This window comes from Calidris pugnax, unplaced genomic scaffold (assembly GCF_001431845.1).
Source record: "Calidris pugnax isolate Ruff unplaced genomic scaffold, ASM143184v1 scaffold111, whole genome shotgun sequence".
Taxonomy (NCBI): domain Eukaryota; kingdom Metazoa; phylum Chordata; class Aves; order Charadriiformes; family Scolopacidae; genus Calidris; species Calidris pugnax.
In genome coordinates, this window is record NW_015090872.1 from 3,951,197 (window position 1) to 4,094,780 (window position 143,584).

Below are 143,584 nucleotides of genomic sequence, written 5' to 3' on the forward strand. Positions count from 1 at the left end.
TATAGAAAAATGGTGCAAAGCAAGAAGACAGGCAGCCTCTGGCTGGTTTTGTTGTCATGCATTAGAAAGAGACATTTACAAAAGCATATGGCTTTTTTTAGCATTTAATCCACACTTTAAGGGATTTGTTTTGTTCCCTATCTCATGTGGGAGTTTGTGCCTGATCTGCTACTCTTGGAAAAATAATAGGAAAAATAATTTTAGGATTAGAAAGAAATTGTTGTATCCTCTTGATTTAATGATCTCTGGTACTATGTACAAGCAAGAAAAACAATGGAATTCCAAAGTCGTGTCTCAGAAAGTTATTTTAGTTTGCTAGCTAGCTTATTGCAAATATTAGGCCTTGATAGGACTCTTGCTCAACTGAGGACAGAATAAGAATTTCAGTAACTGACATTTTACGCTTTTTAGGAGTAACTGCTTTATTTCAGGACAAAATACTGTCTAAATTTCTGGTAAGGGAGAGTTATGTAGCTGAATTTGAATATACTCCCACAATCACGTGTGTAAATTTTAAAGTACAGCAGAGACAATAGAATCAGTAATCACAAGTGTATTTGATAAGTTTTATTAGAGAACTGTTGATACTGGAAATTATTATTGGGAAATACTAATAAAAACTGGAGACGCTAGTCCATATTCTTACTGTTACATACTTTGTAGGATGTTCTGCTTCATTAGAATTGCATACCTGTAACTCCAGTCAGAACTTGCATTTCACTCATCACAGCTTTAGAAGTTTCTTAATTTAGTACTGAATTCGGAATGCAACCATATTTCAGATACATCTCTATGAGCTTAATTTAATTACTGTACTTGCCAAATATATTAAATAATAAACACTGACAAACTATAACAGTAATTATTTCATAATAACCTGCATACAAAGTTAAAAACTTTTTTAATATCACATGAATGAAATGTTGTTTTCTGGTTGTTTTTAGGCACCTTTTTGATTTATAATAATGTTTTCTTATCAATACATTCTGCTAAATAATGAGTAAGTTCTCATGATTTATTCAGCTTGATATAAACATGTAACCTGACAGGAATGTTCAGACATAACAAACAATGAGGATCATGTGATCACTTGAAAGCCTACACTGATTTTTTTTTTTTTGTTTTGAAGATGTTTGCTAATTTTATATTTTAGATGGCTTTTTCACAGGTGCATTTAAACAGAGTACATTTCTGCCTAAGAAAATTCTGCATCATTAGCTTTTAAGTACATCAGTACCAACATGGATTTATTTATTTACTTTTATTTCTTTTGTTGTTTTGAAAGGTTTAATAGATTAACTTTCATACCCAGTGCTGCATTAGAAGTAGTGAATTGACCTAAAACCAGATCTGGAATGCTCACACAGGAAAAAAGAAAAAAGTTTGACTATAGTAATTTAATTTCTTTGTTCTTCTGTCAGTGCACAGGAGTATATGGGAGTAAAACATTGAGAAATAAAGTTAGGCTTAGAAAAAATGTATTTGTATGCTTAGTTAACTTTATGGAAATTAAAGTGTTTTTTCTCCCATTGACAATTATAAATACTTGGAATAGATTTCTTTGAAATTGGACTGATTCACTGGAGGAAATTTTGATAGACAAATGATTTCTTTTGATATAAATTAATAAAGCGTAGTTGAAAAATCAAGCTAATTTCTACATTGATGTTGGAATCCTTCTTAAAAAAACACCAAGCATTTATGAGCTACTTTTTTTTCCCCTCGGAATTTGGTAATAGGAACGACTGCAGAGTTTCCAATGAAAGCTAATCATTATTCCATTTCTGGTCCAAGATGGTGTCTTTTCATGATTAATAGACTAATGTCTCAATCTAAAATTGTGTCACCTGTGGTGCTTTATATAATCTGGTGGTTAATATGGTGCTTAAAATATGGTGCCTAATAAAATCTGAGGACAAAAGCAGATCTGGAATAAAATTGCTTTGAAGACATTTTTGATTTACAGGATGTGACCCAGTTTCCTCTCTTGTTGGGTTTTCTGAGTTAGGATACAAGCTACGTTTTTTGACATAGCTGTAAAGTGTCAGTGAAGAAAGCTTTAAGCAAAACTGCACTGACCCTAGAAGAGTTACCAAGAAAGGGTTTCCTTTGAGGAAATATTTTAAGAAACTTATTGTAAAGGGCTGACAGCCCTTAGGCACATAAGTTGCATTAAATCTAGGTGTATGCACTTCTAAATGGTTTAAGGAAATCTATGGCAACCCTGCTATACGCGCTATTGTGTTGATAGAAAATTTGATATATTGCACAGATGTACGCTTTTAAGCTAATAAATGAATAATGTGTGTGCAGAGGATTTAATTTAATCATATTTGTCTTAAATTAATCCTGTAGTCTTAGTGTTAAACCCTAAGTCCAGGAGTGTTTGGGCATTAACGGATGAGAACCATCATGCATCCTCTTCAGGATATGAGCTGAAAATGCTATTGCCTTATGCATTAAGCATTAGAAAAGAATATAACTTAGCAAATTTTTAGAAAGGTGTGTGTATAGAATAGATACAGGTGTTAATTAAGAATTCCACCATGAAAACATTTTTCTGGAACTATCTAAAAGGGTATTGGCTTTACTAATGTTTTGGGTCGTTCAAGGAGAGAAAAATGAGCAGTCAGTATAATATCATTAAGTAGGTATTTTATAATTTTTGTGAGCATTTCGTCAACGTCTAAAAGACAGTGTGCCTGGCCAGCTTTACTCCGTAGTTGGTAAATAGATGACAGTTTGCAGAGCCGGCTGCTTCCTAAGTTGATGAATGTGTCCACCTTTGAACAGGTTTGACTACATAGAATTTGTAAAGTCTGGCCTTTCCAGCGTTTTACTGTTCACTCCTTCAAATCATACTGGACGAGTCGGAGGTTAGGCTTTGACTTGTTTCCTGTTTGGATGAAGTTGAAAATTGGTTTTACCCATAATTCCGTCTCTTTGATTAATGAGGTTATTACAGGACAAGAGGTTCTTTGTAACAGCGTATTTAGTGCTCTGGGGCCTAGCGTGACTAGCAGATGCAAATTGTATGGAAGCAATTAAATCCAAAGGAAATGTCATGTGGACTGAATTTCAACATACAAACTTGTGATATTTTCCCCTTTCATTTTAGAGCGGGAGAGAGGTGGGCGTGATGTGGGGTGAAGGTGGGTTTGTTGTTTGGTTTTTTTTAGTTTGGGGATTTTTTTACATTGACTAAATCAAAGTCCAGACCTAGCGTGAATGCTAATACCTGTGACTGTTGTGTGAACCCTTCAGGAATGTAAAACTTGGGAAACATTGCACGGTACTGCAGTATTCCCTACCTATGGCTATTTTTGAGGCAGATATGACTGAAGCTAGAGTGAAGAGACAGATACGGACTTGCTTAGAGAACTGAACAGAATGTATAGTGTTAAAATTGAAATAATTGCTTAGACTGTCACCACAAATTACTACAACAGAAGGGGAGGTGTGAAAGAGGAGTTGGTTATCTCACATTTCTTCATGGCTAATAGCATGATGCGCGTAGGCAGTTACAGCGTAAGCACAGCACAAGTACAGCTGCGAGTCCAGACACAGCTTTTCCTGCAGTAGCTTGTTTGTCTGCCTATACCCTGTGCAACATCTGCTGGCCCCTCACTGTTTTCTTGGTCAGAATGCTCCTTTTTGTTCTTTGGGTGTTACCTCTCCCTAATCCTTCCTGGAGTCAATATTTCTGGCAGTCTTTCAGGTTCGCTAGTAGAAGGATGCTTCCATGGTACATTTCAATTTTTCCCTGTATTCCAAGCAATCCTTTTTTTCTACCTATGATCAATTTTCCTAGTCTCTCTACTGTTGGTGGTTTTGTTAAATGTTCTACTTTATTATTTTTCAATGACTGATTGGTGAGCAGTGGCAGAAGCATCACAAAATGAAACAACAGTCTTCCGTTAAGAATTTCTTAACGGTTGCATTAAAGTATATTGTATTCCTGAAATCAAAAACTGTCTTTGAACTGTGAGATTACTGTTTGTGACATTCTTAAAGGTCACAAGCAGACTTAAATTCTGTATGGGTTTGTGTTTTTTTTAAAGAAGTTCTCAAAACTTCTTGATTGCCGTGTTTTCTTAGGCTTCACCTTCATTGTGAAGTGCCTAAATAGCGCAGCATCAGAGAAGAAGGAAGTACAAGTCATTTGGAAGCTGACCTAGGTTGAAGGAAGCAGCAGTGCGGTTCCTGTTGTGCTGCAGAGTGTGACTCTTAGGAAATCATGTAATCTCTGTGCCTTCATTTGTGGTATGTAAAACTAGAAGAATGTTTTCCCACTCTCTAGTAGCTCATGTGAAATAGCGTGCTAAAGATTGAGGCACTAGCACAAAACCCAGGTTGATGATGCAGGCCATATGCATTTAGAACTGAGCAGTGTCTGTTTTTTTACATGAAAAATTTCTGTGTATTGAAGCAGACAATGTGCAGGAATGAACACTGAATTTTTGCTCTGTGGAAGTTGTTTCTCACAATGTAAGCTTACATCCTTTTGCAGTGTTACCGTTCTAAGTGGATCTGAAGCTTGTGTTTCAGCAGGGCAGCTCAGACTTCAACCACCAGAATATGATAGTGCAGTCACTAGTGATTCTTCACTATTCTGCCAGCAGCAGGAGTTTAAAATCCATGGAGGACTGCAGATTGCTCTTTGATATCTTTCTCCTCTGGGCTTGTTTATTAAAACTAACTCTAGTTTGTGCAAACTACAGCAACACATTTGGAGGTAGAACAGAATTTTTCATAGGTGCAGACTTCACAGACGTAAGAGCAAGGCAGCTTGCCCAGCTGGAGTTTCTAAGATTTACAGGCCATATTTTCTCTCTTTACCTGATAAATGTCTCTTTACCTGATAAATCATTTGAGGGATGTGGGTTTGGAGTCTCCTTTTTTCAAAACAAAAGAAAGAAAAAGAACAAATCCAAGCTGGTTTGTGTCATTTATTTGCGTAATAGCCTTTTGTATACATTAAGGTGCAAATGTGAATGTTGTTTTCAGAATTTTCTCAAAATGTTGTATTTTCAAAAGCTTCAGGAATAAAAGTAATTATCACTTCAGAAAGGCTTTGGATTGTCTGCTTAGTTGGACAGTTTGGACAAAAGTAGCTTTTCTCATTTTAACATTCTTTCAGTCTGATTTCTTTTAGAGCCACATGGGAAGTTACATTGTGCAGATACACTTCTCTGCAGGCTCTTGCCAGTGCCATTATTCACCTAGGTTAGATATCTGGGGGCTCAAACAAAGCAGTCCTTGCATCAGTAAATGAGTACAGCCTGCTCTGTGTGGTCATCACTATACAGCTTTGTGGGGAATGTAGTAAAAGGTCAACATTTTTGAGCTTACAAGAGCAGAATTTAGCGTGGGAGTTTTTCACAAAAGGATTTTTTATTTCACATTTGATTTTGACACTATATTTTCCTACTTGTGTTTGTCATTTTACTTGTGTATATATTTAAACAGAAATGTAACTGGTTTTGCTTTGAGAGGCTAGGAAAAAGTTTGGGGTTTTTTTTGAGAATATATATGGCTTAATTGCAGAGGCATGTGAAAAATGAGGATTTGATGTGATGTGAAGTTAATGTGAAAATTGTGGGGCAGATTTTTGTGTTGAATAAAGGTGTGTATATGCAATCAGCAACTCCTCTAATTGACGTGGCAGCTCTGCTAGCAGAAGGGATATAGTGATGCCAGTGATTCTTACCATCCCTTCATAGTGCCAAGGATATACCCAATATAATTTTTTGACAGCATTTCCTGTAATGAAGACTTTTCCATGGGTGGTCTTCTCAGAAATGCTGCCATCACTGAGTCTCAGCCCTGATATCACCCAAATGGTAAATTATAATTTTAGACAAAACCCATTTTAGACAAAACACCCTTTTTTTAGAGGTGGCAAAGGGTTGTGTTTCTTTATTTGTGTTTTATATTTGGCATTTTGGTTTTCATCTGCTTCTGAAAGACTTTATGGCAGTGGAGAATCAGGGAAATTGTGCCACTGCAAGAGAGTGGACAATGTAAAATTGAGTAACTAAAGTAAAAGAGATGACACTATCTACAACTTAGGGAAAGTGGAACATTAAATGGTTGATATTTAAGAGAAATTATGTTTTGCTAAAGATTGAGCACTGTGTGTAGTCAGTAAAGGTGTTTATGTTGTAAAAGGTATCTTGTCAAAGCTAGGAAAGATCTTGGAGATTTGTGACATTCCAAGGATTAAAAAGGCATCCTTTTTTAAATTCTGCCAAACTTAAAAGCAGAAAAATGTTGAATCAGTTGTCATATTAAAAGAAAAAAGAGGGACACAATTCCAATTGAAAAAAAGACACGTCTTTATGAAAATATCTGGAGCTACTGATTTCATATGACTTTGATTATCTTCTGTTTAGGTTTCTTGAATTTTTTAAAGTGTTTTGCTCTAAGGTCCCTCCAGAAATAGATTAAGAATATAAAAAATTCAAGTTCAACATTATTCTTACAGCCTTGTAAAGGCCTCTGTACCCAACTGCTGGTATAAAGATTGTGTAGTTAGAGACAACTCCTTCGTATAATCCACTTTACCTTTCTCTAGAAATTTTTTTTGACCCTGCTCTTCTTGTTAAGATGGTTGCAGAAGCTTCTCTGATAGGCAGAAATCTTGTTTTTATATTCTGCCTTTTTACAGTGTGTTGAGTGTTACTGTATGTAATGAGAATACTGTACACTGAATTACAGTAAACAGATATAGAAACCTACAAATTTATATTCCTACTGTAGTAATTTCACAAATATTTTTAAAATTCTAGTCCATGAATTGTAAAGAAGAGGATAGCTCTTGGCATTAACCATGCCAATAATCATCCAAATCTATGGAGAAACATTATTTTAAGCAGTCATCTGCAGTGATTGAATTATTCATTCTTATGTTTGTTTTCTTTCCATGCTCTGAGGACAGAGGGATCATCTAACTTTGATTCCTTAAGTTCTGTCTAACTATATCAACAATTAGATCTACCATATCTTGTGAATTACTTGACAGAAACAGTCTTGCCAGGATGCCGGACATCTGGATGAATTTTGATGCTGCTGTGGTGGGTCACAGTTTTCTCTCACAGCATGGAAGTGTGTGAGCAGTCTATGAGGGGGTTTCTGTGCTACACATTCCGGAAAGCAACCTCTGCATGATCTGGGGTTATGCTAGATAAAAGGAGTAATTCTATTAATGTCTGATGGTTTGCTTTTTGAAATCAGATTTAAGAGACCCATTAGATTATAATACGGAGAGTTGTGTGTTGATTTTCTTGTCAAATAATTGCCAAAACTTAGGCATTGTAATTGATTCTAGTATTTGGTGCAGTATATTTATAGTCAAATACTTCTCAAAACATCCATTAAATTTTGAGGTTTTGACATTCTGTTTTTTAGCAATTATCACAGCTCTTTCTTGTAATAGAGAATAGTACATTGAAAGGTGAAAGAGAAACATGTGTTAGCTTGCATCTAAAACAAATGTGTATGCAAGTAAGACACAGGAGCACTATTAGTTTCCATTTTGTGCCACTTTTCCTGTAGAAAAAGACATACGTTTGCATTTATTTGAATAGTTTTGGGGTACTGTCTAGTTTGCTTTACTAAAAGCATGCCTTTTGCTGAGGATGTTGTCTCATGAACATTTCCTTTTGCTGTCAGGATGGCCTGTACTAGAACAATATTTTCAGTAGCTTTTTTTATCTTGGAGAAACAAATGTCTGACGGAAGATATAAAGACAGACAAAGAAATGCATACTATTACTTACAGTTTAATTTGTAAAGGTATAAAGCAAACGGGAAGTAACTCTTTTACATACTGCGGGGATATTACAGTTTTACTGTTTTCTTCATATTATCTGAACCTCATGTGAAGAACTATGATAGGCTTGTTAAAAAACAAAACCAAAAAAACCCCAACTACCTGTATGAAAACTTCGAATTAAAGCATCTTCAGCGCAGCAGCATGTATTTTGAATAAATCCAGTCTGTGCACCTTTGGGAGCTGTGTTGGCTATCACAGTGTTCAGTACTAGTGCTGCACTATGGCTGGTACAGATGCTGACTATAACAAAGTGCTTTTCATGGCAAGAGAAAACACTAAATGGCGAAATTTGAGTTGAAAGTTCTTTCTGGCCTGTATGAATTTGAGATTTTTTTTTTGAACTGGAATTACATGATTAATGGATAAAATGTTCCTATTCATTTTAGTAGACTGAAAAAATGCTGCATATTAATAATCATCGTAATAGGCATGGCTCTTTTTCTTGTAGAAATGATTAATCCTAAAGGCAAATTCTTACCAGATCTGCATACAGATCTGTTATTCTGGCTTTCCTGTCTGCTGGAAATAACCATGGACATTTTGCACTTTTAAAAAGCAGAGTGACTGCATGCTGAAAGAGAAGTGGAGTATTAAAAATCACATCTTGTACTTACCTTGCTGTGCATAACCTGGTCTTCCACTTTGGTACCTTTGTAACTGTTCTTTTTCCCTGGGGGCAGTAGTCTTTACTGTTGCAGTGTATATTGGTGAAAAAATATTCCCTTAATGTAAGCATTGTAAAAATTTATAGATTAGGCCTTTTACTACCCATGACAGTGGAAGGAAGCTTAGAAATCTAAGGGGAATGCATCCTAAGGAAAAGTCAAGTTAAAAAAAATCTGTTATTCTCATGCTTTCACCTTCTGGTAGATATGAGATGAACTCCCTAAAAACTGTAATGAAATAGCTGTATTGGAAAATATGTGAAGTTCATTTTCCACTTCTGCAGATAAATAAAATAATCTGTGGAAAGATTATCTTGATTGTGTTTGAAGAGTGATTGCGATGTGCAGAACTATCAGAAGTTAATCTGACCATATGTATCTGAAGTCTCTGCCTTTAGGATAGTGTAGGGAGAAAACTGTAGATTTATATCCAAATGAGGAGCCGGTGCCACATGGTTCACAGCCTTTGGACATTCATTGCACAAAACCATTCAAATATATTTGATAGTTTGTAACTGCCAACAACCTGCTTGTCTGGTACCAGCTCAACTCGCTCTGGCATCTTGATCCCAAACTCCAAAATTGCTTTTAGGCTTTGGATTGCAGAACACAATTTTTCTTATAATAATTAAATTTAGCTGTTCTGAAGTGGTGTGGTGTTTTTTTTTTTCTTGATGACTGTGCTAGGAACAGCAGGGAAGAAAAAAAAGTCTTAACTAAAATTCCTCTTGGGGCCATACGGAAAGAGTGTATCACTGCAAATTTCCACCTGATACAGATATGACATTTGTCCTGACTTTGTTGTGCGTGTCAGTGTTGCAGCTTGCCTTTCTAGATAGTGCTTTAGGTCCTGGCAGAAGGGAAGTGTTTTCCAGTTGGTCAATGTCCAGCCCTTTTACAAAATGCAAAGTTGCAAAGACTGCTTTTGGTGATATACCATAGGGGATTCGAGACAAAGCTCTGCCAGTCTTTTGAATTTTAATCAGTACATGAATTTTTTACAGTTAAAGCTTTAAAAAGAAAAGAAAAATGAAAAAAAGGAAAAAGTGAAGTGGTGAGAAATTGCAGTTTACTAATGACTCATTCCTTTGAGTCATTTGAATGAGTATTCTTTTGATAGTGTAATTCCAGAGGGAATATCCAGAGTCTTGACCTGCCAGATTATCTCTGCTAGACCTGTATAAATCCTGCAAGCTCTTCCTTATACTGAATTCTCATTTTGAAAAACATTTATTTTATTTCAACTTAAAATCCTGGTAAGATCACCTCAGTGTAAAGCATTCTAATACAGGTGTTTCAAAATAAACATAAAAAGCTTACTGATTTGGTTTAATTCTAAGACAATTTGGTTTTTGCATGGCAAAGTTTTGTTTTCATGAATATTAAAGCAGTAATACACAATGCAAACTATATTGTATGGTGAGTTGCTTTGAAAGGAAGATCATACACCTGAGTTTTATTCCAGAATAGGGCTTATATGAAAAAACGTGCCTGTGTGTTTTATTGCAATCTGCATGTACAAAGTAGGCAATAGAAGTCCCTTTTTTCACTATTTGATATAAAGAGTTTTGTCTTTAACTTGTGTTTGGAATTTTTTTTTAAAAGTGAGTTGTAATGAAGATTAATAGCAAACAGTTTAAATAAGTGTAAAGTTGATGATGGGTGTCTTTTAATATATATTGTAATGAATTATTTTCCAATGTGAAACAACTTCTGAGTGGAATATTATTTATCATTATAACCGATTTACAAGATCTTTATAGAACTGTCACTGAAATTGGTGGATATGATCCATTAGTTTTACTTTTGTTTTTTTGAGTCACCTTTAACCGATCAATTTCTTTGTATCACGCTTCATCTTGGTGAGATCAAAATGGTAATTTTTTTGATATGACATTTGTAATTGGTGTAATGACTAGACTGTGTTTTAGTCCTTAATCTGTAAGCATTATGAAGCTAATTCTACTTTCACTTGATGCTTATCTGCTTAAAATAATCTAAAGCAACACGTCGATCACTTTAAACATAAGCAAGGCATACATACTTGTTCTTCAGTTCACACAGCTGGTTTGGCCTTTCCTTTCTGTATGGGGTCAAACCTCAGGCATCGGGGCTAATTATGGCATAAAAAAAGGACTAAAAATTTAAATCCAGAGCTGATAAATGACATACCTTCTGCCATGATCATACACATGTGGAGCCCAGGTTCTTTTTGCTCACTATTGCTAAAAATCCTCAGAATATTTTTCTTGAGATTAGTAAAAAATTGAATTGCTAAGATACAAATAATTTCTTTTTCTATGTGAGTGAGAGAGATTTATCTGTGAAGAATATTTTATTTTAAATGCCTTAAATGGGAGCAAGTGAAAGAAGATCCCTTTTCAAAGACATCTACCCACTTTAAACAATTGCTACTTGTGACCTCAACTCTTTACTTCCAGAGTGTTTGAATAGTTTACTCATTTGTGGCTAACATTTGTAGGAGGGCTGATTCTCAGGCCCCATTAAATGAGTCTCTACTGAAATACAATGTGGTGTTTTATAGTTCTTGCAGTGTTAGAGGCTGTGCTAGTGATGTAAATGAACACAAATATCTTTAAAGGCTTTTCTTGAGGAGGGAGAATGTGAGATTTTCTCATTTGAAGCACTTCTTTTATTTTTACAATACCTTATGTATATCTTTATAAGAAAACTCTGAAGAGTTCACTAAACTTGAAACCTAGAAGATTTTTGTTTGCAGGATGATTGCAGGATTGAATTGTCAAACTTTCTGTTTAACTTATTTGTTGATCTTATTGTTAGCAATCACATTACTATTAACTGGTAGCTTTTCTTTAGGGAAAGAACTGTTGTTGAAGACTTAGGAAAACTTTTATTGAAAGCTGATAAATAACAGCCATTTTTTAAAGGGTATATAATTCAGCAGTGCACCCTCAGTGTTCCTTTAGCTACTGAGAATTGCAGTGCATCTAAGAGCTACAGCTCTGTGCCCTATTGCTTGAGAAGGTACAAGCATTACTTGTCCAGTAAAAGAAAGTACCATCTTGGATATGCTCTGCTTTATCTTGCTTCAGGTGACTGCTCCTTACTTGCCCTGAAGTCATTGGATGTTTTGTCATTTGCTTCAGTAGAAATAAGACCAGGGACTTCAGTAGAATAGCCATGGCTAGATTGTATCTTTAATAAAACATTAAGCATTTGTTTAATGGGTTAATAAGAGTTGGTGGTTCTGACTCTCACTAGCAAAATATTGGCTGAAATCAGTTGGAGTGTTGGTACCTGAGAGAAAACAGCTGAACAGCTGAACCCTTTATAGAGGGATTTTTTGCTTTGTAGAAAGGTGGAAGAGAAGTGTAAGTATTCATCAGAAATTGTTTGTGTGGCTGCTCACATGAAGACAAAAGTAAGCCAATGTTGCATAATAATAATTGATTGCTGTCCTGATTTCAGCTGGGAAAGAGTTAATTTTCTTTCTGGTGATTGCTGTGAAAGGAATGTCAATAATACCTATTGTTTTTAGCTGTTAAGTGATGTTTACAATATTCAAGGACTTTTTCCAGCTTCTCATGGAAGCCTAGACAGAACAATGGAATGGCCAAAGGAATATTCCATACCATAGGCATCACACTCACTGTATAAGTGGGGGTTCTCCAAGGGTGGGAATCTGCAGTCTCTGCTTGGCACAGTGCAGTGAGAGTAACCAGTGTCATTATTGTTATTTTTCCCTTTCTGCTATTGTTTCTATTAAACTGTCTTTATTTCAACCTACCAGGTTTTTTTCTCTCTTTCCCCTCCTTCATTTTTTTTTTTTCCCCTCTTCCCCCCGACCCTTCTTTTTGGGGGGAAAAAAGTGGGTGGTGAGCGAGCAGCTGTGTGATTCTAGTTACTGGCTAGAGTTAAACCACAACAATTTCCATAACTGCTGGAGAATACTCTCCAGCTCTTGCTGTGGGGAAAGTGCTTTGTTGCAGGAGTTTGGCCCAGCTCCTCCCCTCTTCCCCCAGTGTCATTCTGCTGATGCCAGGTGGGATGGTGGAAGTGGGTTTAGTTTTGAAGAATTGAACAGGCGTGTTAGTGTGTATGACAGAGCTGCCATGTGGAAAAAAGCAGCAATTTTGGTTTCTTTCCTGTGCTTGTCTGTTTTTATTTATATGCTTTGTGTCAACAAATCAGTATGTAAGATTGTATTACCTGATGCAGTCTGTTTAACAGGAATTAGCATAAGTACTGACACTGACTTGAATGGAAATAACAGCACAGTAATAACCTTGGTAGTGAAAGATACTATGAAGTTGGAAAGTAAAAAATAAAGCGTGTACAGCTTGTTGAACCCACCAGATGGGTGAGACTTGAGCAGATTTCAAAAGGAAAGTGTAGAAAATAATTTTCTCCTCCTTTTTGGTGGTTCAGTTGGCAGTGACCTACAGGCTGCTCCTCTAGTTACTTATAATCTGCCTCTTGTTTGACTGTTACTCAATTCCCTCCCTGGCAGGAGCAGTGAGCAGCTCTGCTCTTAGGTGTTCATTCCTGCCACTGGTTTTACTAATGGAGATAAGGGGCTGATAAGCGGCCAGACACTGAAGTGGCTTCCCACTCCTCTTGGTCTGGTATGACCCCTCGTGCAGAGGCTGGTTGATGAGATGAGGAAATAGCTCCATTTCATTGCCTGCCCTGGATTTGTTAAATGCAAGGTCATAGATGACTACACAAAGCTATCTGTGTCAAGGACAGTAATGCCAGTGCCCTCTGACGTCATCAGTGTTGTAGTCATGGCTTTAAGGGCACGTGTCTGATGTATATCGTGGGTCACAATTCAGTTGTACCCAAAGTAAAAGACTGGGGGATTTTGTTTTGGCTGATAGAAACTGAACTGAAAACGAAAATACAGGACCTCTCAGTCAGCTAATAATCCAATCACTTTCATTACTGTAAATTATGAAAGTGCCAACATAAGCTTAAATTTTACCAGATAAATTTTTAAATAGGAATTTTTAAATCCAATTGAAATACAGGGAGAATGTTTGCCAAGCAAGAAGCTGCTCTAAAGTGCTTCATTCCTACTAGATATTAAAGATGAGGTTTTTAGATACCAGATTTTAAATGGTTTATTAGGAAACATCACAGCATTCTATGACGCTGCCTTTTTAATGTTTTTTCAATCCATGTCAGCATTTTTCGTAGCTATGGAACAGGCAGGGGTGTTGGAACTCGATGATCTTTGATCTTCCAACCCTAACCATTCTATGATTCTATGATAGTCACACCTTTTCTGAGAATAGCAAGCCTCTTTCTTTTCCCCCTGCCCTGAAGTTATATTTGTTAGCCAGGTTTAATGCATTGGCTAAACATTACCTGATCAGTCACTCTACTTTGCATTACTAAATAAATAAGCTTACGGTCTGTGTCTAAACTACTCATAATGTAGTTAATATGTGCTGTTTCAATATCACAGCATTATTCCTATTAAATCCAGCACAATATAGTCCTTTGAAATGTACACAACTTCTCATACGTGTACCAGTAATCCTCATAAAGGTGTGCAGTTGTACTTCTAATTGAACAGTGCACCCCATTGTAAATCGGTGAGATGACCCTACATTGTTAAATGTCTGGTATTTTTACAGATTATTCTCAATTTAAGGGAAGTCTTGATTGTCCACATCTCTACTGAAATTTTAAAAAGACAGATTTCCTTTCAAATAGACTGTTTGATCAGAATATTACTACAGTGTCAGAATTGACAGCAATTTCTTCTGTTCAGCTAAATCTTATTTGAAATTCTGGCCTCATTTTAAAATTCTCAAATTACGTACAGAGAGGACTAATGCAGAACTGTCACCCTTCCTCAGCTGAGGTCAACTGTCAGCTACCAGACATTGTTTCTTTATTTTGGAAAGGTTTTGTTTGGGCAAAGACTTGGTCTTTTAACCAGATCCTGCTTTTCATCTGTTTTTCATGGCAAATGATCACATTTCCCAACCATTTGCAAACAGTGACTGTCTGGCAGGATTTCCTGGATACACAGTAGCTTGAGATTGTAAAAGGCCAACTTTCTGAACTCTAGCGATTAGTATGGTTATTTGTACTGCCTTTTCTTCCATGGGAACTAAGCAGCTCATCATATGGAAGGTAGAAATAAGATTCAAGAAAAATTCATATTCTAGCTAATCACCTCCACCACAAATGGTAAAAAAAAAATTAAAAATAATTGAAATAGGGCACTTCCTGACCTTTGTGTACTAAAACTTTCTGAAGAGCTGGCACCAATATTTTGGGAGTTAAAGTTTTTTAAGAAACTCCTGACAAGGTTATTTTTAACCCGATCCCATTTATGCCTAGTAGACTACTGAGGACCTTACAGCACATCACCCATGAGTTACAGTTGTGTGAACCTGGATAACCACTGCTGACTCTGAAAAGAACCATTTATTTATAAAACTTCTTTTTATATTTTAGGCTGACCTTCAAAATTAGAAGCAAGAGGTTAATAACAGCATGTAAACTCAGAGATGCTATGAGAAATTTGACAATTTTAATTTGTTTCCTTTGAGTCAATTCACTGGAGGAAGTGATGGGATTTTTCTTGTGTGCATATGCCATATAAGAGATCGAACTCTCTGAAATTTTTCCATGTTCTGAGTGGAACCCCTCAGGGAACCCCTTACATGGATAATATAGAATAGTAAAGATGATGTTGATATTGACGAGAGGCAGGTGTTTGTCCTTATTTTCATAGAATCCATCGGATGTTTCTTCAGCTCCTGAAAGTGAGGGTGTTTTTTGAATATCAGGACTCCTAAATGGATTTCTTCTTAATCTGACAGAAGAGGAAAGAGCTATGCTCCATTTTCCTTAGCATTTGTTTGATTTTGGTTGATTGCTTTCCTTTTCCTGACCTTATGAGGGCTTACGAAGAGAGTAATATTCTGTTCTCCCTTCTGTTTGTTAAAAATTATGTTTATCCTGAATTGTCTTTTGTTCTTACTGTATTCTCAGTAGTGATAAAAATGGTCCAAAGAGAGGAAGCAAGGTCAGGATGTCCTGATCCAAGTTCATGGGCATCTCAGTATTAGTTTAAATGAAGTAGATTTTCTCCTATTGAATTTATTTTACAGAGGAAATGTCAAAGGTATCCCAGTATTCTGTATTGTCTAGAGTCTAACTTTTTTCCACTGTATGGATGAGATCTAAAAGTTTTGGCTTTGTAGGGTTGGTGTTGGGGCAGGCTGGTTAGTTGGTTGGTTTTTAAATGTCTGGCTGTGACTGTCTGCAGGAATGTCATCTCTGTGTGGTTACCACTGACTAGCAGGCTGGTTAGTACAGACCCTGGTGTGGGAGGGCAGGATTCTCAAACCTTTTGAAAATGCTTGGGCAGTACAACTCTTTGAAGTAACTACATGTCCATGTCCTTATACACATATTACACATTATGAAAGAAATTGAGAACTGTTTATTTAACTTCAGACACATAGGTTTGAAAGAATGCTTCTTGTTCTACACCAGATAACATTGAAAGGAGAGCAGGAACCGAAAAATGGAGTTTGGTGGTTAGATAAGCAGCATGAGGCACAGATTCTTTCTTACTCCTCTAAGCGATTCCATACTCTTTGTATAAGCATCTCTCCCAGAGGAATCAATAGAAGACTTGCTTCCAAATCTTGTAACGCAGCTGTGAGCTGCCCTGTCTGCTTCTTTCATTAGATAAATCTGCAAAATAAAAGTGATCCATTGCATCACTGGCAAGTTGATAAGACTTCAGCACCTACAGTTAAGTCACAAAGTTGTTCCTGACAATTTTTCAGTAACAAAAAAATTGTTTTCAAAAATACTGAGAGATCTGAAAGGCTTGAAATTTAAAATAATTCTAGCTACCTTGTAGCCACTATTATCCAAAGTAATTTTATGCACCTGAATAGTTATATCTGTGATGTAATGAATAGTTATATCTGTGATGTAATGAATAGTTATATCTGTGATGTAATGAATAGTTATATCTGTGATGTAATGAATAGTTATATCTGTGATGTAATGAATAGTTATATCTGTGATGTAATGAATAGTTATATCTGTGATGTAATGAATAGTTATATCTGTGATGTAATGAATAGTTATATCTGTGATGTAATGAATAGTTATATCTGTGATGTAATGAATAGTTATATCTGTGATGTAATGAATAGTTATATCTGTGATGTAATGAATAGTTATATCTGTGATGTAATGAATAGTTATATCTGTGATGTAATGAAAAAAGCTTGTTGCTTAAATATTATTTTCAATTTCTTATGTTGTAACTAATCATAGGAGAAAATGCTTTTGCAAAAGGAATCTTAGCAAACTAGTTCAAGTCTTACTGAAAAGATGTAAATCTTGACCTGAAGAACTGGGGATTTGGGGCTTTGACGAAAACCAAAAAAATATGTTTTGGGATCTAGTTTGCTTCTGTGTGTCTGCTGTGTTGTAGCCATTGGCATTCCTATTAAAATACAAAGATTGCTGCCTGTGAAGTTCAGAGAGCAGAAGTTATTTTGACTTTTTTTGGAGCTTAATAAATGTACTGACCTGAAAGCTGAGGTTGTGAGAATGATCTGTGAATGAGAGTTGCAGTACCAGGAACTGCTTTGCACGAATGTGTGTATTTTGAGCCAGAGTGCTCAGTTTCCAGTGAGGGAGAATCATCTGTTTGGGAAATATATTCCTCAAGCCAATTCATGTTATCGTTTGGAAACTCTGACCAAGCAGAACTGGAAAAAGAGAGCTTGTCATAGGAAAAAGTTAGAACAACTGCTGTGCATTTGTGGAAAGAAAAATCTAGAGGCTGTGGTAACACCATTTTGTTGTCTTTTGAAGAAATGCTGTTCCTTGTATGATACCAAAACCAACAGGTAGACAGCATTGCAGATGTGCTTACTTTTGGAGTAGAAAATAATTTATTTCTGCAACAAAAACCTTTTACAAAAGTGTGCTTGAATATATTGCAGTGATCTGAAGCTCTTGACAATTATTCTTCAAATTACAGAACTGATAAAACAAATATAAGAGTTTTATTGATATTGTGATGAGTTCTACCCTATTAGTTCTCTCTTCCAAAGGGCACCACTATTAGGAAAAAAAAAATCCTGTTTTTTTCCTGCACAGGCAAAAAGTACAATGCTCTGAAAACATTAATGGTACTTTTCTGACAGACTCAGAAGTCAAAATGTGAAATAAAAATCTAGACTGCAGAAAAGAATTCTGGGACCGATTTCTGCAGTGTTGTACATTTCTCTGTTTTCTTGCCAGTGCATTGGGATACAATTTTAAAAGAAATTTTCTGTACCTTCATAGGGATTTTATGTCCTGTTTTGTTCTGGGTTGTTTGTCTGTTCTACTGTCTCTTCTTGCCTGGGGAAGTTTTTGATTATTTCCCTATAAGGGGATTCTGCATAGTTGAAGGGGGCTTTCTTGCTTGTTTGTTTATTTATTTTTTACTGGAATGCAGAATATGTTAAAATAATACCAGCTTGTCTAGAAATGCCAGCTTGGTAGTAAAATAATATGTATTAGCTGGGGGGCTGCTTCTCCCTTTCTTGTTACAAACGGTACCGTTTTATATTTCATCTGTGTAAACCTGGATTTGTTCATAAATATGATTACTTTTGACATGGCTTTTATATATTGTTAAATGAAGGCTTTCACAACAAAACCTGGTTATCGCCTTCTAGTTTAAGTGGAGGACAGTTAATTATTTTTCATTCTGTAACCTGTTTAATAATTTCTGTAACTTAGTCTGAAAATGTCATGTGTCTCTCACAAAGGAATATTCTGTCTCCAGATTATTTTTTTCCCAAAAATAAAATAAACATGCTTTTAATAGTATCATTAATATGTCTCCTTAAGTATGAGTGCTACAGGCACTCATCAAGTAAACAAATGCATTAATGCTATTATATGTTGTATACATTAAAAAATCCCATAAGAATGTTCTATATAATGGTTTCATTCAGTACCTCTTCTTTTTCTCAACAATTGGGATTTCATCCAAGTTCTAAAGGTTAAGTTGTCAATAGAACTCAAAGGGTGTTTTGTTTCCATTTGTATAACTAGTTTAATGTTTTTTAAGTCCTCGCCATATACCAACAATGGAATCAGTCAGTTACAGGGAAGCTTAGCAGGACATTCTTAAAGTTCTCTTCACAGTAGCAAATAATGCTGAAACTAATTCAGGAAAAGAGCAACTCTTTCCACTGAATAAGTTATTTTAATTAGTATTTAGCATAGGATAATAAATATTCAAATACCTATGTAATGTTCCAGTTTCAAGATTAGAAATTAGGATGAACATGCAGTAGGAGAACAAAGTCCACGGTTCAATCAGTTTAATAATTACATTGTCTCCTTGTTAAAGCTTCATGAAATTTTCATGAAACTTTATTATCTGAAAAATCAAGTGCCATGTATTTTACTAGCTAAACCTGCAGGTTGAAATACTGTAGACAGACACTTGAAACTGTTATGGTAATGAATAGTTCAACTATTGAATGTTAGTTATTAATTTCTGCACTTTTAAAGGAGAAGTGATTGAGAGATACTGGGGTTTTTATGTGTTTGTGGGCTTTTTAGTGATACAATGAAAGATAAAATCTTACTCTTTCCAACTGTTGAAATGAACAGTATAAATGAAATTAATAGCTTTCAGCTTTAAGCTCCTCCACCGGATAGGTATTTTCCCTTCTTTATGTAGAAGCTGTGCACATGATTTTTGCAAAATTTTAACATTTTGACTTTGAATAAGGCAAACTTTTTTGCTTTCCTGATGAACAGTGAGTAATGTCTGCAGATAATTAAATTGCTGACGCTTGAAAATAATACTTAACAGCTGTTCTGGCTGCCCACCACCAGTTGTGTCAAGGATATCATTGGGGGCCACTGGGAGTGCTTTGTGGCAGCTGTAGCCATGGGCTAGCTGTGCTAGATTACTCCGACGTGCCAGCGAGGGCTTTGAGAGAGTGCTGTAAGGCAAATGTCTTCCATTTAAGAGAGAGTTGTTGTTACAGTCCTTCATACTAAAAATCTAGTAAAGCATGTATTCATTGATGTCTATTTTTGGTATAAAATGAAAATATCACTGTAGATTTCCATTAACCTTTCCTGCTTTCCCTCCTCTGTCAGAAACTAGTAGCCCACAACTCAATATGAAATAGATGCTGCCCCAGCCATCTCAAAGTGTCAGCTGTTCTGGCCTCAGGGTACTGCTGGAAGGAGCAGCCTGGCCCTGCCCTCCTATTTCCAAACCTTTTTCTCCATTTTGTTTTTGCCTAGCAGTCATGGGGCTGCAGGGGCAGCCAGATCAGTTAATCTAGTTGTTAATCTAGCTGAAACAATCAGCAAGGTTTGTTTCCATAGGTTCAGTGAGTTGACCAAGGCATTCATTCATTTCCCCTTGCTGCCGTGTGGCTGTTGGGAGTGATGGAAAGGCAATGGTGAGACCGTGCCGTGGGCCACCATTTTCAGCAGTGTGGTGGCCATGAAACCACAGGGAGGTTCTGTTAGCCAAGTGTGGGCTACCTGCTTGTGGATTTTTAGTGCCATCTGCCAGGGCTGAATTGTGACCTTAAACTGCCTCAAGTATTGTTTGTATTTAGAACCACAGAAGAAAACAGAACAGACTTTAAATTGGTTTTTGTTTTATTTGCAACAGGCCAAGTGTCCCACGGCCTTCCTCCGAGGCTTGGAAACATCAAGAAGCATCACTGTTAGTCAGGTCACCTGTGCTAAACTGTCTGATTTTCCTCCTTCAAAGTATTGTCCTATGAAAAGAGAATCTTAGCCATTTGTCAGGTTTACCAGTGCTCTGTACTACACGCCTGCAGCGGCCCTGGACACAGGCCAGTGCCAGACAAATAGTCTGTGTCTGTACTTAGCCAACCATACATACACCAATAATCCAATTCATCCTGTCTAGATTCTTGTGTAATACCATCACTATGGTTTTGTACAAGAACTCATTATTTATCACGTATCTTCTTAGAGGAAATGGGACCCATCTAACAATAAATGTATATTCCACTTGTGTGTATGAGAGAGAAGGTAATAGCGTTCTTCTTTGAGTACCTGGAATAGAACCAGACCTATCAATTTTTCTTTATATGGTGTTGGAAAATGTCAAGTTAATAGAGAAATACTTGTTCTTCAGGTAATATTCATTTTTAATGTGGTTGTTACAGGTGATAAAGCTACAAGAGAAGGATAATATGTTGTCTGTGGGGAATGCCATTTTAACCCATTATTTCCAAAAAATATTGTTGTGATTTACTGTGTCTTTATAAGATAGCCCAAAGCAAGGCTCTATTCCTTCATCTTCTGTTCATCTGCTTTAGTGCTTACTGTATTAAAATGACTTATTTATTTTTTTTAATTGCCATTTAACTGAAAGAGTGTATGTGTTTGGGAGAAAGAACTCCCTGACCTACACTAACCTCCCTGTGATTTCTAAATATGCCAGGCACTCAACAGTGATAGCTGAAGTCTCTGGATGCTGTGGTTTGAATACAAAAGTGATCCCTATTTTATAAGGTCAGGGCTTAGATGTCTCAAACTTCTCCCTGAAATTACTGGATACTTCTAAATACATTGTACCCTGATCTGTAAAATGAGGACAGCCTTGCAAAAAAGCATGGTAATCTCTGAAGTTGCAGTGTGGTGATGTACTCGTTATCTTTCAAAGTATCTTCTAATCTCATTACCTGTCACTAGAATGGAGTTTGAGAATTTTTCACTAAATATGGGATGAAACTACATGCTAGATAAAGGAAATACTTAATAGCATGGTGTCTGTTTATGTAATTAACAGTAGTATTGCAATGCAACCATGAGAGGACCAAAAGAAGCTGACAGCGAGTGTGTTATTTTGGTTCATTGTATTAAACTTTTCATGTTCCTTTTTGTGTGCGTAACGTAAACATAAGCTAAAAGAAAAGACTAAGACAACTGCAAACCTAATGACATTGATGCTTTGTCTGCACAGTCTGGCATGTAAACTGTCTATATCAATAAGGATTTTTCTCCAAACGTGTTCTGTGAGGGCTCATGCCAGAGTGAAGCTCATTGTCTTTAACAAGATGTGATTCAGATCATGATTTAACTCAGTCCCATTTCCACTTGTTTGCATTTAACAGAGCTATGAACAAGTGACAAGCCATAAGAACAGGCCTATCCTACTGAAATTATTGCATGATCTTCAAGCTTTATGCTTTTAAGAGAAGTGACCATCTCTTACATGTTTGGGAGGTAGTTCTCATGTTGAGGGGACTGTTGCAGTCTACTTAATGTGTTATAGTTATCAGATTTACGGGTGGGTGCATGATGTTAGGACATGGTGCTGTAGGTTTCTATAAAGTCTTTTCACGTTGTGATGAGAGGCAGAACTTGGTTCTTGAAATTTTCCACTCTGTGGTGTGAGAAGGGGAAAAGAATTGTTGCAAAGGAAAAGGAATCCGACTGCGCGCTACAGACAGAACAGTGTGTTCTCATACAATTATTGACCCACGTCTTGCCCTTCTTTTGTGCATGTAATTGCCATGGAGAAGACAGAATATCTGCAAAGAAATATAAAATATTTGCATATATACATTACAATATATCCAATACTAAAGGCTCATCTTTTGAAACTAAAACTACTTCAAGTTGAGAATGAATTAACCCATTAGTATTTTGTTAATAATTAAGAGTGCTTAATGGTGGGTTCTTACAAAGAAACATTCCGAAATTATCTTTTAATATCCACTATATTGAAGGACCTTCATGGCCCTTATCTTGATTTTCTTAGCACAATACAATAGTGTCTTGTCTGTGCACACACAAATTCCATTAATTTCTGTGGGAATTGAACACATGCACATAGGGTAATTGTTTCTAAAGCTAAAATCATTCTCATTCAATTAATATCTTAAGTTTTTCTCACCTATGACTCCTTGACATAAACATCACTTAAAAAAGAATAATAGAGCTAAGATTTTTAAGAAGTTGATGATACTAGACTTTCACAAATTAACAAGGTTCTGTGATGCTAGTGAAGCAGTTCTTGAGAAATACATTTTTCAAAATCATGACTTCACGCTCCAGTTGAGTTCTTGTGGCATTTGAAAATCTTCAAGTACTATGTAGTTTAACTGGTAGGGTGGGTAGATTGGCTTTTCAAAATATTGATTCCATCTATGATACCATGCAGTTAATATCGGTACCTTTAGGCTTGCTTTTTTAATGCTATATAACTGCACTTGGCAAGGCTTAAAATAAATTTCACTCAAACTGAACTGCAGGTGGAAAAATAGCTTTTGCAATATCTTTAATAATATCATATTTAGAAAAAGGTCTATAAAATTTATACTGCATGAAGCTGTAAAGAAGCAGTTTTTGAAATATTCAACATCTAGTAAAATCCAGGCAGTAGAAAGAAAATGTCTTGTAAACAGCTTTTATGTCTAAACTGTTTTGGCACTAGAGACATATTTATGTATCTGGTATCAGTCTCTAACAGTTAAGTGAAAACCAAACCAAACTCTTCCAAACTCATCTGTGAACAACCTGAAGCAACTGTTCCCCAATTCACTGAAACATAACAAAGACTGTGAAAGGTTAGACAGAGTTTATAGTCTAGGAAAAGGGATCTTCGGTCCTGACCACTGAAAATAAAAGATGTACCCTGCTTTCTTCTAACCTTTCTGAAGAAATTTACCAAAGAAGCTGAGATTTTTACTTGTTTATTTCTGCTTCTTAGTATGGCTGTTCCCTTTCTCTCCAATCCACAGCACAGCTGTTTGGCTGTTTCCCTTTTGGTAGATAGGATCTATAACGCAGTCTGTACTAAATGTCACTTAAAGCTGTTTTTGTGCAGTTGTGAAGTCAAACCCTGGTGAAAGGGCCTAAAGTGTGAAAGAACTCTAAAAGTAGAGCAAAGGAGAAATTTTGAGGGAGCTCGGAAGGCAAGGGCATTTAAGATGTTTCTTTTAATGGAAAGAGTTGCAAGAAAACCCCTCAGAAGGTAGTGCCTTGTCTGCTTGAGACAAATTGTTAGAGAGATCAAGCCAAAGCTAGATACACAAAGACATGGGGAAGGAAATAAATGATAAAGTGCTGTGAAATTGTTTGGGTCAAGTGCATCGACAGCTCTAAAATGAGAAGTCATTTTGCACTGGACGTGGAATAACAGAAAACTAGTGACCTGTTCGCAGATGGGACTGATGGGGTAAAAGATACTGTTGTATAACAAGTACCGGGAAGGATGAAAGGAAGCTACTCTATTTGAATACTCTCCTGTAGGAGAGGAAATGAAGACTGTCTCGGTGGTGGTTTGCTGTCTGCCCTCAGGCTATTGACAGGAATGTACCAGTACTGATGAGTACAGGAAAGCATTAGCATTTATTGTTTGGTGCAAACAAAGATAGAGCTAGTAGGTACCACCATAGTAGTGAGTATGGTAAGGCACATTATTTCTCAGTTGGTATATGCAGATTGAAAGTCTTGATTTGCTCTTGATACTCACTTTTCTTTATGAATGTACTGTATGAATCTTTCCCCAGACCAGTAGTTGTTGAATATTTGAATTAGACTGAAGTTTTAAATTAAATTTAATTTAGAAAATAATTGGGAAGAGTTCACTCTTAGAATCACAGAATAGTTTGGATTGGAAGGGACCTTTAAAGGTCATCTAGTCTGACCCCCCTGCAATGAGCAGGACCATCTTCACCTAGGTCAGGTTTCTCAAAGCCTTGTCAAGCCTGACCTTGAATGTTTCCAGGGATGGGGAACACCTGCAAGTGTACCATGTCCTCTAGCTGGAGTAAGAAGGCTTCATCAATAGGCTCCCCTTGATCAGGTGGCCTTAGGAGACATCACCCAGAAAGTTCCCTTTGTTCCCTTGGTCTCTAATTCTTCTCCCCAGGCTTTCACCCTGCTCATGGCTATTCTTCAGAGACAGCTCTTCACACTCCCTCCATTTCTTGATGCAGAGGGCAACACCTTCCCCCTCCTTCCTCGCCTGTCCCTTCTGAACAGCCTGTAGCCATTGATAGCTGCACTCCAGTCACGGGATTCATCCCACAAGATTTGAGTAATGGCAACTAGGGTGTAGCTTTCAAGCAGTGAAGTGGCTTCCAGCTCCTCCTGTTTGTTGCCCGTGCTGTGCACATCAGTGTAGAGGCACTTCAGCTGGCCTTAGTGGAACACCCTTTAATTCCTTTGGGGTGTTTCACTGGTGTTTCCCTCTTGGCTCCTGTGACCACAGGAGTCTCTGGCTCATCTCCATAAGACTTCAAGTGTGCTGCAGTGTAGCCATCACATCTCAGAGCAACAGGCTCAACAGGCTGAGGGCCCTCACTAGCACCCTGTCCCGCTAACCTTGGCATATCATCCCACAGCTTGTCATCACCTGCAAGTGTACCATGTCCTCTAGCTGGAGTAAGAAGGCTTCATCAATAGGCTCCCCTTGATCAGGTGGCCTTAGGAGACATCACCCAGAAAGTTCCCTTTGTTCCCTTGGTCTCTAATTCTTCTCCCCAGGCTTTCACCCTGCTCATGGCTATTCTTCAGAGACAGCTCTTCACACTCCCTCCATTTCTTGATGCAGAGGGCAACACCTTCCCCCTCCTTCCTCGCCTGTCCCTTCTGAACAGCCTGTAGCCATTGATAGCTGCACTCCAGTCACGGGATTCATCCCACAAGATTTGAGTAATGGCAACTAGGGTGTAGCTTTCAAGCAGTGAAGTGGCTTCCAGCTCCTCCTGTTTGTTGCCCGTGCTGTGCACATCAGTGTAGAGGCACTTCAGCTGGCCTTAGTGGAACACCCTTTAATTCCTTTGGGGTGTTTCACTGGTGTTTCCCTCTTGGCTCCTGTGACCACAGGAGTCTCTGGCTCATCTCCATAAGACTTCAAGTGTGCTGCAGTGTAGCCATCACATCTCAGAGCAACAGGCTCAACAGGCTGAGGGCCCTCACTAGCACCCTGTCCCGCTAACCTTGGCATATCATCCCACAGCTTGTCATGGGCAATCCTGATGCTGCCACTCAGCCCCTTCAAGTGTAGTTTAGGGCTGTGTCAATGAGCTCTGTCCCCTTGTGAGCAAAGGCCCACTTCCCCCTTTCAGAAAGGTGAGTCCCATCCGATGCCAGCAAGCTTGGTGCTGTGTAGGCCATCTCATTATGGAAAAACCCAAAATTGTGGTGGTGACACCAGAAATGGGTTCATGTACATTCGGGAGCACATGGAATATACTTCTATTTAGCAATTACCCATTGTGCTGTGAGGTTAATCCTCCAAGCTCCTACTGGGCAGGGAGCAAGTTTCTAAAGATTGGAGTGGTGCAATATCCTGAACCAGCCCCCGGCTTGAAAAGGAGATGACAACAGTAATAGTAATAGCACAGGTTCCTTTCATCTCTGCCGTCACCTTATTAGATGATAAAAGACAGTTGCTGGAAAATAGGTGAGAGGACTTTGCGTGCTTAAAGGTAAGCAAATGCAACTGCCTGAGCCTACAGTTACCCTCCCTATTCAGGGTTCTTTTTAACCCACTTAATTTTGCAGGGCTGCACTTTCATCCAGATTCAGAAAACTGTAGTGTCACTGAAGGAGGGAGGCAGCACGCTGCGCTGAGGATGTAGGGGTGAATGCTCAGGGACAGGGTGTGTTCTCCACAGACCAGCTCTTGGAGGGAGCTGCAGACAGGTCTCTGCTGAAGCCTCATCTCCAGAAAGTGTGACATTTTATTGAGCCCAACATAAGTCCATGAGGAGCTGTGTGAAGAGTTCCTGCCTTGACCAATCTCTCCCACTTTTGTACCAACCCTTAAGATGTGCTAAATTGATCCAATATATTAATAATTATTTTGATTAGGTCTGTTTTTAATCTGGATCACTTTGCTGGTTTGAGTTGCTGTCCATAGACTACACCAGTTGCACCAGCTGAACTGAGGAGGGTGCAGAAGGTGGGAATGAGCAAGGTGCAGAATTGACTGTGACATTGTGCTTGGCCTCCTGAAGTGTACTGCAGAACAGGTGGTAACTTTGAGCTCCACTGAATCTTTTCTATTTTGAAAGGCTGAATGCTTAGCGCCCTTGTGAGTTAGGACTCTACACAGATGAAGGCATTAACGGAAATGAATGTGAATTTTTCTTTGTTATTTCCTACAAGTTGTCTTCAGGCTGTGCTGAGCCAGTGGTGATGATGATGGTGGGCTGCTCTTGTGGGTTGTGGTGGGTCACGGTATCTCAAAAATCCTGAGCCAGCTGATTTGTGATTGCTTTCATCAGGATCAGAGAGCGTCAAAATTACTCGCCTCTGCTCAGGGGAGAAAACCTGCCCTGCCTTGTGAGACAGTGCCCTACTTCAGAGCATGGCCAAGGCTGCTGGCAGGGCAGGCAGGGAGAAGCTGCTCCTGTGGTTACTGGGAGTGTCTCTGGTTTGTGTCAATAGATTGTTTTTACCAGCATGTTTTAAAGTAAGTTTCTAAGGCACTGAAAGCTGATGGACAATTTCTCTTTTGCTGTTAGACACTTCACGATATTGGTTACTGAAATACTGTGTGGCTTGGCTCTGGCTGTAGTTTTACCAGAGATTGCACTGCAGTACCATGAGCAAACTCACACAATAGACTGGGATGTTGTGTCCCCAAGGTAATTTTCTTAAATTTAAAAAACTTTCCATCTGCATAAAAGTATACATGCCACATCATGCGGCATCAAAGTGCCGCAAGTGGACTCTTTCTTGAGACGAGCTTTCTTTTTGTCCCTTTTTTATTTACAGGGAACAGAGGGGCAGAGAGAAAAAGTTGGGCAATGATTTGGCTCGGCTTGCGGAGATGTAAACAGATTTCCCAATGTTTAGCAATGGTGGTGTAGCGGAAGCGGATGGTTGGATGTGCCGGATGGTTGGACATGCTCCAGCCCCGTGTGAGCTGTGGCCCTGTTGGAGCAGTTAATGAGTCAGAACATGAGGGCTGTTGGTGCTGATGAGTCATCAGCTTCCCACTTGCCCCGAAGCAGCTTTACTTTGATGTGGCTCAGTCACAAAATCCACTCTCTGGTCTGTATGACAAAGCCCTGACAAGGGACCCCATACAAGCACTGCAGCGTTAGTCAAACTCTAAGTTTGTGTTATTTCAGGTGAGAGCGCACTTATGGAATAAGTAAATCAGTTCTTTCTCCTCAATTCCCTTTAAACCTTTTTAGATGAGTAGATCTGAATTTCCTAGTGCTAGAAAAAAAAACATAGTCTGAAAATAGAACCCACTGAGATACACTTGTTGTTGGAGTTGGTACAAACAGAAAGAGAATTAGTATAGTTCATGCTTCTCCTTGCTAATTTAAACTAACTGAGCTGTCTTGGCAAGGCTGCAGGGGAAGTCAGGGATTAGAGCCTACCAGTTAAAAAATGCAGTACACAGCAGCATTGACGTTTCAAAGTGGGAAGCAGACACCCAAATAGGAAGAATTTAACAAAAGTCTGAGGTACAACAGGTGGAACAGAATAAAAAAGTCATAGTAAAATACTGAGTTGGTTAGAGCTGAGCTTTGCTTTTGTTTTTTTCTGATGAGAGGTCCCGTTAGGATACAATTTACCATTTCGTGAGCTTGTGCATCATAGGACTTTATGGGTGTGAATGTCGTGACTGGGGCAGCTTGGGGATGGAATTTGTAATAGCGTGTTCTGTATCATATGTGACAGATACTTGGTGTATCTCATTTGAGTTGTAAATATTTAACTTTGCCTGATTTTAGTGGGAACAGTATTGGCCCTCAGCTAAGTATTCTTGAAAATCTTATTTTCAAAATTTCTTGTTTGCCTATGAAGATACCTCATCAGTCTCATTGGTGATGCAGAAATAGTTAAAATGAATGTCTCTTCTTTCCTACCCTGCGTAATTATGAATTAAGACCTTGTTGGGAAACGGCCTGCTCTGATACTAGGATTTATAATAATAGAAAGTGCAAAGATTACTTCTAAAAAAAGCTTGAAAGTGAGAATTTGAATATGTAAAACGGGGCTACTTTGTCATATGTTCTCAAATAAGAATATTATGAAAACAAGTCTAAAAAGTTCATTACTTTTCTACATAGCAGTTCTCTCTACTTCACAATGAAGCTTCAATATTGTGGATTAGGCAAGATACCTTTAAAGTTTGGGGCTCCTCCTTTTTGGGTTCATACACATATAACGGAGACAGTTATCTTCAAGATTTATAGCAAAGAACTGTTTCACTAATGCTCTCCCAAACTTTTAGGCTGTCTCTTTGGATAATATGTGTAGATGATGAACAGAAAATGGCATGCAATGAAAGAGGTGATAATAAAAGAGCAAATAATTAGAGGATTACAGCACTCATAAAATTATTTTTCAGAATTGTTCTGACATCGAGTTTCAGCTTCATCTTTGGTGGAGCAATCAGTATAGTAATACTTGTTACAGAAAGTGTATTTAAATGTGATTAGCAGTTTTTATTCGAATGCATTTTTAAACAAAAATCGTGTTACTGCTCCATCTATTTTTCTCTCTCCCTGCCTTTTGGGGTAAAAAGGAAAGTAAAAATAACAAGGTAAATTGAAAAATATTATTTACATAAATTTGGAGCTATTTTATGAAGAATTTTTGAAAGTGAAAATGTTATTAGCATTTGCAGGAAATTATGCAAAAATTAAAAGCGTAAACTAGCAATTACAGGAAACCACTTTTTTCTAAGGGAAGAGGAAACTTCTGAGAAGTTACAGAAACAAAATATAGGTCTTAGGACTGAACAAAAGATGTTTTTATGGTATGCTTAATAAAGTATTAATTTAGACAGATTTGGTTATTTTACTGTATAGATGCTCCTACACCAGAATTAAGTGTGTAAGGTGATGTATAACAATATAATTCCATTGATAAAGTGGGTAAAACTAGCATACAGGTCAGTGCCTAAGGGGACACTTAGACTAGGGGTCCAACTCAGTGATACTTGATTGTCTTGGTGATCCTGAAGTTAAAATCTTAATCTTTGTCCAGTACCAGTGTAAAGCTCAGATGTTGGGGGAAGTAAAAATTGTACTGTCTTCCAAGTGGGTTGCCCATGTGGTACAGTTTAGCAATGAAGGCAAGATTTCTAGCCTGTGTTATTTGCCTTTTTCTGGAGCTTTGTTTTCTGTCTCATCGTTGTAGGATGTACGCTAAGAAAAGAAATCCTTCTGGGATCAGTAGTTTTGGAAATAATAAAACAAGGAACAGATGGATTGATACAATCCCAGATAAGGATATTTAGGGGTTCTCTCCATAGTGATTTTCTTTCTTGTGTACAGATACATATTTCAGAGCTGAATAAATGGTCTTCCTTACAATGACTTTTCATACATATGAGTGAAATTATTTTTTTTTTCCAGAGCTGAAACAAACAGTGGTAAAAGGGTGTGGATTCACAATTGGAAATGCTGCTCTTTTGCCACCAAGCCTCTGAAATTGCCTCTCCCTCCCCATGCAACCGTACAGCTGGTTGGACAAGAGTCCAGCAAAAACAGAATCAGCAAAACAGAAAAGGAATAAGAAATTAGTATCAGCGCACATCAGTGTAGAGGCACTTCAGCTGGCCTTAGTGGAACACCCTTTAATTCCTTTGGGGTGTTTCACTGGTGTTTCCCTCTTGGCTCCTGTGACCACAGGAGTCTCTGGCTCATCTCCATAAGACTTCAAGTGTGCTGCAGTGTAGCCATCACATCTCAGAGCAACAGGCTCAACAGGCTGAGGGCCCTCACTAGCACCCTGTCCCGCTAACCTTGGCATATCATCCCACAGCTTGTCATGGGCAATCCTGATGCTGCCACTCAGCCCCTTCAAGTGTAGTTTAGGGCTGTGTCAATGAGCTCTGTCCCCTTGTGAGCAAAGGCCCACTTCCCCCTTTCAGAAAGGTGAGTCCCATCCGATGCCAGCAAGCTTGGTGCTGTGTAGGCCATCTCATTATGGAAAAACCCAAAATTGTGGTGGTGACACCAGAAATGGGTTCATGTACATTCGGGAGCACATGGAATATACTTCTATTTAGCAATTACCCATTGTGCTGTGAGGTTAATCCTCCAAGCTCCTACTGGGCAGGGAGCAAGTTTCTAAAGATTGGAGTGGTGCAATATCCTGAACCAGCCCCCGGCTTGAAAAGGAGATGACAACAGTAATAGTAATAGCACAGGTTCCTTTCATCTCTGCCGTCACCTTATTAGATGATAAAAGACAGTTGCTGGAAAATAGGTGAGAGGACTTTGCGTGCTTAAAGGTAAGCAAATGCAACTGCCTGAGCCTACAGTTACCCTCCCTATTCAGGGTTCTTTTTAACCCACTTAATTTTGCAGGGCTGCACTTTCATCCAGATTCAGAAAACTGTAGTGTCACTGAAGGAGGGAGGCAGCACGCTGCGCTGAGGATGTAGGGGTGAATGCTCAGGGACAGGGTGTGTTCTCCACAGACCAGCTCTTGGAGGGAGCTGCAGACAGGTCTCTGCTGAAGCCTCATCTCCAGAAAGTGTGACATTTTATTGAGCCCAACATAAGTCCATGAGGAGCTGTGTGAAGAGTTCCTGCCTTGACCAATCTCTCCCACTTTTGTACCAACCCTTAAGATGTGCTAAATTGATCCAATATATTAATAATTATTTTGATTAGGTCTGTTTTTAATCTGGATCACTTTGCTGGTTTGAGTTGCTGTCCATAGACTACACCAGTTGCACCAGCTGAACTGAGGAGGGTGCAGAAGGTGGGAATGAGCAAGGTGCAGAATTGACTGTGACATTGTGCTTGGCCTCCTGAAGTGTACTGCAGAACAGGTGGTAACTTTGAGCTCCACTGAATCTTTTCTATTTTGAAAGGCTGAATGCTTAGCGCCCTTGTGAGTTAGGACTCTACACAGATGAAGGCATTAACGGAAATGAATGTGAATTTTTCTTTGTTATTTCCTACAAGTTGTCTTCAGGCTGTGCTGAGCCAGTGGTGATGATGATGGTGGGCTGCTCTTGTGGGTTGTGGTGGGTCACGGTATCTCAAAAATCCTGAGCCAGCTGATTTGTGATTGCTTTCATCAGGATCAGAGAGCGTCAAAATTACTCGCCTCTGCTCAGGGGAGAAAACCTGCCCTGCCTTGTGAGACAGTGCCCTACTTCAGAGCATGGCCAAGGCTGCTGGCAGGGCAGGCAGGGAGAAGCTGCTCCTGTGGTTACTGGGAGCGTCTCTGGTTTGTGTCAATAGATTGTTTTTACCAGCATGTTTTAAAGTAAGTTTCTAAGGCACTGAAAGCTGATGGACAATTTCTCTTTTGCTGTTAGACACTTCACGATATTGGTTACTGAAATACTGTGTGGCTTGGCTCTGGCTGTAGTTTTACCAGAGATTGCACTGCAGTACCATGAGCAAACTCACACAATAGACTGGGATGTTGTGTCCCCAAGGTAATTTTCTTAAATTTAAAAAACTTTCCATCTGCATAAAAGTATACATGCCACATCATGCGGCATCAAAGTGCCGCAAGTGGACTCTTTCTTGAGACGAGCTTTCTTTTTGTCCCTTTTTTATTTACAGGGAACAGAGGGGCAGAGAGAAAAAGTTGGGCAATGATTTGGCTCGGCTTGCGGAGATGTAAACAGATTTCCCAATGTTTAGCAATGGTGGTGTAGCGGAAGCGGATGGTTGGATGTGCCGGATGGTTGGACATGCTCCAGCCCCGTGTGAGCTGTGGCCCTGTTGGAGCAGTTAATGAGTCAGAACATGAGGGCTGTTGGTGCTGATGAGTCATCAGCTTCCCACTTGCCCCGAAGCAGCTTTACTTTGATGTGGCTCAGTCACAAAATCCACTCTCTGGTCTGTATGACAAAGCCCTGACAAGGGACCCCATACAAGCACTGCAGCGTTAGTCAAACTCTAAGTTTGTGTTATTTCAGGTGAGAGCGCACTTATGGAATAAGTAAATCAGTTCTTTCTCCTCAATTCCCTTTAAACCTTTTTAGATGAGTAGATCTGAATTTCCTAGTGCTAGAAAAAAAAACATAGTCTGAAAATAGAACCCACTGAGATACACTTGTTGTTGGAGTTGGTACAAACAGAAAGAGAATTAGTATAGTTCATGCTTCTCCTTGCTAATTTAAACTAACTGAGCTGTCTTGGCAAGGCTGCAGGGGAAGTCAGGGATTAGAGCCTACCAGTTAAAAAATGCAGTACACAGCAGCATTGACGTTTCAAAGTGGAAAGCAGACACCCAAATAGGAAGAATTTAACAAAAGTCTGAGGTACAACAGGTGGAACAGAATAAAAAAGTCGTAGTAAAATACTGAGTTGGTTAGAGCTGAGCTTTGCTTTTGTTTTTTTCTGATGAGAGGTCCCGTTAGGATACAATTTACCATTTCGTGAGCTTGTGCATCATAGGACTTTATGGGTGTGAATGTCGTGACTGGGGCAGCTTGGGGATGGAATTTGTAATAGCGTGTTCTGTATCATATGTGACAGATACTTGGTGTATCTCATTTGAGTTGTAAATATTTAACTTTGCCTGATTTTAGTGGGAACAGTATTGGCCCTCAGCTAAGTATTCTTGAAAATCTTATTTTCAAAATTTCTTGTTTGCCTATGAAGATACCTCATCAGTCTCATTGGTGATGCAGAAATAGTTAAAATGAATGTCTCTTCTTTCCTACCCTGCGTAATTATGAATTAAGACCTTGTTGGGAAACGGCCTGCTCTGATACTAGGATTTATAATAATAGAAAGTGCAAAGATTACTTCTAAAAAAAGCTTGAAAGTGAGAATTTGAATATGTAAAACGGGGCTACTTTGTCATATGTTCTCAAATAAGAATATTATGAAAACAAGTCTAAAAAGTTCATTACTTTTCTACATAGCAGTTCTCTCTACTTCACAATGAAGCTTCAATATTGTGGATTAGGCAAGATACCTTTAAAGTTTGGGGCTCCTCCTTTTTGGGTTCATACACATATAACGGAGACAGTTATCTTCAAGATTTATAGCAAAGAACTGTTTCACTAATGCTCTCCCAAACTTCTAGGCTGTCTCTTTGGATAATATGTGTAGATGATGAACAGAAAATGGCATGCAATGAAAGAGGTGATAATAAAAGAGCAAATAATTAGAGGATTACAGCACTCATAAAATTATTTTTCAGAATTGTTCTGACATCGAGTTTCAGCTTCATCTTTGGTGGAGCAATCAGTATAGTAATACTTGTTACAGAAAGTGTATTTAAATGTGATTAGCAGTTTTTATTCGAATGCATTTTTAAACAAAAATCGTGTTACTGCTCCATCTATTTTTCTCTCTCCCTGCCTTTTGGGGTAAAAAGGAAAGTAAAAATAACAAGGTAAATTGAAAAATATTATTTACATAAATTTGGAGCTATTTTATGAAGAATTTTTGAAAGTGAAAATGTTATTAGCATTTGCAGGAAATTATGCAAAAATTAAAAGCGTAAACTAGCAATTACAGGAAACCACTTTTTTCTAAGGGAAGAGGAAACTTCTGAGAAGTTACAGAAACAAAATATAGGTCTTAGGACTGAACAAAAGATGTTTTTATGGTATGCTTAATAAAGTATTAATTTAGACAGATTTGGTTATTTTACTGTATAGATGCTCCTACACCAGAATTAAGTGTGTAAGGTGATGTATAACAATATAATTCCATTGATAAAGTGGGTAAAACTAGCATACAGGTCAGTGCCTAAGGGGACACTTAGACTAGGGGTCCAACTCAGTGATACTTGATTGTCTTGGTGATCCTGAAGTTAAAATCTTAATCTTTGTCCAGTACCAGTGTAAAGCTCAGATGTTGGGGGAAGTAAAAATTGTACTGTCTTCCAAGTGGGTTGCCCATGTGGTACAGTTTAGCAATGAAGGCAAGATTTCTAGCCTGTGTTATTTGCCTTTTTCTGGAGCTTTGTTTTCTGTCTCATCGTTGTAGGATGTACGCTAAGAAAAGAAATCCTTCTGGGATCAGTAGTTTTGGAAATAAAACAAGGAACAGATGGATTGATACAATCCCAGATAAGGATATTTAGGGGTTCTCTCCATAGTGATTTTCTTTCTTGTGTACAGATACATATTTCAGAGCTGAATAAATGGTCTTCCTTACAATGACTTTTCATACATATGAGTGAAATTATTTTTTTTTTCCAGAGCTGAAACAAACAGTGGTAAAAGGGTGTGGATTCACAATTGGAAATGCTGCTCTTTTGCCACCAAGCCTCTGAAATTGCCTCTCCCTCCCCATGCAACCGTACAGCTGGTTGGACAAGAGTCCAGCAAAAACAGAATCAGCAAAACAGAAAAGGAATAAGAAATTAGTATCAGCCATAGGGTTTGCCTTGCCTGATCTGGCAGACACTGGGATCACTACTGTCAGCCCAAAAAGAGGGATGAGAACACATGGCTGGAGACTTGGGCCTTTCCCTCCTAGTTATGGAGCGTTTAGTCCAGAGCTAAAGGCTACTCTTACCTCTGCTGATGGTGACCAAATCTCATCTGGCTGCTCAACACAGGGTACATTATTGACTGTTTGTGAGAGAGTTGTGGATGGGAGCCACCTGTCATGTGGTGATTGTAGACTGGTAACTGCCTTTGAATGGATTTTGTTAGTGAAGGGTCCTGAATTTTAGGACAGCATTCTGCATTTTTGTGTTTGAAAGCCACCTGTAATCTTTAATGTTTTTCCTATTGGCCTTTGCAAAAGACTCTATTCTGAATTGAATTTTGTCAGTTCTGATACCCAGGAGGCTATAAGAATCTGAAAAAGGCTAACAGCACTACGGTTTTTTTTATTCTCCTGTGTTAATAAGAAGATACTGGGCCAAAATCTGTTATCCCAGTATAAATCCAATAGATTTCAAGTTCCCTGTTTCCGCAAAGGTTTAATATAACCTTTTCTGGTACCTATGTAGAAATACAGGGGGGGGGTATACACAGACAATGGAACTCAGGAGGAGGAGACTTCTCTGGACTGAAAGCAAACCCTTTATTTAGAATTTTAGCGCTGATTTTAGGGAACCATTGGGTTTTCAATTCTACTATGTTAAGTTGTTAAATAAGCATTGTCTACCATTTAACAGCCTTTTCTTTAATAACTGGATAAAACCAAATCGGCTTCGTGGTCATAGTAATAAATTCTAGTAACAGCCAGCCATTATTTGATCTTGAATCATAATATCAATGCCATATTTGAGGGTTCTGTTTCAGACACTCTGTCTGCATGTTTTTTAATGAAGAAGATATGTTTGTACACTGCCAGAGTGGCACCAAGAAGGGCAAGCAAGGCCACTCGTGGATCCTGGCTACGGCTGCTGAGAAGTTATCATGTTTACACAGAAAATTCCTGTGGTTTGTTTTGTTTTGTTTTAAATGCAGTTGGATTCTTGAAAGTCTATGATCCTTACATTTTTTGATCAGTGTTTTAGTTCCTCTGTAAGTTAAGAAGCTTTGCTAAATGGTTGTCATTGCCCTGCTTCTCACATGTGTAATTGAAGAACAGATTGTTTTCTCTATAAAAAGGATAAAAGAGAATTTCAACAAAAGCAGTATTAGTTTTCAGCTACAGTTTCACCACTGGTTGCTTTGCATGGCAATTTGCAGAACATTTTTATCTTTTCTCATGAGAACTTTTATGTGAGAAGAGGCTTTATGAATTTATTAAAACTTGATTGAATATTTTTAATTTGCAACTCATTTCAAATGAAAAAGGAGAAAATCTGCAAGGCAATAAAGCTACATCCCAGAAAGATGCTAACTTAGAAAATATTTCCTTGTTTACTGATTCTAGATTATGGGTTTCTTCATGTTTGGGGTTGGCTTGATTCTGCCTGCTTCACTGTGTCGATAACTAAGAAAAATACTTCAGGGAAAGCAAATGGCAGAGCTCTTCCTCATAATCCTTTCCTGCTTGTAATTCACATTATTTTTGGTAATATCAGAGACTTACTGTAAAAAGTTTGGACTTGGTAATATCGCAATATACAGAAACTTGCTTGTGAAATTGTGATCAGTGGAGTCTGAAGGTGTGGAATGGTCACTGCAGTAATGGTAACACTGGTAACATACGTGAAATGGGGAGTTTGAGTTCAGTAAAGATGATGTTAGACTGTGATTTTATGAAGGGTGTACTAGAATGATTTTCAAGACACAGAGTATTTAAATTTTTATCCTTCTTTACAAGTTCTTCTTGAAGGTTAACCTCTTTAAAGTTGTCTAGCTAAAAGCTAATAGAGGAAAACCCCTACAAGTCCAGGTGGTAATCAGTAGCTCGATTAGTCGGTTCGGCATAAAGCTTGGCGTAGAACCAGGCAGTCCCTCCACAGATACCAGACTGTTGATTGCTGTAAGACAGTTCCTTTTTCTTTTTTTGTTTCAAATAGAATTATGTGCGGATCCTTAAAATCTTCGTCCTGATAAGTTTCTTTCAAAACTGATACATTTAGTGAAGACCTTCAGTTGCAACAAAACCACAGTTCCTTCACCACTGTATTCTATGGCAAAAAATATTTTACAGAGGTCACACTTCATAGTTATCTCACTGTAAAATCTCATGCAGTTTTATGCACCACCGCATAGTTTTCAGGGTAATACAGATACATGAGGGCTCACATACTAGGGTAGTAGATATATTGACTACATAGCAATAAAAGCTGTTAGTTGCACATGAGTCATGAGAACGTAATCTACCCCTTCTGGTAATGAGAATATATTCTGATATTCTTGGAGACATGCAGACAGATTAGTTTTCATGGTGTGGTAAGGAACAAAGCAGTTGGATTTGGTGAGACAAACATTTATTTTTCAAAATTCAGCAAAATGACTGTGTACCACTGAGAAGAATGGCCATATATTTGAGTGTGTAGTAAAAGACAGATAGTACAGAAATAAACAACTTGTGGACAGTTAAATAATCTGGAAGATGAGTGTGTATCACAGGTTTTTCAATGTCATAATAGAATTCACCAATTGTTCAAGTAAAAGTAATTATTCAGCAGTAGTGCATAAAAAATTAGAAGGGCGGGGACAGAAGGTCAGAGGAAAAATAAATGACAAGATGATAGATAATTTCAGGTGGGTTAGGGTGAGATGAGAAGGGTAAAAAAAAATGGGATAAGAATAGCAAATAGGACTTTCATGACATTATGCCTAACCGTGTATATAATATGCTTAGGTATTTTATGTTAAGCTTGTGTTTTACCTTTTCTTTCTCAGTCACATAGAAAAAATTACAACATGGCAAGATCCTCGAAAAACTATGAACCAACCGCTGAACCACATGAGCCACCATCCTGCAGCTACTTCCACGCCAGTACCACAGAGGTCTATGGCAATGTCTCAGCCAAATCTCGGTGAGTATGGATGTCATCTCTATGGTGGAAACACAAGAGAGCACCACCTTTTACTAACTTGTTTGCAAAAGTAATTTTGGCTTCAAGAAGGGTTGCTCTGATTCTGCTATCGGGTCTAACAGTATGTTCTCTGCTTCCTTTTCTTATTTTTCCCTCTCTAGTTGGCAGCAAGTGAATTCGTACTGTTTCAGGTGAAGTTCTAACATCTCGTGCATTTTGTTTTAGAGCCTCTGTGACAAATTTTTGATGTAGTATTGAACACAGAAAAATAAGCTCTCCCTGTGCTTTGTCATTCAGAGGTGGTATAAAACCTCTACAAGCCCACCATGTAATTTTCAAAGCTTACTGGGTAAAGTGCTGTTAGTCTGTCTGCAGTCCTTCCTGGGTTTCTTCAGGTCAGAGATTGTAGTTAGTCTGTTTGTTTATGATGGTGGGGTTTTTTGTGTAGTTAGGTTCTGCACTGGAAGGTACCTGCAAAATCCTAGTAAGTCTATTTCGCAGTATGAATTACCCAAAGACTTATTATAAATAGAGTGGTTTCATTGCTGTTCCTGTTTAGCACTTCAAGCTTGAATTTAAGCATCAACTTATGTTCCTCTCATTTTGCCAGAAATGAGCCTTAGTGAAAATAAAGCTGTGAAAACTCTGAGAACTGCAAAGAAAAGATGTAAATGGAAGAAAAAGTTCTCATGTATAACTGAGAACTTCAAATAATCCCCTTCAAATAATTTCACTTCTGTAGCTTTAACTTTTATACTGCTCAAGAAAATGAGGAACAGATAGGTCAGCTTACAGGCTCAAGATCACAAAATTACGTGAAAACACAGTCCGAATTCTTGTTTAGGTTAATTTTGGTAAGTTGGTGTCATGATTACATGATTATTCATTCACAGTGTGGTTCATCAGGGCTGTCTCTTCACATACCAAGAAAATGGTAAACATTTGGCTCTCAATGGTTGCCAGTAGCAGTAATGCAATACACCTATTTACTTTTGTCTTAAATTTATTATAAAATCTTAGGCTGTCCCCTGAGGTAACTAACTTCAGTTCTTCTGCCTTTCTCTCAACAGCTGCTCTGTTTGAATATACTCAGTAGAAGGTGTTAGTTGTGTGGTTTAGTGGACAGTAGCAAATTGTATCATTAGAGTGGATATCGTAAGAAGAAACATGAGTAAAATCCAAAAGGTTTAGGGTATACTGCAGTGTGTTGTACTACATGGTAAAACTAACAATTGCTCTGTGCATGTCACTTCAAACCACAGCTGCGTTTAGGTCAGTCTGTTTATAGCAATTCTGAAATGGCCAAGAGGTAAGAATAGGACAGTGGGGTTTTTTGTTCATACCAACTCCTCAGATTATGTTGACATCTGTTACATTCTCTCTAATTAAAAAACAAAGGAGGTACCATAAATCATGACAGTGTACAGCAAGCTTCCTGCCCCCTCCTCCCTTTTGACAGTGGAAGTGAATCAAAGCCAAATCCTGTACTGAAATATACTATACTGAATTTTAGAGGAAGGCCTCTTTCTTGATACAAAGAATAAGAAATAAGTGCATACACCTAATTAAGAGTCTGTTCTTGAAGGGACTTAGGTGCCCAACAGGGGCATTTCCACAGACTTCAAAATCTGTCACATCAAATACAAACTATATTTCACTCAGTACCCATCTCATTTATAGATGAGATTCCAGGTTCAAGGCCAGGCTGCATGAGGCTTTGAGCAGCCTGATCTAATGGTTGGTGTCCCTGGCCATGACAGGGGCTTTGGAACAAGTTGATCTTTAAGGTCCCTTCCAACCCAAACCATTCTATGATTCCACTTTTTCATAGGTATTTATACAGTGCTTGGCATAGTGGTTCAGATCTGTGACTGAATTTCCTAAACGGCTCACTAGAAATAGTATGTAAAAATTTCCACAGTGTCCATGTTGATTTAATTGAGAAAATATTTTGTCAAAAATATTTTGGTGAACTGTTTCTTACTCTGGTGGCTTTTAAAAGGCATGCTGTGACAGTTTGAGAGCAAGCAAATCTGTTTGTACAGCTGAGTAGCGCTTTCAGCACCATACTATTAAATTCAGCATCACAGTCCACAGTTTTCCAATCCACCTGTTTGAACACACCAAATGTGATGCTATTTTATTTTAAAATATAGTAAAAATATTTAATCTAGAATCTGTATATATATATACACAAAGAAATTACAAATTTGTAATAATCTGAAAAAACCACAGTAGTGTCTGAATACTTCATGTGACAGTTTAAAATTAAAGTAGAATGTCTGTATTTTGAAATTATCTTGGTCAGAAGGAAGGGCTGTGCTGCTCTTCTGTGATGTTAACAGTGTTACTGCTAAACCTGCTTTCTCGAGTCGACTCAGACATCCAAGTGAGCAATTAGTTGGTCTGGCAGTCAGATTTCTAAGCCAGAAGTGATTGTGCCAACATCTTACAGACATCAGAGGAGAAATGGAAACTGGATACCAGGTTAAGCCACTCTTCTGGCCATAATTTTGTAACTTTTTAGCAAGTGAAGTCTATGCATCTGTCTTGCCGTAGTGTTTTTTGGTACTGTAGGGATTGAAAGAAGTTTTTCTTTTGAAGATGTGCCACTTAAAAGAAAAGGATTTAAGTATTCCAGGTCTGCATACTGGTCTGCACTTCCAATTACTAACACATGTGTTTTCCTTGCTGTGTTTCTTATGAAGAGATGGAAAATATGGTCTGTTGAGTACAGCTTGTTGCTTTGGTTTATAAACTCCTTCCAGCAATATTTGCCGGGAAGTGTACAAAGGCACTTATAAACATTCTATCAAAAGCACAGAGTGTGACTAAGTGATACCAAATCGTATTATGCCTGTGCCTGAAACACAGAGAAACATACAGTGAAAGTCGATTGAAATTAGTAGACATACCTTAAAAATCTGCTGGGTTTTTCTACCTTTTTTTTTCTTCCTGTGGTTTTATGTTGTCTGTTTATGAGCTACACATACTGATTTTCCTATAACTTCAGCAGTGTTAGTTTTCTCACATTTTGTTGTTGGAATGCAACAGGAAAACTGATCAGCCTCTGACTGAAGACAACCAGAAACACTGTATTTCTTGCATCTTCATAAGTGCTTCATTAATCCCATTTACTTTGGTGCTGAATCTGCATACGTATTAGTTTTCTGCCTGTTCAGCTGATTGATAAAGTATTAACTATCTGTTGCCAGTCAACTCCCATTATTGTGCTAGAATCAAAGACCGTATGTGGAAGGAGGGGTATTTGTACACCCTGATTTTAGGCATCTAACCTAGGTCCCTGAATTAGGTAGACCAAGCTCCATGGACTTCCTGTGAAGCAAAAGAAAGAGAGGACAGTTGCAGTGCCCCTAAGCTAACAGTCAAACTACTGCCTGACTTAAATGATGAAATTGTTCTCTGGAAGGGCCTAAGTCCAAGCTAGGGAAGCTGTTCTGCCTTAATGACAATCACTGGTGTAAGAAGATTGTGGAGGATGGTTTTTAGCTATGTGTAGCAAGATTTAGAGGGAAAATTAGATCCTTATAAAAGTCTCTTTTGCAACAATTTTTAATTAAAGGCTGCTTGTTGTGTAGTCTTTCTCTGTCCTACATTATGCAACACCCAAAACCATTGTTATTTTCATCCTCTTCCTCCAAACTGTTTTAAAGAGATTTCTTTTGTGATTGTACTGTTCATCCAGTTGGTGAGCACAATCTGGTTTTCATTTAAATGTTTTTCAATTTTACAGTTTGCAACTTATTTTGACTTAAAATAGTCAAACCCTCTGATAGTATTTATGTTTTCTATATAAATTAGCTTGAATTTATATGTGTAAGTTCCTTAAAAAGCTCATATGAAAAGAACTGACTTCACACAAAATCTGAGAGAACCTTCTGGGCAAAGTGACCTACATTATGGTACAGTTGGTTGTAGAATTTAGGCCTTACAGCAAATACCAGTTGCAGACTGCAGGGCACAGTTATTCTAGGTCCTGTGTGAATGACTAAGCTGTGTGTTAAGTAGTGCCCAGAATTTGGTGGTTTGAGAGTTTTGGGCGATCTGCCACTTTGTAAAATGCCTTTGAGTTTATTTGGGTGTGGATAGGGGTTTTCAATTTATCTAACTAGAACCTGTGGGAACCGGGGAACTATAGGCCAGTCAGTCTCACCCCGGTGCCTGGCAAGATCATGGAGCAATGCTCCTGGAAACTCTGCTAAGGCATGTGGAAAATAAGGAGGGGACTGGTGATAGTCAACATGGCTTCACTAGGCGCTAATTGTGCCTGACAGATTTTGTGGTCTTCTGCAGGGGGCACAGCGTTGGTGGATAAGGGAAGAGCAACTAACATCATCTGCCTGGACTTGTTCAAAGCATTTGACACACTTATGCATTACATCCTTGTCTCTAAATTGGAGACACATGGATTTGATGGGTGGACTTGGTGGGTAAGGAACTGGCTGGATGTTCATACTCAAAGAGTTGCAGTCAATGGCTTGATGTCCAAGTGGCAACCAGTGACAGGTGGTGTTCCTCAGGGATTGATATCGGGACCAGTGCTGTTTAACATCTTTGTCTGTGACATGGGCAGTGGAGTTGAGTGTACCTTCAAGTTTGTCAACAACACCAAGCTGTGTGGTGTGCTCGACATGCTGGAGGGAAGGGAGGCCATCCAGAGGGACCTGGACAGGCTTGAGAGGTGATGACATGGGCAGTGGAGTTGAGTGTACCTTCAAGTTTGTCAACAACACCAAGCTGTGTGGTGTGCTCGACATGCTGGAGGGAAGGGAGGCCATCCAGAGGGACCTGGACAGGCTTGAGAGGTGAGCCGGTGGAAACCTCATGAAGTTCAACAAATCCAAGTGCAAGGTCTGGCATGTGGGTCAGGGCAATCCCAAGCACAAATACAGGCTGGGTGGAGGATGGATTGAGAGCAGTCCTGAGGAGAAGGGCTTAAGGGTGTTTGTTGATGAGAAGCATCATTTTTTCCTACTGAAGAAGAGAAAACTCCTTACCTTAGAAGCTTGCTCTAAGCAAGCACCATGCACCAGCAGGCATGACCCAAGTGACACAAGCAGAATAGTTTTAACTATTAAATACACTGATTCTCTAAGGTGAAAGACATTATGTATTACACAACAGAATTTAACATGGAGAGCCTCTTACACTGACAACTAGTTTGTGTTGTATCTACGTTGACCCATGAATCTGAAAAGTTTAGCTTTCAGCTGTATTGTTAATGGTAATTTAATTGGGTCTGGATACAACTGGGGGTTATGGCACTTTGCTTGCTTTTTTTTTGATCAGCCAGGAAATCCAACCAATAAAACAATGCAATAATCCTGTCTTAAGAGCAAGAAACACATGAACCAAAGTTTCCATATCCTGCCATGATAAAAGAGGTGTAGCCGCTATTGTTTGAGGATGATAAAACGCAGTTGTGGTTACTGTGTCAAAAGTGAGTGTCTGGAGATAAGGACACAGAAGCTCCCAAAGTCTTTAAAAATAGGTGGTGTGTAGGTGAGTGTTAACTAACATACATGAAATGGTCTAGATTTTGGAAGGCTGGGTTTGCAGTGGCTGGAAATTTGGCTACAAACACGTAACATTGAGGAGCATGTTTTTCCCTTGGTGTAGCCCATACCCTCACACCACCTGCACGGTAGAAAGGCTTCCTGTTCCAGGTCATTTTTAATTACTGGATATCCTGAAAGAAGTGGACACAATTCAGTTGTGGTCAATGTGAATAATTTTGGCACCTGCTTCTGGTTAATGAAATAATACTTACAGGAGAGCTGAAAGTGTTGTACAGGACTTGCACATTCAGTTGGAATGAGAATTTTATGACACAGCTCTGGAAAAGAACAGGGTTTTTTTGTTATTTTGTTATTAAAACCTCTAGGAAATAATTTCAGGCAGATTTCAAACTGAATCATTTACTTATGGACGTTTATTAAGAACAGTGGTTAATAGTTCCAGAGACTTAATAGGAATTAACTGCAGTTATTGGGTAAATTAAATCCAGAGATGTCAAAGGACACACACCTTTGAACAAGCAACAATATAGTAAATCTGAAACGTTAAAGACTTATGTGTTCCGGTGAGATGTTGGTATGCTTTCAAAATCTATTAATTTTTGATTTTAACACAAATTCCTGTTGGTGTAAGTATTACCCTTCAAGGTTAGTCATCCAAACGTGTCCCAGTGCAAGAGTGGAGTGGCATTTTCAGACTTTCAAAGTGAGTGAAATGCAAAAACTGAAGATGCATGAAACAAAAGTAAAAATAATTTCATAAATATTTTAAATAATATTGGTCATCAGTGTTAAAGCTGTCTTTTCAGTCAAGCTGCCCCCACCTGTTATTTTTTGTTATTGATGTATTTTTAAAAGTGCTTACAGAGTAAATCTAATCTTTTAAATAACTTCCTGCTAACTCATAGCTTTGATGCTGCACCTGCAGGTAGTTCGCTTGGGTTTTTTTAAGCTTGAATCATTGAAGACAGGAAAGATTAGTTAGATGTGAGTATCACAGAACTTAACACAACAGTTTAAACTGTTGAGAAATTTCTGTATAGCTATTTTCAGCCCAGAAATCTGAATAAAGGAGTCTCTGTGCACTGGGATAGTACAACTTTTTGGTTTAATACTTTACAGATTTTTGGAACAAAATGCACCAGAACTGAAAAGCAGCATTTTTTGCTGACCTTGTTGGAAGGCTAATGCTGTTTCTGGGAAATAAGTGAAACAAGCAGTTCTTTGTTGGCAGAAGCAGAGAGAGAAAAGGAGGGGAGCCTAGTCTTTTTTTCTTCACAATGTCGTGACTAAGTCAAAACTGTAATATGGCTGGGTTTGTTCTCCTTTTTTTTTTAATCTCTGTAGACATTTGTTTTTCATCAGACTGTGTTGCATGACACCTGACACTGGCCAGTTCATATGAATTAGGCTCTGGGCTGCCTATAAACAGAGTTGAGAAAAAGATCCACAGTTGCATCCAGACACTTCTGACACTAAAATAATAAAAGTTGGTACAATCAGTTCAATGCATATGTCAGAAACAATTTACACTTACGTGTTTTGGCCTCTGCAACTTGCAGGGTCTCTTGCCAACAAAATAATCCTTGGTTAGTATATATCCAGCAAAGCCATCAACAGAAAGGTCACCTATGATGTCAGAAAACCTAATTCACTACAATATCATTATTAATTTAAAAGCAAACAAAAGCAATAAAATACTTTTTCTCATTTTTCATCAAACTGGAAAAAGAAAATTACATAGGTCTAACTTGAGATGTGAACTAAATAGTTTTAATTCCATGGACTGCAATGAAATTGTGGCCACATAGTCCAGGTTTGGAACTTTACATTGTTACTTGCTTTCATTTGAGCTGGAAGATTGTGTAATGGCTGTTTATTGAAGAGACTTACTTCATTTTGCAAAATAAATTTCTTTTTCCCCAAGAGAACTGAATTCACCCTGAGTCTGTCTGCTAGAATAGTGAATAAGTGCATCTGAACAGAAAGTATTTTACAGAGCCATTTAGTTTATATCTAAAATGCTGTGCATTCACTCTGGATTTGTACTGGATGTTGAGAGATGTTAGTTGTTTGTCTTAAGTATGTTTTAATTAGAATAAATTACTTAGGGTGGTATGATTTATGCTGTTTGCCTAGTCTTACTTTGCATGAGTAGCTAGGTTGCTGAAGCCTTTAGACAACAATGGAGTTAATTATCTTAGTAATTTTCCTAGTGGCTAATACGGTGCTGTGTTTGGTCTTTTAGTATGAGGAAAATGTCGATAACACACTGATATTTTGGTAGTGTTTTCCCTAAGTCTGGGACTTTTCAGTTCCCCACATTCTGCCAGCGAGCACAGGTGCACAAAAAGCCTAAACCAGATGATAAGGAGGCGACAACCCTCAGCAGAGACTGCAAATCAACATGATAAGAGCAGTCAGTGGCCAGCCTGGGCACAGAGAGAGAATCCAATAAGGTATTAGAAGACCCCAGACCAAAAATCACCATTGCACTAAAAGATGAGTGAAGAACGCATGAGGGGTGTGTGTAGAGATGGCAAGGGTATCGTTGCCCAGGGATTTCTTTGTTCAGGGTCCCTCTTTGGAGACAGCCAGCCCAGGCTGACCCTGCTGCTATACTTTTCTGTTAAATGATTTATTTTTTGCTTGAGATGCTGCTGCGGGAAGCCAAGGATAGAGCCTGAAGAAGGAAGGAGTGCCCCTGAGAGTAAGTGTGTATGTGCTTGTGCAGAGTGGGAAGGGGCACCTGTTGGCTCAAGTATTCCAGCAGCCTCTAGGTTTGCAGGGAACGTGGTAAGAGCATTTATCATTGATAGACTTTCTTTATGTTCTTTGACCTGGACATTTCTTAAGGTCTTCTGATTTTCTCAGGTGAGAATTTCTCAGAGATAATAGCTGTTGATGTAGGAAGCTGCAGTTTTCAGTATACGTCTGTCTGCATTCCAGTATATGCAGAGAATCCCAAATCTGAAATGGCCTCGTAATGATCCTCTCTCAAAGTTGGTGTTAATACAATTCCAGAAAATGAAGTGGGTGCTCCTGCACTGAGGTCTGTGGGTTCCAGAATACTTCTTGAGAATTCATGTTGGATGACACTCTGTGCTGTATTCTCCAGAACACCTGATTCTGAAAACATGTTGCAAAGATGGTTTAGGTATGCCTGCATGCTTTCCATGAGGTCCAGAAGGATTTATCAGTGTGGGCTTTGCACCACCTACAGGTAATGAAGCTGCCTCTAGACCCACAGTGGCCCTGGATATAGCACAGGACTAATCCACGGCTGTTGGATGCAGCTAGTACTGATCTGCGTAAGTAATAAAACTAATCTGTACTCTGAACGTTCCACATAGTTAATATTTTGGAAATTCACAGTATTTCACTCGTGGCTTATCTGGAGGATATTAATGCTGGATGCTATCCATAGCACCACCAACAGGAAGAACTTTTGCCTTGGGTAAATCAGAAGCCCATACAGTGCATTTGGATTGGTGAATATAAGAAGTACTGGACATGCTTGTGCTATTGCAGACTTTTTCACTGAAAATGACTGATACCGACAATCACTACATTTACACACTCTGACCTTAAGGGTATCTCTGGTAGCAAATTTGCTAAAGTGGTTCTGTTCTTTACAGTCTTTGGACTGTTCTGTACAGTCTGGGAATTTTCACCACTCTCTTCCTGTGCTTACCAAACTGCGTTCTCAGCAGTGTCTCTTTTTTAATCCACAGCTCCTTTAGCTGGAGCCAATACACTTGTTTAGCGCTACTGGCTGTTCCTGTTTTCATTTTCCTAGATGTTTTGGTTATATTTTCCCTGGTACTTGAAAACATTTTGCTAACAGCTATACTGTTTTCTTGAGAGCCACAGTCATGCTTTGTATGAATGTTTCCTGTATTGAATCAGGGACTCTTAAAGTATTTAAGATTACCCATAAGTTCCTATGTCTGTAGTGTATCTTCTGAATCTGTATTACTTTTGGTGATTATTCCCGGTAATATTGTCCCATTCATTTTTGTACACTTTTCCCAGTGAGATAATAAAATCCTTCCACCCTTTTCTCATCTTTATCTTCTGTGGTCAGTTCTGTATACAAAGTGAGATCTTTATATTGCTGATTTTTTGCAAAGTATTGGCTCACAGAGCTGCAGCAGTGGTGCTCTTATGCAGGCAATAGGTCTTTGCCCTTTTTTCTTGTTGTCTGCCTCCTCAGGACTACATTCTGCACCCCTCTTTTGTCCTGGAGAATGCATTGCTTAGTGTGACGCCCTGATCGCAGGCAAGCAAGCGCGTGTGCACATTCACACACAGCCTTGGGCTCAAGAATTTCGGAGTGTGAGGCCAGTGAGGCAGCTGGTTTCCTGCACAGCGAGGAGAGTGATGGGGAACTGAGCAAGCAGGGAAGTGTAACACATATGGAGGATTTATCTGCTGCCTGTGGGTATTTGCTAGCACACAAACTGTGTGGATTTTTTTTAGTGCCCAAATCGCCTACCATGGGCCAAGAGCTGTGGTGAGGAAAGGGGCAGTGGCTGCAGAGTGACTGAGGGGGACAGCACTCCATCGTCCGTGCACAGCACATCTTTGGCCTCGTGGGTTATCCTGTGGGAGTGTTTGAAACTGGAGATGATGTGCTGCATTTCATATGTCCCAGGCTTCAGGAAGGTGATGGGCAGTGCCTTTCAAAAGGTGGGGGGGCCATCTGGACAGGCTGTTTTACAGAGGATGCGTTCCACGTGCCATCACATGGGAACTGCTGGTGTAGAAAAGCCCTAAAACTTAACACATTAACTGAAGGCTTGCTCATAATAATTTTAGTGCCTCTCAGTGGAACCAGTGCAAGAGAGTACTTGCAAATCTGCCATAATTTAATTACTCTTCAGCCAGTTCCCTGTCAGCTGTTTTATTACTGTACTTGTAACATCTTGACCCTTGGGATATATTTTTAGAGCAGCTGAATGCAGCAGTTGTTGTGGGAAGTGCTGCAGAACGTCCCGGTTTTTGGTTTCATTTTGTTTTCTGAAATAGATATAAAAAAAGAATTGCCTAACAGCCTAGTGTTTTACACTATTTTTATTTCCAGTTAATAACTGTTTTGAGTGAGGTTGGATTAACTTAATGTACATTATGTGTATGCATGCACCCACCCAAAAACTAGATTTGACTTCATGAAAGTATACCACACATGTCCTAAATTTGCTTAAGGGACATTATTGTGATTGCACTCAAGCATAATTCGAGTGGAATGATGCAGCTGATAGGACAAAAACCTGGACTTTAGCACCTGTGTATTTATAAATTGGTTTTGAATTGTATTAAAAAAAGTAAAACTGTGTTACCACTATGTCAATTTAATGCTGCATTTTAAGTTAGACTTTATCATACTCTATGCAGATACCTTGACAAAACTTGTTTGAAGGCACAGATACTTGACCTCTCTATGCTTAATGTTTCTGAGTCTATCTAGTTTATGCTTCTATGAAGGTAGGTGGCTGGTATTCAAACTGAATGGAGAGTTGCTCGAATCCCTTTTTCCCTTTTTTTTTTTTTTTTTTTTAAGGAGGTTTTTGGGCATGATTTCCCTAAAAGACACATCCTTCATTAAGAAAAGTTTTGTGAGTGGCATATGTTCTTTAATCCCTCTCACTTTGCACATCCACCTGTATTCACCGTTTTGTTGAATTCAGCACAACCATGACTGCTTTTTTTTTTTTTTTTTTTTTTAAGCAGTGTATGCTGGAGAAAGATGTGGTGTCAGTGAGTTCAAATGGCCTTCAGTAAGTTTGTGTCTAAGAGCCACATCAATGGTTCTTTAAAGCCATTCCAATTAGTGGTAGTTTTGAAGAGATCTTTTTTTCTGTGAACCTGTGTCCGGAGATGTAGACCTCCAAACCTCTGAGGAGGAAGGCACTGACTGAAAGCGGAGCAGAGCCAAATAATGCAGGTGCTGGAATTGGCTGAGGGTGGCTAATACCCACTCCTTTGCCTTCTGTGCATCTCCTGCACTGAAACTTGTAAGATTTTGCTGTAGCTATAGCTTTATCAAACCCGCATCATGTAAATAACTTATTTTGGAAGTAGATGGATATTTTTTTTATTTCTTAGAAATATGATCACATACTTAAGGCATACTTGAATTGTAGGAGATTCAGTGTCATGTAATTTCTATGCTCCTAATGTCAAGGTGCGGGACTGCTTACATTACACATTGTAGTTCCTTGATGGTATGTAACAATGGATAGTATTGCTTGAGAGAAAAGTGGTTTAATCCAAGATGCAGAGTTCATAGGTCAAAAATATTCTCTGTCCCCATGAGAAGAAATGACTTGGAGGGGACCATAGGTCAGGAAGAAGTGTTCCTCAGCATTTTCCTACTGTCTTGTTCTTTGCCTTCTTGCATGTATAATTTTAGCTGTGGTGGCAGATCAGCTGCTGAAGAAGGGGAATATTTTATATAGCAAAGGCAACAAATAGCCATGACAAATAGTACTCCAACTCACGCCCTAGCCCTATGTGTATCCCAGGCACACCGTACAGGCTACTAATCTTTACTTTAGATGAAAGCAATTTTCTTATGGAGAACTTACTATATTGTGATAATCCTTCAGCCAGCTTGAATTCTTAGCATGGTTGTTCTATTCACTCAGCCATTGACATGCCAAAAATTTAAGCACATGCTTATACATATGAGAAGAGTTAAATTCCTGCCTAAGTGCTTATGGTCCTGGCAATTTAACACCAGATTTTCACTGATATAATTTATATCATTGTATTTATAATATTTCTTACTTATTTTAATATGAAAAGACTGGACTTACTGCATCTTAAAATGTGGTTCCATGTATTGTTTTCCCATTATGATTTCTGTACCCAGCTCTCATTTGTACCTTTCCCTGGTTGGCACCGCAGCTTCCTAACCTTTCTGGGGTTTTACCACTGAGAAGTTCCTGATCAATGCTGGCTTTGCTCCACCTTTCCTGCCACCAGCTTATTTTTCCCACTTGGACTCTGATGTTGGTTGCACATAAGCATTTTCATGGCTACCCAGTTACTTTTGCTAGGAACTGGTCTAGCCAGAAAATATCTTGTTTTTATCCCCAGGCAATTTTTAGTTTGCTGTGTGGCCACAGAAATGCTTTTGCCAGCTCAGGGAAGGGGTAGCATGTGGGCAGGAACAAGCAGCCTGGGTGTGGAAGAGGTGATAAATGGCAACACTCTGGTTTCATGTGGAAGCGTGATGTCATTTATGTGGATACAGCTGTCGGCGGACCACACATAAGCTGAATCCGTGAAAAGGTTATATTACTGCAGGGCTGCTTTTAACTGGGATTATTTCTTGAGCTGGGTTTGCCACTGAAGCTAAAATATCCTGCAGCTGCACTCTCAAATGGTTCCATAGTCTTTACGTGCTGGACCTGGGTGATACTGGATCACCCATGAGGAAAAATTTGATTCAGATCTGATGTGAACAAGTGTAAATATTTATGTCAAACAAAGCAGGGCAAAGCTTATGCTGGCCTGGTGCTCGTGTACCCGTGTGGCCTAGAGCTTACTCCAGTTGCAGAAAGAGAACACAGTACCTGATTTGGCAGAAAGCTGGTGAGCATAAAGTCAACCTTTCAAAAATTTTTTAACTTGGAACTGGCAGAGCGAGTTCAGTTCAGCATTTTGCATTGCACGGCTATCATGCATTTGATCCAGGCTGTAAAATCATCAACCCATTTCTTTCATTGCACATTCCAACAGTGCTTGCTGTACCACGTCCTTCAAGGTCAGACAAGGACACAGCATAAATGTGTTCAGGTCCGAGAAGGATAGAGCCAAGTTGAGATTTCAGTTCTCATGTGGTGAGAACAATGAATGAAAGATAAAAAGGATGATACAAATCTTAGTCCTTTGGACAGAAAAATGTTGTATCTTTTCCAGATGATGTTTTAGCATCTGAAGTGTTCTTGTTAAAAGATATGAACTTTGGTAATTGTGCTGCTGCCCCATTAGTGAAGGAATCCTTGCAAAAATGTCAATTAACTTCTAAAGCAATGTGTGGCTGCTACTTGTAGTCCACACTGACTTTAGGTACTGCATGTTTTTTTTACTGGAAATGTGAAGGCAGGGAAGGAAAAGAAGGAACTGTTCACTCTGTGGTTCAGTAAAGGTATTGGGTTCCATTGTTGGGAACAGATACATTTTACTCAAAAAGGAGGTACAAGCAGAGATTATGCAGTTTCCCCTCTTTGTCTCACTTTCCTCCTGTTTTTTCCAAGCCTGTTCCCAAGAGGGAAACATTTCTAGAGAGGAGGGGTGGCTGCTCTGTTTTCATGGCCAAGTGATACCTGCTATCAGAGGTGCCAAATGATTATTTTAGCTTTGTGGCATGATTACTATAGTGACAGTGGGGCTACACAAAGACTTTCAGTTTCTTTCATAACAGTTTTCTGAATAAAAATGCCCATCCAATAGATAATTCTTCTCTGATTTATAGTTTCTGAATTTGACAAGAAAAGATTATGTTGATTTAAGTAACATAAACAGTCTAAGCAACATAAACTGTCTGAGCCTTACAGTCTGTGAGTGAAAGGGTTTGGCTGGTTTACGTGGGTATAAATCAGGTTTGCTGTGGCAGGTCCCGTTCCTCACCTGCCATCTATGGAGTTATTCCCCAGACACACCTTTTGAACACTCTACTGAAGGTGGGGAATTAATGGGTCATTTCCAAATCGGAATACCCTAACAGATAAGGTCTCAGTTGTAAATCAAATATGCTAAAGACTAATTTGGTTTTCTTTGTAAGACATTACCTATAAATATGGTGCTTGGCTATCCAGAACTCATGAGAGAGTTACGAATGCCTCTGCTGTGTTTAAATCAGGTCTAGAATCAGACACCTTAATCTCTAATTTATTAGACCTTCTTCATTTGCAAATGAAACCATGAATTGTAGATTCAGACTTACTTGTTTTATGTAACTCCTGAGAGGAGTTATGAACTTGGCATCTTTTTTGGATTAATTTCGTACAGGCTTGCATTTAAGAACTCATTTAACTCAATTCTTGCCTAACGTAGCTGTTTAAAGCAGCAGTGAATTTACGCAGTTCTTTCTGTACAAGATTGCTAAAGAATTTTGCTGAGTTTGATAATGAAAATGGTGTAATGTATTAGTAACTTGCAGTTATGCTGTTTTGCTGTTCATCATCATTCTCATGCTGTGCACTCAGATATCCAACTCACTGCATCCTGAAACACAGAATGACTGAGGCCATTTGAAAAAAGGGCAGTGTTTGTTCAAAAGAGACAAAGGCATCTGTCAAGAACAGTTAGCAGTGATTCTCACTGCTTTGCTTTTTTATTTATGAATGTGGTACAAACTCAATTTAATTATCTTTTCCTTGCATTTCACCTGCTTTGAAAATGTGAAAGTATGTTAAGGATATTATGGAAAGATGTAGCTTCTGATAGTTCCTGGTGTCTTTCTATTGTGCTGCTTTTCTGATTTCTGACAGTCCAGCTTGTCGCTGGATCTCATTAGATGCGCTTCTTCTCTTCAGTTAACAGTTCTTGATCTGCTTTTCATTACTGTAATGTGTGAGTGTCTGTGAGATAAGGAGTGCTTAAAACACTTCTGCAAGATATAAGAATAATATTAACCCTCATTTATAGATGAGTACACAGAGACTGTGGCTCATCCATGATAACACAGGAAGGCTGCAGCCTGCTGGGGAAACAGGAGTTCCTACGAGGTTTGCTGCTTAACTGGAATATCTCTCATCTGCATGTCATTGAAAAAAGTGTGTATCTCCTTCATAGTGGTGGAAAACACACAGTGCTTATTACTTATGCTGGTAATTATTCTTACAATAATTAATTTAAATGTATCAATAAAGCAAATGTTAAGTTTTAAACCATTTTTACTACCTTAGTGCATATTATAGGCACACATTTGTGGAGGAATTTTCAATTAAAAAAACTTGCATGTCATTTACTATGTATCATTAGGTAAATATTTGAACATAGCAGGCTGAATATAAATACTTGCTGTATTATAAGTATTCGTGTTTTATACATGTATGAAATACTAAAAACAATTTATTAAGCAGTTACTAGCACCAAATCTTGCCAGATTGAGTAGTTATCTCTGTCACTTGAAAAACAGTAATTCTAATAACGCTATACTGTAAATGCGCAGCGTGTGTTCCAGTCCCTCTGTTATCCCCTCTGTTATCTCAAAGGACAAATCTACTTATCCATCCATAACTTATTTTCTTTCCCCTAGTAATGAATCACCAGCACCAAATAGCACCCAGCACCGCCATGTCGCAGCAGAGCCGTCCTCCCCAGGCCCCGCAGCCAGGGCTGCTGAACCTGCCCAGTGCACTGACCACGCAGCAGCAGCAGCAGCAGAAGTTGAGGCTCCAGAGAATCCAGATGGAGAGGGAGCGAATTAGGATGCGTCAGGAAGAGCTACTGCGACAGGTAATGCCAAGGATACTCTTTTCTTTTATTCAAGAGCCTTTAGTTCGATGCATCCAAATTTTTGCCAGGTACAGTTAGTGGCTCTGATACTTTATGTCCAGATTAACAGTTGTTTTGGGTAAGGGTAACCAAAAAGCTAATAAAAATAGAACATTTCATTTTTTCGTCTAGCATTGAACAGAACACAAAATGGCCATCTGTCAGGAGCTGCAGTCCTGATGTGTCTTTCTTACCAGCTGTAATAGTGTAAGGACCAAATTCTGTTCTGCATCTGTTTATAACTCTAGAGCAACTATCATTGATTAATTCCCAGTTTAATTTGGTTTGCATAGTAGTCCACGTTCAGGCTTCACTGAAGATAAAGGCAGAACATACAGAGTTGTTCTTGAGTCTGATCCCAACTCTGTAACTTGCACCCTTTGCCTTTGAATTAAGATAAAATCACTTTCATATCTTACATTAATACCTCTGATTTGAAGACTTACAATAGATGGTTCTTTGTGGATAGTTTGTTTATTGTTCTATTTCTTAAGTTTCAGGTCTATATAATGACTCATATTGTACAAAATAGATATGTAACTTCCTTTAGCCTGCCTTAAGGAAATTAAAAGTTTTAACAATTGTGTTTCTTCTGTTATGGACACCTCCACTGGTGGTCATGTGTTTTGCCTGGCATATTAATCAGCTTCCTTAGAGAAAATAAATAACCTATTTCTCTCAGGAACAGTGTGAACAAAGTACATTTTATCAAGAATAACACCATTGGTGACATTGCAAATGCTGCAGTTACAGTTCTGAGTACCTTTAAAAGTGGTAACTTTCACAAAATCACAGAATCACAGACTGGTTGAGGTCGTCATGTCCAATCCCCTGCTCAAGCAGGGCCACCCAGAGCTGGTTTCCCAGGACTACGTCCAGGTGGGTTTTGAATATCTGCCAGGGACCTCTGGAGGTCGTCATGTCCAATCCTCTGCTCAAGCAGGGCCACCCAGAGCTGGTTTCCCAGGACTACGTCCAGGTGGGTTTTGAATATCTCCAAGACGAAGACTCCACCACCTCCCTGGGCAGCCTGTGCCAGTGCTTGGTCATCCTTATAGTGACAGAGTGTTTCCTGACGTCCAGAGGGGCCCTCCCGTGTGTTGGTGTGTGCCCATGGCCTCTGGTCCTGTCACTGGGCACCACTGGGAAGAGCTTGGCTCTGTCTTTTTTTGCCTCCTCCCTGCAGAGGTTTGTACACATTGATGAGATCCCCCTGAGCCTTCTCCCCAGGCTGAACAGCCCCGGCTCTCTCAGCTGTTCCTTACAGGAAAAGCAGCCAGCTCACATTGTCCCTACCCTTCCTGTTGTCACCTCAGTAGTCATAGAAGCCCCTCTTATTGCCTTTGGCTCCCCTGCCCAGATTGAGTTCCAGCTGGGCTTGAGCTTTCCTGACCTCATCAGACAATGCTCAGACAATGTTTCTGTATTCCTCCCAGGTTACCCATTCTTATATCAATCCTCTGTGGAAATAACAATTTTGCAGAGTTAATATTTCATGCCTTCAGTCCTTTTGCCTTTGGGGTTGTACCATAATTTGTGGTTATTTTAGGGTAATGTTTGTATATACTGTATTTAGAAATACAATTGAAATTTCTTTCCAGCAGGTAGAAGCATTTTGTTACTGGGCTATTGACACTCATTGGCTGAACTTGTCTGATGATTTATTAGAGAACTGTAAGTTGCTGTAATGTTTTGAAATGTGAGTGTAAAATGCAAAACGAAGCCTAATGAAAATCCTCACAAGTAGATGCCCTCTCAGAAGGAGTAGGAGAGTATATGGCATAGGTTGACAAGCCACTAGTAAGTGAGGAGTGATGCACTTTTTCTTTCAACTCTGGAGGAGAATGACTGAGAGAAAACACGTTAGTGATGAAAACAGACTGGAACATCTCAGTGACCTCTGGAAGACTTCATGGGTAGCAAAGAAAGGGACACATCCGTCTTTAAAACCCTTAGGTCTGAAATAGAGATCTGGAGGACCAGAGCAGATTTACCAGAAGGGAGATGTGCTCACAAAGGATTTGTCATCCTTTAGAGGCAGCAGTCATGAAAACCTCAAAGTAATGGCCAGCTTTTTGATTTTCTCTCTGCAATCTTTGAATGTTGGTTTTGCTAAATATGTTGGGTTATGTTTGTGGGGTTTTTTAAACATAGTATCTCAGTAAAATTAATGGAAGAAAAGGTGTTTAATATTTGTAGTGATTTAGAATTTGAGCTCCTCTTTTTCCATGCTTTTATTTCAGAGGAATAATTTTTAATTGCATTTTACCAAAATATCTCTTTTAAAAATGTAATATACTTATTGCAATGACTCGCCAAATCAAAGGTTATTAGAATTGTATTGAAAGTGCAGCAACTTTGGCTGTCTTTGCATGTGATTATTCCCATGGTATTTGGTGAATATATGTACAGCTCGAAATAAAGCAAGTGCTCAGTGCTCTTGCCGAACAGGGGTGAAAGGCAGATAAGGTTCTGAACTTTTTTTACCTGCTCACGTCAGGGCTGTGTGTGATTTTCACAGACCTGAGTCTGGAAGCTGTACAGAGACCAGCAGCTTGTGCCCGTGTTCAATTTCCATTGCCCTTAATTTTTGGGAGTTACATTATGATACCTCACCTGTGTATGCACAACTATGTTCAAGGTGGTGGTCTCTCACCCGAGCAGTGATCGCAAGTCTTTTGCGTACCTTCTCCTTTGCTGTCAGGAGCTCAGAACATAATAGAGATGGGTGTGGGAAGAGAGTGGAGATATCTGGTATGAGCTTAGTCATAACTGTCGATGTGCCAATATCGTGTTTAGCTATTTTTACTCTCTTTGGCTCTATTCTTGCTTCAGGACAAGAGCAAATTAAGCTTCAAAACAGTTGTGCCATTAGCCCAAGGTTTCCCTGCTCTGCTGACTCTGTTTTACTTTGAAACTAATACAGGAGCAACACTCTGCAGCTGTGCTGTACTTAATTAAGCCTCCAATTAATTACGCCCAGTACCACTCTGTACCTACAGTGCTTTTTTGAGCTCCATGTTGTATAAAGCAGGACAGTATCACTTTGCATTACTAAAGTTTGCAGAACTGGTGTAGCTCTTAGGGAACAACCTATTTCCCACCCCGGGAAAGCAAGATGCAAAATCCATCCTTTCTAAGAGAACTCGTGAACTCCTGCCAGTAACCTGGGCACTCCTGAGCCCTGGCAGCTGGGAAGAATGGACAAATCCCTCTGGAGTCATCAGTGTTCAAGTACAGCTACTCCTGCCCTGACCCTTCACTGCTACTTCTGCTTTTCTAGCCTAACCTGCCTGAGGGGAAAATGCTGAGTAAGTGTGCACACTGCTGCCAGCAGCTGTGAGGAGGCGCAGAGTGTTTCAGAGGGGAAGAATTCTTCTGGTGGGTCACAAACCTCCTCCTTTCAGCCTGGCAGCAGCTGCTGCATCCCCACTGCCATTCCTGGCTGCAGCTGCTGGGCTGGAACAGCACACCCATCCGGGAGGAGCACACACTTCTGGAAGCTCCCCGAGTAGGGAATTTGTTTCCGTCTTTGTCCTTTTCTTCATTTAGTTGGTAAAGCCTCTAGAACTGCAGACTGGGTACGTGTGAGAAGGGTGGCATTTCAGAAAACCAGTATGACAGCTTCTATTTAAATGTTTCCTTACTCAGTTTAACTCATTCTGGAAAAAGTTAATTTTCTTTCCTACTGATCTGTTTTTGTCAGCTTTCCAAAGGAAAAGGGAGAATCTGCTTGCTGCTCACAAGCTTTTCTACAGGTGCATGACTTTTCCTTCATACATTTTCTTTGATGCTGCTCCCTGGTAGAACAGTTGGTTGTCAGCCTCTGTTATCTCTGGTTAATCGTTATTATCAACTTTAATATTTTTCTGGGCAGCATATTTTTAGTTCAGTTTTTCTCTTCCATGAGCTGGGAGCTCAGCAAGCCCTCACCCCTCCCCTCAACACACATATACAGTCCTCAACAAGTCAACACACTGATTTGTACTGTATGAGCCATTGAGAAGTTGCTGAACAGAAAAGATTTTTCACCACCTCCTGCAGGCAGGAAATTGTCAGGCTTGTGTTTGATACAGTTTAGTTGTATTGCGCAATACAAGTGAATTTAAATCTGATAGTTGAAAAAAAATGGCTTGTCAGTTGGCAAGAAATTATTAAGAAGATTGTCCAAAACAGAAAAGCAGGAAAGTTGCCTAGTCCAACTCCCCTGTTTAAAGCAAGGTCAACTACAGCAGGTTGCTCAGGATGGAGACTCCAGAGCCTCCCTGGGAAACCTGTTCCAATGTTCCATCACTCTTATGGCATAAAAAGGTGGTATTTGGGCTGTATTTTTAATGCGCTAACACATGTCTTCCTTTTCTTTTCTTCTCCTTTCTCTTTCTGTATTTCTTTCTTTCTGGCTATCTTTTCTCTTTTTCTTTCTTGCTGTCTTTCTAGTATTAGCCTTGCATACGTTGCTGCAGTTGCTGTTCTTTTATTTAAAAAAAAAACAACAATCTTTCAGTATCTTCATGTTCAGTTTAAAAAGCTGGTTTGCCCGTTTTCTGAGGCTTGTACATTTTCACAGGCTCCAGCTCGTTTAATCATAAATAGAAACATCACCATTAGAATTGTCACTTGGCAAATGTAGTGACATGCATATGCTCTCATAAATAAGCTATTGAGAGTCTTCAGACGATTCTTAACACTTATGAATTATTTACACCATCTAATGTAAATTACTATTTATCAGTGAATATATATTAATAATTTGATTATAAAGGAAACATAGCATTAATGGGCACCAATATATGTTAATTCCCAATGAGGAACTGTTACATTACTCATAAAGAGACCATACCAGTCCTCTTCAAAAAGATATCAATAGAAAACAGAGTAAAACATCATATTGTAGCCTCAAAAACGTATTAATCTTTTCTGTACTTGGGAGAATGACTGACTGATTCAGTGGAGGAAAGTTTTCTACAAGGATTGAAGTTAAGTATTTCCTTTGCTTATTTCATAAAAAAGTAAGGTTGAGAAAACTTAAGTAAAAAAAACAGATACAGCTTTATTGTTTTAAGGTCTTAGGTTACTTGTTTGGCACATCCCTGTGGAGCCAAACAACCTTTGCAGAGACCTCTGTACCACTAGATGTCATGATTGTTTCACAGAGATAATGCTAGAAGAATTCATCTTTGAGGAAGAGTTCTGAAACAAGTTTCCTTTGGTTCTCATTGCTCGTTTGTCATCCTAAAGATGCTGTACGTGAGACAGGTCATTAGGCAGAAGCTTCTTAATGGGCAGAGGGTTCATTCTAAAGATTATTGGGTCAAAGTCTTGGTTCCAGTGATTTTCTTTTAACATGTTCAGTACTTTAAGGTTGCAAATGATATTCTGTATAGCAAGTTATGTCACCTCGTAATAACTCATATAGTTTCAGTGCCTGATTTTGCTTTCTTTTGCACCAGTTTAAACTGAGAGCAATTTCATGAAGGTAACCTGTTAGAAATAGATACGTGGAAGATTAAATTTGGGTCTGTAGGTGTTAATGTGCTTTGTCATTGCTACTCCAGCTCTCACAGAAGTTGGCCTCACGGAACAGTCAACTGCAATTGTAATGTCAGCGTTACAGAGCTCTGGTTTGCGGTGCAAACCCTCAGCTGGAGAGAGCTGCCCCGTGGAGCGTGGACAGGCCATCAGTGCTCAGCTACAGTGTGCAGGGCTGCCGGTGTTTCGTGATGAGGTGACGCACGAGTTGTCCGAAGTTATAACAGAGGTAGTTAGATTTGGTAGGGATTATCTCTGTGGCCAGCAAGGCTGTAGAGGAGCAGCCGTTCTGCGGGCAGTGGTGGCTGTTGAAGGTGTGACCTGCCCCTGGCTCCCTGCCACTGCCCTCCCCGGGGCTGCCAACGTGACAGCTCTGCCAGTAAAGCCAGTTATACACACACTTGGTGACTGGCATCACGCAGAAAGCGTGAGGCTGATTGGAACAGGCAAACAGGCTCTGGTTTAGCTGAAGCTGATTAGAAAGTCCTCAAACACATCTGCCAGCTGGGTCTGGCTTCCAGCTGTGGCTGTGAAGCTGCCAGCTGGGTCTGGCTTCCAGCTGTGGCAGTAACCCAGAGGTAGATTCTGCAGCTTTGTGAGCCAGCACAGGTGCGTATGAAAGATGCCATCTATCTACATGGTGATTTTCTTCACACCAGTGTAAACGGTCACCAGTTATGTTGTTTAGAACTACTTACCTAAACAAGAAGACCTGTATATATTACATGTTCACTTGTTGCAAGACTGCAGTATTTCTGAGCTATTGCAATAACCCTTCCCTTATATTTATTTGCCTTTTCAGGAAGCTGCTCTGTGCAGACAACTTCCCATGGACTCAGAAAGCATGGCCCCCGTTCAGACAGCTGTGAATACCCCTGCCATGACACAAGACATGAGGCCTATTACAAATAACGGGTCTGATCCTTTCTTGAACAGGCAAGTTCATGTCCTCTTCATTAGGTGATTGGTTCTGTTGCCTTCTTCATGCTTTTAAAGTTGTTTCTCTCAAGTGGTTTCTTATATTGTCTTCTTTTGTACTTCCTGTGAACAGGGGTTACTGCTGAGGGGCTGACCTGAAATCTTTTAGTTTATACTTCAAGAAGTAATCTTAGAAAAATCAAAGAAATGGTAACAGGTGGTTTTAAATTGTACTGCAGGTGTATGCAGAAGACTAGGTAGAATAGGTACATTACCTAAAGATAAATAAACTCAATTTTTTTAGGCTATCAGAACTGCTTTTGTGTGGAGATTTATATATTCATGTGTGTATTTCAAAATTTAAGAGTGGTCCCCCTTCAGTTTCTTTATAGTTGGTCTGATGCAACATGACCACATTAGTGGCCAACAGTTGAGAATGTGGCTTAATAACTTGGTATTTAATATGTAACCTACTGTGCTGTCTTTATTTCAAACACCATGATCGGGGACTATGTTTAACAGAACATCTTTACTGAAGCTTTTTCATGTTTCAATTTCTAGTGGGCCATACCATTCCAGGGAACAGAGTACAGACAGTGGTTTGGGATTAGGATGCTACAGTATACCAACGACTCCTGAAGATTTCCTCAGCAACGTAGATGAGATGGATACAGGTAGAATACTCTGGTTTAGCTTAAACTATAATGATATGAATAACTTTGTGTAGTAACTGGTAATGTTTTATAATTGCATAACTGAACAATAATCTCTTACTTTCCCATGAGAGAACAGATTGAGACTGGGGAAAAATGCCTAAAAGGTACTTAGAGCCTATAAAGTTCTTAGCTTTAACTTAGGTCCAGATTCTACCCTTTTACCTTAAACTGATATTAAACAAAATCAGTAAAAGATAGAAAACGTGAGCCTTAATTTGTGTTTTCATTCCATAGTGGAAAGTAGGAGGAGTAAAAATCTGGTCTTAGCTTGCATTCTTGGTACAAATCACTGCATTTTCTAACTCTGGGAAGTCAGTCTCTTTAGCAAGTCTTTTACAATGGCAAGGTTGGATTTGCCTTCAAAAAGGAATGTATTTAGCTAGTTTAAGTTTTGGTATGAATTTATTTTTATATCAGTATCCTCATGTTATTTAAAATACTGAAATAAGTTACTAGGAAATCAACAAGTTTTTTTTCCAGATAGTGAAATTCTCAGCAGTTCTTCACCTAAGCTTCCTTTTGAAGCCAGCAGAAGTTGCAAAGAAGTTGCAAAAAGGTTTCTCCATTAAAGATTTTCATGCTTGTTATTAGAAATTTATGAAAAAAGATATATTATTGCACAGCTAGATTGCTGTAAATATTTTTTTCAATTTTAACTTTTGAAATGTCACTTTTTAAATTCTGCCCCATAATCAGCATTCACCCTTGTGCAGAGAGCAGGATGGAGGGTTTACATAAGACTTGGTTGCATTGCTCCCTGTGCAGACTAGCGAACTCTGAACAATCCTGCTTCCCAAGAGGAAGGTCAGAGGCTGATTACTTTGAGCACTGCTGGAAGGGCCTTTTGTGCTTTTGAGAGCAAAGCAAGGATACAAAATTAACTCTTACAAGAATATGCATTCTGCAAGCAAATGTGGTTTTGAGGTAATGTTTGTAGAGGATAGAAATGCTCACAAGTGCTTATAGGAAAGGGGCACTCTAATTTTTGTTATCAATTGTGTTGATAACAAACCCACAAGAAGAGTTTAATATTTCAAAAGTCCTTCTTTTCTTTTCCTAGGAGAAACTATAGCACAGACGGCCATGAACATAAATCCACAACAGACACGTTTCCCTGATTTCCTCGACTGTCTTCCAGGAACAAATGTTGATCTTGGGACTCTGGAGTCAGAAGACTTGATCCCTATTCTCAATGATGTGGAGTCAGTACTCAACAAAAATGAGCCTTTCCTTACCTGGCTGTAATCATTCAATGCTGATTCAGCCTACAATGCAATTCAGCGTTTCTTTTTCCTCTTGAGATAGAGGTAGAGTATCTGAAAAGCCTCAAGAGATGCAACTTACTGCCTTAATGACTTTTGTTACATCATCTTTTTGGTCAGTTTAATCTCTGCCTGGATTTGATTGACACTAACTTAAATATAAAATACATCTATATATATATATCTATAAAAACATATACACATATATATTTCTTCCTCTTTAAAAAAAAAAAGCACACTACTTTATTACATACCTGTGTACTTTACATATCTGTAAACTTCTTTATCTTTTCAGACCAGGCAGAAATGGTTCACTTTAAGGATAGAAAGTGGGTGGTGTTCGTGCATGTCCCTGACTGGTCTCCTAGTATTGATTAACATCACAAACCCTTTATGAATCACAAAATGTAACTACTAGGTCACTTGGTTCTGAACACTGCACAGCATCAGACCATGAGAGCAGCTTTATTACTGTTTTTATGACAATAGTATAAGAATGTTTTTTTTTAAAATCAATTTAAGCTTTAAAAATATTTTTATCTTTCTTAGTAAAAGTGTGCTGTATGGAATATAGATTAAATCTGATCCATATCAGCCATAATAATTCTCATTATGTATTTTTAAAGGCACAAACAGTACTATTGCAATTTATTTTTTCAGTATATTACTGTATAGCTTTTGGAAAATAAATACTTCCAGTCTGAAAGTACCAGAAATGTTTAGCAACATTTTTACACTACAATATTGTTGCAAAATAAACTAGACTGGTACTGACTGCTGCCTTTTAAAAATAAAGCAATGTATTATAAACAAGCATTTTTTTAAAAGATCTTAGATTTTGATGTTTATTATATTAAGCACTACAATTTTGTAACTTAACACGTGAATGAACAACTTTTTATATATATAAAATCTGTGGCAAATATCTTAAATGCAAAAGCATGCTTTTGAAATCAGGTCTGAAAAATGTGGCACTACTTGTTAATGTCATATGTAGTGGGAAGCTCCCCTTGCTCATACTGTTTTCAGTAATGTTTTTAACTGACAATGTCAAAATACATGTAGTTGTATACATGAAAAAAGATGGTAACTTTATCAGGGCAATGCTAGGGCAGTATTGTAACTTGTCTGGTAAAGTTGCGTAGACCTTAAGTCTTTCACTTCTTGCAGTCGGTGTGCAGGACACAGGGCATGTTCTGTGCGTTGCTACCTGTTGTGTATCCTACAAACGCTTCTTTATCAGAGGTTTGGGACTGAGAAGGCATCAAGGACATTAAGCTTGCAGTTCCCCTGAAATGCAAATGAAGTCCTAAAATTCTTAAATATTTTGAAATTATATTATTTATAATCTATGAATTTAAGCTTTTTATATTGAAAAAATGTGTGTCTTTTTATGAAAGGCATTAAAACTTTTCTCTATGCTTAACCCAGGCTACGTAGAGAGGAGGAAGAGATGTAACTCAGTGTTAATGTGTGTTTGCCAGGTCTAATGACACTTAACCAGATCTTACTGATGCACCAGAATATTGATCACTACAGACTTTTTTTCATCTGGTTGGGTGAAGGTAGGTGAAAAGGTCAGAGATGAAGTGATGGGAATATGGAGTAGGTTTGGAAGACACATGATTACGTGACAAATGTAGATCCTTGCTGGGAGGGGAGGCCGCAGATAGAGATACATGGAAAATGAATCACCAGTGTTCAGTAAAAAAGGTCATAGAAGAACCTGATACAATAAACTACTTTGTCAATGATGAATTGCTGGGCGTACGTGATATCAGGAGGTGGAAAATTAAAAGCACACACACCGAAATTTTGAAAAAAGAGATGGAAGGCAAAGACCTACCATCACAAACTTGTATTACGTAGGGAGAAGTAGCTCTTTTTATGTTTGTTTGTGGGGTTTTTTAATAGAAAATGAGATGTGACAGCAGAGTTGTGTCTGCACAGAATTGAATTACTGAATGGGCATTGTGTTCCTTTTATTCTTTTGGAGGGGTTATTTGTTGGGGATTTTAATTATTTTTGCTAGCGCTAACTGTTGAGGTAGTGGAAATTTCTTTTCAACAAACAGGGGACCGGGCAGGGCTGACCAATATTACTGTAATTATGATTAATCTCTCTCTTTTAAGGATTTCTTCAGGTTGTCAGCCTAAACGAAAAACAAGTGGTCCTAAGGCTTTGTTCTTTAGTGACATGACTGACTTTGGGACAAGAATTGGCGAAATTTTGGCATCTGGTTGCAGTGCCAACTTGTAAGGCCAACCTGTCAGTTTGGCATGCTTGGCCTAACGAACTGAAAGCCATTGGTGCTAGAACAATTCACAGTAGCTGCAGGTCTGAGCTCTAGTATGATTCAGTTGATACTGCTCATCATTAGGTTGTGTTTAGAAAATGCAGTTTTTTCATTTGCTAGTAAATCTGTACTTATGTAAATATAAATTTTGCCCAAGCAGGTCAGGTTCTCAGCTGGCGTGAGTTAGCTAACCTGTGTTGACTTCTGTTTGGCTACACTGATTTTCATCAACTGAAGGACATACTTCTAACAATGAAAAGTGATGGAGTTTTCTAGTAAGGTCACGTAAGATGTTTATCAGAATTGTGAAGCTACAAACTTGATTCATCTTTCATTGGTGTTTCAGGTGGTTAAGTGTCTTGGTTCAAAGACCTTAAAGAGGTAAAAAAATCAGGAACTATGTTTCCATATTACTTCCACAATAAACCATCAGCAGATTTGAAACAAGGATGTGTGATGTGAAAACATCACTTCCAGTGTAAAACAACTGCCAGACTCTTAGGTCAGATCTTTACTCAGTCATGAACTAAATCATTGTTAAGTTAAAAGTGATCCTTTACACTGTAAGCTTTTCATTTTTGTAATGGAGAGTATGTATCAGATAAAGTGCAGCAAATCTATTTTTTTAAGGTTCTCTTTTTTTAAAAGTTTCTGACTTTAGGCATATGGCAGAACTTTTAAGCATTCAAAGCATATGTAATTCTTCTGAAACTGAATTTCTTGCTGACAATATTTCCCTGTACTGTTTCAGGTTTTGAACATTTACTAAATGTACACTGTCTACTTATAGTATAAATAAAATAAATGTGCCAGCTGGACAGTTTCACTGTTGACCATTGCTGTGGGTGGCATACATAAGTCTTGGTGATACAGAAGTAATGGGATGCTGTTAATTACAGTTTGTATTCTGGTAATACCGTTAGAATGTAACTTGGGGAGGGATTGGGTTTCAGTTTTTAAGAACAAATGTTGTTTGGGGAAGGGAAGGATTAAATTGTCTATTTTAAATACAGAAAAATATGGGTGTTCAAATAAACTTGTTTCCTAATATACTACATCCATGTACATGCTAGTACTTTAACTTTTTTATTTACTTTTTTCATTTTGTTATATGATGTGTGTGAGCATTTGTTTTTAATTTTGAATACGTTGCAACAGATTGTATGTATCAAAAGCAATCAGATCAAACTGTTGTATCTAGGGTTTGGTTCTGGTGGGTTTTTTTATTTCTTTGATCTTGTACATGAAAAACAAATATAAATGAGCTTAAAGATCTTGGATATTGGTTTATTAAATTGTTTGTTTCTTTTCTTTGGAGGATTTTAGTATGTGCTTCCCAGGGAACTGTGTTAACACTGCTTGGAATAAAGGTACAGACATACTATTCTCTGCAAAAGGCATACATTTTGAATATAAATGATTAGCACTTAGCAATTGAAATGGGTTATTTTACCATTATGTTCCAGTTTATTAGTAGTTATGGTCATTAGTGATGGTTACAGTTTTACTCATAGTGTTTCCAACATGCTCCCCAGTGCCACTGTTACTTGTTTCTTTTAGTGGTGCTTCGTAATTCCTAATTCACTAACAGAAATGTTCTATTATGATTTGTTTAATACAGTTACCTCTAAACAGAAGAGTTACTATCCAGTCCATTTGCTGTTAAGTTCTGTTTTGGGGACTTAAATAGTGCTTTTGTTTCAGTCTGATCACTTATTCAAGAAGTTTTTTAAATTCTGTATTCAGACCTGTTGTCTTTCCTAGGAACAAGCCATGAAACCTAAATGTCCTGGGCTTGTATTTGAGTATCTGCCCTTTACTGTCATGGTACATAACATGGGTGATTTATGATCCAATGCAACTGCTACTGTTAATTAATTTTAAAACCCTTTCCTGAATCATTCCCTTACATAATTTATTCAAATTAATTGTTAGAATGCTTCTAACAATATCTTGCATTTACGTAAAAAAAGCTCTGGAACCTCCACCAAACAGAAATGCAAAGTCTATTAGCTTCTGACCCTGTTTTGAGAAATACGTTTGTTAATTCATGGCCTGTTTACTCAGGAATGTTAAATGTTGAAGTTTCTTTGGCAGAAACATAGAATGTGTGTTTGTTTTAAAAGTCTTTCGGTTTGTTTCTAAAGATGCCAACTCATGTCTTGGAAGGTATCTTTCTCTCCCTCCAAGCTGGCAGTGCTCGGTGCAGATGGCTGCTCCCATGATATTGTTACCCGAGAGCTGTAATAACACGTCAGGGGGGATTTCCTGAGATTGTGATGTACTGAAACCCCCAGCTGTTTCACAGGAAGCACGTCAGTACTCTGCCTTTCCCAGACAACAAGGTAACGTAGCAGTCCCGGTGATGGGCCTTCTCATTTCCCTGCTGGGGTTCAGAAAGCCACTTCAGGCTGCACCAACGGTGTCACGCCTGCAAAGGATTCCTGTGCCTGTGTTTTCTTTTGGATGAGTGGCTTAAATGCTGAACAGAAACATAGAATGTGTGTTTGTTTTAAAAGTCTTTCGGTTTGTTTCTAAAGATGCCAACTCATGTCTTGGAAGGTATCTTTCTCTCCCTCCAAGCTGGCAGTGCTCGGTGCAGATGGCTGCTCCCATGATATTGTTACCCGAGAGCTGTAATAACACGTCAGGGGGGATTTCCTGAGATTGTGATGTACTGAAACCCCCAGCTGTTTCACAGGAAGCACGTCAGTACTCTGCCTTTCCCAGACAACAAGGTAACGTAGCAGTCCCGGTGATGGGCCTTCTCATTTCCCTGCTGGGGTTCAGAAAGCCACTTCAGGCTGCACCAACGGTGTCACGCCTGCAAAGGATTCCTGTGCCTGTGTTTTCTTTTGGATGAGTGGTGTCCACATCTCTGCTGGGAGTCCCACCTCTCACACCGCTTTCCATAGAGCTCTGTCAGGAGGGCATCCCAACAATGTTATTTTCAGTGTGGTACTTCAGTTAAAATCTTTCTTGTGCTTTTTTTTTCTACCTGGTCCTCAAAGCTTGCTCTTCCCCATGTCATCAGTAATGCCTGTGTCCCTGTTGTGCTTTAACCCCAGCTGGCAGCAAGGACCACACAGCCACTTGCTTACTCCCCCTTCCCCCTGAGAAGGGCAGGGAGAAGATGGGGAAAAAAGGAGGGGAAAGGGGAAAAAAAACCTCATGGGTTGAGATAAAGACAGTTTAATAGAACAATAATGGAAAAGGAAAATAATAATTTTACTGGTGCAAGAATATACAAGAGATAAGTCACAGAGTGAACTGGTTGCCCAGCCCAACCCGAGCAGAGATGGCAGATACCTCCTCCCTGGGCCAACCCCCATTTCTATACTGAGCATGACATCTATGGTATGGAATATTGCCTTGTTCTGTCTATGCTCCTTCCCAGCTTCTATGGGAAGCTGAAAAGAGTTATTGAGAAATGTAAACATTGCCTAGCAACAACTAAAACAATATGCCTTATTGACAGTCCTTTTACAGCAATCACTAGAAAGAAAATTAACTTTCCTGGATGAAATCCAGACACAGTTAAACTGTGTGTCCTCTCCTACTGAAAAAGTAATTTGGCAAGAAAAAGCTTCAGAGGTGCTTTAGCTGGGGTTTTATTCATGTCCATCCCTGTGATACCAGTGTCTGCCCTCTGAGGTAATTACCCCACCCATACCAACACCACAGAAGAAGTCAACCTCCCAAGCCTCAGGCAGAAGAGGTTGCAGTTTGCTGTCATTTGTCTTATTGCTGGTTATGCTGTGGGTAATCTAGAAGCTGTGAAGGGGGAGCTGCAGTTGAATTATGGCCAGGGGATGAACATTCAAGATTAGAATGATGTTAGAAAACATCCTTTGCTCTTGGCTGAACAAATGTCTTCTTACTTTGTGTATGTTACTTCCTAATTTTAGAAGAGAAACTTTTGCAAACAGTTGCCAGTTAAATAACACATCATTCCCTGACTGGTGACACTGTGCTGTGGTTAATGTGTTGTCTTGTTGCAGTCTATTTATTGGAGACAATCCATAAAGAGAGCTCCAGCTGTATATAGTCTAGCTGTGCAGGGGCACTGGTTTTGTTAGGCTGAAGTTGAAGTGCATGGGCTCAAAATCACACATATGCACTCCACCTGTTGTGGAGGTGGAGGTGGATTTAACAACCTCTGGGTTGTTAAATCACTTATGTGTTTCTTTTTAGGTAAATTCTCAGCTGAAATGTCACGCAGTGTCAGGATTGCCATGCTCTCAGCAGCTTAGTCAAACAGTCACTGAGCAACCAGTTTTTTATGGGTGAATAATGAAGTGTCAGATAATGTGTGCATCTCAGATTTTATGAACTGGTGCTAATATTTTTCTTTTAGGCTACTAGGATTTCTACATCTGTGTAATAGTTTACATTTGTACACACTAAAACTGAGCCTGGTGGATGTCCAGGTTGGCCAGGACTAGGTTACAACACTTTAAGTTCTCCTTGTTTGTGGTTCCTCTCTTAGCATCGTCTTTCTGTCCCTGTCTAGCATTGTCCTCTCTGTACCTGTGACTTCTCTCCCAGGAGTACCACTGGCCCTTTAGATCTTTCTCTGTTACAACAACGTGTGATCAGACCCCTCTCCTGGCTTTTACTGGACACTTTGCTCAGTAAAAACACAGAGAGCAATCTCCAGTTACTGCAGAACAGATGCTGGAGATAAGTGTGATTGCCTTGAAATTAAATGCTAGGTGAGAGCCTCAGATGTTAACAATAACTAAATAGATTTAGGAACACTGTTGTTGGCACTTCAAAATGCTAAACCAGCTGAGTTGCTGGTTCCAGTTTGTCTATGCTTTTTCAGTACACCCCAAGGCCTTGGTGCAAATGCAGCCTAGATCCCAAGATGAAATGTGCGCCTTCTCTCAGTATCTGCTCTGTATTAGCTATGTTAGAAACCACCGTGTAGTTGGGTATCTTAGAAGCACTGAATTCATGAAGCACTTGCTGGTTTTGGTTTTAGGTATCATAGCTTCCTGTCTGTTATTTCTTATCCCAAGTCTCCCACAAAGATTTATTAATATATCAAAATTGTACACTATGCAGCTACCCGTCCCTTTGTTGAATGCTGATGAGAAACATTCCATGTTCCCAAAGGCTTCATATAAATAAAACAAGACAAATGTGAGATGAGGTGCAGGACAGCTGGTAACCACTGATGAAAGAATAGATGGGAGATGGTTGCATCAGTGGGTGGTGATATAAAGGGTACTCTCAAATTCCCCAGCAATGCTGCAGAACAGGTGGGAGAGACAGCTGTTTCCGAAGAGGTTTTTTTATAATTTCTTTTATCATCTTGCACAGTGTATTACTGAGGCCACTTTGCTTTTCTTAATGTAACTCTTAGTACCTAAATCTAGCTGTTTAACATTTTTGCATATTGCTTGCCAGCTTTTAGTGTTTCTGAATACTTTAAGTTCTTCAGATACCTCTAGCATAATTACAGACTACATGAAAGACATTTTCTGAAAGCACAGGCTACAGAATCGGTATTTCAGGAAGAAAATTTTAGGGAAAAGATGTGGCAAATACGTTGATGATCTACAAGTCTTGAGACACCCAGGCTGGAAAGCTGGCTTGTGAAAATTTGTTTGTAGGAATTTCTTAAGAGGCATATCAGTTGATCTGAATCCCTGAAACTTCTCCAATCCCTCGTATTTCCTACTTGGTTTCTTTAGGAAATAATTTTTTTCTGATTTTTTAAGACTGGTTCTTTCTAAGAAGTATTTTTGCCTTTCAACTCTTTTGCCTTTTTTATCTCTTTCATAGCACTGTGCTGAACATAGCTAAATTGAACTTCTGCAAAAAGGTGAATGAAGCTTTTGCACTCATGTATGGATTGGAAGCTTTAATAAGAGGAATTATGAGCTACTCAACTGAATAGAAATTGTAACCTGTGTTGAAGTCACCAGTCCAGTGTTCAGCTTCTGGAAAGTTGTAGGAGAAGCTTGCAGGAAGACAAGGTGAATACTGAGCTGTGAAAGAACATCAGTTATGATGAAGAAGTGAACATTTTTTGTTTTGTCAGAGGTGAGGACTGAAACATGATAGGAGTCTCCAAATACGTAGAATTTTGCTGGGAAGGGGAAGACTTTTCCATAAGCCTACCAGGAAAAGAAGAGTGTTGTGCCAGGGGGCGCATGATTACATATTAAGAGTCTTCCTAACTTCCAGAATAGTTTGCAGTGTTATAAAATGCTAAAAAGATGTTGGATCTCTGAACTTTGGGATTTTTAAGAACACGTGACACAGATGTCTTATGAGTTATTTAAGTGTTGTTTGCACTACGTTTGCATACAAAGGTAGGCTCCAGAGATGCCTCCTGGACCTGTTTACCTGTGACCCTAAGTCACTGCATCACCTTTGTTAGACAAGAGATCACAGTGGGTTGGTTAGTGAAAAAACTTCAAATAAAGGTGAAACAACTACTGTATGAAGAATGGCTAAATATACTAATGCTCTTCAGACTAAATAAAGAGACAACTGAGAGGAGATACGAGAGAATCTATGAAATTAGGTATCACGGGGAAGGGGGGATAGGACTCTCTGTGTACTTTTTCTTGTAGGCAAGAACTAGGAGGCATCAAACAAAAGGAGCAGGTGGCAGGGTCAGAACAAAGAAGGTTCTTCCCACAGCATGAAGTTAGACTATGGAAGGCATATTGTGATTCAAGAAACAACTGGACAGCTTCGTGGAGAAAGAATTCCTCAAGAAGAGTGAAATGCAGAGGTAGAACCTTTAGCTCAGGAGGTCCCTGGAGTACAACAAATGGTAGGCTGGGAAGGTCTCTCTACAAGCCTCCCATGTTCTACTTTCTGTTTAAGGTTTCATCTTCTATAGCCGTATTGTGTTGTTGCATTCTCTCTGGTGAGAGTGACTGCAGGAAAATTGATTACAGATGAGTGGAGAAGCCAGACTCCCATTGTGCTGAGAAACGGCTGTGAATTAGCCTTTCTCACAAAATTCCTGGTGTAGAATATTGTATTGTGGTGTCCAAGATGACTCTCAATGCCTCAGACTAGGGATCTGCAGCACTCTATGCTCTGGCTTTTACTTTGACCCTCCACTTACCTACCCAGCAGTGCTCCTGAATGCACCCATCTGTCAGGCACAGTCAAGAGAAGAGACCTCCATGAATCTGTTCTGTAACAGAGACTCTCTTTGTAGAGAGCTTTTTAATCATAGCAGGTCTAGAAAAGAGAAGTCCTCACTTTTCCACCTAATGTAGACACTTACTCAAAAAAAGTTAGGCTTGTGGTATTTCCATGTGATAAACCTCCAATGGAAATAGACACAGCTACTTTACAACTGAACTTGTACCAGCAGCATTTAGTGATCCCCAGTTGGAAAGCTGACTCAGGAGAGAAAATATTTTGCTTGAGAATACCCTCTATTTCAAAGGAAACTGTTTTACAAAATAATTATGAATGTGAGAGTTGTATTTAATTTATTTTATTCCGTGATGAGCGGTTTCAGGAAGGCTAGAAAGGGAGTCAGGGCTTCATAACGTTAGTGGGGGGGAAGTGCCCTTCATTCTCATCTTCTTAGCCAGAGACGATGCGTTGTAGGGCTGCTTTATGGAATGGTTTCAAAAGGGAGCCTCCCAAGACAAGGAAATACTCATATTCTTTAGACAGTTCCATCTCCCTAGAAGAATAAAAATATGGAGATAATTTAGTGACTACTATTCCTGTGCCTTTCAAAGGTTTTTATTTTTTCCCAGTGGCTATGGGAAGCTGTCAGATCAACACCATAATATGGGCTGAGATCATATTTTCAGCACCTGACAACACTGTAGGGTTTCAGCTGTACTTTAGAAATCACAATCATGGTAATGAATGAAGGCTAGTTTAGTTTGTCAGACTGTCAGCTAGTCAGGTATATAATGGAACTGTCATCAATACACAAAATAATGAAAGAAAAACATCAGATGCTCACCCCACAGCATCCGCAACATTTGCAGTCCCCGCAGATTGTTCCAAAGAGGCCGTTCACCACCTGAATGCCACACAGCACTGCCTGGATCCCACTCATGACAAGCAGCAAGGAGAAGAGGGTCAGGTTCCATGGGACAATGTTTTCGGGGGAGCGACATCTGGTCCACAATGTGTGGTTACTGAGGTAATCCCTGGGGGATGAACAAAACAGTTATGAAGGTGCTGTTAGCTCACGGGGCAGGGTGTGTATGTCACGGCTGACAAGCTGTCACTGCTGTGATGCTCTCTTAGCTTCAGTGCTGCGAGAAAGACTTCCCATTATCACACTGATGCTACTTATCGAGAACGCGGTCCCGTTTGAGTTTCTAGATCGATTGAAGCAATTGTTTTGAAAAGCCAAGGCACCAGAAGGGAACAAGTGGAGGTGAGTACATGTTAGCTACAATTGAACAGTTTCTGATATTTTGGGAAGATGACTGAACATCCATTTGGCCAAGCATGTGCCAAGTGGATGTTCTTCTGTGTCAATGTCTTCTGGTGAAAGCATTTTTGTTACTGATGGTTGGTTCTCTGCTGACACCAGGTGGTATGTCATACATCCGCCAAGTGCACCTCCCCAGCGACGGGGCTGCCAGGTGCTGCACCCATTGTCGATTTGTCCTCCTCTTTTTGGTGACACGTCAACACCCTGTTCCCAGTTGGGCCTTTGCTGGCTTCAGCCCTGAGCAATGGGATCACGGGGGTTTCATGTCCTTCACACCACCTCTCTGAAAGTGGTAAATATACATGACAGCAAACATGTTTGAGTTGCAGTGTGAGGAACGGACAACTTACAAATTCCATAACCAAGATAAAGTGACATGTAGATACAAATTATTTTAATACCATCAAATTTTGCTATAAGATGTCACTGCTATCATCTGGGTGGAATTTATCCCTGTAGCCTATCATCCTAAGAATAACCTAGAATCATAGAATGGTTTGTGTTGGAAGGGACCTTAAAGATCATCTAGTTCCAAACCCCCTGCCATGGGCAGGGACACCTCCCACTATAGCTGGTTGCTCAAAGCCCCATCCAGAAGGCTGTGCATTTCTCTTTATTGGTTCCTTTGAAACTCAGTAGGTTTGATTGTACTTGCTAGTCTTTACATCCATGGTCTTGAACCATATTTTGTATTGCTATGCATTGCTGGTTCTTCTAAGAGCTTCTGTGTTTTAGACAAACTGTAAAATTCCTATTTTTAGACAATGGATTTGGAAGTTAAATCATATCACAAAGTTTAAACATGTATAATTTTTTTTTCTGTTTGGCTTGTCTTACCCATCTTGGAAAGGATAGGTCCATTCTGTTCCAGTGTTACATTTAGGGCCTTTGTTGATGGCTACTGCTGACAAAATAAAGCAGTATGCAGCTCCCAAAAGTCCAACTGCAGCAAATATTATAGAAGAAAACATCTGATGAAGAGAAAAAGAATGTTATTTTTGTTCTCATTCAAACAAGGAAATGTAGCCTATTAATGTGAATGTATATTCCCTAAATTCAGCTCTTAACAGTCAAAATAGCTCCTGACCAGCTAAAATATATTAATTTGCAATTACATAGTAAATGTATAAGGCGTACCTGCACTGATATTTAGAAGCTTTAAAAGAATTAGCACCATTTGCCTGAAGATGAAAGGGTCGATGCTGACACAGTAGGTGGCACTCCTCCCCTTTGGACAGTATTTGTCCACTAGACTTGTTCAAGGTCCTGTGTTTCACTGGAGTGGGTGTTTTTCTCAAGACTGTAAGCAAGACTGAAGTCTTGGACCACTCAAGGCATTAAAAAAAATTCTACAGAACCCTTTACAAGTTACCTTTGGTATCTTGGTCATATTGGGACCAAGTAATTGTATTTTTTCTCCCTGAGTCTCCCAAGAGGAGGTTTCGTATTAGTGTACTTTATCTCCTCACAGGTACTTGTCATCATTAGCTCTAACAGTGCAATTGGAATGGCATAGAAAGGATGTCTTTATTTTTCCGGCTTCCCATTACAGCATTTTCACGTACTCTAATATGTAAGTAAATCATGCAGAAACTTACGCCCTGCTTTAATTCTGAAGCACTTGTAGCCATAACAGTTTGTAGGTAGGGGTAGTTGTTGGATCAAAGTGATACAGGCGAAAGAAGAAAAGAAAGGTGATGTCAGGTCTGTGAGCTTTTGTTCGGACCTCATCATGAGACTCTAGCCATCAGTGCTGACATGCATTTTTATGTTGATATCTCTAATGGGACTAACTTAAACATTATGTTTATGTAGCAGACATCATAATAATGGTGTTTCTGCTAACATACAAGAACAAATTCAGTTCTCGGTCATGCTGTGGTAAGGCCACTCGGACCTTTTTAGTATGGTGTACTTAGTACTTATGACTGTATTAATAATCCCAGTCTCTCAGCCAGCTAAGATGAGTTGTCATCAGGGACAGCACGGCAGGAGGTGGGTCACTTCGTGGGCAGCACCACACATGCACAGTTCAGCTTTTATATGCCACCGGGAGGCTGGGCAGCAGTGCTCACAACTGGTGGGTCATCCCTGGTGGGTCACCCCCAGGTACAACCATGCCCCCAGTTCTGCTGCCTTACAGTGCAAAATGGTAGTAGTTTGGTAACTGCTGAACTAAGCTACGTTCACTGCCAACAGAAAATTGTTAATACAATGTGGTGAAGAGAAATACGTGGCCCTATTTCCCCCCTGCCCCCGAAGATCCACCTGCTTTGTTGGGATTGCATGAAGACAGCATCAAAGACAGGGGATTTAGGGAAGGCTCCTTGTTAACCTCACAGCCATGATTCTTTCCCAATTTCTTTTTTCCCTTTTATTTCAATTGAAAACCTGTTCCTTTATAAAAAAAGTGTAATGACCTACTTGAGCCAAACAATCTATTTCAAAAGGACAGACCTTCCTGATAGAAATATATTTATTTTTTCTCTAATCTCATTTTTAAACTAAAATGTTTGAAATGTTTGCTAATGTCTGAAAGTTTCCATTTGAAACTCTCCACTTCTAGTGTGAAAGGAAGCTATAAATTCAAAATGGAGCCTGATCTACCTGGCTTTGAGTAGGAGGTTGGATTTGGTGACCTGCTGAGGTCTCTTACAACCTGAAATTTCCTATGAACCTCTGAGATATTCACAGCCCATTGTGTGCATCTGCAATGAGTTGGGAATGTAGTCCCCAACTCAGAATAATTTTAAAAATTTTCAACAAAAACTGGCTAAAGAGATATCTGTTAACACTGCAAAACAAAGTGCAGATCTGTCAGAAATTAGTTTTAATTGTGAAAGCAACCACAAGTATCTTGTGACAGCAAAATACAATAAGGCAGAACAGGTGTGATACTTGTGGCACAACATCAGAGGCACAGTACAATTTTTACAGCCTGATATTTCTACCTTCCAGCACTCAGACAAACAGCAAGGCTTTGTGTCCTACGCTCCGGGCAGCATCCATCTAGTCTCTCAGTGACCATGAGCAGAAAATACATAGATCATACCGGTAACGATTTAGCTTTTACTTTTTTTGCTATGTTTCCTCTCACTTACCGCAAACCTCTTTCCACAGCTCTCATTCCCACAGCATCCACAACAGTCATTATTCTTAAGGCCCAAGAATACCAAGGCAGGAAAGATCATCTACCAATAACAGAAATACAGTTTGAGTTGGGATGAATTCAAATTACATTTGCTTTTAAATATAACAGTTCTATGTCTCTCTCTCTCTTTTTTTTTTTTACATATCACTAAATCAAGTTACTTATTGCAAAACTATTGGATGACTTGTAACATATTTGTTTACTCTAAAAGAGTTTACAGTGTTGGAACCTGCATTTGAGGTACCGAGGAAACTCAGCAACGCAAAGTCATGATGTGGGTGGGGGGAAAGGTGGGAACGTCTGAATTTCCGTACTCACCACTACACCAGATCCCAAGATGCCTCCGAAGTACCAAACTTCATCTGTAATGTGCAGATTGTTTTCAGCCACTTTTCCTCCAGGGAAAAACAACAAGATGTTAGCGAGGGTACATAGCACAGCCAGGGGGATAAGAGTGGTTCCCAGACACTTGGCACAACCTCCTGTGCACATGCTTGCTTAAAGAAATGCCAAACAAATAAAGGCAGAGGAAAAATCTGTCAGACGTTCTCAGAGCTGTTTTGCAAAAAGGAGCTTCTCGGTGTATTTTACAAAGTCCAGTTTCTGCTGTGCCGTTAGAGGAGCTGAGCCTGTAGAATGCTCTCTTCAGGGTTGTTGCTGCAACTGATCAGGAGCTCAGTGTGCTGGTTATTTATACGTTCTCGCAGCCGTGATGTCAATTTTTTTGAACGTCCGTAAATGAAGTTACGTTCAGTGCAGCCTCTCATTTTACTATGACAACCGGTAACCCCTGTTAATATTTTACTAACGATGATGAGACACTTCATTATCTGAGCTTAGGTCATGTGTAGATATCCTTTTTAGTTCTGGATCACCATTTTTACAACCCACTGTCCTTCTTCGCACTACAAAATATTTCTTTGTGCAGACTAACGTGACAACACAGAATGAATCAGCTGATACTGATAATGGCTGTCTGCAGTGGAAAAGTTCTTGTGAATTTTCTTTTCTTTGGAAAGTTGAACTAGTCATTCATTATTTGGAAGAACTCAGACAATTTATAGATTTGCAATTGGCAGTGAATTATTCTGGAGGTAGTGCTTTGCAGCTGGTATCTGAATAAATGCGAATGATCAAAAAAAGTTTCAGTGGGCTTGCTCCTTTGGTTGTGTCATTCTCTGTTCTCCCAGGGTAATGTGTTCCCTCAAAGTCCAGCGTTTCATCTGTGCTTTGGCAAAATTTCCATTTAAAATGACGCTGTACAGACTCCTGAGCTCCAGCAGAGCCTCACTGGCTTAGCATGCGACATTCTGTTCAAGCAAGCACCTCTTTTAAAGCAGGCTTTGCAGCTCTTGGGCAGATACTGGATACCTTCTCCTTCATATCTAGACTTGGTGTATTGTCCTGTACAACTTGTGTTAGGATGATTTTCGCACCAATCTTCATTCCTAGCAAATGCTGATAGATGCAATTCCATTGCCATCCCTGTGTGGATGTAAGAATTCTGTATATGTTGAGATGGACAACAGTTTCTACTTTGCTCAGGAAATTTTCATTCAAATTTGAAATAAGCCTTCCTTTAAAGACATTTGAGGCTTTGTCTTGATCCATATAGTGGATTTCTGCTGCATCTTCAAAGACAGGCAGTCCAGAAACATCTAAAATGTTACCATTTACAACCACAGAATCCCATGAAGTACATGATCTCAAACTGTGCAAAGCTGTCTTGAAGTGCCCAGAGCTATGGCTTCAGGGTACATGGCAATGCTGAACAATTTGGGTTTTACAGCCTCTCTCCTTATAGAAATGATGTAGCTGAAAGAAACCCAAGTCATTGCTCATCTAGAGTAATTCCCTGATCTGGTTCATCACAAGCCACACTGACAGTTGTGCGGATACAAGGGAGCTGGCAGAGCAGGGGCAGGGACACCTTGAGCCACCGCTAGTGCTCAGAAATGTATTTGGAACCAGAGCCTGGGCCTGTCAGCTTCAGGCTTCTCTGCAGAAGCAGAAGAATGTAAAACTGTTTTATCAGACTGGAGGGCCAGACCTAATGTTTTTAGGCAAATATCTTATAAAGTGAGAGTAGTAATACTAGAAATCTTATTTAAGTATATATGCAATTCTTGTATTTGTGAGGTGCAACTGGAAGGGTTGTCAGCTTGTGAGAGGGCTCTCAAATGCCTTTTTTCCTGAAGGTACTGATAGGATTGAACACAGACTGGTACTCTCTGGCAGATAGTGTGTTTAGTGTTCTGCTGTAAAATAGGAATCAGACTTAAAGAAAATTAGTTACTACTAATTTAGGTGTGGCACTGGTTTCTCAACAGCTAAATTCTGTCTAACTTCAGGAGGTTCTGACTTCATCGTTTTGCTTTTTTGATTAAAAGATAAAACTATGAAACTCATTTTCATGTCAGACTTAAGAGTCTATTTTTGAGCTTCATGTTTACTTTAGGGAGCCTGCTCTCAGACAAAGTTATCACAGTAGGAAATAATAATATAAAACTGTTTTATCAGACTGGAGGGTCAGACCTAATGTTTTTAGGCAAATATCTTATAAAGTGAGAGTAGTAATACTAGAAATCTTATTTCACAGAATCACAGAATCACAGAATTGTAGTGGTTGGAAGGGACCTCAGAGATCATCGAGTCCAACCACAAAAAAAACAAAACAAAAAAAAAAAAAAAAAGATACAAGGGAGCTGGCAGAGCAGGGGCAGGGACACCTTGAGCCACCGCTAGTGCTCAGAAATGTATTTGGAACCAGAGCCTGGGCCTGTCAGCTTCAGGCTTCTCTGCAGAAGCAGAAGAATGTAAAACTGTTTTATCAGACTGGAGGGCCAGACCTAATGTTTTTAGGCAAATATCTTATAAAGTGAGAGTAGTAATACTAGAAATCTTATTTAAGTATATATGCAATTCTTGTATTTGTGAGGTGCAACTGGAAGGGTTGTCAGCTTGTGAGAGGGCTCTCAAATGCCTTTTTTCCTGAAGGTACTGATAGGATTGAACACAGACTGGTACTCTCTGGCAGATAGTGTGTTTAGTGTTCTGCTGTAAAATAGGAATCAGACTTAAAGAAAATTAGTTACTACTAATTTAGGTGTGGCACTGGTTTCTCAACAGCTAAATTCTGTCTAACTTCAGGAGGTTCTGACTTCATCGTTTTGCTTTTTTGATTAAAAGATAAAACATATGGGTATATATGCAATTCTTGTATTTGTGAGGTGCAACTGGAAGGGTTGTCAGCTTGTGAGAGGGCTCTCAAATGCCTTTTTTCCTGAAGGTACTGATAGGATTGAACACAGACTGGTACTCTCTGGCAGATAGTGTGTTTAGTGTTCTGCTGTAAAATAGGAATCAGACTTAAAGAAAATTAGTTACTACTAATTTAGGTGTGGCACTGGGTTCTCAACAGCTAAATTCTGTCTAACTTCAGGAGGTTCTGACTTCATCGTTTTGCTTTTTTGATTAAAAGATAAAACTATGAAACTCATTTTCATGTCAGACTTAAGAGTCTATTTTTGAGCTTCATGTTTACTTTAGGGAGCCTGCTCTCAGACAAAGTTATCACAGTAGGAAATAATCTTTGCGGGTAAAAAAAGCAGCTCACTTATATACTGTGCACCCACTTGACCTGGAGTGGAGCAATTTCTATAAAAATATCTTAATTTTTCCAAAATGTTCTTTTTTATATTCTAGGAACCAACTGGAAAAATGTTAAAGGCTGTCAGGTTCTTTGATGGGTTCATTGATAATCACATCTTTCTGGTATGTCTATTATTGATTTAATCAAAATAAGTATTTGCATAGATCATGGTAAGTAGGAAATGCTGTCTGAAAGTTTTTATTTTTGAGAATTTATGGAACTCTCAGTATCAGTCACTAAAACAGCTTTTAATGGCTTGGGGGGTAAAAGTCATGCTTAATTTACAGAAGGACCACTAAGGAAAAATAACACTGTGATTCAGATGCCTGTGCAATATATGCCAACTTCTCTGTTAAGAAGTCCCTTTAGAGTATATGTCTCAGAACAACACTGTGAGAAAAGACTATGTTGCGAGAAACAAACAAAAAGGTAAACCTGGACTGAGGTCAAATTGTGTAAAAGCAGAAGAACTAACTTATTTTTGTGTGATGATACTGTATTTCTCAAATGAGCCCCAGATGCTCATAGAAAAGATGGAGGATCAAAAGCCAGTGGGGCTGGCAATGATGTTGATGTCCCCAAATCATCTCTGTTTGGAGATGTTGGGTATGAGATTTGTTCACTAAAATAGTGAGTAGAGCCAAATGAATAAATCTGTCTCACCATTTACCTTTATCTAACCTTGTCTGGGTATGACAACTTAAGGAACAGTATTTTGACGTAATGTGTGAGTGATTTAAGACGGATAGAAGTAGGTGTTCTTGGTCTGAAATATCAAACTATCAAGTCTGAGTGATAGCGTGGGTAATGGATCTGGATTATTTGGCTCCTATTACCAGGAAGCCATGCTTTACAGCAGGACGATGGCTATATTTAGCTTCTCTTCCTGTTTTATGCTCCGTAGAAGACTTTGCTTCAGTATTCTGGAAATCCAGCTGAAAAGCTACAGGGTAGTCAGTAAATGCACTGCTAGTCCCCTCTGGCCTCAATATCTAAGAAAATTGCAGTGGAGCTAATAAGGTGTTACTTAGAAAGTTCACACTTTGCATGACTTATGACTGTCTTCTCAAAGGTTAGTAATACTGCAGCAACGTCACTCGGTGTTACTATTACTGATTAGGTTCTCTGATAACTCTGAAAACCATTATGATGAGGTGAAAATGTCAGTGTTGGTCAGAAGATGCAGAACCTGGGGCAGGGAATAGGAAAATAAGACATACCTAAACTAGACATGAACTTTCGGAGGTTATCCCCTTTTACCTTATTTGGGATTTTTAATTCTTAATTTACAAAACACTAGTAAAAATCGAAGACTTTGAAAAAGCCTAGAACTGGGATGATATTTGTAAAAATAAGTGAAGCACCAGATGGGGACTACAATTAGTCTTAGAATCAGTAGAACTGCAGAATGTTGACATCATCTCTTTGCCCTTTTAAAACACGGGGCAGGGGAAATAGTGATGGGGTCAAATCCATCTCTTTTCCACCCGGACTTATCTGGAGCTGTGGAATTGATTTCAGTAGATCAGGCTTTTATAGGGATGCATTTCACATCAGATCTACACTTCAGTCCTATTCAACTTGTGGGACACAGTTAAGGTGGCCCGTTTATAAAAACACCAAGGTAGGAATTTATTTGCTCTTGTAGGCAGCATGTCCTCTTGTTTTATGATCTGCCTGCTGTGCACTGAGTTTGTACAGTGATATTGCACTTGGCATGAAAGACCTTTTATGAATCACATACCTCAAAGAGAGGTGAACATTTTATCATTCGTTTATGTCATGCGTGTGACGTACCTGTGTCGTTCATTCAGCTACAGCACATGGAGTTTTCCAAGTGAATTCTGTGAAAGTTTTCATGTCTAACAGTGGCATAGCAGGTCCATAAAATGTGCCATTAAGCTCAGTTCAGCGGCAGTACCTCTCATGTGGCTTTCTGCCTTTAACAAGAACCTGAATCAAAAGGCCTTGCACAAGGCAACAATCTGTTGGATACATACACATTAGAGAATAAAGACAGTTGGGTTTTTTGGTTATTAACTAGTTGATAGGTTAATTCTGTTGCAATTGCGTGTTCATAGTCCAAATTCTTCTTATGTGTCATGAGGTAGTTCTGTAATTGAAACAGTAGATAAACTAGCTGACACAAAGATGAGACATCATAGACTGATGATAAAAGTACACATCCACAAATCTGAAAAAGTTCTTGGATTGCAGCAGAATGAGAAACACCTGTCTATTGATGTCATGCCTGTAGAAACAAAGGTGGAATAAATTACCCTGTTTAACAGGAGCTTGGGAGCTTTATGCAGCAGTACAAAGGGAACTGTATCCTGTGTACTACAGATACAGCAGAGACAGAATTGCAGTGGTATGACTTAAATGCAAACAGCTATAGCAAAGATACCACGGTGTCCATCTTATATTCTACTAATCAAGAACTAATCCAAAAATGTCCTGATGAAACCCAGCTTTTATCCCATTCCTTATGCTGTCACAGCCTCTGCCATTTCTCCTTTAACTTTTTTCCAATTGTGCAATGAAGCTCCATCATCTAAGTGACACACAAATAAAATGTCATAGCTTTAAATCCTGTGTGGAAGGAACACTGCCAAGAGTTATGATCAATATTGAAGGAGGAGATGGCAGTATCACCCTCTATACCAATCATACACCTTCTCTCTCGCTAGTTTAAAATGTTAATAACAATAAAAGCAAACTCTAAACTGCAGTTTTGAATGATCCACCTGAGCACTGTAAAATGAGGTTACCAGACCAATTAGTAATGTGGAAGGGGACCTGGCTCACAGTTTGTTTAGTGCTGGAGGTGCCATGGACAGAATGTTATCCTTCATTGTTGCCATATGACTGTTGCTTACACAAGACACCGCGGGTCTCACCTTTCAAAAAATAGTGAATGACTGAATACATGGTGTGATTCACATCAGCTCCAGACCTCTGGCACCAGGAATTCCCATGGCACTAGGAAACTAAGAACTTATTTAAACAACTCCCCTTCCCTTAAGAGTATCAGAAGCCCCTGGGATGATGCTAGATACTCTCTCTACTCTTTACTTGACCTTTTCTCTGGCAGACTAGTCCGTGTAGATGACTTGCCAGAGATCAGAAACCCGCAGACTTTTTCTGTTAGGCTGTGCCACAGAGTATGTGTTTCTCTGTATTTGGGGTTAAAATGTTGATTTTATGTTTATTTTGTGATTTCTGAAAACTCTGCTACATGATGCAAGGCTGCAGGAAAGAGTGAATTATAACTGCTCTGATTTTTAATAGCCTTCTTCACTGAAACATTAAATCATGTGAAACCCTGTTGAGAAGGACTTGGGGGTACTGGTGGATGAGAAGCTGGACATGAGCCGGCAATGTGCGCTCGCAGCCCAAAAAGCCAGCTGCATCCTGGGCTGCATCCCCAGCAGTGTGGCCAGCAGGTTGAGGGAGGGAATCAGTAAGACAAATTTTGGCTGGCTTCCCAAGTTTGTATATAATTCAACGTGAATGAAGTCCACAGGTTCTTGGTGGGAAGAACAGATCTAGTAAAATAGCCTAGACAGTGACAGCGGTTGTTCCCAGTGGATTGGAAAATCCCTGTCGAGCAGGGTGCACTCAGTGCTGTTGGCACAGATGGTTTTAGGAGGAGCCTGCAATTGATGATTCACTGAACAGTTTCTGGGAGTTGTGCTGTATTTTTTTTCTTACTGTCTCATTGTGTTGCCTCTCTTAGTCATTTTGCTAGGAGTAGTGGAGGCTGTGGACAACATAAACTGTTTGGTATGCGTTTGGAAAGCATGGCCCTTTACATCCCACTCTGCTCAGCTGCTGGCCATGTGCTGCTTTGGCCTGTGTCATATCTAACCGGGGAGCTGGATCTACCTGTCCTCTTCTTCACGGACAGATGCTGTTGGAGACATTGCCACTGATTGTTAGTTGGGCCCCTCAAGGAGAGAGGAGCCTCTGGTCTGGTGTGTGTGAAAGCAACGTGTGCATGACCACTGAGGAGAGCGTTTTGAAAGGTTCATGCTCATAAATTTAATATTTCATCCCAAGAAGGAAGCTATTACACAACAGAAAAGCAGACAGAGATACAAATGAAGAAGTTCTGACTGACAGCACAGTCTTCATATGGTGTTCATTAACATGTCAGAGTTAGGCCAATATAAGCAGTTTTCATGTCTTTCTACAGCCTGCTATTGCTTCTGTGGCAAAGATTCACAACTTGAAAAACCTCCATACTTCACCTGATATGTTAAATAGACTTTCATGGCATTCCCAGTGGGTAGAAAGCATCTGTAATGTGGCTCCCAGTTGCAGCATTGTGACTCAGTAACAGGCATAGGGGAAATACTGGCTGTAGCTGGAAAAAAATCTTATTTTTTCCCCCCTTTCCTATCAGACTAGAATGTGACTTTTTTTGCAGTTGGGAATCCTGGCTTACAGTAAGAGGAAAAGTTTTAAATTGCGTTGCATCCAGCACCCTGCCATCCTGATTTACTGAAGGTGGCTCGAAGGCAGATGCTTCTACCAGCCAGGATTTCAAGCTGAGTTTCTCATCAGTTCTGCTCTCTCCCTCTCACTCCATTGTCAGTGCCACAGAAGGGTAACCAGTCTCCTCCAGTCAACTACATTCTTATTTATGTGTGGCCTTTTTAAACTACTGCCAACCTTCATGTGAGGGTTTAAGTTACATTGACTTGTCAGCAGGGTTGGCTTAAGGGGCAGTGGCATCCAGCCCGGGGTGGAAAACAAAACTCAGATTGACTCAAGTCGTTTTTTCCAGGGAAAAACTGAGTGACTTGCACACTGAGTTCCTCTCAAAGGGGTGCTTCCCTTCCGTTCTAGCCCACATTTTCCAACTCTGGTTATCTATCTGGGAGGAGGACCAGCGAGCCCATTGTCAAGCATTAGCCACAACTGCTTGCTTGTCCTAGAATAAATACTCCATTGTGGAGACTCTGAGGGCTGGTGACCAGGGTGGAGCCAGTCTTTGGATGTTGTGTCATCCTGTCCTGTTCAACAGCATTTTCCTAGCAATTGTGGAGTCACGATGGAAGGCAGTCCTTTCTGGCATGCTTTGGTAGGTTGTTTCCTCCTCTCCTCGTGTCCCAAGTCATAGTGAGTCCATGCTGTGCAGAGAAAGGTGAAATGACATATTTTCCTATGGAAAAACAATAGAAAGGGAAGGCCACTCAGTTTTGGTAGTTTCAGAAGGATGTAAGCAGTGATGATACATTATCAGTTCTTTGCCTGGTTTCTTAAAACACAGACAGGAAGCAATCTGCAAACTACGTAGAGGCTGAGAAATGACAGGAACTGATAATTTGATAGATATAAAGGATAAATATAAGTGCAGCTACATGCCCTGTGACTATATATAAACCTGCAGAGTGCATGGTAGCTGAAATGATTACTGAAATGAAAAAGTTCAGTAATCAGAAGCAGTGATCCTGAAACAGAATCAGGTATAGCACAGATGTAACCGTAAATGAAAAAGTTCAGTAATCAGAAGCAGTGATCCTGAAACAGAATCAGGTATAGCACAGATGTAACCTGAAAAGTAGAGTAAATTATCCTGGATGCAGCATACACTAGTTAACCATCTTTTTCTCGGATAGCCCCCCCGAGATATCACCAGTACTATTACCACAAGAAGTTCCATATTTTTGGTGCTGTGGATTTCTTGCTGATCTTGTTTGTTCAGACAGATGAACATGGCTTAATATGTATTTTGATTTATCTACTCCATTTTAATTGTACATAGGTGTGTCTTTATCAGTTCTTGTGTCAATGACTGAACTCCATAGATAGTTATGACCCAAGGTTATAAGTCCTTGGTATTGTTTATTTGCGTAGCTGCTTCCGCTGGGATATCTGGAGAGAAGTACTGATCCTGCCTCCAATTAAGCCAGGGAGGATTTTGCTACAAATTTATGTGTAGGATTGGATTTGCAGTAGCATAGCTGAAACCAGGTCTGTTCAAGCCTCTGCTGCTGCAAGTAAATTTGTGTGTATGTGTGTTTATATATATCATATATATATATGGTGACACACTGATCTCAAGTAAGCAATACAGAAGGAATTCCCTGTATAAAATTCCTCTTAACAAGGCATTGGATTTCTTTTTGTGTTGTGCCATTCCATTGAGGACCTGAGAGGGGCTGGTAAATGGTGGACCAAGCTCCTTCTCTTTGGAGAGAGAACAAAGAAGAATGAGCTGAAAAATGTCTCCCTTCCTGTTATCCCAATCTTCACTGCAGTTGAAGGATCGCATTAATAACAAGCTCTCCCTTGGAGAATACAGGGAAAAACCCCAGCTCTGACACCAGCGTCATCAACCCAGGCAGACAGAGGGGACAGACCCGCTCCTCTTCACTAGTGATTCAGACGGGCCACTCCTGCTCTGTGAAAGCCATGGGTACCCCGTGCATATCAGTGAGATGCTAAAAGAGCTGGGGGGCATAAGTGGGGCTGAGTTTGTGCAAAGTAGAAGCCACAATTGCACCCTTATCCACAGCCTTGATATGGGAGAAATTCATTCCCTCTTCACTTCTCTGTCAAACCTGGAGGGTAGCTGTGCAGTAAGGCATGTGGACCCAGAGAAGGGAAAAACTTCTAAGAGAAAACCAGGTATCCTGGGCTTCCCTGTGGCAGTGTTTTCCCGTCCCAGCCCCAGCTACCAGACTTCCCCTGGGCTCTGAGGATGGGCTGGCAACACCCATGGTTTCCCTAGTACCTTGTTTGACCTTAGTTCTCTTCCTGACGTTTCTGTTCAGATAAGAGCTCTGTGACAAATGCGGCTTGGCCGAGGTGGTATTTGAAGTTGCACCTCATATATTATTGTGAATACAGGAAAAGTAAAATATGCTAATAAAGAGTATTGAAGAGAAATGAACTGGGGACATGTTAGAACTAAAACAAGACTGGATCCACATCTTGTGTGGGCATTTCTGGTACCAATAGGCAGGAGTTGGATATGATTTAAGCTTCCAAGAAAGATCAAATTAATTAGGTAGGTCCTAGACTGAGTATCTACTACAGGTAGGTAATTGCCAGCTTAGAGTGGGAGATTCCTCTGCCTCTTTTGGGAATGGAAATAGGTCATATGAAGAAACCTGAATTTTAATGTCCTATTCCAAGTCAAGTTTTTATTCCATTACATCACTCTGATATCTGATAGCCTTGTCCTTATTTGAGAAAAATGTTTGAAAAAAAGTTTTGATTTCTATTGGTATCAGATGTATGCTTAAGTTTCTGACATTTTCATTTAAAGTGAAAATTATTTTACTAATTGGACTTTTACAGCTTTACCATTCTTTGCTCTTTTACTGTTTTGTCATCATCTTCTGTTACTTTACATTTTACCCACCCCCGCTGCCCCTTCACCAGCTCTCCCAAAAATGGCCTTTTCTACATGGAACATCCTCTGTTAAGGTTTTAATAATGCTTTTCCTTCATTCTCCTCGAGGCACACATGGGCACAAAAGTAACTGTCAACCAATAGCAAAAAGGCATGTGGCCCTTAAGCAATTTCTGACACTTCTCTGATTTATATTACTTTTAAGTAAGTAAAATTATTAACTGTGTATGTAATGCCTCTGTTTAGCACTGTTCTGTGTCTTGAGTCTTGTGATATTTATTTTTTATTCCCTTGCAGAAAAGGTGTTTTGTTACATGTTAGTCAAAATTGCTTTTTTGTAAACCACAATGCCTGTAGCAGAAAGCAAAGAATTTCAATACTGCTGGGCATCATCCAAGCACCACTGAAAGACTTTTAATAATTAGTACTGAGAACTAAAATTCCACCTGAGGTATTTTCCAAAATAGGAGGACAAAGGAATTATTTCCTTAAGGGTTACCTATTTCTGTGGGGGGATGTATGTACTCTACAGCTTTGCTATGATTTTTTTGTCAAGTCCCCATAATTAAAAAGATCACAATTATTTACAGAGGTTATGTAGAGTTTACAGTTGCATATTCTTCCTGTCAGCACAAATGCTGAAGGACACAACTGTCTTTCAGGAACGGTCATTCTCTTCTTGAGTATAGTTTAGGTTTTCTTCTTCCTCTTGACCTTTCAGAAGTGGGCAAACAGGCAGGCAATGTCTGGAAAAGCATGCCAGTTTCTTCAGGTTTGAGAAACAGATGAATCTGCCTCATTTTTTTACCAGATGCTTTTGTTCTTCCAGTGGATTGCCCTGCCTTTCGGGGGAGCATCGCTGGATGCTTGGCTGTCTGTGACTTCTGTAACTTCTTTCTCTGAGTGATGTTTGTCGCTCACTTATCACATGTGTTCATCCTGACTCAGGATGTTTCTGAAGAGTCCAGGGATATACAGTGTGCCTCCGTGTGTATTATCCCCACCAAAACCAGTGATCACCTGTCCGAAAGGAGAGTACGTCGCATTATGGATCACAAATTACTGGTTGTGTAGGGGGGCAGACCAAACAAAGACAAGAAGGCTGTCTTTTCTGTGGAAGTGGAATTGGATCATTTCTGTTTCCATTTTGGATCAAATCTGAGAGACTGTTACAGATTTGAATTTGTTCAAATTTAAGAATCGCCATGGATCATATCTGCCAAGCTGTATGTCTCATGTTCTTGGATGGGATTCTGAACAGCTTTTGATTGACAATCAGAATGCTATTATGTACTGCATTCTTTTTAATCCAGCTGGTGTGAGACTGGGATGCTTAATGCCTCATATTTGCTTTACTCATAACTACAAACATGCTTCCAGCTGGCAAGTCCATCTCCCATGCTTATTTCACTGGCGACGTTTGTTAATAATGGGGTCAGAGTCCATGTTTACACTTCATTTCCTCTTCAGTTGTTAGTTTAACTATCCACTGCTTGAATTCTGTTCAAAAGAGAGATTTTCATGACTGAATGGTATTTTCTTCCATGCTGAGCTCCTCTGATCGCAAGAATTAAGAAGTTCTAAAGGAAGCAGCCAGTAGGAATTTTAGCTTTGGGGTTCTTAGAACTCACAATTGTGACTTTTTTTCTTTGTTTTTCCAGAATAAGAATAATGTTTAATTTTTAGTTACACATTAAGGATCTACATACCCTGTATGTATCCATGGTTCTCACTGTCTTCTGTGGGAAGCCTTGTTGGAGAAGAAATGCAGAGTTGAATTGTCTCACTAAAATCTTTCTTCATCCACAATTAAGAGAGCGCATTATTTTGCCCAACACGTCTCAAATTGCTGGTGGCTTGACCTTGCAGACTCTGTTCTTCCTGTCATCAGCGTTAGGCTCTGTAGACACTTGGAGCACTCATCCTTATGGCCAACGAGTCACCACATCTTTGACACTTTCCCTGCAGTGCATTTATTCCTTAGTTACTGCTGTAGTGGAGAGCAGAATTTGAGCATTTTGCCTTTACACTGTTATAGTGTTCATCAATTACTCAATTAAGAAATAAATTAAAAAATGAGGCAGGTCATGCAATGGTAAGTCTGATTTCTCACCAATTCTGTAAAAGTTCGTATTCTTCTTTTTAAGAACCAGTTGAAAATGTATAAAATCCTGGGCGCTTTGTGAATGCCATGCTATCCAAAGATAAGCCCATGGAGGGAAGGATGTGATGGGCCATTGCTGTTATTAGACTATTACTAATTTTTTTTAGCTTGGATTTATTGACTAGAGGTTTGGCAGGAGAATAGGACATGCCCCACACCTTCTCCCAATGTCTTTGCCCCTCCTGTTCTTCCTTTGCTGTTGCAGCTTTGATAAGCTTACCCTGTTCCTGTTTTGAGAGCGTTCATATGAAGGGTGGTGTGTTTTTCATATTCCTCTTGCCCTCCACCAAATCACCTTGCAATTATGAAATTTGCATTAGGTACAGCAACAAATTGGTTGCTCTGCAAACAGACATCCAGATGGTCTAAGGCATATGAACTGTTTTGTATTACATACTGTTTGTGGCTGGTAATTATTGATTTGTTGTTATCAAATTTGCCAAGCTAGGAGTAGACTTATACTGCTGGTAGAAGCATCCACATGGAACTTCAAATGATCCTTGGCACTGAAAATCTTGCCTCTGGGTATGCTCTGTCATTCCTTATAGCATAATTCTTGTCAGTGTTTAAAACGACAGGGCTCTGTTGCTGAATTGTTACTAAACAAAAGGATATTCTTGCTGTTCCCTCATCTAGTTACACCTTCCTTTTTTTGCAGGCAATGTTTGCCCCAGCTTGAAACCGAATTTGTTGTTACTCCCTCATTGAAGGCCCATTGGTTTTCAGGTATAGTATACTAATATCCTGTCAAGAGCAGAGTTGGAATATATTAACTATTTCACAGATTTTTCTGAAAGAATTCGACAGTCTGGGTTTCAGAAGTGAAACAAATTTTAAACTTATATTAAATTATACTTATATTAAATTGGATCTTTTTGTTTCAAAACAAGCAAGACAAATTTTTACTGCTTTTTCAGGAACAAGTTGTATTCAGACCTTCACTTCTGTGGTAAAGTCAACAAAAATCGTGAATTCCTTTTCACTGCTTCAGTTTAAACTGTATCATGAAGTATAAAAAAAATGGTGCAAGACTGTGTGCTGATACTTTTTTTTTTTCTCTGAAGTGTGGAATATACAAGAAGTGAAGAGCAGCTGTATTTTTCTTTTTGTGTCATTGAGACAATACCAACTACATTTAAAGAGAGGAGAAATGGTTTTACCGTAAATGGGTTAATTAATGGAGGCTTTGCAGCAGCCTCTGTTAAATTGGTTTTATTTCCATGGCAACTCTCTCTGCTTCCTGGATAACTTCGTTTCAGTAAATGCAAGACTGAAGTGAGTGGAAGATAGGCCTTTCTGCGTAGTAATAAGTGGGCAACTACAATAAATTTCCGTATCATGAGCAGATAAATATAGGCACTTAACCTTGTTGTGTAGGGAATGTAATGTTACAGGTTGCTGAGAACCAAATGTCAGCAAAAATAAATAGGTAATTGAGAGTGAGAGCCTATTGATAGTGCCAGTTCAACCATGCTAAAAGCACATACAGGATCTTGGCTGTAGGAAACATAATGCATTGCTTTTTTGTTTCCTTTCTTTCTGCTGTGAAATTTTATTGTGTTTACTAGTGTGACCTCAGCCAGGTAACTGTTAATCTATTCTATGAAAACCCCTCTTGCTCCTGTTTCTGCTTCAAATTTGAAGCTGGCTACCATGCAATTAGAAGGCTTAGAGAGAGGTTTAGCTGGACGTGGTTTATTTCAGAGATATATCATGTATGTGTTTATGGATTACTTTCATTTTTCTGAGGGCATGGAAGTAATCCAGTTTGAATGCAAAAGACTGGATTGTTCCATAAAAATATAAGAACTGCAAATTCAGGGTGGGTTACAAAACTTTTTTTTTCTTTTCAAACAGCAAAATAAAATTCTGATCTTTTTCGCATATGCCTTTTCTCTCAAAACTATGGTGTAGTATGTCTAACAATAATTGATGTGCTCAGACTCGATTTGTTAAACTTTTTTTGTAAATGGTTAAAACTGTGGTCAGAGTTGACTCACCTTTAGTAGATTAGTTATCGCTTGTGTTAATGTTTAATGGTATGGTACCAGGCTGTACCCTGTTACTTTCAGAACACTTACATATCGTTTTGAGAGATAATGCATCTCCTGCCTCAATACCAGGTATCTGTGATAGAGCGTGCTGTGTGACCTCAAAGACCTCGTACTTCTGTTACATTTGTCTTTATGTAAAGGCTGTGATGGATCCTGATAGTGCAAATGTTAAGATTCTGAGAGCCTAACTCTGGTCTTGCTCATGGTGATTAGGAAAAAAGTTAGAAATCAATTAGGTGAAAAAAAGTAGAAATAGAAATAATTCTAGTTAGTTATCTGTAACTCATTGTGAAAAATATGCTGACCCTTTTGAAGCTGGCCTGAGGTCAAGGGACTGTAGCAGCCCTTAGATTACATATTTCCCTTTTTTTCGTGTCTGTGTTTCAAGCTCTCTTTTTCCTACATCTCCCTCTGTCCACAGTGCCCGAGACCAGCTGCGCCACTGAGATGGGCTGCTTTCTGCTGCTGCTGCCCACCACTGGTCACCAGAGCCTCACCTCCCGTTCCCATGCCATCACCCGCGTCCCTGCTCGTTAACACACCATAATCTTTCTGCTGGTGAGAGACATAGGTAAGAGAAGTACTTAAGAAGGCACCTCTGTGCTGCAGAAACAGAGATCTGAAAAAACACCCCAATAATTTATAGGCTCTTACCCTCTTCAGCAGTTGGCTAAGCTGCTTCGGTTTCTCCCCCTTCTCTCTTTGTTTTGTATTTAACACTTTCGCAAGAGGACAGAAAATGTGTTCCTTGTCCAGAGGAGTGCTCTGGCCGTCCCCCTCCACCGGGGCCAGGGTGTGGGTGGCCAGAGCTCAGCCTCCTCGCCGGGACCACCAGTAGCACAATGTGGCAACCAGCAGGGGTCCACCTGGGCGTCCACCACCCCTGGAGGAGGAGGCATGGCACTGGTTTGCTGGCAACAACGCTCGTGCGTCTGTGCAGAGGATCAAGGGCTGATCTGCCTGAAAACTGGTTGGTTGTTGGCTGTGTTTTCATTTCCTCCACTGAATTAGTTTTCATCCACGTTAGTTCTCTGATCTGGTCCAAGCAAGGCCACGGGAATGCCAGGACTAATATCAGGGAAGAAGCAGGAATATGTAGCTGCAAGTAGAGAACAGGACTGAATTTCCAGCAACATTTTGTTAGATCAGTTTAAGTCAACTGTTAAATTGCATCTTGAGACTGTGAAGCTGACGGCTGTGGTAGTGGGCCTCTCGAGGCAAACATTCATCAGTAGTCAGTTACATCAAATTTTTATGGATGGCTATTTTCATGAAGATAACTTTTTCCAATCATGTTCACTTAGCCTCTGTGAGTTTAAGGCAAAACAAGGCAGAGCTGGCTGCACCTTGTTCTGCACAGGAGGTCTGAATCTGGCCTAATTAGTGAGATGCTTCATCAGGAGGATGTTGCTGACCTCGGTGGAATTCAGCTCCTTTCAAATGAGTGTAGATGAGGAGCAGGTGGATGCAGGAGGGTTGCTATTGGGGGTGGCTGTGGTGGTTCCAGCTCTTGCTTACAAGTGTATGTGTTCGCTGCAAATTGTTCCTACTGCTGTTCTGGAAGGTGGGAGTGAAACCCAGTGTTTGTGCTGATGGTGGAAATGTGTAAGTTGTGGTGCTCTCAAGATGCTCTTTCTGTTTCTCTGCTGTTCTGGCTGTCCCTGTGTGCTGTGCAGTGTGCCTGGGTAAAAATCCATGAGCAGCCCCTTTGCCTGCTGTCCCTCCTGCTCATCTGGGAGGCAATCACAGAGCAAATAAGGCCAGGGCAGGATTTTCCTTTTGTTCTTACCAAAGAGATGGCAGTGGGTGTCCAGCGTGGGGTGGTGGGCTACCCTGGAAGTGCGTCTCCCCAAAATGCCATCCAATGTTCCCTGCTCTGGGGAGGGACAGCCTCAAGCCATGGCTCAGAGAGGTTGTACCTCAGCTGGGGTTCCGTAGTCAGACTTGCTCATGGTTAGAATATGTATCAGCATTGGGCTCAACAAAATTCGTGTGAGGTGTGGGTTAGCAGCAGGGTACTGCTTTATAAACTGGCAAAAACTTACTGTGCTGGGGTCTCCTGCCTTGTTTTGCATAAACTAGAGGTGTTCTTTTGTTCTAATCCTTTTTGAGGTATCTCTCTCTCTTTCTGTTTTCCCTTCTGGACTGCTAGCAGTCTGGGGTGATTTTAGGAACCAAGAATGGATTTACATATTTGGTAGTAAGGGTTTATTTTAATAGTTTCAAGTTCAGTCTGTGTGAATTGATTTTAGTGCTGTATGTTTGTTAAGTTGTTGGTAGGTAATCCTTACTTCATTTAGAGCTGGGAATAACAGTTTTCAAATTAAATCAGGTGTCTTTCTCTACTTTTCACTGGGGGGGATTATTTTTTTTTTTAAATGATGAATTAGATCATCATTAAGCCAAAAACCTCAGTAAACCTTATAGCTTGGTTGTAGCAAAGTAGGTTCTTTTAGATCATCACCAGTCTGTGTCATAATACCGTGCCAGGTTTTGCTTAATTGACCTGACAGGGGATTCTCCTCGGTCCCTCTGACTGTCATTACTGTATGACCTCATGCGGGTGCTTCAGTTGCTGTCACACCCTTGCCTTTTTGAGTAAAAGTATTGTATGCTCTTGCAATGTAATTATCTAGAATAACTCAAAGCTACCTAACCTGCTACGTGGTGTCATCTTTATACAATGAGGTCTATACCCAGATTCTGCTGGTTTTACTGACTTACCAGTCTCTTTAATTTGAGTGTAGAGCTCAACCTGTAAACTTGACAACAGCGTTGAAATGTGCTAAGCCATTTTATATGTGCACGTACATGGGATAAAATTGCCACTTCTCGAGAACTCAGGAGAGGGAGGAGCTTTGTTTGCATGGATGTTTCATCTTGTGCTTACAGGCAGAACCAGGTCCTTGATATTCTAGGGCATATGATACAAAGAGTTTGCTCCTAAGTTATTTTTCAGTTGGAGTGCTTCTCCTCAAAAGGTATAGATACGATCATATGTATAGGAAAAAGATAAGGTTTGTATTCTTGCCATAGAAGAAGTTAGTACTTGTGTTGTTCTGGCAGGTAGGTCAGCACACTCTGCACACCCACCTGATGGGCACAGTATCCTGTAACACCATAATGCTCCTTGCTCCCAAGAGCAATCGTTCTGTCTAATCCAGGGCTTGCAGGAAAAAGTTATTAGTCATTCATTAAGTGGCACACCCATTGCCTATTTAGAAATATTTTTAGAAAGAGGCAGAAGTCCGCAGCATGGCTCACAGAGACTATTACGAAATACGTGGCTATGTGCACACCCATGCCTGTAGCCTTTACTCGAGGAAACTTTTTAATTACATCAATGGGAGATGTGTCCAAGTTGAGCAACAGAGGACAGACGCTTAGGACTAATGGGCTACCTGTCGGGCTAATGAACTTCCTATTTTCAAAGCAGGAAAATCCATGTACTGAGTAATACTGAAACCAAAACATCCAGGTCCGTAGCAGCTTTGGAAGCAGGCGTAAAGCTTTAGAAGACCTTTGTAGACTTAGCAAGATAATTTGGATTAGTTCAGTGGTAAAGGAGGTATTTAATGCTCAGCAGGTGTGTGTGTGGCATCTGAAACGCGGGATAGGTTTGTATGTGCACCATGCGGAGCCAGAGCATGGCCTGCCCAGAGGATGTGTGCTGAAAGAGGAACGAGAAGTCTTGACGTGGTCTATGGCTAGACCTGCAAAGGGGCCTCAGAGCAGGCACTGGTTACAAGGGGTGTTGGGACACCTGCGCTGGAGCCTTGTGGTGGGGGAAGAGGGGATTCCTCCCTCTGGGGTGGATTTCGCAGCAGCAGGAGGCTGGGAACCTGGCTGCTGGGATGTGTTGTTGGCCAGGAGGAGGAGTGGGCCAGGCCTTGATCCTGTCGAAGGGAAGAGGGGATTTTTGGAGGTGGTGGCAAATCAGCATGCACTTTAAAAGCGGGGCAAACACCGCTGCTTTTGGAGCCCAGCTGTAGCAGGTGGGGTGTCCAGTTATTAGCAACAGGTCATTAAAATCCCTCGACAACATGAGGAGAGCCACAGGCCTTCCTCAGCCTGAGGGGACTTTAAACGGCATCTCTTAATCCACGTGCAACCCCTTATCAGTAGGCTGGGCTTGCTGGGAGTGCCACCTTCTCCTTCTGTGTGCAACCTTGAGTAACAAAAGGGCTCTGGGGCCGTGAGGCTGCACCCAGGGGATCAGGGCTGTGGCAGCAGTTGTCTGATAAATCACAAGTTCAGGTACATGCATATTTGGCAGGATTTACACGGCGTCTCGCTTCTGCTGATGTCCTCTTACGAGCAAGCAGACCTGCGGTCTAGGCTTTTACTCTTTGACAGGTAGTTTACAGATCCTGTGCTGAAGGCACAAGAGGGCTCTTTGTGATTTTATGTGCTTCTCACAAAGGGCATCGACAGGCACGTTTCTGCTGCAGGCAGGTTCTGAGCTTTTTTGCCTCTTGGGAATGCTAAGCAAAACCATAGGCCTCAATCTGACCCAAACGCACCAAGTGACCTTCAAGTGCATTCTGAAAAATAACTAACCCGCAGTTGAAATCTGTTCTGTGTGAAGGCCCAAGATTTCCCCTCATAATTATAGTATTAGCACTTTCTTACACTGGATTAGACAGGGGATTGGCTTAGTGCTGCAGAGCACTGTACTAACTTGTAATGCTTATGTCTTATCCTGAGAGATTGAGTTGGAGAGGCAGGGAAAGCCTCTACCTTGCTGTTGGGAGTTTGTGTGTTTGTGTTATGAAGAAATACCTTCACTCAGTTGACTTGAATATAAATTTATAAGAATGCTGGTTTTGTTGTTTAAAGCATGGAAAAGAGCGTGCTTTTTTTTTTTTTTCTCTCTGTAGTATGTGAATGTTTGGGAAACACCTCCAAAGTTCAACTCTGAAAGTATGATTCAGACAGAGTGAATCTGTAAAAATTTTCAGGCATTTACAGTACAAGTTCATTGAAGCCCAATCAGAAGGCCTGAATTCAAGTAAACTGTACAGTGAATAGTTTTCTACTACTAAATAAAATGTGACTTAATATTTGAGAGAGGTTTTTAGTATGAAACTGTTTTCATTGTTATGTTGAAAATACCATGTTTTGCAAGCTACAATATAAACTTCAAAGAAAATCTTCCGTATGATTTAACCTATTTTTACAAACAACTTTATACCATTTCAGAATTCCTCATAGCTAACTACTATGCAGGGCTGTGAACAATATGATTAAATTAAAACCTCGCATAAGTTATGTGAATAATGTCTGGGTACACAGTGCTTTTCATGCAGTAACACCGGACACTTTAAAACATGTGGTAGATCTCATGCATTTATACTTTTGTTGTTCCTGCTTTCAAACACGGGTCATACCACAGCTGAGTCTCTGCATGTGCTGGCTGAGGGAGTGAAAAGCAGCTTCACTGGTGTGTTCTCAGTCTGTGCTGACCCTGACAAAGTTCTGGTTACCTAGGAAAAAAGCCTGTCCAGATCCTACACTAAGGAGCACTCTCAACTGATTAACTTTGAAAAGTATTTTCTCTTCCCTTGCATGTATGGATTAGGCATGCAAGTACACTCTGTAGTATGAGGAGGAACTCGGTTACTGGATGCTTTAATCTCCTTCTGTACATATGATGGTCATAAGACTTCCTTCAGAATTATTTAGTTTGAAGTATGTCTGTTTCTGCTAAATAATTTGGCTCAAAAATTGTTTATTTTTATAACACTAGTTCATGTATATAGTTGTACTAAAAAAATGAAAGGCAGTAGATAAAAACCAAATAACAATTGCAGCAAGGGCTTACTAGAAACTAGAAAACTGTAGATTTTAAATAAACTAAAAAGTATAGAAATGCAAGAGGTCCATTAATGTGTTACCCTATTTTTAAACAAAATGCTTTAAGATGTTCAATTTCAAAAATTATCCCATAATGACTACATGATATTTTCCTTTTGCCTAAGCATAACACTAAAAATTTTTGTTTGGATATTCAGGGAACAGAAAAGGAGGAGGAAGAATTTGGCTCGAACTTTAAGTCTTGGTCAGCGTGATGAGAGAATCACACAGATGCTACAGCACACCCAGAGTCATTAAATCTTTGTTTATCTGTAGGTGTCTGTGTCTCTTCACAACTGTTTTCTATCACAGAGGGGCAATGAATGCAGTATCAGCAGCATCCCTCCCTTAGGCAGAGGAGAGGAGGAGACCTACCATCAGTCAAAGATTCCTGTGGCTCTAAGAGCTCTACTGCTTTCTGTGGGAAACGTTCAGCCCCAGCCGGGAGTTCAGGGTGGTGAGAACTGCCCCAACGTGTGGAGCAGAAAGTGGAAGGTGAACCCAGGGGCAGGTGAAGAGGGCAGTAAAGCTCTCCAAACACACTCCACGTGGTTGTGCTTCCCCACCAGCCGGCCTCCAGCACTATTCTTGCTGTTTAATGATTTTTGTTTCATTAGTATGTTTGAAAGGCAAAATGAAATATTGGAGGCTGGATGGGGTTTGCAGTCTGGACAAATTCAGTAAGGTCCATGCTCAGCAAGATCTTGTAGCTAGAAGTCATCTTCTTGTTTTGTACAATGACAGACTTACTGAAGGAAAATCAAGAAAGTCCTATGATTACAGTGATTACTCACACGCAGGTAGAAATTCGTATGTGTTTAAGTACCAGGCTGTGTTAGTCTGTTTTTGTGTACTTTAGATAGGTATGTTTACTTTAGTTTATTGGTAGGATTATGTTTGAACCTAACCAAATATTAGTTATAAAGTTGAAATGCCTTATTGATATAGGCATTACGTGGCTATAAGAGGACTTTAGCACCATCCAGTACTTTGTCTTTCATATGATAATGTACGTCATGTCAAAGTGTCTGTCTGAAACCTGGTGTGTCTGGTTTATTTCTGATCATGGTTTATACTACCACTTTGGAGTTACTCTCCTTAAATTTTCTCCAGCTCTATACTAGTGCAAAGGCTCTAGACTGATCCAGCCCTTTGCTTTAATAAAGCAAGTATGGATTAGGATCACATTTTTGTTGTTTCCCTGTATGAACATATCCCCTGGGTCCAGTAGGACAGGTCAAAAGATGGGATGAATTACATATTGTAGGTATACAGTGGTTTATATTTAACTGAGCCAGAATTTTTGTGTGCTAAACTGGATTATTTTCTGCATTTCCAATACTAAGAAGCCAGTTCTGAAAACAGCTTGCTGTTAGAACTGAGACAGTTTACTTCACTGTGGTGGATCCTCAAGGCAATGCCTGCTCTTCCCCCAAGTGCAAGTGCATGGGCTTTGGCAAAGGACTAGTTCTAGATGGCTGAGGATTTATGCTACCAGTGAGAAAATATTTTCCAATATACCATGTTCTAGTATGTGTGAAGACTCTTTGAGAAGGTGATCAGAGTCCAAACTACTGTTCTTGCGCAATAGGATTGTTAACTTTCAGATTTTTTTTTTAAAAAAAAACATACTTCTGTTCTTGTTAAGCTCTGTCGGACTGAAGCAACTTATTTTTGTTTCCCACAAAGCCTTCTTTGTGCAGCAGGAAAACAGGGATGGAGCTCCAGCCTCTTCTGCCTGTATTCTGGTTCTGTGTAGCAGATGGGAGATTCCAGTAGAGGACTGACAAACGCGTGTGGTGGCTGCGTCCAGGAGGCCAGGTTGTCGCACCTTCACTAGCCCCAGCAGGTCAGCGTTGTGTCTGTCCAGAACTACTCAAGCACAGTGTTGGTGAAGTTACATTTGGGGTGCTGTGGCCATAGTTAAGCTTTATTGATTTAAGGCAAGGAAAGATGGAAATGTCTTCTGTGACTTTTGAGATACTTAAAACTGACTCCTTTAGCAGTGCAAGGTTCTATTGCCCTGATAAATGTGTACCCTGTAACCCATAGGTATAGAGCTCGTGTGTAAATGATGGTGATAACTTTTCTGTGTTCTTTGCAAACATAATTTACAATGTTAAGGAAGTTCTTTGAGTTCTTTACAAAATTTGCTGGTAAATTCTAGATCTTAATTTTATTTTGAGAGAAAAGTAGAAATGTCTTACGTTTCTTGGATCACTGTTTTATAGTCTTTGCACCAGTTAAGCACCCACATAGGAGTTGGATTTGCTCTGTTACTTATTTTTTGCTATGGAGAAATTCTTGTCCTCACTCAGTTTCTGTGCTAATCTTCTTGGAAGAATTATGTTGCTATATATATATATATTGTCCCCTCTTCTTTCCTTCTTTGCTCCCCTTTTACACATCTAAAGAGGTGGCGTGGAGAGTTTAAGCATAGCAGGTTGTATGATTCTCTTTTCATCAAATATAATTAACAGTAGGGTTTATTTTTAAATATGAAATGCAGCATAAATTACTGCATTTAAATATTAAATGCAGCAGAAATTTAACCATTGTTAAAGATCAATAGTAATATATAGGTTTGGCATAGACAGTAAGTTCTTAAACTTTGTACTTGAGAGGGGGAAAAAAAAATCCAAATTGTGCCTTGCCAAAATTATTCAGAATCCTGAAATATCAAGACTGAGTTACTAATGATAAATTTTGGTAGTATCTATTTGTGTACATTACTTAGCAATGTACTGTTCAGGCATTTTTGTTCGCATCAGTGTCATTTTAACTGAATTAATTGGTCTTATTCTATGAAGAAACTTGTAAAGATAATTACTTCCTGCCAAAAGGAAAACGGCAATACATAGTTATCTATATTTGTCTGTTAGCTGGCTAATTCCTATTGATACTTGTAAAAGCCATCATATCTTGTAGGCCATACAGTGGTTCTTATTTTCCAAAGAATTTGTGCACAATTTAAACAAAAATGTATAGGTGATATATAAACTCTGATATTTACTCATTGCAAATATTCACATCTGTATTTGGGAGACTTCATGCTATTTGAATCAGGCCTCCAATTTTTTTAACTCTACAAGGAGAGCTAAATAGTGCAAGTAGTACTAAATATTTGGGGTTTTTTAAATAGCTGAAGTTGCCTTCACCTCTCGACAAATATGATGTGGCTGATGTTATGTATGAGAAAGCATATAGGAGAGCAATCCACAAGGATGTTTGCGTGTATGCCTACTATCCAGTTTCAGGAAACTTCATTATAGCATTATGTTGTCTGTAACATGTTGTGTAATTTTGAGAAGGAACAGAAGACAGTGTCAGCTTTTGATTCTCTATGAAAAATGTAACTTGTGACTTAGCTAAAGAAATTACAGGTGCTACACATCTGTTAAGTCATGTTTTATTATAGGATTGAGGAGAACTTGAGGCAGTTCATTCAGCAGCTTGTAAGCTGGATTCCCTCCACGTGTCTATATTGGTAGCCTGTGGCAGATAAGAGAGGCAGAGCTATCCAGATTGGGAGACTGAAAGTAACAACCGTAAAGAATTCCTCTATGCTTATTGGATTGCTAGAATTGTAGCTTCCTCACTAGATCAAAAAACGTTCAAGAAGTGCAGTGATTACTGCACTAAAGTTGAGATACGTAGATTCCAGTGGCATGGGTCTGCCGCGTTGTGTGCGGGCAGCAGTTGTCACACTCCCTGACGAGAGATTTTTCTGTCCGTATGTCCGAGCTCAGGCAGCAGCTGCAAGAAATGAACTCCTGAATACACATTTCAATAGTGCTGCAAATGGCCAGCTTAAACCAGCAGCTCGATACATGGGAGGGCTGGTGCATTCCTGATGCTCGCTGTGCGGAGCAGACCGGCTGGCCACTCCACTCCCAAACATTTCACAGGTGTTAAAATGGCAATATATATCCTACAGAAATCCCTCGTTTGGGCCATTTGCTTCTCACTGTTTTCCCCTTCCATCTTCAGTTGAAAGTGTACATTGCTGTTAAAAAACCAACAGTGACAGTGTATGATGTGAAGTTTAGATATTTTAGCATCAGTTACTTTATGGTGGCCACATCTGTATTTTATATAGGTGTTTGCTCTGCATGTTGCTTTGAAGAAACCATCTAACTTTAGAAATACTATAAGCATGACTTTGTTTGCTGGGTTTTATTTTTCCTTCTGATTTTGACAGACACGCAGCTGGAAATAGACTCCTTCAGAGATACAAGTGGCCACAGTTAGTTGTGGGCATGTCTACCTGGATAGTCCCCTTTTAACCATCGGTATCTACTGGTGTGTACGCCGAGAATCCTCCAGTGACTGTTTTGCCAGCTGCTGCCACCAATCCTACCTGCTTCTCAGTACAGTCAGGGTCTCTGTACCACCTCTGACGTTACAGTCGCTGGCTAGCTGATCAGTCAGCCTTGCTGGCTGCCGTGCACCATTACTGTAAGTTGGGTGTTCTTTCATCGACCTTGTCAAATATAACCAATCTCATCAGTTTGCTTACCTAATGTATATTGTGTTTATGCTTTTCCAGAGCAGGGGCCACTGAAAGTTCCTCGTACCAGGGAGACATCCACATGGCACTATCAGTCCCACCCTTGCCACAGTGCAGACAGTGAGGAGCTCCTGTCCTCCTTCAGGGTGATGGGAGAAGCCATGCAGCCACAAGGACGGTGAAGGTAACGCTTGCTTTTTGGTGGTATGCTGGCAGACAGAAGACTTTGCTGCTCTTTGCTCTGGAGAGTGTTTCAGCTCTTCAGGCAGGATGTAGAAACCCACAGTCACACCAAGCCCTCCTTCCTTGATCTTTGTGGATTATCACTTAGTCCACTGACCTGTGTTTGAGGGTGTATTTGCTTATTTTCTGGTGTTAAAAAAGAGACACTCAGTCTGTTGGTTAGCAAGTGCTACAAAAACTTGCAAAATACTTGTGAAAGCAAATTTACCATCCAGAGGTCTAAGATTTCCCAAAGGGAAATTTATCTGTGCATGTTTTTATTCTGTTTGGTAACTGCTGCGGAATGTACTAGTGATAAATAGAAAGCGTAAGTGAGAAGTAGGAGAGGATGACGAGCCAGAGTTTTCAGAAGAACTGTTTTCCTTCCTCAGACTGCCACACGGAGTCTATAACCACTTCTGTCACTGTTTTTGTGCTTTCCTTAGATGTCGCACATCTTTAGTTTAGTATGCCTGTTGGTCACTTTTACAAAAAAAAAAAAAGTAGCTAAAGCAGATCTGGTGAAGAGTTGAGTTAAGCTTAGTCTGCTTTTTGTACATCTGTTTTGTTCACTACAGTAATCCTCTTCCTGTTTCCCTCCCTTTGTGATGCTGTAAAGGGCTGCAGGAACACCCTCTTTCTTCTACAGCTTTTGTTGTGTCATAATGAGCACATGCCTTTCCTGTAGAGACTAGAGATGTTTTCAGTAGAATATGAAGGCTCAATAATAGGACAATATAGGACACACAAGCAAATTTCTGCTTCTTCAGCCTCTGTTTCCAGCCCTTGACTCTGCTGCCAGTCAGATGTCTACATTAAACTTCTACAAGAAAAAAAAAATCAGGCCTCCAAATTTGAATTTAAAATAATTTCCACAAAGGCAGATTATGTGGAAAACAGCAGTCTACATATGAAGGATCAGGAAATGTTTTGTGAGGCTTGTTGTATTGTATATATACCCTCCACCCCGCTGTAGACCTTTTCTTACTCTTTTTAAAGGTGCTACTAAATATGTTGGAGTTTGGCATGGATCCTCAACAAGCCTTAGCTGCAGTCTGGCTTTGCTTGAACACTTCCAAGAGAGTTACAATCTTAGTTTAATGCTTGAAGAATAAACGGTTAGGCCAGGAGTTTGCAGTTGTAGTGCAGACAGTAGCGGAAATAACTGAGGACCATGTAACCAGCAGTTCTCAGCATTACCTGTACATAGCAGAGAAGTGGGGGTGTTTTACTGTACTTGTCTGCTGTTCTCGGGCATGTTGGTGAATGAGTATTTTGCTTGCTTAGCACATCACCTGAAATAAAATACATTGGCTATGAGGTGGCGTGGAAACTCATTCCTGTTGTGATAATCTTTTTACATTCATTGCCCATTAATCATCGGCTGAATTAATCAGCAACCGATTTGGTCTGCGTATGAATACCTATGTAACAGCTTTGTAATTGTAATGGTTCCACAGGACACATTTTAATTTTCCTTCAGCCTTTTGTATGCTCCTGAGTAGCGCTCAATTAGTAAGCCCTATGACTTCAGCTTAGGGCAGAATGTAATTGATCAAAATCTTAGGCGTTGGAGAGTAACACAAAAAAACCCCAAGGTGTTTTGCCTGACAGGCAAGTGCTATTGAATCGTAGAATCCTACAATGTTTTGGGTTTTGAAGGGACCTTAAAGACCATCTAGTTCCTCCCTTTAGGGACTGGAAGGTCATCCTGGGGCCTTCTCCTCTCCAGTATTGTTGACATGGCTGCAGTTTCCCCAAAGACAGGGCCTGCCTTTTTGGAGGAAAGTGTCACCTGACTCACCTCAGATGCAAGGGAAAGGCTGTGATTGGGTTTTTGTTGGGGTTGGGTTTTTTGTCCTCACTTTTAGAGGAAACTTCCAGTATTTTTTTATTGTTTCCTTTGTGCTTGTGGAGGGCAAAGAGTGGGCCTACTTGTCTGCTGTGAAGATCTGTAAAAGAAGAAAGTTGGTTTACTTCCTTTTTTAACTTACTATATGGTAGTGCTCTTCCTGGAAGAACTCTCTCTTGCAACTAGCCCCTGACCTAAAGCCCGGTGCTACTGAGGCCATCAGGATGTGTCCCTGGAGAGGATGCCTCAGTTCCTATTACTGCAGAGTGAGTTGTGCTCGACTCCTGGGCCATCAGTAGCTGTTGTTACTGAGCATTGTCATCTTACGCAGAAGGCAGGTGTGGTCTATTGCTTGAAGATGGTATTTCATGAGCTGTTGTAGAAGATTGGAGAGCCATAGGTCACTGGAGCCAGTGGACACGACTGTCTGCTCATAGCCTGTTATCACTAGAGGGAGCTGGTGGAAATCTTGGGGCTTTTTGTCTTCCAAGTACTTACAGAAAGTCCTGTGGGTGGGATCTGACCCCTGAGGAGGTGGCTGTGCAGTGGAATACTACTCTGGAATGAACATGTGTACTTCTGCAGCATTCACTTCCACATCGAGGTGCACTGGTGATAGCAGTCATTATAGTTCTAAGGAATATAAAACTCCTAGTTCAGGAACTTAGTCGTTTTCCACCCTCCAAACCAAACTGCAGTTCATTAGAATGTCACAACATATCTGAGTTAGAAGGACCTTATGAGAGGAGAAGCCATGGTAAAGCTGTGTATGTAGTACAGGCACCACATCGTGGGCAGGTATTTTGTATGTCTGCACAGAGTGGAGTCTCAGTTGTACTGTCCCAGTACATTTCCTTAAAAAAAGACTAAGAATTCATTAAAATATAATCAGTTAAATGTTGTTTTCTTCTGCTTTTCTCCATTAAATGTTGCTCAGATTAAAAGGGATCTTCTGCAGTCTGATTTATTCTTTAACTGTAGCTTTCAATTGTTCTTTTTTTCAATTAACATTCTGCTTTTAAAAATGTGTGCTTCATCTGTATAGCATTTTTGAGGTCTCAATATGCACAGTGGAGGAACATGACCATAAAATAGTTGACTAGAAGATGGACAGCTGGTTTAGGGACCATCTGGTAGCAAAAGTTCAGTGCACTGCGTGCATATTGATAAATGAATTTCAGAGTTCTCGTTTAAATGATGATAGTAAAGGTGGAGGGAGGGTGGGAGTGCAGTTTAGGAAGTCTCTTTTTCAAGAGTCTTGTGGTTGTGTCTGATTTGCTGTTCTGTTTGTGATGTATGTGACCCAGTTTCTACTGATGCCGAGAGATTTGCAAGCGGATACAGCATGCTGCAATATCAGTCTTGACAACATGAAAGACGTGTTAATTTAAACACTAAATTTTACGTTTTACTGCTATGGAATCAATACATAGACTGTTCCGAGCCAAGCAGTCATTGTGGGATCATTCAACATGAATACTTTTTAAAGTTTTTAACTGGCATAAACTTACTAATGGCTAACTCCAGAGACAAGACTTAATGAACAGTGCATGAACCATGTGTTCATGAAACAAAATGGGCAATGAAATTTGTTGCTTTTCTTTTTTATTTCATTTTTCTTTAGCCTACAGACCTAAAATATATGGTATGATAGAGGAAATCTTTGTTTTGCTAGATTAGAGGTAAGTAGAAAACTACTCAGAGGATCACTGTATGGGAAACACAAAGATGTTTAATGATTGACTTCTGTACCACAGGAGACAAAGACACAATCATGATATTGTTTTGTTCCATGTTCTCCCACCATTTACCACAATTTTAGGGATAGGCTAGAAATACAGAATGCAAACCTGTGTGTAAATACTACGGTCCAAGGGAAACAAGCTTTTGTTGGTCATTTTGCATGGCCAAGGTTTCTGCCACACAGGCTGTGGCAGAAATAGAATTTGTCTTATGTCCTACTTTTATCATAATAACACTGTTGCAAGCAGTAATGAATGCAGGCTACATCATGGTTTTTATGTCACCAGAAAACAGTTTTTTGAAGTGGTTTATTTGATTGTGGAATGACCTTACAGCAGTGTTGCCAGTCTAGGGTCAATAATAGTTGTTCTTAAGTAAGGTTTATGGGCTTTTCTTTAGAGAGAAGAATTTCTGTACACTCATTTAGTGGCAGCTCTGCCCTGACTGTAAGCTTTTGAATCTCCAAGCTGGTTGGTTAAGTGTCAAAACTACTTTTGTTGCATCATTGCTGACTCCTCCTTAGGTCAGCACTATTATTAATACATTAAATCTTCTCTATATGTGTCAATGTTGTATATGTTGTTGCATAAAAGTGTGATCGCTCACTTCAAGCTGACTTCTTCTATGGTTCTGATCAGTTTCTGTCTCAAAGTATTGGCAGACATAGCAAGTGAAACTATGCATGTGTGTTACAGCTGTGTGAGAAGTGGTTGATTTCATGTTTGGTGACCTGTCTCGTGGCAACAGATGGTTGCTGCTCCTCAGAAGTAGCTCATTATTCCATCCGAAGGCCTGCCATGTAATTAATAAAAGTAATGTGGAAACTTTCTTCTGGCTGTGGCCACGAGACCATAGACACCAAGGACTTCAAGGGAGTAGTTTCCTCTTGTGACTGTCCAGGTGGAGTTTGCTGGTTGATGTGCCCTGGTGAGGTGATGTGCCTGAGGACTATTGTAGCTACGTCGTAGTGGTTTTGTGGACGGTGCCACAAACATGATCACTGAGCAATGTTTCAACACTTGGACATTGAGAAATGGATGGTAGCATGGACAGGTGTTGGTCCATTTGACTGAAGGGAAGTCATGGGTGTTCCTAAGGTGACTGGAAGCTCTGTCTGAGCAGCTGGCCAAGAGGCGTCCCTTCGTTCGGCTGACAGGTGACTGCACATTCATCACATACTCCCAGCAGTTGTCTGAGCTATTATTTGCCTCTATGAGCAGTCCCCTGCTAAACGGTGAGAGAAGAACAAATGAGAACAGCTTAGAAGGGAACACAAGTGTGAGTTCATACCCTGCGTCGATACACACACATTGTGTTGCCCAGACTTTCCAAACGCAGCTGTGCAGCCCATCCTATTATTTCCCAGGCCGTGTCTCATCTACAGATGTCACGCCGTTACCACACCCTGCCAGTGATGCCACAAGAGGTACTTCCCTCCCATTAACCTTTTGCTGGTGGTGGGTGGGACCGGGAGTTTTGCAAGAAAAATTAAAATGAGAAACTCTCTGGTAGAAGTCGTAGTGTGTGGTGTCTAAATGGCAATGATATTAGTAAAGCCCCCTTGATTCACATCTGAGCCAATTTCATAATGTAAAAAAATTTTATTTACTTCAAGGCTTTTTCTTTGTTTGTTTTCTTTAGATTGTTTTCAAGGTAATTGGAGGACATTTGTCATGTGACTGTTTCAGCTGTGTCTCTTGATCACTATTGTGTCTTTTGGCAGACCATGTCTAGAGGTGGTCGTAAAGCAGTAGGACTGACTTTTTGGAATGGTAGAAGAAACTATGGGGAAGAAAGACGTGATGCTTTTCGGTAAAGCCTCATCTATCTTTCTGTCTTTCTGGCCTCTTTACTTTAAAACAGGAGATTGCCACCAGTGTTTACTGAGCAAAGATAAGCAGAAATATTTATTTTAAATATTTTATCCGTTGTCTGGTTATAAGGAATGAGAACTTCTTTAGGTGCTAAAATAGTAAAAAAAAAAAAAGCAATGTTCAGTTTAGGTAGGATTAGCAAGACTAACACTGGGGATTTGGGATAGCAGAGTTATAAAAATCTCATTTCCATGAAGGGAATAGCAGCCAGGCTGTCTGACCTTCTGACTGTGTGCCAGAGAGCTAAGGAAAGAGGGTTCTGTGTCATCCTCAGAGCACAGGACTCTTACAGCACACATGTGCAACAAGGTCAAATACGGTAGCATGTCCAGTCAGGGAAACTGAGCCTTTTCTGCATCACCCTGCTCTTGACAGCATGGGGACTCTGACACGATGGGTCTGGGTCTGCATTTATTTGGCAGCTATCCTTCCCTCCCAACCCCATTCATTTCCCAGAATCACAGAATCATCACAGTTGGAAGGGACCTCTGAGATCATCGAGCCCAACCAAAAAAATACCAACAACCAAACACCACCAACACACAAAACACCCCACCACATCACATCCACCCACAGACCAATAATCTTGGGCACTAGAGCATGCCCTGAAGAGCCATGTCTACACATTTCTTAAATACCTCCCTGGGCAGGCTGTTCCAGTGCCTGACCACTCTCTCAGTAAAGTAATTCTTCCTAATATCTAATCTAAACCTCCCTTGCCACAACTTTAGAGGATATGGGTGTTTCCAGGATTACTGTGGGCATTAAAATGTATTGGTGGAGTCCAAAGATCTCTTTTGTACGGCACTTTTCTTTGCTGTTGCAATCAGTTTCTTCTGTTGATTATGATGAATCACTTTGGGAATCTGGCTTGGGGTGGAGGTGCTAGTTTTGGTGGTAGTTGAAGTCTTTCACCTTTGTAGGAGAAATGCCCACTTTTTTTTGCATCAGGAAACGCTAGTCTAACATCTTTATTTTGTGAAAGAAGCAGACTTCTGTCCTGCTGCAATAGAAGAGCCAAAGCAATAGTGACTACTGATGTGGGTTTTTTTGTTTTATAGAGGGGCTGCTGGATCCTTGGACCCCATGTGAAATTAGGCTTGGTATTAGTTACCTCACTAATTGGACAAGCACCTAACTTTAGCCACTCCTCTGGCATGAAAGGCCAATGACCTGCTCTATGTAGCACTGTTCTGCTGGCAACCTTTAACCTGCGGAACCGATGATGTGGGGATACAAGCCAGTTGCTGCAATTGTTTACAAACCAGCCCCCTTCTGCCAGGAGAGGATATGGAAGTCTTTCACAATGGTGCTACCTGCTGGACCTTTGAGTGTGCTATCAAAACTGCTTCACTGATTGTCTTGTCCTTCCTGTACCACGCTGCAGTAAGTGCTTCTCAGCCACAGCTGAGGACTAGACCTGCAGTCTAAAGTTAGGCTTTAGCCTAAAAATAGACTTTTATTGTCATTAATAACACTGGGTAATTGATTGCCTTATAATACGTCCTTTGTCCAGGACAGGCATCAGAGCTACAGGAATAGTCCTGTGAGAGAGAAGAAGTGAAGTTTCCCATAGGCTGTAGGGAAGCACCTGTAAGTAAGCAATTCTCTTACCCCTTTAAGTGCAAACTCTGCAGTTCTTGTATAAAAGACTCAAAACTCCATTCTGGTTTTGGTATACTAGAGCACACTCTGCCATCTCATGGTGCTGCAGTATGTCCCGTGTTCCAGTTTGGATCCTGCTGTTCCTCAGGTTGATGAGAAGCTCATATTTGGTTACTTTCATCATTTCAAACTCCACATGCCCATGATGTGTTCCACTGCTTGCTTTGCCAAGCAGTAAAATTCAGATTTATGAAGCAGTCAAGGTTTTTGTATCCTATATGGCTATATGGGAGAACAATCTGAACTACTGTTGTGTTCTTTGGGGTGGATATTTGGTAGTAACTGCAGGCTGCGATGCCCATGCAATGCCCTGCATGCTTGATGATGTACAGAATTGATTTTATATACAGTTCTTGATTATGTGAGATTTTATTTCAAATCAAGTGTTTAGAAAACAATTATACAGGTTATAAAGAGAACAGATTTTAAATCCACTTCCCAGTGGCGATATGTATGGTGTCATGGTTGGTGGTGGTGGAGCAGTGTGTTATGTGGTGTTTTGTGGGGGGAGTGGTTTGGTGTTTTTAGCATAACACAATGAAGGGAGTTTTCAGTTGAGCAGCCGTCTTCTTCTGCAGAGGAAACTTGCAGGATGATGTTTATGCTTGATTTAGTCATCAGAGGTGAAGTGCACAATAATGGTAAGCCTGTGTTTCTACAATTGGAGGATATTTCTCATAATGAAGGAAGTCTCCAAGGTCAAGAGCTACAATACCCGGAGAAGTTACATCACAAAGCCACATCTGCACAGGACTGCTCTCTTTCCACCCCCATCCCCACCCCCCTTTCTTTTTGATATATCTCAGCTCCAGTGTTGCTCACATCACTTGCAAAAATACCATGGATTTGATTTGGACTTCTGTTTACAGTGTTATTTAGCTGATAAAAAAAAATGAAATACACGCCCCCCCAAAGAAAAAAAAAAACAAAACCAAATAAGTACTTTTCCCTCTAAATAACTGGAGAAGTCTCACTGCAGTCTTCTAATATCCTGTACATTCCCAAACTCGGTTTGTCTAGATGCTGTTTTTACAATGGGAATTACATTGTGTTATGATGATGGCAGCAGCAGCACCTCCCAAAACTAGTCTGGGCCTGTGCATTTCTTAGTTGTGTGACAGTAGTGGGCATGGCAGCTTGTGCCTCTCTGTTGAGCTGTATCTATGTGAAGAAGGAAGATTTTTGGCTATTTTAGCAAAATTTGCATGAAGGAAAAGAGAGAAGGCTAGATCTCAATTTTTCCAGGTCACTTTGTATCTGCATTTACTATTCAAATTAATCTTACTGGTACATGTTACACAGTTTAGAAACCCTTGATATAATACATTTCTCTCTGCAATATTTCTTTTTTTTGTGTGTTTCTATACATGAAATTTCAGTGTAAGGACAGTATTTTATAATCCTCTTTTCGAAGCAGTATTTTTCACCAGTGTTTGTTTGGTTTAGCTTTTAAAAATGGCTGTTAATCTAAATTCAGCTTGTCTGAATTTGGCAAGAACAAGGACACTCCTTAGAACCTCTCCATTTTATTTGTTTTCCAACCTCACTCTTATTCCATAAACAGAATAGCAAAGCAATGTGCTTTGCTCTACATACTCCTCATTGCTGTAGACCTTACTCTATTTATACCCAAAACTCTGACTCAGTTCTGTTGAAGGCAGATGAGTCTTTCCCTGGCTTCAGGTTGTTCTGAATCAGTCTATAAACCTAAAAGTCAAAGCTGCTCCTAACAAAGAAAACAAAACTTTTTTTCCTTCAGTTCCTACCAAAACTTGTGTTGTGGTTTGAACCTGTTGTTCATGTCTAAACACGTTCACGGGTCATCATTCCAAGCATCATGTATTACAGCAAAATTACCGAGTATTCAGTATTTCCTTGATTGCATTGGATTTGACAACAATTAATTGCATTTAGACAGGGTGGTGGCATTCTGCCATCCCTGTTCCCTCGCTCTGCAATTGGGAATGGTCCTTATGAAGAGGTGTAAACGTCATCCAGGTAGCTAGGTAACCCTGAGTATTTAAGGAGGTGAGAATAAAGGCTGATCTTCTTTTAGGTGTGGACAGGTATGAGAGAGGTTGGATTGAACTAGTGAAAGAAGAATTTGTAAAGCTGAGGACATGTGTTTTGCCAGGCGTGCTAGATGTATTGGCTCTAAGTTGCTCTTCCTTGCCCTGCTCAGCATCGTGGCCAACATTTTACTTTATTTTCCCAATGGCGAAACAAGATTTGCTTCACAGCATCGCCTCAGCAAATATGTGGAGTGCCTTCATGGCATTGTAGGTGGAGGCATTTTGGTAAGTAACAAGCTACTGGTTTCTTTCAAGTTTATTGTGGAGCTGCTTGGTATTACTGTTTCTTTACCAGTTAAATTAATTTATTGATCAAATATCTTGGCAGCAGGAACCTCTGGAGTTTTATCAAAAGAAATTAGCTCTATTACCCCACAGGTATTATTACTTACTATTGGTTATCTTATCTACAACGTTACATCACTTTAGAGCTGAGAAAATCATAGGGCTGTTAGGTTCTGGTCCGATTGTTGGTCCGGGAGGGCCTAGGTCCCAGAGTCCAAATGCAAAACTGGAAGGAAGCCTCTCAGGTCATGGTTTGCATTAAGGGTTAAACCATTTATATTGTTACATTTTTGTTATATTATTGAACTTTTATTGTTACTTTATTATTTTATTATATTAAAAGTTATTACTTTTTAAACCTCCCTGGATAACTAGCATTTAGTACCAATTCCTTAATTCCTCTTATCTGAGATGTCAAAAGTTGTTTCTCTGCCTTAGCTCTTTATTCAGAGGAATTGAGTGGCAGCTATCGAAGCTTTGCATTTGAGTAACAGCAAAGGATGAAGAATTGAGTGTGTTCATTGTTAATCTGAAGCTATTATTTTCTACCTTTTCAATTTTGTGGACTGCATCGTAGCATATTTATGTTCCCTGACTCCAGGCTTCCTTTTTCATTCACTTTTAAAAGCCCTCTTAGAAATAGGCTACAAATCTCAAGGTATCTGAAATCACAGGTTGAAAACAATTGCGTAATACGGTGCTCTCTCTTGTGAGAGGTGCTTACAGCTGTGTCACAGCCCCATCGGAACCTAAACTGGGATTTGCAAAGACTGTGTAAAGCCCAGAGTAGTACGAGTGAAACCGATGGAACTGCTCCTTGAACACACTTGTACAGCCTCTGCTGGACCCGCAGCACTGGGTTTGTGTAAGGGCTGATAAGTATGTGACTGTTCAATTGGATAGTTCTTATTTTAGGGTCTTAACTAAGTCTTTGCAGTAACACTTTGCTCTTTCTTTATGGTTTTCCAACATACTCCTGACTGTAGAGTCTTTATAAGTACAATCTATTATTAAGTCCTGTTAGTGCTGGTGGGGAGGATACTCTGTTTAAGCAACTCTGCCCCTTCTTGATTTTATGCTAAAAACTCTGGATTATGGATAACTTATGTTTCTTACAGATAGCTTCTGCTTTGTTACTTTGCATTTCTGTCACAGGAAGCTGTGAAAGCCTAGAAAAAGCTAGATGTCTGTAATGAGATGTTTTCCTGAATTGGGCAAAATATTCCTAGGCTTTCTACTCTACTGGTTTCACACAGGCAGTGATGACTATTCTTCAGTAACCAATATCTTGGCAGCAATTGTTTTCTTAAAACAATTATGAGAGACTTATCTTGTAGTTCTCATTTGGCAAAAGAAGTGTATGCTTTTTTTTTTTTTCTTCAAAGCATTTTATTTGCAGGATACAGCCTTTAATGTGAACGCAACCTCTTAAAGTTGAAGTACTTTAAATTGCAGTAATACTGCAGCAGGCTCTTTATCGACAGGCTCCTCATGTGCTTAAGTGCTGTGTATACACAAGGCGGAAATAGAAGTATACCTGTCCTGGTGTTGGTGCTACTGGTATCAGTAGAGAGATGCCTACTATGTTAAATAAAAGTGAATAATATGTACAGGCTGCCTCCCGCTCCCCTGCCAAGAAGCGATATAATGAATGCGAGGACTGTCTTTTATCTCTGCTGTCTGTGCAACAAACCAGAGCTGTGTGTTTTGTTTGCTCTGTGCCTAGGTACTCATTCCAGCTGCAGTATTCATTGGGCTTCACAACGATGACTGCTGTGGGTGCTTTGGCCGTGGGAGCTGTGGGAAACGGTGTTCGGTAAGTGAGCCTTCATGCTCCAGCCCCAGATAATCCCAAAGGCAAGACGACGGTTGTCTTGAACGTTCGTGTCTGTGTTTCCTGTGTAGATGCTGTCCTCAGTTCTGGCAGCCTTCATTGGGATGCTTGGCTCTGGATACTGCATAATCATTTCAGCACTTGGCTTGTCTCATGGACCTTATTGTTTGACTCATGCAGGAAGAAACTGGGTCTATCCTTTCAATTCTGGAGGGTAAGTTTGTCTGTTCATGAGGACGTTATAACTTCCCACATGTACACATGATCTTTTTTCCAGTACCTTTCAGCAATATTCACTAACCAGATAACAAGATCCATTCATAAGTTTATGCTTTTTACTCAATAAGAACTAAACAGATGGCATCAGTTACTCGTGCTGCTCTAGTTTAAAATCAAAGCAATGTGAATCTTCTGTCCTACAAATAGGGATCTGAGCATACATATAGGTAATAATATCTACATACCACATACTGTTCCCATCCATGAACCTCTGTAGCAAAAGTATAAAGTTTTAGGACTTTGATTTACGTTGTTATGAAATTTGTCTTATCATTTGTGTAAGAATCTGTTTTGTGAGGATTGCTTCTGAAGTTGCTTTGTGTCAGTGCAAACTGGCATAATACCTTCATTAGTAACAATGGCATAGAACCTTTGTCAATGAAGCTAGAAAAGGTTTATGAGAATCTTTGCACAATGCAGGGCGGGGAAGGCTAGAATCTCTTAATTATCCCTAATTAGGCTTCTCCAGCAAACCAAGCGTGTGTAGCTGAGTTGTCTGCTATTCTCCATTAATCCCCACAAGTCCTGTAGGCTGGAAGAGAATTTGGGTTGGATTGTGACATACTTTTACAGTGTCTGTATGGCTGGCAACCTTGAGGTTGTTTCTAGTAACAGTTTATGGCTGATGCCAGATCAGAGATAGTTTGAGTACCAAGAGGCCACGTAAAGATCCTTTGCAGCAGAATTTGAATTTTATATTTCTGCTACATCCCTCCCAAGAGTGGTGGAATTCCTCTTCCCCGACTCCTCCAACCATGAGTGAATATATAAGAACAGAAGTCAGTCTGAAGACCCATGGGTGCTGATGTTCTGAAGATGTGGGTGAGGAGCAGCAGCTGGAATACTGCAGTACCCCGCTACACTTCTTCTGTGTTTGGCTCTTCCAGAGCAGGCATGTGAGGGGCCAAAGACAGCAGCACAAGAGAGGAAGTGACCCATTTGCTTCAAATCAGTAATTGCACCCTTTAGAAAAGTCCTGAAAACCTCTGTGGTTTTACAGTTTAGGTATTTATTTAAAAAATATATATATAATTAAGACTTAACAAAAATATGTGGTTGATAGTTCAGTACATTCTTAAACAGAGCAAACTTTGCATGGAATAAACCTCTGTGTTTTCTTTTCCCACTGACAGTGATTATCCTAGATGCACTTACAGACTAGACGTAATCTGGTTCTAGTGTATGGTAAGCATCCCACTCTGTCACAATGTTCATACTCTTTTAATTGTTGTGTACAGGTACTTGTTTGAGTACAACAAGTGGTCTGTATGTCAGGAGCCTTATAACATCGTGCAGTGGAACGTCACCCTCTTTTCCATCCTCCTTGTCGTGGGAGGAATAGAGTTCATTCTGTGCTTCATACAGATCATCAATGGCTGTCTTGGAGGATTCTGTGGGTTGTGCTGCCGTCATCAGGAGGTAAGCCATTTGCTCTTATAACCATGATTATCAGATGAACATGAAACACTATTGTTACTGATGCTACTGTGGAGCTTTATGCAGCAGCTATTGTTTAGCTATAATTAAGCAACAATTTAGTGTACAACTTTTTTTATAGCCCTGTTGTGTTCAGCGTTTTTGTGTAGTATTTGACCACATGCTTTCATCTGATTCCTCAGCTGTCACAGTGAAGTTAGTCTGCACAGGAGCTGGAAGGCTTTTTTTCCTCTCTGTGGCATGTGTGGATCATCAGCACTGTATAGATGAAACAACTGAAATACAAATCTCCTGGTGGTGGTGGTCTTTGCCACAGCCTAAGCCACTGTTGCATGGTGTGGTGCAGTCTTACGGGAGGCTGTTTGTTCTAACTATATTGCTTTAGCCTTGTATTTTTGCTCACAGCAAAGACTACTGAGAATATGCCAGATGTAATGAAAACTGCAGCATCCTGGCCTTGCTTAGTAAAAACAGGACAAGAGAAGGAATTAAATTGTACATAGGTAACAAAAGCTGCAGATGGATCTGAAGGGTTTTTTGAGTGAGGAAGGGGAATTTCCTCCAAATTTCTTTAGCCTCGTGGTAAACAGTTTGAGCATGTTGTTAAAATCAGTGTCATAGTGGTAGTGTTGGAATTGCAATGGGTTAAGGTATGAACCAGATGTGGTTTATATCACACACACATTATGGCTAAGAACATGGTTCACATTTTTAATTGACATAGTTGAATGCTGGGGCTGTTGCTGTCTCCTCACTCCTGTCATCCATGTTGTAACTGCAGTACAAAAGAGCCATGTTAGGGTTTGTCTAAACGTGGTCAGGTTAATTTTAGCTCTTATAGTTGGATTTAATGTTAACGTTCTTCCCCTTAATATCTGTTTCTTTCTTTTTGTTCCCCCCACAGGCATACTCTTGCTAGAAACCTGATAATGCGTTGACGTTGGTGCATGTGTGTAGTGTATTGAATATTCTATGGTTTGGTTTTGATTTTTTTTGTTTGGTGTTTTTTTTAATATTCCATGCGTACTAAAATGCACATTGGTTGTCAAACTGTGCTGTTGCCACCAATTTAGCTGATTTGGGACCAGCCTTTATTGTTGGAGTCATATGCAGGTTTTCCACTAGCCTGCCTGTGTGTAAAGGCAATATGTTCCCTGAATTTCTTCGGTTCATCTCATCTTAGAACAGGCAACTGCCTGAACATGTCACTAATGATGTTTTTATGTGGGTTTTTTTTTTCCCCCCTTTTTACTGACACAACAGCTCTTTATGCTGCTTTCCCAACAAAGTTGCACTTTTATTCTGATGTTGTAATGGAGACAAACCCAATCTAGTCTGGCCTGGATATAAATGAATACTCAGCTGGAGCAAAAAAAAAAAAAGCAGCAGTGAAATGTGGATGATTGAGGGCAGATAGATCCACTTCACCTTTTCAGGATTTTTCTGAACTTCTCCTGTATTTCACAAATAAAGATTTGTATTCAAAATACCCAGCAGGTGTCAGTGAATCCTTCCCTGCCCATGCTGAAACGCTGCTTTCCTGGTGTTGGAGTCAAGGACCGTGGTGGCACGCGAACATGGACATGAAGTAGTCGGGTGATAACCCACTTTTCCTCTCCAGCAGGCTCTGTCAGAGTGGGAACTGCTTCACTGTTTGGTTTAGAACATTTAGTGGAGCCAGGCGACTGTGCACCAGCGAGGACGGTTCAAGGACAGCTCTGTGTCAGATACAGCTCCGTATGGGGAGTCCGAGTCCTGGCTCTGGGCAAGCAGTTCGTTGCCAATGGCCACTCCAGGGGATGGAGGGAGACTCCCACACCGCTGAGCCTCAGCTCTGGCCCTTCTGCTGCCCTCCCAAGGACAGTCACCTGTCAGAGTCTAGAGACACAAAAACATACCTGGGGCAGGGTCCTGTTTTTTACCTCACTCAGCATCCCCCAGGCACAGCAGTGTTCAGAAAATAATAATGCAAATTCAGGTCAGCAGCAATAGATTAACCTGAAATATCTGACTTCACCAGTAAGCAGCCTGGAGGCACTACTTTAAGATCCTGTGCAAGAACCTCTGAAGTGTGGCTTGTAGCATATTGCAGTAAATGTTCTATCACAAGGAGAAGTAAATCTGAATTATATGCTGCCAGCAGCATTGCTGGCAAGGTCAGTATGCTACTGGCAATGGCACTTTTCAAGTGAAAAGCAAAATATGGCATGTCATTTATTTCAAAGAAATGAGGCTGATTGCCATTATTGCTCTGTTTTGGAATCTATCAGTTAATGTTGTCTTGGAAAACAAGTTATTTTCTGTTTATGGGAGAAAAAGAATTTCCCGTGGGTGTCAGTGTGTAGTTAGTACTATTTGTAAATAGGAGGGTGGTCTTTAAAGGTAGCTAGAAACTTAAGGGTATCTCGGGCTGTCCTCAGCCAAGTCTGCCCAGTACAAATACATATTTGAAAAAAAGAAATTAACTGTGAAAAAAAAGTTGGGCGCACACATCCACAGCAACAGAAGAACTTGCAGACAGAAAAAGTTTGTGTTTAGAATCTCAGGATATCTGCTTCTTGCAATACCATTTATTCATATATAAATACATAGAAGTAGCCGAGGGCAGTCTTTAATAGTGTCTCCGCTTGTTTTATTTATCCCTGTCTTGCCCTGCTATGGGAGGGAGGAGAATATACATGTGCACATGCATATACACACACCGAATTCCTTGCTGCTATGCGATATGGTGGCTTTGTATGTGAAGAAGCAGTGTTTGAGAAAGGATCTGAAAGTTTAAATTAAGTGTAGAGTGAGAGGAGGAAAAGAGGGTCTTGATGGAACAGGGTATAATTCCCATGCTATTTACAGATTTATTTTTTTTTTGCCTTGCTTATATAATTATTTGTCTTTCTGGTACACACAGCTAATTAAAGAACTAAAAAGAATTTTAGAAATTCCAGTGGACAGAATAATTAGGCTAGAGTTTAGAATGAAAACATTACCTCAGATCTATGTCGCACTAACGCACACCATTGCTACTCGCTGCCTATGCTGTCATTTAAAAAAAGGCCAGTTGAATTCCTTTATTGCTTCCTTTATTTGGGAGCTCGATCGGTTAAATCATGGAGAAATGGCTGCTTTAGGTTAAATTCCTTTCAGTTAGCCGAGAAATCACTCATCCAGAGTAAACATGGCTTTTCGGTAACGGTCTTGGCATCAATCATGGGTATCGACAGCAACAGGAAAGCAGTTCTTGCAACACTTGGTGAGATATTTGAGAAACTGATTGCCAGGTTTGCTTAATACTTAGTATAAAATGGTTGCTTCCTTGTCTAGCAGTATAGTGAGCCAGCAAAAAGCACACCTTGATTTGGTATCTGCAGAGTTCGATTTAAATACAAAATAAGTCATGATGCAGACCGCTGCACTGCAGAATAAATGCTGTTTCAGGTGTCATTTTCCAAGTAAGTTTCTTCTAACCAGAACAGTTTACTATGGGGTGTAGCAGCAAATCTGATTATAAACTAAGCTGCTTGCTAGTAATTTTGGCCTTTGCTTTTAAAAAATAAAAAATCAGCCTATTACACAATCTCTGAGTTTTGTAGTGAAAAAATCAGTCTTGGGGATGCAATGTACCTGCTTTTAATTCAGCTGTTTTCTCTGTAAGGCACAGTGGTGATGATGTGGGCTCTGTCCTTGCCTGTGAGCCTGCAAGGGGAGGTTTGCCACTAATTTCGGTTAGAGGGAGGCCTGAAAAAAGCGTCTGTAGCAATTAGGAGTAAAACAAGAAATACGGGAAGATCCTCGGATAAAGCCTGAGGACTTCAAAATGAAACCACCTAGAAAAAGAAGGGAAGAGGGAAACAAGGGAGAGTCATGGTAGAGAATGGGTGATCTCATTTGAAGCAATAGGAAGGAATTACTTACAATGTGCAGCTTGAACAGCTTTTATGAGATAATGAGAGCAGCCTCGTGTGTGCAGAGCCGAAAACAGCTCATGAGGAAACAGAAGGAAAATAGGCCATGACATCATTGCTTCTAAAATCAGCTTTCTTGCTTTTGGTAGAGCCCTAATTTTTTTGTTCTCTGACTACAACTTTCCTACTGAGTAAACCTGGAGCTCCTTCTTGAGTTCCTTTTCTGATGAGTCACAGGGGCATGGGAAGAAGGCTTGGGTCGTGCTGTGAGCGTTCAAACAGCTCTGGCTCTGTGTTACTGGGGTGGCTTAGGGCTTAGGGAATGATGACACATGAAAATGGGGAAACTGTCTGGCCTTGGCTTTGCACAGTGCAAAACAGCAGGCATTTCAAAAAACAGCCAGACCTTTTGTCCTGTGCAAGAAGTCACGTGTACTTAGGTCAGATCCGTAGCTATGCATACTCAGCTGTAAGCACAGAGTAGAACAACTGGAGAAATAGCAGGATTTAATTCATTAAACGGGTCAGCCACATAATGCTGCAGAAAAGAGCAATTTATTAAAGCGTGAGAGTAAGAAACTGCCTGGCAGTTTCTAATCAGTGTGATTTGGGCTCCTGTACTCTCTGCAAAGTGCCTGAGACTCAGCGTGGTGTTTCTGTGAGGCTGGCCCCACGTTAGCAGCAAGTGTTGGGTCACCCTTAGGGTTCTATCTCCCAAGCTCTGGCATTAATTATCTGTAACATGAGGCTTTCTGTACAGACACTGGACATACTTATCATTTGACAGCCCCCTTCCCCACGTAAGGTAGAAAAAATGTTGAGCTGCTGTTAAGACTGAATAACCTGCCTCGTGTCACAGCACATCTGCATCGTAATCGTGTTTTCGGGAGGAGCGCGTTTCTAGGCAGTCACTAGGAAATGAGATTGCTGAAGTTCCTTCCCGAGTCCAACTTCTAGGCATATTTCATTTGGAAGATCACAAAGGAGGATCTTTTAGAAGGGAAACTGCTGCTTAAAGACATATGCTTAGAGAGGACAATGAGTTTAGACAGCGATATTCATCTATTGTTCTGCTAAGTGTTAAGCACTTCTCCCTCTCTGGAATCACACCCCAGTCACCCAGTTCCTGGGAATATGAAATGACTGAATCAAACTGAGGCGGTCAAACCACTTTTCATATTTTAACCCTTGTAATCTTTTGACAGCTTAGAAGAGCGAAACCTCTAAACTTCTGGAGAGATGGCTTTAGAGGCGTGTGGAAGCTGTTTGAGCTGTCTGCTGATACCTCTTGCACTTTGGAGTATTGTTGTTAACATCCTATTATATTTCCCTAATGGGAAAGCTTCATATGCTGCCAGTTACCAGCTTCCCAACTACGTCTGGTACTTTGAAGGGATCTGTTTCTCAGGTGTGATGGTAAGTGTTGATTCTACGGCTATTTAACAAACTGCATTCTACTGCAAATAAGACTGGATTACTGTGCAGGCTGTGTAATTGTTCTGTCAAAGAGAATATGGATTACTTTGGCAAAACCACTGCAGGCCGAAAAACTCAATCAAACTGAAAAAAAAAAAAAAACCATACTGAATGACATGCTATGTATACTACTTAATTTCATATAAGTGATTTTGCAGGTTTGATTGTTTTGAGGTTGGTTTTTATTTGCTGACTTTCCATTTACTTTTAATTTATGCTTGTATTATAGAGGCAAGCACTGTGTTGATTTAATCCTCTATGAAGGTTGCGTTAGAGCTCTTTTACCAAAACAAAATGAAACAAAAACTGAAAAAGCTGCCCAGAACTGTTCAGATGTTTTTAAGAGCTGTATGTGGTCCAGAATTTAGAGGACTGGATACAGTTCACATTGCATCAAGTGCCACTGCTGTTAGGCAGAGTACAGAAGACTGTCTCGCTGTGATTGACATAGTAGGATTTTTCTCCATTACATTTGTAATATGCACATCTGCGGTAATAAACACAGAGCTGCCCACTGCTCATGCTGTCACTATGTTCATAAAGAACAGCAGCCTCAGGGACAGAAAACAGGTTTGTAATAAAAGTGCATGCATGCAATCGGCATTTAAAAAGGTGTCATCTGTGTAAGTAATGTGTTTTTATGAAGGTGCTGAACTGGGAGAGTTATTAAAACATGAGACATCCTTTTGAAATAATGTATTCTTCCTAAGGCAGAAAAAATACCCTAGTCTTTTCTAGCAGGGGAAAAAAACTATCAGGTAGAGAATTTGAACAGAAAAGCAGAGTTGAAAATTCAGGAAAAAGTTACATGCAACAGTACTTTTGAAGTATTTTTAGCCTTAGAATTATTATCAATTTATTAAAAATATATATATTATCCTGTTACAAACAGGGCAACAGCATGTGAGAGGATAGTGCTGTGCTTCAAAAACATTTCCTTTTCGTATTTCCCCTTTCAGGCCAGTGCCTCCCTGAGTGGGAGCTTGTGGTTCTGGAGTCCAAATCTTACTTAGTAAAATTATTCTAGTATCAGGTTTTAATAATCCAATAGTCTGAGAAAAACAGTATGGATACTTGACAGAGAAAGGAAATTAAAGTCCAGGAGAATTTAACCAAAAGCTTGTACTACTGACTTTCTCTAGCATAACTGTGTTGGTAAGGAAGGCGATGCCCTGATCTGTGTAATTGGGTCAGCGAGAAGCTGTTGAACAGATGTGGTTGTATCAATAGAACATCTTATCTGTCGTTGGTATTGATTCTTTTACTCGTGAGCTTGGTTTTATTCCTTCAGTGTCACTGGTGTAGCTGTGCCCATGCTAGTAACGCGTGGCTGTGATGGGAGACACCATACCCTTCCCAATGCAAGAAATAAGGACAGTGACAGCCTAATAATAGCAGTCCAGTTCCATGATGTGCCTTGAGTAATTGTGCTTTCCTGCTGAGCAGCTTTAAACTCTCAACAGAGCATTACAGATGCAGTCCCTCCCTTCCACAGACTTTGGCTTAATATCTGCAGTCATTTTACTGACCCTATACTGTCTCTCCTTCTAGATCCTTCTGTTGGCAGTAATTCTAATAGCGCTGGAGGGTAGCATGTTCTACCGGTGCTGCCAGAGTGAGAGCTGCAACAAAACCTACAGGGTGAGTCTGTCTTCTGTTTTCGTGCATCTTGTTAGTGTTTGTTCTGCCTGCCTTCCTGCTCCTGTGTCTCCAGCACATCCTTCCCCTCTCTGCTGCTGTTTCCGCGTCCTTTTGCAGAGAAGGGCTCCAGGTTGGGGTGAGGGTCACAGAAAGTATAGCTCCTTCCTTCTGATGCATAAGCAGGATGGAAAAAACATTTTTAAAAATCCTTGTAAAATAAAATAAGAATGTAGAAGGCCTGAGAATTTCAATGAAGTGCTCCAGCTAAATAGCTTCATCCCCTTGCTTCCATTATTTGGAAGTTATTTTTTCCTGTAATGACTTAATATACACTATCTGGAATGCAAACATGTTTAATGCCTGGTTCTGTTCCTCTAGCATTTTGGGAAAACATTTTGCAAAAATGCAAGTTTTTTTTTTTAAAAAAAAAAGGCCCAAACAATATTTAACTGAGAGTTGTGAAACTGTCTTAAACTCCATCTTAATCTTTATTTTGTTTGTGTATGTTTACTATTCTTTACCTGGTATTTTTCTTTAAGAATATTGAAGTTTGGGACAATCAAATGTGAAATTCAACTCCAAAGAAGTAGGTAGGCAGGCAGAATGACTATTTGCTGCGGACACTGTCCCCACACAGTAATGTTTTTCTCTCTTTACTTCAGAGTTTCATTTCAATTGTGCTCGCCCTGCTTGGAGTTGCTTTCTCTGGATACAGTTTCATCATTTTTAGCCTGGGGTTGATACAAGGCCCCTTCTGCAATTCCTCAGGTGGATGGGATTATATCTTCAAAGACACTGCTGGAGGGTAAGAAACACCAGTGTAACTCTTCTGGAAGAAATTGTTCATCAAAACAAGTCAGAGAAATGTCTGTCAGAGTTTGAACACAAGGCCTATATTGACAAATGAGGTTTTTCAACTTCTTAATTAACACGAGAATCCTCAAAGAAAGGCCTCCTTGTAAGGAAAGATTAAATGTAAGAATCTTCGTACTGATCAGACCTGGAGGTGCATCTATCTAAGTGTCCTTTAGCTGGTGGTGATCACAATCATATGTGTAGTAAAGATTCTAAGATTAGAGTGAGTGCAGGTGGATAATTTCTCAGAATAGTCTCTTGAACTCCCCAAATTTTTGCCTCCCTAGAGGCATGAAAGGTTTGATTCAGATCTGCAACCTGAGGCTGCTTTCGCAAGATTTTACATTGTCCCTTTAAAAGAACAATTTTTGTAAGACTTGAATATTTCAAGTCATATAATGCCAAGCTCTTCCAGCTGCATTTGAATGCACTGAGGTTTACATTTGTCAGAGGATCACAAATGAGTTCCTTCAGCATCCAACAGGAATGTTGGATGGCCTTCTCTGACTTAAGTCAGCTTTCTTTTAAAACACTGAAGTGCATCCTGCAATCTCTGCTATGTGTCACCAGCATTGCCATCCCATTTGGGAGTACAAAATTGAGGGTTTGAATTCAACGTAAAGGACCAGCGGCAGCATAACGCACTCCAGATTTGGCTCAAATCATCTCAGTTATGAATGTTTAGAAAAAAAAGCAACTGACACTGAACAAGTGATTCTAACAAAGGTTCTTGCAGCTAACCTCCAGGCTATAGCATGTCTCACAGTTAAAAGGGCACATCGGATGTGCACGTTATGATCCTCAAGGATGCAAAGAATGGCTCTAGAACAACTGGGAACTGCACATGGTGACACTTTAGCTCTGCTGTTTAGGCTGCATGCCCTGGTTAGGATGATGGCTTTGGGGTGTCCATGTTCTCTGCATGGTAATAACATCAGCTGGACTTAACCTACCACTGAAATTAAATCAACAGAAGGGAAATTCCCATTTTAAACTTGGCTTCTGCCATTTGAAAAAAAAAAAAAAAGGCAATGGCTTTCTAACACTTGGATGTCTAACAGGGAAACTAATGAAGCAGATGTATTTGAGGTAATGAAAGGCTAGAGTCTGGCTCCTAAACTCAAAGCATATAAAGCCCAATACATTTTTTCTATGTATTGTAGGTAAAATAATGTGTATTGAAGTTGAATTGCACCCACCACATTCAATCTGCTTCACACTGTTTCTCTAATAGGTACCTCACGGATTACTCTTCTTGGTCTCGGTGCACCGAACCTGCCAACGTGGTGGAGTGGAACGTCATTTTACTCTCTGTTCTGATAGCTCTTAGTGGACTGCAGCTGATCATCTGTTTTCTCAAAGTGGCTGCTGAGTTGAAACGGACACTCTGTGGGACCTATTCTGGTTTTGTTCAAGTAGAAAAATAGTTGAGGTAATTTCTTCAGCGTTTCCAAGTTGGTTTAGCTTCTGCAACTTCTCTCAGTTGAGGACTTACCTTTTTGGTTTATGCATTCTCTATGATATTGTGTTTTTATTATCAGAGAATATGTACTGATAGATCTATTGTGTTTGATTCATCTGCTAATTCCTTGTGGTGGAGAGGGACTGGTGACAGCTCTCTCTGACCTTTAAGGCTAGGACTGAGAAGAAAAAAACATGGCTGGGAATTCAGCCCTGATGCTGAGTCCATTACTCCTATGCAGAGGTTTCTGAGCACCTTTCTTCTAGCGTTCAATTTAAAGTCATTCTTATCAATGCATGGGTTTCACAGCAAACAGAAAGAAGACACAAGAGGATAATATGTAGCAGTCATGATCTAGGCATCAGTTTTTACTGTTTTTTCAGTAGGTTGTTGGAACAATAACTGAGGGCTCTGCTTTGGGCAGAAGAGTTGGTTGGCACCCATGAGCTGCTAACCTGCACACGGGTTTGGAGCGGTGGGGGTTAGTGTGGCATTCAGTTCCCCCAGCTTGGGGAGGCAGGGTGAAATTAGACGTGCTTATCCCTCCTTGTCTACCTGCGCTGGGGTCAAGGAGCCCTCAGGGTTATATAGCTAACAATCTCAGTGATGACAGCAGCTTGGAGAAAGATTTCTAATTAGGAAAAGCTGCAGCCCCCCAAAGCCTGAATGAACACACGTACACGTACTTACATATGCCCATGCAGAGAGTAGGGTTAGTCCTGTCGTGTAGGTAGGATGGTGGTGCCTCTGCAGCACGAAGCCTCCTGAGCAGTGCTGGTCACTCAGGGCAGAGGAGCTGCAGGTGCCCTTGGGCAAGGAGGCAGGGGAGCATTTCTTGTAGGAATGTACTGTTACGGGAACCTACAATAAGGTCAAGGCCTGAGGCAATTTCTCTCAACACATTCCCCTTTCCAGTGAAAGAGCCTCATCAGCCCCAGCCCAGCCTCCAGTGCGGTCCAAAGCCTTGCTGCCCGCTTGTCCCCTGGTCACCTCTACAGCCCTGCCTGTGTGTCAGGTTTAGATTGGATGTGGATGTTAAACAGTCGAACAACTTCCATATTAACTTGAGCTGAAAAAAGGAGAGGACAATTACTTCCTTCCTTTTTTATTTGCAGGCCGGGATTCTCTGAAAATGGCAAGGAAATCTTCGCTGCTTCTCCCCCACCCCCCAGAAAAAGAACAAAATGGCTTCTCCAACACTTAACGGTGGTGGTTTTGGGTGCCGCAAAGACAAATGAAACCCTTGTCTTAAATCTTTGTCTTTCAAGCCTTTCTCTCGGATGAAGTTACTTGAACATCTACATTTTTCTAGTTGCTTTTTAACCTGTCTGGTTGTCCCTGACATTGATTCTCCATTTTGTTACCCTCCAGCTTGTTCTGACAATAGGGAGGTTTGAATACCATGGAACTGCTTTTTGTATTGAAATCACCTTTGTTTGAATAAACTGCTGTAAAACTGCTATAGAACTGCTTTTATACTCTCCTCTTTGTTTAGAACATAGGAATATTTGTTGGGGGGATTCAAAGGGCCTGATTCAAAGCCCGGTATGTCAGGAGGGGTTGTTCCCTTGAGAATTAGCGCACTGGATAAAGCCATGATTTCTAAATGAATAAATTTTAGTTACAGGCAAACCATGATGGTCACGAAAGGCAGCAGCCTGTCTTGCTCGGTCTCTTGGAAGTTCTTAACTGCACAAAGCAATTAAGGAAAAAAAGCCCATTTAGAAAGGCATCCAGGCCTGGTTGAAAGGTAAGATACACAACTCTGAAGTCAGAGGTGCTAATTAATACATATTGATAGCTGCAATGTGTTTCCTTTTATTTTATACTCAGGCAAACTTTTGAGTTTTTTGATCAAGTATTATGTGACTTGAGCGAATATATGAGGGAACCTTGTTAGCACCCAGTGCTAGCTTATTAATGCTCTTCTGAATACCCTGACCCTGCTGAAATGGAAGGCTAATGTTCTTGACAATAATAATCAGACGAAAAAGAAAAATCTCTTTAAAATTACAGCTAAAATATCTTTTTAATTCCCCAAAGTATTATCATTTAATTCTCAGTGGCAATTCAGACACTCACAATAAAGTGGGCATATGGCTCATGTGCAGGTGCATGGGCAACATTTGGCTGTATTCTTCACTCTGGTTTTGAGAGAATGAACACCCAGAGGAATGTGAAATACGTACTTCGGATTTGCAGTAATGCCTGTATCCCTACTACATCAGAACTAGTGGGATTCAGCTTTATCAACCTCTAAAATTAAACACTGTTAGAACTGCAAACCATGCAATAAGTGGCAGCTGTGGGTAAGATATTTAGAAAAAATAGAGCATGTCAGTCATTTAATTCTCTTTCAAGACAATATTGAGATTTTGCCTTGATACTCCTTTATTGGATTGTTTTGAAAAACTGATTTCTTCCTGTAGGAGTTGAAGAACGCATCTAAAGTTTTTATTGCTTAGTTTCTATTAAGTTGCGAGAAGTAATAAAGAAATGAATGATGTTTAAGAATGGGCTGGTGTTTGAGAGGCGATTCAGGGTGGCATGGATGTTCAGAGATGTGTAATAATAAGGCATGATTACAAAATAGGGACTGTTTGCAACTGCACATTTGCTTTTCCTTGGGCTTAAATATACGTCATATCATATATCTACTTAAATGATAATCCCATATTCTTATGGATTTATGGGTGTTGTTTTTGGACAGAAGGAAAAATAAAGAAAACTTAACAATCAATCTGTACTCCTACCAAATGTCTCAGAGAATCTTGCTGATTTCATGCCTGCAATCCATGGAGCTGTTTATTTTGAAAGTATTAGAAACAGTTGAAAAAAGGTTTTGATTATTTGGTTAAAAAACTGGATGTGTGGGGTAGATATTCAAAGCAGAAACGCTCTGGAAATGCTAAATGTTCCTGAAGTGAATGGCACCATTTCACTGAGGAAATGGTATTTCAAACAGGGTATTCTATTCAGACTCCAGCTCAGCCATGGGGAAAATACAGGCTTATCTTTAGGCAAACAGAATCTATTGAGATAGATTTTTGCTATGTTGGATGAGAGCAATGAAATACCTTAAAGTCACACCTGGAAACTCTTAACCCTTTATTTTGCCCCTGTATGTGCCCTTTCCACTTTTCAATAACTTGTCTCTGATCATGGAAAATCTTGAGCTTGGCAGACAGGAGACACAAAGAACAGTATGTAGTTTGACAGCTTTTCCATAGGAGTGTTATTAGTGGCTGTACCAACTACTGGCAAAGCTTGGCTGTCTTTGATTAATTTTTATTTTTTTGTGATTGTGTCTTGTGAATTTATATTTCTACTTTATCACAGGCTGGTATCTCCTACTTAGGCAGCTTAAATCAAAGAAAGAGATGCGCTATTTAGTTGTTGTTGGCCGTATGGATTCTGCAGCCCTCTTTATCCATAATCCAGACCTGGCATTTCCATTGCCACAGCCAGACTCAACTATGACTTGATGGCTCAGCTTTTAAAGGGGCAGTTTGTTAATTTGAAATTGGTGGTAAGAATTCTAAAGGCTAACAGTGAGTTGCATTTATAACCTGTTTCACACAGAGGTTTTGGGTGTAAGGCAAAGTTACGCTTGATCTAATCAACCTTATCTCTCATTACAACTACTTGAAAGGAGGTTGTAGCGAGATGGGGGTTGGTCTCTTCTCCCAACTAACAAGAGGACACGGCCTCAAGTTGCACAAGGAGACATTTAGATTGGATATTAGGAAAAATTTCTTCACCCAAAGGATTGTCAAGCATTGGAACAGGCTGCCCAGGGAAGTGGTGGAGTCGCCGTCCCTGGAGATATATTGAAAAGACATTTAGATGTGGTGCTGAGGGATGTGGTTTAGTAGTAGACTTGGCAGTCCTAGGTTAATGGTTGGACTCAATGATTTTAGAGGTCTTTCTCAATTTAAATGATTCTATGATTGAAGTCCTGAATTAATCCTAAATACAATGTCTCTAATAAGAAATGCTATGATCTGTGCCTGGTAGCAAAACCAATATTCCTGTAAGGAATATTAACTGCTTGAAATCCAGCCATGACCAGTGACTCTGGTGGTGGTGGTTGAGGCAACATGACCATCTGGATTTCCAGGTGCAGAATACTGACCCCACCCCAAGAACAGCTGAGAAGTGGGCCATAGAGCCAGGACAAAGCTCACACTGTGCTTGCCTACAAGAAACCCTTTTTTGAAGAAGTGTTCCTGAACCCGAAGTGCATGTGCCCCTTGCTGAAATATCCTGGGCACAGCTGGAAGAAAGCTGCAGATCTGAGTTTATAAACTTCTGTGAGTGAGGAGTTAATGTTGAAACCTGGAAGCAAGAGTTTGAGGATTATTTGTTCCTCACAGCCAATGCATTTTGCCAGAGCAAGAGACTTTTTTGTCAGAATGTTCCATTTTTTGTTTGTTTTGTTTTGTTTTCCTCAAGGAAAATTTTTTCAAGTAAAAAATCAGCTTGATATTTTCAATGCAATTTTGAGGACTTTCAGGACAGTCATAGCATTTCAGCATCCTCAGTATGAGAAATGAGGTATTGTGGTATAAAACAATGAGAGGATATTCATGGCACCAGACTCCAGACTCATAGTTTAACCAATTAAATTAGGTGTTCAGTCCTTTTAGGCCCTGTCCACCAGAGAAGAGAGGTTTCTGATCTTCAAACACCCTCTGAAGATAATAATGCAGCCTTGGAGGAACTGAGTCACCTCTGTCAGTTATTTGAGGTCCTTAAGCGAAAGATAATAGGAGTGTGCTCAGGCACATGAATATCCTAAAGTTTGGGTGAGGCACATTTAAAAGCTGTAATGGAAGAATCTTGCCTGTCAGAAGTTTTTGTTTTATCTTTTAATAAAAGCAACATATTTGCAAATCAAGAAAAAAGTAATTTAGGGGAATCAAGGGACTAAAGGCAAAGAAATGCTTGTTTTTATCCTCAATTAAATGTGGAGATTTCAAGGATGTGGGTTTTTTTCTCTTCCTCAGTCTGAAGGAAGTTTGAACAAAAACAGATCAAATAGCTCACATATACATGAACAATTCTGTTAGCTGAGTATTAAGGAATGACTTCGAATTTAAGTAGTACAAAAGGAGATAAACATTTTATTATTTTGACCTCAGTTAATTTACAGATGGGACATATGCAATGTGTACGAGCTGATCTTTCCACTGAACTACTGACCTTCAGCCATGGCAAAGAAAAAAAAAATAATCCCTGCAGAAATAATTTTGAGCATGTGATGCCAACCTGGGAAACTCCAGAATTTCATCATAGATTCGGTCAGATTTCGAAAACTTGGCTTTGGCCACAGTCATTTAGACAGAACCAGAATCCTGCAGTTAATGCTGATGTTTAGAAGGTTCTAAAAGCTGAGATCATGAACTCGGGTATTCTGACAGTGCCTGAAATTTTTTTATATGAATAGTGATTAAAATTGGTAATTTGTCTGTATACTACAATCTTGGTAAAGGACGTTTAGATTTGTATATCATAAAAGGAAACCTGTCATACTTTAGTTATGTCCTAAATCTTTGTCCTCTATCCAAAATAATCACAATTTTCCCCACCATTAGGAAGATAGCTTCAAAGAAGATTGCGATTATTACAGATATTTTTAAATTGCAATACAATTAAAAATGTAATTTAGAATGATTGTGTCAGTGCTCAGAGTACAGAAAAGATTTTTTAAGAATTCTCAAGTGACTGAAGATATATATATATTTTTTTTAATGGAAGTCTTTATAATTTGCAAGTTTGCAGGTGGCTTTGTATGTCTAAAGCTTCAGACACAACCGTGATGTAATGGACTATGCTGGAAAATAATGCACTTGCTTGCTTTAGTTTGGTGCTTTTTTAACATCCCATGTTTGAGGTCAAATTTGTTCTTATTTTTCATTGAGACTGAAAATAGCAGATATGTAATGTTTACAGAACCTGAATACAGTGAAAGTATAGCCTTCTGCACTGGGTACTACCTTTAGATAATGGTAACAGTCAAGATTATCTTAAGCTTTATACATCTATTCTGCTTTTAATCACTGAAGAATGTGGCTTAGCCTGCCTGGTGATAGGAGGAGGAAGATAACACAGGGAGTTTATTTTGTGGAATTTCTGAGGCTCATTTTCATTTGGGCTATACTGAAGCTACCTGGACATGAGATGCAAACATCTCCCCCCTCCACCTGTGAAGAGCAGTCCTTTTTATCTCTAGCTATATTTATGCTACATTTTGTGCTAAACTGCATTTCTCAGGGAGCTGTGGTGGGTTAGCAGTGCTTATCATAGGCTCATCGAATGGGTTGGGTTGGAAGAGACCTTAAGGATCATCTAGTTCCAACCCCCTTGCCATGGGCAGGGACACCTCCCACTAGCTTCTCCACCTATACCTTGGTGTCCAAGGGCTGCTCTGACACCAGAGCCCTCCCTCAGCCCTCTGTGTCACACCAGTGTGGCCACTGCTGGGCGAGGGGCAGCGATCTGTAGGCTTGGGGCGAGCAAGAGCAAGGGCAGAGCCTGTACCCAGGGGCTGCCTCGCTGCAGCCGTGTCATCGCAGCACCACCGGGAAAACGTGTCATTTACAGCTTCTCACGGGGCACTTAAGAAGTTGTGTTCTTGTGCCACACTTGACAGGAATTGTGTTCTCAGTAGTAGCAATAGTGAGAGTGATAAACATAGTGAAGAATGTAATTAAGCTTCAGTCTCTAAATCCATGTAAATCTCCAGTGCTTTCAATTCAGCTGCACAATTTATAATCCGCTAACGGTCTGAACGGTAATTTGTGTGATAGACAGTTGGCAGAAATTGAAAAAATTTCTTTGAAGATTAGCTGAACTGACCAGAATCTTTTGTTTACTCTTGACACACAGAGAGGTTGTGCAACGTTTTATTGTGTTCACCAAAGCAAACAGGAGCCGGGAGGGGGGAGGCGAGGAGGGGTGGGCGGTGGGAGAGACAAGAACATATAAAGGGAAATGGCTTGTGCCCCTCCTGGGGTTTGTATTTCACCTTTTTCCCCGAGGTTCGTGAATGCAAAATGAAGCTATTTTTCCTAAGCTGCTGGCTGGTTTCTTGCTGTTGCCAAGCTGGGGCAGTGAGGAGGGAGTACTACATTGGCATTACAGAGACGGTGTGGAACTACGCGCCCGGCAGTACAGACCTCATCTCTGGACAGCTTTTTGCAGATGAAGAGTAAGTAAAAGTTTACACTGGCTGAGTTAGATTTTACAGCGTCATCTGCTTTAGACACTAGGACCAGAGTGAAAACCTGGTGAAGGCAATGAAATGAATCCTGTTGGTGTCAGTGAATTTTCTGTCAGAGAGATAAGGGATTTTTGATTTTTTCTTGGCTTGCTTGAGAATTGGAATATGCAGGAGTTTTTGTTAATATGTTGAAATGAAATGTTTACCAAGCTGAGACTAGAAAAGGACCTTTAATGTCTAATGATGTTTAGTTTTGAATGGCTAAGGTGCCAGTGCTGTAGAGAACACTTTTGCTGTTATATTTAACATGCAGAAGTTTGACACATTTTAAACTTTCCTATTGGGCACAGGTTTCCTTTTCAGACAGTCATTGTTGGCGGTGGTTATTTCCAGCTGTTGGAGGTGCAACAGCAGAGCTGGTCCTTCCACCCACGGGGAAGGAGCTGGGTGGCTGGTTACAAGGCAGGAGGGTGCTGTGCAGCGAGAGCGAGAAGCAGGGTGAGGATGAGCACGGTGAGGAAGGAGGGAGTGCCCTGAAGATATGAATAATCAATAAAGGAAACTCAGATATAAAAGTCATCAGAGAAATATTTGAGAGAGAAAAAATGTTCCTTCCTTCTACTTTTTTGGTGCCTTTAAAATGACATAGGACTATACTGAAATAAAAACAGGAGAGAAACCAGGAATCAGAAAAATCTCAAACATACGGTTCTCATTTAGTCTGTAGATGAGGGATTAGAAGATTTCCTGTGGTTTTCTCTGGTGAGAGCTGACAATGTCTCAGCCATAATCTGCCACTTCATCAGGCATGAGGCAACACAGACAGCTTTTTTTTTTTTTTTCCACTCATAAACTGAGTGACGTGCAAGATGCTGCCGGTGATTCAGCAGTAATTCTGATAACTGGTGGGAGCAGGGCATCTTCTCTGAAAACTGCTGAGCAGCATTGTCATACAACAAGCCACCACCGTTTGCTGCACTTTGGCTGCTTTTCTCAGCTCAGTGGCAACTTGCAGCATGCTACACTCATTCCAGTTTTTCAGTGGCTGCTTGCCTGCAATGGAGCTGGTCCCTTTTATTGTGCTTTTCATTTTCACCTTTTCCGATTCTTCCTCTCCTCCTGAACCCTTCAGCTGTGGGGCTGTGCTTGTGTAGAGATGGACACTTATAGAGGCAAGAGCATGGTGTACCTGTTAGAGGGGATACTCTACAATTAAATGGTAGCTGTTTAAATAGTCCAAGAAGAGCCATAAAATATTTGTTTGATTTAGTTTGTGGCTGAAAAGCTTCATGCACTCAGTCTTCCAGTAACAGCCTTTGCAACTAAGTTTATGCTTTCCAAGTTTCAAGGAGCTCTGAACTGGCATTTTAATTACACTTCAGATCTGTGCTTGCCAAGGTACAAACAATCCCTTCCCCACATGCTCAGACAATGCTCAGCCTTGTGGGAAATACTTCGGATTTTCGGGCAGTCACAATATTGGCTGCTGGGAACACGAAAGTGAGTTGGCTTGGTTTCAGGTGAGCAGTCAGGAGGCTGCTGAACTTCAGGCCTTGTTGACCTACCTCCCAGGATTGCCTCCTTCTGGAGTAGGTTTACTTCCACTGCTAGTCTTCCTGAAATGGGCAGAGAAAAGTGCAGGAGGATTTGTTGTTAGAGACTCTGGGGTTTGGGGTAAAAGCACCAGCCAGAAGTAGCTCCACTGCTTTGAACAGCCAGTGCTGGCAGCTTCTCTCACTGTTGTAGTTAGCAAACAGAAACACTTTTTCCACGAAGATAACTCTTCTCAGAGACTAAAATAGCTAATGAAAGGTACCTGACCCTCAGCACAGGCAAAGGTTGGCTCCAAAGCTGTTCCCAGTTAATAGCTGTCAAGACATGGTGACCCTGTGCCTGTGACCGGTGGTACTTGGGCAGCAGATCCACCATAGCCACAGGGTTTGGAGGTGCTGACACCACCTGTGGGATATAACATCTCAAGCAGTTTCAGTTGAGCTCATGGCTGTTTCCTTGCTAACCAGCCTCTCATTTTTAATATCATTCATTTTAATATAATTAATAATCAATTGAGAGGAGCAACGGTCCAGCAGTTAAGGCACTCAGTGATTGAGGATGTCATTGCTAATTCCCTGCTGTCATGTAACCTGTTTGCATATTCTTGGGCTGAACCTGTAAAAATGAGACATTATCAGGCACCGAGGCTGTGATTCTTCTGCATCTTTGATGGGTGAGCAAGCTGAGGGCTCAGTCTCACTGATTTCAGCACGCTGCATGTCCCCCCTGCCCCCCACACACACCGGGTGTTAGCAGCACCTTCTAGATTTGCTCATGTCCAGACATCTTAAACGTATGTCACAGCTGAAAAGGCTGCTCCACATTGCAATGGAGCAAGGGCTATGCAGTCAACATAATACTGTGATGATGGAAATTACTTAACAGGCCATGGAAAACTATACAGCAATTTAAGCATGAAAGTACAAAAGTTTTGAGTGGTAAGAACTATAGAATCATAGAATCTTCCAGGTTGGAAGGGACCTTTAAGATCATCTAGTCCAACCATCAGCCTAACTCTGATAAAAACAAACAAACAAAACCACCCCATGACTAAACCATGTCACTAAGCACTATGTCAGCCCGTCTTTTGAAAACCTCCAGGGTGTATTATTGGCCTTGTCCACATGGTCTGAAGTTTGCCTGAAATTATATCAAATACCCTTATTTTCAGTGTACAAAATAGACCCCCCAAAAAATCAGGTTGGTGCATAATATCTAATCTCTATCTGGGTGCCCAACTCTTTACAGTAAGAGACATATTTACTCCTCAACAGAGATATAGTTCTGCACAGCGCTAGGGAGGCCTGGTCTTTATTTGACACCCTACTAATTAACACTGTTCAACTATAAATTGAGTGTCTGACACTAGGGATATGCTTGTGTATTTTCTTTACAGGCAGGCTGGAGTCTTTCTCAAGAGAGGCCCACATAGGATAGGAAGCACCTACAAGAAGGCTGTGTACACTCAGTACACCAATCATTTATACGATGTGACAGTCGAGAAACCCTCCTGGCTGGGTTTTTTAGGCCCTATCATTAAGGGAGAAGTCGGAGATTCCATTATTGTTCACTTGAAAAACTTTGCTTCCAGAAACTACACGCTGCATCCGCATGGTGTAACATACACAAAGGAAAATGAAGGTAAGCTCAAGTCCATTCTGTGCCAGAATTTATCAAAAGTTCATCATTTCTCTAAGTGTCAGTGATGGTCTCTCATCAAAGAGACTTGTCAAATAAAGAAAAATTTAAAACAGGACACAGACAATTTGAAACAGGAGCTAAGAAGTTTGATAATTTTTTCAAGACTGAAATACAAAGCCAAAAGTGGAATTCATAATGAAGACATTTTAGATCAACATTTTGTCTGAAATAAGAGTATAAAGATAAACAGGAGATGCAGGTGTTGAGAATATCTAAAGGAAAAAATGATGCTGTTGTGAAGAAGATATTGTTAACAGGATAACTTACAATTCCAAATTCCTAACACTAAATTTGTATACATTGTGTATAAGATATACAAGACTTTCTTAAAATGGATTTGTATACATTGTGTATAAGATATACAAGACTTTCTTAAAATGGAGAAACAACTACTGCTTAGTAATAACTTAATGTCGTACACACTTTAGGATGTATTGCAGGCGTGCTATTGGGATTAGTGATCATTTGCCCTTGCATCAGCTGATGTTGCCATACTCAGGCAATGAGGGATTTTCTGCACCAGACAGCACCAGAATATGGCTGCTGAAAGTTTTATTTAGACCTTAAAAGTAGTGTGTGAGTTGTTGAAAATATGATGGTGTCTCAAAAGCAGTCTTTAAAAATTTTTCATTAGAAGAATTTATGAAGTATGAGCTTAACTTCTAATATTTTGTTAAGTTTTTCATTACAACTAATATGTGGCTTGATATAGATGCATTCTCTGGGAGCAGAACAGTGTGTTATGGAGCAGTACATGCACTTTTTGGAACAATGTTTAAGTATTTTTTTTTTTCTGCTGCTCTCATTCCAGTGGCACCTGTATTTCTTGAGGACATATGCAATATTTTAGAACTTTCCAAGATTAATATTTAACAAACGTTTCACAAATATTTGAATTGTTATCTCTTCAGCAGAAGTACATTGTGCCCTCCTAATAAATTAAGGACTAAATTTAATGTGCCATTAATTGAAGCACTCCCATGGAAATCAAAGGCAAATGAAGAGACTTCTAAAGAGAAGGAAAAGATTGGCTCAGCTGATTTAAAAGATTTTTTTTTTTAACCTGTATTCAGTTGTTCAGACTGTGTTACTGCAACATGCACTCAACTTTAAAGCACGGCAGGTGCTATCCTGGTACCGTATTGTGAATGTGTTGTGTTAATGATGGTGATATCACATTCTTCAGGTGCTTTTTACCCTGACAACACCAAAGATTTGCAAAAGAGAGATGACGGTGTGGAGCCTGGAGGCCAGTACACTTACACATGGGACGTGACAGAAGATCAAGGTCCAGCTGAGGGAGATGCAGACTGCATAACCAGGGTTTACCACTCCCACATAGATGCTCCAAGAGATGTTGCCTCAGGGCTTGTTGGGCCTTTAATTATTTGCAGGAAAGGTAAACCATAAATAACTAACTAACTAAGTAAACAAACACGTATGCAAGGTGAATGATAATGCTTATTGATAAATATCAGTGAAATAATTTACTGGAAGAGGAAAATTTTGAAATAGCAGCTTTTTATCTTCTCAATGAGCTGCCTTTCAATAATATAGTAAGTAGTTGGATTTTGTTTGTGACAGCAAATATAATTTGCAGAATACTTTGTCCACAAATCCATGTGTGAGAAGCATTCATGCTAGTAATGCAAAAGGATGTGTAAACACTGATAGGAGAAACAGATTTACTGTAACCTTATCACATGCAATGCTTATTCTTATTTTATAGTATCGGTTTATCAAAACCAGTTTTTGTTTTCTGAGCATGTCTGTGTAAAGTTATTTTATAGTATTGGTTTATCAAAACCAGTTTTTGTTTTCTGAGCATGTCTGTATGTTTATGTGTACATTTACACTCAAAAAAGTGGCAAAATAAGAAGTAAACTGATACAGTGCTTAAAAAGACAATGTCAGTTGCCGAAGACTTTGACTATACTGCTTTCTTTTTCAGGTACAATGAATAATGGTAATGATGAACACTTTGATGCTGAATTTATCCTTATGTTTACTGTGATGGATGAAAATCTCAGTTGGTATCTAGAGGATAATATCAGGACATACTGTTCTGAGCCTTCCAAAGTTGACAAAGATGACGAGGACTTCCAGGAAAGCAATAAAATGCACTGTGAGAGAATGTTTTATTAATGTTGCTTGTCATTGATATGGTGAAGTAATATTTTCGTGTGTTGTCTCTTTTAAAGATGAACTGTAGAGAGGTTTTTTTTTAAGCAAGTCCTTTTCTTGGAGGATTAAGAAAGATCCTTTTAAATAAGAAAAAAATAAATTAAAAGTAATGGCAAATACTGTACAATCAAACTGTTGGAGTTGTGATATAAAATTCTTGGGGGCCAAGAACCTCTCTACCAGTATAATTTTCCAGGTGCTTTAAACAGAGTTGGGTTGCTTTGTTCTGTTTCTTAGTCCTGAACTCTGTACTATAGTATCACAGTTTAGAGAAATAGTTTTTACTTTGGCTCTGCATGGATTCCAGAATCAGGTTGGGAGCTGCTGGTCATGCAGGTAGTTGTCCAGAAGAGGTGTGCGTCTGATATTGCCTCACTTTCAGAGGTGTGGAGTTTTGTTTTGAGGCTCTTCCTATTTTAAAAAGTAGAGCAATGGTTGTATGACACCTGCTTTTGAAGAAAAGATCCTAAGTACTGTGAAGGTAACTGTAATAAATAACATTTCTTTTAGCAATCAACGGATACATGTACGGATACCTCCCAGACCTCACAATGTGTGTGGAAGATAAGGTGAAATGGCATCTTTTTGGCATGGGTAATGAAGCTGATATCCATGCAGCCTACTTTCATGGACAGACCCTAATAGAAAGGCATCATCGAGTTGACACCATCAACCTCTTCCCAGCCACGTTTATCGATGCTTTCATGATACCAAGGGTTCCCGGGGAATGGCTGCTCAGCTGCCAAGTGAATGACCATATCGAAGGTACAGAATAAATTCCAATGATCAGAATGGTGGTTTTTTTTTAGCTTAAGCTAAAAAACAGGTTACTGACTCACTTGAGCCTGACCTGGCACAGCTGCACTTTTGCAAGCCTCAACTTTAAACATACAATAGCATGATGTTTGCCTCTTACTGAAGGTAATTAATTACAATTTTCTGTTTTGATCTGCATTTCTATTCCCTGCATCTTTCTGTATTTCTGGTGTTTGCTAACCATATGAAATACTTAGAAGCTAATTCCACACTTTTCCATGATTCTATATACCACTTTTCCATGATCTATATCCCTAATTGAGTTAGAGAAGTAATTTGTCACAGAAGTGGGAAGGAACACAGAACTCAAAATCATTCTCCAAGAATTGAAAAATCTGGCATAAAAATGAGTATGCCAGTATGCCTATGGATTCAACTACACAGGGGTTGTAAGTTTTGAAATAGCTATCGTGCCTCAAGCAGCATCCTGATGTGATTGAAGCATCCTGGGCAAGTCTTAAATCCTACAAACTGGCCTAATCTGTAGCTGTAAAAGGGTTCTCTTTATTATAGTGTTTGTATCTCCAGCAAGCAGGTTTGCTAACAGACCTTTCTCCTGAGGAGCAGAGACCCAGGAGTTCCACAAGTAAGCTGTTGATTAGGTGTAGAGGGAAGATAGTCAGCCTGGCAGCACCTGGCTCTGATTGAAGTGCTAACTGACAGAAGTTTCCTCTCCACCCTAACCTCTCTGTAATACCATGTCAGGTGCAGCTTTACCAGCAGAATGCACTTCACCACACCTGTCTGCCCACTGTAAATATTGTGGTTGTGTTTCTACACCCTGGCTCAGCTGGCGTGCATTCTTTTATATCATTTTTCTTCCTTTTTGTTTGTGATTTGCAAGTCCATCAATGGTATGGGAACTCTCCAGGGGAGAGAAGAGCTACTGGAGGCAGAAAGTGAGAAAACAAAGTGCAGTTCCTTACCCCTGGTTTTCTCTACCTCCTTGTTTTTTCCCCAGGTGGTATGCAAGCCCTTTTTAAAGTAAAAGATTGTAGGAAATCCACAACAGTTCACAAAGAGAGTACGAAGATAAGACAATACTTCATTGCTGCTGAAGAGATCATCTGGAATTACGGCCCATCTGCAATGAACCATTTTACAGGACAAGAATTAATCGCTGACAGGTAAATGCTTCAATTTAAAGAAGTTTTACTTTCCAAGCAGAATTGATATAAATATGCTAAATAAAGTAGGACATATGGTAGAGATGACTTTTAAGCAGAATTTCTCATGTCAGGATAAATATCAGACCAAATGGGGTCCATTGTTTTTGTTGTAATCTTACTATAGATTTTGCTGTAATGTTAGTAATTTCACTGGGATGAAGATGAATTGTAATGTCATACGTAGGCAGTGGCCTCTGATGATTCAAGATGGTTGATAATTCTGAGTTAAGAGAACAAAGCTAGGAATTCATCATCATCTCCTCAGCTGATGAAAGTCACACTAAAGGCATCTAAGCTAGCGAATGACTTGCACGAGGTAGCTTTGCCATTTGCTCTTTGTTTACATATTTTAAGACCTGGATCAATCCACTAAACAAGTTGGTTCCTCAGATTTTTTTTTTCTTTGAGTTAAAGAATACCTACCTGCCCCACAAGAGATGAGGCACAGTTCATTGTTTGAATGGTGTTTATAAAACAGTGAAAGGTTCTTTTTTTGAAGAGTAAAAGTGTAGACTAAAAAGCATAGGCTAAATCTTAGCCCTTTCTACTTAGATGCTACGTATTCTTGGTGTTTGTATCTACTGTGGTTGAATTATTTGTAACTTCTAATAAAAAAAAAAGAGTAAACTTCAGGTTATGAAATGTTGACTGGAAATCATTGTTGATGAGTGTCTAAGCATGCTGGCTTTATAAGGGCCATAGAACACAGTGTCTTCTTAAAGAGAAGTTAGTGAAGAGTAATGGATTCCTGCACAGCCTTATATGGGACAGACTGCATATAAACGTGTGGCCAAATCACTGAAAGGAAACCCAAAAGACAAACTTGTAAAATAGGGGTGATGTCCTGACTGCCTTTGTAAAGCTGAGCATTACGACTTAAACTGTTGGCATCTATTCCAATTTCTTTTACACAGTGAATCTCGTGTATTTTTCGAACAAAGTGAGACAAGAATTGGCGGCTCGTATAAAAAAGCCATTTACAAAGAATACACAGATGGGTCTTTCACTGAGCATAAAAAAAGACTTCCAGAGGAAGCACATCTTGGACTCTTAGGTAAGATACCTAAAAATATTTCATATTAAAGATTTATGACAGTAAACTATCACTTCCACTGGCTAGCCAGCAGTGCCCCCTCAGGGCCAAGGAGGGGGGCCTTGGCCCTCCTTGACTTCTGCAGGTGCTGGTGCCTGTGGCTTTCTCCAAGAGACACCCCAGGGTGTAATAAAGCTGTTGAAGGCAATGCTGTGGTGGTCCCCAGCTCACCAGGGGAAATACACCAAGGTGTCCAAAGGTCAGGCTCTGGATTATAAGGCCAGGCTAGGCAGATCTAGCCCTGTTTATAACCTGGCTGTGTCTCGCACGGCTCTGGACTCAGTTTGAGTTTGGTGCCAAGGTCTTTGGGTCCCTTTCCAAAGGGAGGAACTGTCCTGCATGTCCCTGAGCTTCCGTAAGGAACTGGGAATGGAGCAGTGCAGTTGCAGCTGTGTCATCCGCGCCATGGGCCAGGGAGCAGGTCCATGGCCACAGAGGCCCAGGGGCAGCTCCCCATGCAACAGGAGACCTGTGATTCGCCCGTGTGCTCTCTCCTAGGCCCTGTTATCAAGGCTGAGGTGGGCGAGAGGATCAGGGTGACCTTCCGAAACAACGCCAGCCGCCCGTTTAGCGTGCAGCCCCATGGTGTGAGTTACCGCAAGAGCAACGAGGGGGCACGGTACGGCGCCGCCTCCAGAGGTGCGCCTGTGGACGGGGATCCTGCGGGCACCGGGGAACAACCTCCTCCTACCTGCCACTGTATTAAAGGTGATAAAATAAATGTAAACTTAATTCCTAGTGTTGATTTCTGTAATAGGTACTGAATCTCCAGCCTCTCACGTGAATCCTGGTGCTACGTTTACATACGAGTGGGACGTGCCAGAAGACGTGGGCCCCACAGACCAAGACCCAGACTGTCTAACCTGGCTCTATTACTCAGCGGTGGATGAGGTCAGAGACACCAGTTCTGGCCTTGTGGGTCCTCTCTTGGTGTGCAGGAAAGGAGCTCTCCTTCCTTCTGGGAAACAGGTCAGTCAAAGCGGAAAAATGGAAGCATTTGCGTCATTGTAGCCAAATCTGCTTTCTCTTTCTTTCTTTCTCCCCAGCTGGGGCCTGACACGCTCACGGCCACTCAGTACCACCTCCTCTTTGCACCAAGCCTCACCCATGTGCTGAGGGGAACACAGAAAATGAAGAGAGTGGGTTTGGTTTGGAGTTTTCTTGTTTGGTTGGGTTTTTTATTAAAAATAAAAAAAATCAGTCTTGCTCCAGATAGACAGGTGCTGTATTGTGAAACCACCATCACAGCGAGCACCACTAGGATGAGAATGACTAAAAAGAAGTAGCGACTTTAAAGATCAAAACACATTTTCATTTCTAACGGTGGTTCCTGTTGGTAGAAAGAGCATTAGCAGCAGGTATCTAGTCACCAGATCTAGCAATTAGAGGTCTTTGAGATTATCAGAACGAAGTCTCAATGTATGCATCTGTCCTACTTTGTGAATTATACTTCTAAATTATTATACACATATAATTTTTTCCCTGATGTTTTCTCTTCACATTTCTATTTCTCTTTGTGCTATTTCTTCTCAACAGAAAAATGTGAACATGGAGTTTTTTCTACTTGCCACAGTATTTGATGAGAATCTGAGCTGGTACTTGGATGACAATATTTTGATGTTTACACTAAATCCTAATGAAATTGACAAAGACGATGAGGACTTCCAAGAGTCTAACAAAATGCACTGTAAGAAAATTATTAGCTAGCCAAATACTCATTTCTACAATAAGACACTTACTGTTGTGATCTCATGTTGGAGACTGGGAAGTGGGAGAGTTGCAGAGACATTTCATGCACACTTGATGGGTTTTATACTGTAGAAGTTCCAGTTGGTCATCAGCTACTTGTGTTTTAGACATTGAAAAGGAGAACAGTTATAAATTCTTTGTGAACACTTGGTTTTAAAAGTTGTTTTGTTTAACTCTCTAGTTTTGCTGATGTGATAAAGTATTTTATTATTGATACTCTTGTCAGTCTAAGACATCACATTATATCTGAAGTATGTATTATTTAATCTGTATTACAGAATTAAGTAATGTGTTAATCAAGGTGGGTTTTGCTTCCTCAAATTTTCTACAGCCATTAATGGTTACATGTACGGAAATCAACCTGGCCTTGATATGTGCAAAGGAAGTGTGGTTTCCTGGCATTTGATGGGCTTGGGGTCAGAAGTCGATGTCCATGGGATATACTTTTCAGAAAACACATTCGTAACTAAAGGAACAAGAAGGGATACAGCAAATCTGTTTCCACATACATTTCTTACAGCCATTATGAAACCTGATTCTGAAGGTAAATGTCTTGTTTAAAAATCCTGTTACTAGTTTAGAAACCATTACCATGAACATTTAACGCTTAGAGACAAGATTCAAATAGCTGACATTTTGATTATTTGGGTGCTTAAACTATGTACAGCTGTGTTTGAAAGGCAGCAAACGTGTGTCCATAGGACATAAACTCTTAATGCTAAAGCCTTGATTTTTGTAGCTTCTGTGTATGCTGAATTTTTTTACTACAAGTAGCACTGTATTACACAAAGAATATGGATTTTATATGAGCAATAGTCTGTGTGTCAGTCTCTGAACACTAAATTAACATAGGTAATACAGTCTTAAGATCTAGTAGTAAAAGAGTTTTGTCCTCAAGTCTTTGTTTCTTGTACAACCTCTAGGAGTTTTTGAAGTGTCGTGCCTGACAACAGATCACTACACAGGGGGCATGAAACAGAATTACCGAGTGAAACAATGCCACTGGTGGAATGTGGACCTATCTATGTATTTGCATGAAAAGACTTACTATATTGCTGCAGTGGAAGTTGAATGGGACTATTCTCCGAACAGGACATGGGAATTTGAGCGGCATCTACACCATGAGGAAAGGTACTTTGGAATATACACAAGGGGGGGAAAAAATGCAAAAGAAGCCAAGGAGGAACTCTCTTCTCCTCTGAACTTTTTCCTCCTCCAGGCATTTCTAGACACACTTTCTTTGCATATGCACACCACAGTGGGCGCTGTCACAGTTCTAAGCACAAGTAATATGGATGATGCTGGTATCAGACTTTTTTGTCCCCACTGTCTCTAGCCCCCATGATCTCAGCAGAGAATCCATCCCTCGCGTTTCATTTCAGCAAGGCACTTGAGTTTCACAAGCTTTAGTCTACAAGTCAGTTCTGCAGAAGTCCCTGAGGGCTCTATTTTTCAGTATGCAAGTGGCTGGATGACTTCTTGCAATTCGAAATATCTGCCAGGCCGAGCACTCAGCATTCTCTTAAAAACTATATAGACTTGAACTATTTATACTTTTTTTTTTAACCTCCCAGCTTAACAAGAATGTATTCATGTTGAAGATACCAGCAGTCTATGAGAGAGATTACTGTCTCATTGAGCTGGATTTTTGTTTGATGGTTA

General features: G+C 39.9%; 5 protein-coding genes across 5 annotated transcripts in view; 4 read left to right on the plus strand and 1 right to left on the minus strand.

Moving 5' to 3' along the window:
* The first annotated feature begins 7,040 nt into the window (after positions 1-7,040).
* On the plus strand, positions 7,041-65,913 carry WWTR1 (WW domain containing transcription regulator 1). Its single transcript, XM_014945778.1, has 6 exons — positions 7,041-7,076; positions 37,686-37,863; positions 53,674-53,873; positions 60,244-60,377; positions 60,921-61,033; positions 62,136-65,913. Exons 1-6 carry the CDS (start codon positions 7,041-7,043, stop codon positions 62,318-62,320), a joined length of 846 nt encoding a protein of 281 aa, XP_014801264.1. The 3' UTR covers positions 62,321-65,913.
* Positions 65,914-72,079: 6,166 nt separating this feature from the next.
* On the minus strand, positions 72,080-76,905 carry TM4SF4 (transmembrane 4 L six family member 4). The gene is made up of 5 exons (XM_014945840.1): positions 76,549-76,905; positions 76,181-76,270; positions 73,917-74,050; positions 72,597-72,786; positions 72,080-72,305 (listed from the first exon to the last, which is right to left on the minus strand). Exons 1-5 carry the CDS (start codon positions 76,720-76,722, stop codon positions 72,288-72,290), a joined length of 606 nt encoding a protein of 201 aa, XP_014801326.1. The 5' UTR covers positions 76,723-76,905; the 3' UTR covers positions 72,080-72,287.
* Positions 76,906-111,247: 34,342 nt separating this feature from the next.
* On the plus strand, positions 111,248-116,588 carry TM4SF1 (transmembrane 4 L six family member 1). Its single transcript, XM_014945843.1, has 5 exons — positions 111,248-111,488; positions 113,275-113,364; positions 113,454-113,596; positions 114,900-115,080; positions 116,003-116,588. The coding sequence occupies exons 1-5, from the start codon at positions 111,312-111,314 to the stop codon at positions 116,015-116,017; spliced, it is 606 nt and encodes a 201-aa protein (XP_014801329.1). The 5' UTR covers positions 111,248-111,311; the 3' UTR covers positions 116,018-116,588.
* A 1,868-nt stretch (positions 116,589-118,456) lies between these two features.
* On the plus strand, positions 118,457-125,898 carry TM4SF18 (transmembrane 4 L six family member 18). Its single transcript, XM_014945818.1, has 6 exons — positions 118,457-118,544; positions 120,203-120,413; positions 122,025-122,114; positions 122,777-122,919; positions 124,204-124,401; positions 125,547-125,898. Exons 2-5 carry the CDS (start codon positions 120,237-120,239, stop codon positions 124,394-124,396), a joined length of 603 nt encoding a protein of 200 aa, XP_014801304.1. The 5' UTR covers positions 118,457-118,544; positions 120,203-120,236; the 3' UTR covers positions 124,397-124,401; positions 125,547-125,898.
* A 5,486-nt stretch (positions 125,899-131,384) lies between these two features.
* Positions 131,385-143,584, plus strand: part of CP (ceruloplasmin (ferroxidase)) — an 18,339-nt gene continuing 6,139 nt past the window's right edge. Inside the window, exons 1-12 of the mRNA XM_014945801.1 lie at positions 131,385-131,644; positions 134,607-134,851; positions 136,098-136,310; positions 136,863-137,036; positions 137,606-137,860; positions 138,873-139,038; positions 139,995-140,134; positions 140,672-140,812; positions 140,931-141,142; positions 141,710-141,860; positions 142,254-142,466; positions 142,846-143,053. Coding sequence (XP_014801287.1) covers positions 131,490-131,644; positions 134,607-134,851; positions 136,098-136,310; positions 136,863-137,036; positions 137,606-137,860; positions 138,873-139,038; positions 139,995-140,134; positions 140,672-140,812; positions 140,931-141,142; positions 141,710-141,860; positions 142,254-142,466; positions 142,846-143,053 — 2,273 coding nt within the window. The 5' untranslated portion in view covers positions 131,385-131,489. The remainder of the gene's footprint in view (positions 131,645-134,606; positions 134,852-136,097; positions 136,311-136,862; positions 137,037-137,605; positions 137,861-138,872; positions 139,039-139,994; positions 140,135-140,671; positions 140,813-140,930; positions 141,143-141,709; positions 141,861-142,253; positions 142,467-142,845; positions 143,054-143,584) is intronic.

What these genes read in the sequence shown, in the direction of transcription:
- WWTR1 (XM_014945778.1), top strand. Translation starts at nt 7,041, where the DNA reads ATGCCGGACATCTGGATGAATTTTGATGCTGCTGTG. An exon ending in AGGAAGAGCTACTGCGACAG is followed by an intron (nt 53,874 to 60,243) that starts GTAATGCCAAGG and finishes TTGCCTTTTCAG; the next exon opens with GAAGCTGCTCTGTGCAGACA. An exon ending in TCTGATCCTTTCTTGAACAG is followed by an intron (nt 60,378 to 60,920) that starts GCAAGTTCATGT and finishes TTCAATTTCTAG; the next exon opens with TGGGCCATACCATTCCAGGG.
- TM4SF4 (XM_014945840.1), bottom strand. Translation starts at nt 76,722, where the DNA reads ATGTGCACAGGAGGTTGTGCCAAGTGTCTGGGAACCACTCTTATCCCC. An exon ending in TCTTGGGATCTGGTGTAGTG is followed by an intron (nt 76,271 to 76,548) that starts GTGAGTACGGAA and finishes TGTTATTGGTAG; the next exon opens with ATGATCTTTCCTGCCTTGGT. An exon ending in GCTGTGGAAAGAGGTTTGCG is followed by an intron (nt 74,051 to 76,180) that starts GTAAGTGAGAGG and finishes TCTCTTCATCAG; the next exon opens with ATGTTTTCTTCTATAATATT.
- TM4SF1 (XM_014945843.1), top strand. Translation starts at nt 111,312, where the DNA reads ATGTGTTTTGCCAGGCGTGCTAGATGTATTGGCTCTAAGTTGCTCTTC. An exon ending in GCTGTGGGAAACGGTGTTCG is followed by an intron (nt 113,365 to 113,453) that starts GTAAGTGAGCCT and finishes TTTCCTGTGTAG; the next exon opens with ATGCTGTCCTCAGTTCTGGC. An exon ending in TATCCTTTCAATTCTGGAGG is followed by an intron (nt 113,597 to 114,899) that starts GTAAGTTTGTCT and finishes TGTTGTGTACAG; the next exon opens with GTACTTGTTTGAGTACAACA.
- TM4SF18 (XM_014945818.1), top strand. Translation starts at nt 120,237, where the DNA reads ATGGCTTTAGAGGCGTGTGGAAGCTGTTTGAGCTGTCTGCTGATACCT. An exon ending in TCTGTTTCTCAGGTGTGATG is followed by an intron (nt 120,414 to 122,024) that starts GTAAGTGTTGAT and finishes CTCTCCTTCTAG; the next exon opens with ATCCTTCTGTTGGCAGTAAT. An exon ending in TTCAAAGACACTGCTGGAGG is followed by an intron (nt 122,920 to 124,203) that starts GTAAGAAACACC and finishes TTTCTCTAATAG; the next exon opens with GTACCTCACGGATTACTCTT.